This window comes from Hypomesus nipponensis, chromosome 1 (genome assembly GCF_054491055.1).
Source record: "Hypomesus nipponensis isolate SF chromosome 1, ASM5449105v1, whole genome shotgun sequence".
Taxonomy (NCBI): domain Eukaryota; kingdom Metazoa; phylum Chordata; class Actinopteri; order Osmeriformes; family Osmeridae; genus Hypomesus; species Hypomesus nipponensis.
In genome coordinates this window covers 3796037-3922228 of record NC_140361.1, presented here as the reverse complement: position 1 = coordinate 3922228, position 126192 = coordinate 3796037, and the positions used below count along the sequence as shown (strand labels likewise).

The following is a 126192-nucleotide window of genomic DNA, read 5'->3' as shown; positions in this document are numbered from 1 at the left end:
CTCAGTCCGTTTTCCTGTCTGGAAGACATCATTATTTCCAGTTATTCACAACTCATTAGGAGCAGCGGTCAGGCTGGCCTCAGCACAGCCTGTGTGTAGTAACCAGCTGCTCCGGGCACAGTTAGATGAGTAGCGAGTTAGTCGCAGAGAGGTCGCGCTGATGCAGGCCACGCTATCTAGGCTACCTCAGTGCTCACAGGTCTGTTTAGCTTTTCTCTCTCATTTCCACTTTATACACCTCAGGCTCTTTGTCTATCTTCATACACAGAGCGATAGAGACAGAGAGAGAAAGGTATGGATAAATATAGATGGATAGCTTTCATTTTGAATATTTTAATTCAGATAACAGTCCTCTAGTGGTGTCTGTTGTGGCGCTTTGGTGTTGTGGAACAATAGCCCATCAACTGCAAATTGTCCATGGATGTGTATTTTTATTGACTCCGGCACCAAGGAAAGGCCATACCACAAGATACCTTGGCCGGTACCTCATAAACACACATGTTTTTTGTTCAAGTTCAGTCGAGGTAATGCAGGAATGTAAACATGTAATCCCTCTCCTTAAGCCCTCTCTTAAACGCTGTCAGAGTATTCGGCGCTACGTGCGATAGCGCCCGCGGGATGCGGTGCTCCCCCAGCGTCTCAAAAGCACCTTTGCTCCTCCGTGAATCTGAAAGGTCACAACAGTCTCGCTCTCAGCCGAGGAAAAACATTAGCCTCTGGCCTATTGGGAATATTGTTTTCCATCTCTGAACCCCCCAGGTGCATTGCTAATGTGGCCTCTCACAAGCCTTTAAACCAACTCACAGCAGGGCCGAACACACACAACAAGCTCTGGTTGAGCCCACTGAGACTCGCTAATATGCAGACTATTGATATGGCTCCTTTTTACCTCTGGATTTTTCCTGTACTGGGACTCTACAGTGCTTGGATCGACTCGCCCCCACTGTAAGCAGTAAAGCTTGCATTACTGAGCTGCTGTTGGTAGGTGACCATGAAGTTACGTCCTATATAATATAGGATGCTAAAAAAGAACACTTTTCATCCTTCAATTTCTCTCAAAGATGCTAGTCATAGTCACCACATCGCCACACTAGCACGATACATGGCTTGGTCTTGGTATGATGATTTCTGTTGGTTTGCATTCACATTGAAGGTACCCAAGAAGACCATACAGCATTGTAATAAAACCATGAACCTCGCTTGTACACCGCATTGCATCTGCATCATAGCACAGGCAACACTGTCCCAGACTGCAGGGCTCTGTACCAAGCAGCAGGGCAAACCTTGTTTAGCCTTGGGAAAGGCAAGTCCTCAATTGAATATTCACAATGATAAACATGGTTAAATAGCAACTGCGGCAATCTGTCTCCTACTCCTGATTGTTGGCAGCACTTATGCCACATTGCTTTTAAATATTCATCATATGCATATCCCACACTGAAGGGCAGCATTTCAAATTATAACAGTCCAGTCTTTAATTGCCAAAAATGCCACACAAGCTTGGGGATCTAAATGATGTTCATTTTTATTTATTTATTAATGAGCAAGGAAGAACGGTTTGACATTTCATCGCACCGGTGATGCAAATGAGCCTCTGAATTGGAAGGCCGGGCACCACTGTGTGTGTGCTAAAACGTGGGGCTGGTATAAAAGTCTCCACAGAATGATGCCTTATCAGTTCTTTCCATTCCTTTTTCAATGGGGAGTTTTCGAGGAGTTACTATAGTGCCTTTCATAATCACCTTGAGGTTCAAACGGCCACAGGATTTCCCTCCGGTTCCTCCAGACACACGTGGAGGTACTTTCGGATGTCCAGCTCTAGAAATACTGCATACAAGCAGGGCTAAAAGGTTGCTGCTAATGCACTCCTTAATGGGCTTTCCACATGTTAGCCTTGTTAGCGCATGCCACCTGAATTCCATCAAGCTATTGCTAAGTGTTGTACCTCTGGTGTTTCATAAACAGCTGCCAGTGCAGTTAAGGCCGGGGAAGAATGAAATAAAGTCTTTCTGGCTCCTGACAAGATCACTTGTAAAAGCAAGGAGTGGGGGGTACAGAGGTAGCAGAATCAGGAGCAGAGCATTTCATCGTGCAGACCTTCCTGTAAAGTTAAATAAATCACCCGGAAAGCTGCGTCGTTCTTCCATTTGTATCGGTCTCTGAGGTGTTTTTTTTTTTGGCCTTCTTTCATGCCTGAGAGATTCACAGAGATGAAGGTCCAGTCCGAGGCCTGAGCCACACAGCAGTGGTCTGATTGAGGGAAGGAAATGGCTGTCAACACAACACGCAGGGAGAGCACCTCCGCTCGCCTTAGGCCACCACAATTTAGGAGAGATTGATTAACCAATTAACTTTGAGGGCTTGTGCGGTTCAGTGTGTGTGTGTGTGTGTGTGTGTGTGTGTGTGTGTGTGTGTGTGTGTGTGTGTGTGTGTGCGCGTGTGTGTGTGTGCGCGTGTGTGTTTTGCTAACAAGATGCAAATGCCAAATCTGAGGGGAGTGGCAGCAAAAAATGTGTTCATATGCAAAAAAGTCACTATAGACGTGTGACAATGTACCTTGAATATGCTGGTTGAGTACTGCAGCGTGAGCCAAAGGGAACAGATTCATTCAAACCAATCCAGAGTCCTCCATCCTTATCCAATGAGCTAAATATCAACTTCTCCCCCCCCCCCCTCAGAAGAAATAGCCCATGTTTGCCTGAACGTTTTGCATTAGGATAAGCTAAAAGAGTCAATCTCCGTCTGAAAACTAGATTAAATATAGTACCTGCCATTAATATTCATGAACATAATGTCCTGTTGCACAGACCATTAACCCAGCATGATGGTGAATAATTAGCAGATGGCATGTGATCTCCGCTCAGCTCTGATGTTGAAGTAAATGCATGACAACACAACAGCAGTAGGCCTCCAAAGTCAAGTCAGCCATTTGAAAACAGGATTTAAAGCCCATTGTGTTCCTGCACGCTTGATCTCTGCGAGCACAATTAATTCACTTGCACTTAAGCACCCCATGGCGAGTGAACGTGAGCTTTTATTGATTTTATGATTTTCATTATAATCTGTTTCAATAACAGACAGTCTTTCGCTACGGCCTTTCACATCTGCTAACATTTAACTTTGACTGTGTAACTGATTATTTCAGACACATTTCGTTAAAACAGTAGAGGAGAATTCACGTGTAACGTGGCTTGTTTCCTTAATCACAAATTCCGAGCGAAACAAATGTGAACACAACAAACGTGCAGTTCACCTCTTTCTCTGGGAGCAATTAAAGACGGAGACATTAGCAGATTGGCAACTTCAAAGACGGACCTCAAAGGTTTCTTGAGAAGGGGCCCGTGAGGTCCTCTGGTCCAGCAGATGACAAACTGGAGGTGGAGACTGACGCCAGGGAAGGAGGAGGAATCTCTGCCTTATCAGATCCCATAGGGGACACAACATGGAAGTCATTCTGGAATTAAACTGTTCCCGCTTGGCGCAAACATTTCCAGCAACCTGCCCTTCACAGAGAGAAGGCAAGATGTAGAAGTGAGGAGATATTGTGTCAACATTTTCAGAACGTCACAGTTGGCTACTATGTCACCCTACCTCCAGCCTACCCCTCTTCCTAACCCACCCTACTCTATATCTACCCACACCCTACCCCCCAGTCTACCCCAAACCTACCCCCGGTCTGCCCCCTGCGCCTATATACATCCGCCTCGGACTCATCCATTTGTCTTTGGGTAATGAAATCCCTGGGGTTCCATGTGCCTCTGTTCAGGGGGCGCCTCATTTCAGGAGCTATTAAATACAGAAACGCAAGATTCTGTTGCACTCTTATCTCCAGCCTCGTTAATCTGGGATCTCTTCCGCTCAGAGGTTCCGTTGCCATGGAAGTAATAAAACTAAATCAGCGAGACGAGAGGTGGGACTCTGTGGAGGGGAGGAGGACGAAGATGAGGACTAGAGAACAAAGAAGAGGTGGTAGAACCATCGCAGTTGTACTTGTTTCCTGTTAAAGTGTTTGTAGAAACACGGCAGTTGTACTTGCTACTGATAAAGTGTTCTTTTATTGCTACTGGTAACGTGGAACTCATTCTTGAATGTTGCTGCGTCACATAAAAAAGATACTTAAGTCCGTATGTGTGTTTATTGATGTTCAAATATTAAGTTAAATGGCACAAGACCATGCCGTATACACGAGATTCAGTAGATAGTTTCAATTCCGAATGTCTAAACCAGTGCATCGCAAACCCAGTACATACTCAGCAGAACTAGTAATCTAGTTTCCGTCTCGGTGACTTTAAAAGCTGCCGTTATGTGAATTCATGTGACAGACCACAAATATAATCTGTGCCCTCTTACTGCAGAACATTTCTGTTCTTCACATTAGCATGTGTACGACATGATGAATGTCTCTGTATAAAATCGTACCATTCCAGCGTGCAAGTAAGCAGAAAACAGTCTTGCCCCAGCAGTTTCATAATTACACTTCCTTTCCAAGACCCAACGCTGGCTTACTTCAGAGTATAATTACATTAACTGTTAATGTGTGTTGGTTGTCTTCTTGCATGGACTGCTGCAGAGTGATACTCAGAGAAACATGATGGATGCCAGGAACACAAACAGTCATGAAGTGTTCGTCAAACAGGCTCCTACCCTCCAACAGTAGCTCTCAGATGTGGAGACAGGGCCATGGTTTAGACCGGTCTAGCCCCACACTGAATAGGCTTTCTCCTTTGAAATCTAGCCAACCAATGAGAGCAGGTGCTGCAAAGCGCAGACCTGTCACTGCCGTGTTCCTGTAACCAGGGAGACGGAGAGGTGTCACCAACTGACACAAAGACTGACTGTCCTGGATAGGGAGGCCACAAACGCTCCGTGATGTAGACGTGAATATTGCTTTACAGGCTGAGATTGAATCCATATCGACGGTACACTCTGTTCTTAGTCTCACCACACAGCTGTGACATGTGGACACATGTTATATGCAGTTTCTATTATTATAGAGAGAAATGTGTAAGTGGCTCATGCACTTCTGATTGTTGATTTCCTTCTGTACTTACTTTATGCACTTTGGATAAAAGCGTCTGCAAAATGAGTAAAACATTTTATTTAACGTAATTCCACCTAAAGCCTGTTTAAGCGTACCACATCTATGTCGTCTTCAGAGTTTCTGAATGTTGGTTTACATCGTAATTGGGTGGCTAAATTCAATCCTGTTTTAATTATGCGTATATATGGTTGGATCAATTAAAGGCTCTATGGAGACGCGCGGATGGAAGTGAGCGGTGAGGAGCCATTTGCTTTTTAATTGGAATATGATTGACTATAATCCCAGCTCCACCACCACTTCTGGGTACGTCCCTGTCGCTGCTCTCTGAGGACTCAGCAATGCAGAGAACCATTTCCTTGGATTCAACAACAAACCCTCATAACGCAGGATACTAGTAATCGCCGCAAAAACCAAACCATTGTTTGGTAGTGCTGCAGTGAGACATACAGAATACATGTGTATATTTAAATGATTTATTTAGAAATATTTGTTGATGTGATGAAACTACGTGAGAGTCAAAACACCACATATGACTTTGAGGGTACAACTAAGACTGAATAAGTCGAAGGTTGTTTGAGAAGGACCACTACATCCCCAGTGTAGAGAAACACAGTGTGTTGTGTGGGACGCGTAAACGGCCCACAAACTCAAGTGCATTATTTTCAACCAATTTGCAAAATTGATAGCTGCAGAACGCCACTTCTGTGTTTCTGCAGCAATCTTCCAAAATATACAATCTCGACTGTCTGTGTGTTGATAGTCACAGATGCATTGTTTCACATTCATTTGATTATGCATGAATGTGTGTTCAATTAATCAAAACAGATCACTTGGAATGAATGAAATGTCAAGCAGCATGTTGTGAATTACATCACATGCATTACATCCTTGTCTAATTGTGTTTATTCAACTGAACATGTTGCTATTTACATGCTATTCATCTTAATTAATTTTCACAAGAGGGTAGGCTTTTACCTTTCACGTAATTTCCAGGCTAAATGGACATGTGCAAAACTGTTGTTATTATGGTTTGACAGACATCTCTGACCTACACAAGGATGAGTGGCTTTTACACAAACAGACAAAGATCTAGACAGCTTCTAAAACCTGTTCAGACTACTCTTGATTTTGAACCGTGCCTAAGGAAATACCTGTCCAATACTGTGAAGTGCTACCAAAGTGTTTTGTAATGTAACACTTTGCTAAGTGCAATCCTCTTTTGTTGTGTTGTTGCTATTTACTGGAGTAGCTTTAACACTAAACATAAACACAGGAGTGGGAAATTTGAAGCTTTAACATTGTGTTTTCAGACTTAGATGGGATATAGGTGGGGAGTTTCTGCCGTGTTTTGTTTGAAACACTTCTATAACTCTTAAGAAATACTGCACACACCGGCCACCCAGCAGTTACTGAGATACTGTAGCGGGACACAGGATCTCTCTCACTATCATATCTCAGTCTTCATTTGCACCTCCAACGATAGCCATGATTAAAATGTATGCACCTTGTGTCAAAGTCAGTCTGTGGGAGATAATTGTGTATATAGCAATGAGGAAGGCATGCGGAAAATTGGACTTCTGCTACGGCCGTCGCTGTTCACGATGTATGCTCTGTGAAACCAGATACTGCACAGGCCTTTGTTCTCAACTCAAAGCGGTCATGCAGTTTGTCAGAGCATTGTGTAATGTTTAATCCTTCCACTTTGCACAAAGGAATAATTGAGAATCAAGATTCAGTTCGAAATATTGCGTGTTCAGTGAGCCGGGCCAATGTACACCACATTGTAATGTAAGTGACAAAACATTTCTGCTATCAGTAGCTCAGTGCGAATGATTTCAAAGCTAGTTTGAAACTGTCTCCGCAGGGCTGGTAATCAAAACATAAAATGTACAACAAGATAATTCCTGTTATACGTAAACAAACTGCTCTTTTGCTGCTCTTTTTGTCGCTATCAGTAGGCTACCTACAGTTAGTCATGTCGCTGTCATGAGTCTTTAATTTAAAGACTACTCGACTGGTTTAAACCAGCTGAGTAGTAGTAGTAGGCAGTAATGAGTGTGGATGCAGGAATCTCCTTAATGAGTGACTGATCCCTGAGTATGACACAGGTCCATCCTCACGCCCTTCACCTCGTCCTTCATGCCTCAGCAGAATCAAATCTGCCCATGGAAATCCTCGCATCCACTGGTGCAGCAAAGAAGAAAATACTGCAATTGCTTTTGAGATCACACTGTTACACGGATAACAGAGGATTGCGATAATAACATGCCTGACATTTTCTGTCGGAAGAATGAAACGTGGAACACCAGTGTGAACAACAGACTCCTATCTCTATGGTGATTCTGCAAGAGATGATTTCATAATTTGTTAAACTCAAGTGTTTTGAAGTGGTTTTACAACACAGTTTAATTGCAATCAAAATGTTTAATTAAATGTTTCTCTTTTAGCCTCCACTGCCAAGTATGGTACTGTATTTTACAGAAGTAAAATCCGAAGTCTTAAGAACTCAACATGAAGCATAAGATGCCTGATATTTAAAAAAAAACAGATACCAGCCCAATATTTTAGGACAGGGAACTCACAGTAACTCACAGTTCAACCCAATACTGCACAATACCAGTAGTTATAACTACAACCTGTTTAAAATACCTTGCCCCCCCAACTCTCTCATTGTACACACACCAATTCTCAGTTATCAGACAGTTCTGTTCTGTATTCCACCATATAAATTAGATATAACGGCATCTGAGGGCAAGAAATACACAGCTCATCTTCTCGTGTTCACTGTTTACATTTTCCTAGGAATGCAGAGAGATCCGTCTCCATGGAAACTGCGTAGCTATCCAATGGCAGGGGTTCTCTGCCCAATCATGTGACACGCTGCCTGTTAAGATGAGTATTGAAGTTGACGGTTGAGCATTCTGCTGACGATGTTTTATTGAAAGAGAAGTGAGATCTGCTGATGTGGATCCAGGTCCTTGTTTTTTGCAGGGAAGAATACATTGTCCTTCTGGATGTTCATGACATCATGATGGAAGGTAACTTCTCTTCTGGGTTTTGTGTTCATAGAACAATGTGTCAATAGAACAACTTGCATGACAAAACATTGCTCAGAAGGTGTTACCTTTGAAAACTACCCTCCCCCATCTGTGTTACTCTTTTCCTTACACACACACACACACACGCAAACGCACACACACACACACGCACAAACACCACACAACCAACTTCCAAATGTGCTTTTCCCTGTTCTGTGCTATTTGAGCAGCAGCCTTGAAACTACCTGTCTAGATTGATCACAGTCATGAGGTGGGCTCTTTCTCTCTCCGTGATGAGCCGAGCGGTTATTAGAGCGTGAGGCTGGGAGATGAGGAAGCTGTTCCCTCCTGTAGCTGCAGGTGAGCCCACAGGAAAACTACCTCCAACACAAACAGTCGCAGCCATCACATCAGTTCTAAGTCAGCCAGTTCAGGAGATGAATGGAAGTTCTCTGAAAACAACATTCAGGTTTGGAAATGGAAAATGTCAACGGTAATATTTTGCTGCGATGGAAATGAGGCTGGCAAGTGCATTGAAACAAATATTGTTATACCATGCTCACACAAGAGTCTAACCTTTACACAGATCTACTTACTTTATGTGTTGTATTCTATACGGTTGTGTTACTATCGGTCAACAGACTTTCAAATCCCTACTGTTCAACAGACTGCTGTTGACAGCACAATTTTTTTCACCAGATTATTATTCAAATAACTATTGTTCAAATTACTTGTTTAACAGATTACATTTAAATGACTGTCGTTCAAAATACTTCTGTTCAAACGGATTGTTCCACAGACTAGCCTACTGTTGACATTTTACCTATTTTTTATAAATTTGATAAACTTTTTGCAATTCATGCAGGAGTACAATCTACAGCCAACAGATGGCAGACATAAGCAGGTCACTGAACGAAGAGTGATGAAAATGAAGGGAATACTGTAAAGTAGAACTCGTCTTTGCTGACGGTGACAAAGATAACTCACAGGCCAGCACACGACAACAGAATGCTAACCCCCGACCCGGGCCTAGTACTTGTTGTCTTGACCGAATAACCGGTGGGAACTCTCCCTGTTGTCTATCCTCTCACTGCTTTCAAAGACTCTACTCTCTTCTCTTTCTGCTTCCACAGTGCTGGCCTTTGTCCCAGAATAAGACATCCCAGGGAGTCGTATCTATAAGAAATCTGCCTGCCTTTCCCAGTGAGCTGTGCTCACCTGTTGATAATTCCCGAGATATCCCAAGGCAAGTCTTCTTTGGTGGGTCTGGAGAAAGCGGCCTCCCAGCGGCCTCCCAGCGGGCCCCCCCCCCCCCCTCCCATGCTTTGTGAGAGCGGGGAGAGGGTGCTGTTAGAGCCTTTTCACGCTGCCCATCCAGCCGGTGTGTCTGTGAGAGCCGGGCAATAGAAGGCCTCAGGAGGCCGGCGCTCCTGGCGACACGCGGAGGCCCTCGCCAGCAGCAGCCCATATTCATCAGACACATCAAACAGCAGCTCAAGATGCTACGCCCCCCCCTCCCCCCCCCCCATCTACCTCCATCGCATACCCCTATCAACTTCCCTCACACCCCTATCAACCTCCCTCACAACGCTACCAATCTACCGCACTCCACCCTTCCTACTTCCATAACAGCCCCGATACCTAACCCTCTCACACCCCTACCAACCTTCCTCACTTGACACACCCCATCCCCAATAGCCTCCCCTCCACAACCCCCCCCCCCCCTCGACACCCACACACAACTTCTGACCCTTCTCCCACAACCACCCACACACATCCCCTGCCCCTACACACTACGGTTCTGCTCCACCTTGTGGGACGGACACCCCCTGGACTCCTAAGCCCATTTAATCAATGGCAGAGATCACAGCACTGGGATGCCTGCTGGTACAGATCTGAGATCCACTGGGGTGACAGGGTCTTTTCAGTTGCTGCACTTCTCCCTCCGGAACGCCTTCCCCAGCCACATCCGACAGGCAAACACCCTGCCATCATTCAAACAGCCCCACAAAAACCCACCTTTACAAACTCTTGTTCACCAGCCAACCTCCTTCTCTCCATTTTCATGATTCCTCTAGTTTTTAACTACTTACTTGCCTTTTATTTCTCCATGTACCATGTACCAAGATTTATCATGTTTCTTTACTCTCTGAAGTGTCTGAGTATTTAGAAAAAGCATGTATCATTATTATTGTTGTTGTTATCATTATTCTCTATATTTCTAACGTCACAACGTCACAAATATGCGTGCGTTTACCGACAGTAGAACATCAGTTCAGCAGCTCTTTAGCTTCAGGGAGATAGCTAGCTAGCTAAAACATCAAAAAAGGCAGCTTCAGAAACTCCACAGGCACAAGCGATAGCATCTTATGTCGCTAGCTAGACTGTTTCCAGGCTGTGATATCAACACCCTGTATTTTCGCCCTTCATACTGGTTAGTTTTAGCAATAACACACAGCACAGCAGTAGTTAGATCAGCTGTACAAGTTACTTACCGGGTCCAGGGGTCATATCCAGTTCTCCAAAGCAGAGGGTATACCAGTGCTAGCCACCAACCAGATAGATAATAGTAAGTCAGTTACCCTTGTTTTCTCTATCCCTTTTTTTTTCGAAACTTTTTCAAAAATATTTTGAAACCTGTTGAATTTTGTTTTCCTCAACTATGTTTAAAAAAATGTTTTCAACCTTTGAAAACTTTTTTTTTCCAAAATATTTTTTCAACCGGAAGACAGCTATCAAAATGTGACTTATTGTTTCCAGGTGTTGTTCAGTTCACTGATTGTCTTTTGTTTATACATTGCAAGGACAGATAAGTCACCCGATTTGGTTTGGTTGGTGTGTCAGACATTTTCAGCCATGAACACGGAGGTCACATATGAATTTGATAACGGATCATACAGAACCGAAATTACATGTGGGGTGCATTTGAGGGGCCAGGCTGTCTTTCCAAGAAATTTGTGTCTATGCGAGCATTTCACATATGTGAATGTTAGTTTTCAGTAGTATGGATGTGTGTGATGGCTGAGCGTTGAGGGAGTCGGGCTAGTAATCAGAAGGTTGCCGGATCGATTCCCCGCCGTGCCAACTGACGTGTCCTTGTGCAAGGCACTTCACCCTACTTGCCTCGGAGGGAATGTCCCTGTACTTACTGTAAGTCGCTCTGGATAAGAGCGTCTGCTAAATGACAAAATGTAAATGTGTGAACATTTCCTAAGTTAATGTGTTTGTTTAAGGACAGTCTGAATTATTTCTGAAACGGACCATCATACTATCCCCTCCACCCTGGGGGGGGGACCACCTGCCGAGCGCAGTCCAACACAGGGCTCATGATTGACGGGCTGAAACAATGTCTTTGTGAAAAGGTTGCTGGACAGAGAATCAGTTTTTTTCTCTTCCATCGTCATTATGCGCTTCATAGGCTAACTGTAGACACGGAGTGGTTGATGAAACTCTCATCTGTTGTTGAAGAGCTGTGTGTCACGGCACTTCTGCTAGATCAAAAAAACTTTTTCTAATGAATCATTTTCGTATTCTCTTTTCTCACAAATAATTTGTGTGGAATCGATGCGTCTTGAGGCTGCTTGAGGCCTCTGGATCACAACAAAACATGGCTGGTTATGAGTCATTTTAAACACTTGGTTTGTATCACGCTGTTCGGCTTTGCTGCAAACTGCCTAGGCTGGCACCCTGTTGCCTGTCTTTCTATATTTCACAGCAGTTGGCCAAACACCCTCAGAAAAGCGACATAACATAATTTATCAAAGCTATTTTTCAACTCCAGTCGATTTTAAAATATTCACACCCATTCTGGGTAAACAGATATGTCTTGAGCAGTGTGCGTCACGGTTGCCAAGTGTTTACAGGACTTAAATATTTAAGCAGCTGTGTCCTCTGAACTACGAGGCCTGTCTAACAAATATTCTTTTTGCATTTTAACTGCTCAAAGGGTTGCATGTTTGCGAATCTTCTAAAAACACCTTGTTTTTGTTTGCTCATGACAGTATGAAACACAAACACGTTAATTCACACTGCTACTTCACGCTAAAAGTAGGATCAAACAATAATCCTTGTACAATACAGCAACATCGTCCATTTAAAAGACAAGCAAGAAATTAAACAGAATAATTAAAGTGTAATTTTGGTAAGTGACGACGGCAGGGCATATGGAGTTGAAACCACAGCAGTCCTTAAAGTACATACCACTTGCAGTGACTCACATTTGAAAATGTTTCTTGGACCAGCGATCTGAGGCTTGTGCAGGTTGTGAAAGCATCCATCTGAAAGGATGCAGTGTGCAGGCAGCCAGGTATCCAGGCTCTACTCCATGAATACCCAGGCTATCCACAGCTAGAGACACAATCTGGAGGCTGTTCTTCAAGAGGTTTCTTTGGCCCTGCAGTGCAGCTGGAATTTACAGTCATTGCACAGGTCATCCTGCCTCAAATCCGCTCCCTCTAATCTGATGCCCCATGTCTCCTCCAGGCATCTGCCTCCAATCTGCTGCCTCTGGTATCCCCGAGTCTGCTGCCTTTAAACTACTGCCTCAGTTCTCCCCAAGTATGCTGCCTCTGACTGCTGCGTTCAGTCTCCTCTAGTTCGCTGCCTCTAATTGGCTGCCTCTGGTCTTCAATAGTCTGCTTCCTCTAGTCTTCTCAAGTGCGCTGCCTCTAGTCTGATGCCTCTTATCTGATGCCTCTACCCTCCTCTAGTTTGCTGCCTTTAATCTCCTCTGCCTGTTCCCAAACACTGCAAGACAGAGACTAGCACCACAGCAGTGGGCATGGTAACTGTTTCACTTGAATTTACAAGATCTGTCATGAAAAGTGTTTTTTTATTCAGATGATTAAATCAGCTTTCCACTCCTGACTCAGAGCAAACCTGCCTGAATATGAAATACAGGGAATTATAAAAATACAAATCAGGACTTTGATAACTCATAATCAAGTATGACACTTAAGACCTGGCCTAGATTCTGAATCAAACACAAGCATGATACTTGTCATGTACCTCTCTCCCCTCCCGCTCTCTCCCTTCCTCCCCCTCTCCCTCTCTCTTTCACAAACACACACACACACTCTCTCTGGGTACTGCATCATTCTTGCTCCTGTGTTTGCAGTATCAGAGAGAGAGCAGTGAGGGTTGCGAGACCAGATGTGTGGTTGTCCTGTACCACAGTAAAGCAGGTCTCCCCCGGGAGCATGACACTGCCCACTGTCTCCGTGATTGAATGGCTGCCTGAGAAGGAACGAAAGTGATTGCCATAAATATTTCATCAAGAAAATTGCTTTTCGCAATAAATACATCACAGTGCTGTGACAGGAGCAATTGTGCTGGAACCCCTGTGACATGGGACCTTCCTATGTATCACATCATGAGCACCGGCAATTAACCAGGCCCTCGTTCATCACTCCCCGGTAGTTTATAACACCATTCCCCACCTTCCTGCCCTCGTCATAATCGTATGCATGCACACACCACAGATTGCGCTCCAGAGTTGTCAAGGGAAAGGGAAGGTATTGTTCGTTATCTGCAAGGGGTTTCCTCCTGGCCTCTCCAAGGCGTCCGTGAGTATGAAAGGACCACAGCTCCACTCGTCGCTTCATGACATCCCCATTGTACTGGGTAAAAACACTCACATGGCGCTATATAAACCACATTCCAGCGCCGTTGAAGTTTGACAGTTGGACGTATATCACTATGTCTGCCATGCATCCAAAAGTACCCCAACAAGCCCCTGTGCTCCTGAACAAGATGTGTGAGATGAAAAGGCCCCCTTTTTACATTTCAGTCTTAACCCTTGACCCAAGGTAATGTAAACTGCACAGTGTGGCTTTGCTCTGAGTTTGTTTCTGACCTGGTGTTGGTGCACCAGTGGTTTGTTAAAAGGGCTTCAGTTGTGGTTTTTATGGCCTATATCTTCAGCTGGGAAATGGCTCAGCTCTCCATGTGCACCTTGCACATTATTTACACCTCTTTTTTTATTAGGGCAGTTCTAACACACATGTTTGTGATGGATGGAGGGTCCTGTTTTACTAGCTCTGCCGGGGTTCCAAACTGGGCCAGGATGTCGTATATAACACAGGAGCAACTGGGATTCAGTGACTTTATTTTCATTCTCGATTAGGGGCGGAAAATTACAGAATAGAACCCCAGATTGGAGGGCACCAGTTGGCAATGTGTTCCAAGGTTCAATGGGTGAGGTGCTGTCATTGTTTGACGTCAACAAACCAACAGAGTAGAAAAATACAAGTCTTATTTCAGTAATTGGGTTGACCTGTGAGCCAACATGTCTCCTATTCGTTGGTTTAATCAGCAAAGAGAAATTCACCTAACTGCTAACCACACTGCTATCCACCCAGGACCAAAATCACTCGTAGAGAGAAAAGGTTGAGAGGTTATTTCAGCAATGCCAGAACAAAATAGTATGAAATGAATCGTTTCCCTTTAAGTGTTAAAGTATAACAATCTTTGTAAAAACTGCTGAAGACATTCTCTGCCGAGAATTTGTTGAACGTGACCAGCATTACAAAAGCCTCTCTACAATAGTAATTATACCACAAACTACATGGTTAGCGAGTCGATCTGTGTGTGTCCCAGTATTCGCTGTTGGAGTCATGCTTTCTCACTGACTATTGAAGAACTTATTTTCTGTCTTTGAAGTTGTTTTTCCTGCAATGTAACTGTATAATTCTGTTGAGATGCCATTGTTGCACTGCACATGAGATATTATTGTTGTCACCATGTGCCTGGTAAATTCAGACTGTTCCTTGACTCAGAAATAATGTTAAAACCGCACACTTCTGATCTGTGCCATTCTGCTTTCCTTTGGCACTATTTGTATATTGCTTTGGATCAAAGCATCTACTGCATGAACAAAATGTAAGTGTCCGTAAGGAATGACAGATGGACCTCACACAGAATTAGAGAGACAGCATACAGATCCATGTTTACGTTGGAGTCAGCGAAGCAACACAGTATAGGTGGGACAGGGGGAGCATCAGGGGAAAACATACGTCATTGTAAACAACCAGAGTTCACCAGATCCTCGCTGCAGCACAACTGAGCCGTGCGTGAGGACTGATGCATCCTGGGATTTGCAAACTGCTTCTGTGTGTGACAGACGCTTACTAAAATGGGAGGTCAGATGGCTGAGTTGTTAGGGAGTTGGGCTATTATCAGTGTTAGGGAGTTGGGCTATTAATCAGAAGGTTGCCGGTTCGATTCCCAGCCGTGGTAATGACGTTGTGCCCTTGGGCAAAGCACTTCACCCTACTTGTCTCGGGGGAATGTCCCTGTACTTACTGTAAGTCGCTCTGGATAACAGCATCTGCTAAATGACTAAATGTAATGTAAATGTTGTTACTGTTACGATTTAGTTACGTGGTTGTTAATGTGACCTGAATAAGAAGTGTTGCTGTGGAGTTACATGATTGCTAATGTAACCTTGATGTTAAGTGTTGCTACGGAGTTACATGGTTGTTTATGTAACCTTAATGTAAAGTGTTGACCTTTCATGTTTACCTTAACAACATTGACATGTATGTTTGTGTGGCTCAGAGAAGGAGAGGAGATTAGACACAAGGCAGCAGCAGAACTGTCTGCTTGGTTCAGCTGGACAGGAAGGGGGAGACGAGAGGAACTGGGATAAGGCTTTGAATTTCAGCGATTTTCAGTAACTGGGGGGAATTGCTGTAGAAAGCTATTGAAGTAATTGGCTCCATATGTGGAATGGCTCTTTCTCTCAAGATAGCTTGCTCACATCCTTCGCCCTGCCGGGTGTGGGTCTAAAATCATTTCTGTTGTGTAGTCGAAACCTTGTGAGTCTCCCTACCAGCTCAAAGCTAGCTCTGCCATGGATAATAACGTGGTCATGAGAGCTGGTATAGGAAAAACCCTTCCATATGTGTGTGCACATGCTTTCTTTCAAGATTTATGAATGAATAAGCTTCAATCGGTTCCAAGTCCGTAGCCAATGACATGCTCATGTTTGGAATTTTGACCTGAAATCCAGTCACTCCAGTGATGTCTGTTTGTTTCCTCAACTAGATGGGATTGCAAACTTATGTTAGCCCTGCAACCATGGTCTACCCTGTCTTGTTTTTAAACAATATTCCTGTTTTCCTGTTTCCAGAACACACAGTGGACAAAGTTTTCAGTTTACATGGAACAGATTTTTTACGTGCATTTAAAGTTCAAACATGCCAGACCGGATGACTCTGTTGGAACTGAGTCCCCTGATATGCAGGTATTATAGGTACTGAGAGGAGCCAAGGACCACACACACACACACAGTCTTTCATCAAGCAGACATTCACGCACACATCCTGTGTTTTAAATGCAGGAAGCATTGTGCTCTATCCGTGCTGCACAGAACGATGGTGGTCATTCTACTTCCTGATCAGGTCAGGACATGGTATGAACCCAGCACACCTCCACAACTTCCCTCCATCAGGAGAGGGATCAACCACACCTAATGGGGGAGAGAGAGAGAGACGGACCAGGAGGGAGAAAGACACACAGGGAGACCTAAAGAGAGAAAGATAGAGACAAAGACACGTTATCCTAGCAGAAACTCTTGAAACAGGGGAGGCATGGAAGCCAGCCAATCACCTGGCCTAAACTGTGAACAGCAGGAAACCCATCTCCCGCCTCCCCCTACGGTAGGTTGTGACCTCCCGATCTGCAAACCAAATTATCTTAGTGCTAGTTTAGACTCCAGCAGAGACCTCAGGCAGACCCACACATTCCTACATTTACATTTAGTTATTTAGCAGTCGCTCTTATCCAGAGCGACTTATAGTAAGTACAGGGACATTCCCCCCGAGGCAAGTGGGTTGAAGGACCTCCCAAGTACACAACGTCATTTTTCACGGCCGGGAATCGAACAGGCAACCTTCTGAGTAGTAGCCCAATTCCCTAACCGCTCAACCATCTGACTCCTGCACTCCTCCACTCCTGATGGAGTCCACACCACCTCCCTGCTCACTGTGGCGGTAGCAGGGAAATCCACCATACACAGCACATGGCGTGGGTACTGCTCAGTGGCAGATCATTTTAATGGTCATAGGTTTGAATCCCATAGTGTAACATTGCTTTGGATAAAAGACTCTGAGAAATAAACGTATGATAATTTAATGACACATCTTCACTTCACAGTCAATCAAAATGTTTCTTATGTTGCAGTGTACTGTACAAAGCTTCAACATTCTACCTTATCTTTAATCTTTTAAAATCTATTTAAAAAAAGTGTATTCGTTGTTTATCTTTTTACAGCTCAGACAAAAAAACCTTCTCCTTGGCAGGCCATAACCATAGTGAGGTGCTCTTGAGCTTTCTTCAGAAAGGACTTTCGGTGGCAAATCTTTCCCATGTTGGTTAACAGATTTTAAAGTCTTCAGACCACCAGTAACAAACGAGGTTGCAGGGAAGGTGAGTCGTGTCTACTGCTGTGTGCGTCTCACACACAGAGTGACTGTCTCCTCCACCTCTGACGTCCAGCCTTCCAGTGAACCAGGCAGGAATAACCCCCTTTCTTCTTTTCTCTCACTTTTTCTCTCTACTTTGCACCTTCTTTCGCCATAGCAACACTGACACAACCATTTACTCTGCAAGTGACTGCACCTGAAGTGAAGTGGAAAGGATGGGTGGGGGGTTGGGGGGAGGGAGGGAGAGGGGTAAAGAGGGAAGGAGGGGTCACAGTGGGCAGGCAGGGATCCGCTCAGCAGACTCAGCCAAAGTGTCCTGAGGTTGAGCCTGCTTCACTCTAACCTGGAAGAGTATTCTCCCTGTCAGCACTTTCCCCTCACTGCCTGGCACTCTGTTTATTTTTGCAAGACATGGAGCTGAATAGACTTTAATAAATACCCTGGCCCACCCTAACCCAGGCCCGGGACTCAGGGAGCCAACTGAACTTGTCACAACTTGTAACTTAGCTAGTGCACCAGTCTACACCGCCGACCAACTGGCAGTTCCCTCATGGATGAGCGAGTGCTCTGTCAGGCTGTTGAATAATCTCTCTATAAGCTGAGGGAATCACTCCATTACTGTTCATGGGTTTAGAAAGATAGGCTGGCGTCTCTGTATGTGTCCTGTGTGTAAATGTGTTGTGCATCACAACATTTTATATCTTTAAGAACATATTTTATATCTAAATTGTAAGTTGGACCCCAGTATGTCTGCTAGGATTTTACAGTCTGTATTCTTCACACTAGAAAGCACTATAAGTATGTAAGTAGTCTGAATGAGTTATATAACCTGTTCCCCTCAGAGTCACTGGTACACTACATTAAACAGTACATGATTTAATGTTTGCTGAAATCTTTATGTAGAGGCATAGCTGCCCCAAAATAAAAAATAGAAATCTTATCTACTTCGGTCCAGAGAGCGAACATTGCCACAATGTTGTGTGCCATAAACTGATGTTGACAGATGAAAACATCAAAAGAACAACTTCCCTTTGTAAAATGTAAAATGGCAGTGCTTTAACTTAATACGTTTCTTTCAGTTAACTTGACAAATTGACCCCTGATGTTGGATGTTTAGATTATTATTATCTTTGATAGAAAGCACACTTTGGGTACGCAACAGAAGTGCAATTTAATGAGAAGTTTAAATTCAAATTTAAACATTTAGAGCTACACATGAAGCAGGAGCAGTTTTCCAAACTCTAAAAACAGATTGTTCCTTGAAAATGATCCTTGATTTTCCGATGTACTGTCTACATGCACTGTTCGTACATCGCTTTGGATGAAAGCATCTGGTAAATGAATTAAAAGTGAACCTGAACGTAAAATACCAACATTGTATGTGAAACAACACAGACGGATTTGCAAGGATGCTCCTTGCGATGTTTCCTGACATCAGCAGATTTACATTTACATTTAGTCATTTAGCAGATGCTCATATCCAGAGCGACTTACAGTAAGTACAGGGACATTCCCCCCGAGGCAAGTGGGGTGGAGTGCCTTGCCCAAGGACACAACATCATTTTTTTGGCATGGCGGGGAATTGATCCAACAACCTTCTGATTACTAACAATTCCCAATTCCCTAACCGTTCAGCCACCTGACTCCCAGCAGATGCAGTGTTCCTGAGATAGAACCACTGACTCTTTGATTCCACCTCACTGGATCTGAGCGTTTAACCTCAGCACTGCCGAAATTCCTGAGGAGTCTCATCCGGTGGTAATCCTCAGAGATTTGTATTAGAGTCCTCTTGACACCTTTGATCTTTCTAAAGACTCTGATTGGATGTGTTGGGCGGGGGGGGACGACTTCTCATCATGCATCACATGGTTAATGGGGTAATTTATGATTCAGGAAGAGAAGTAAGAAATAACACGTGTGGGTAGTTAGTGGTGATAAGGGCAAGAGGGGAAGAGAGAGGCTGGGTTTCCACCCTGACGAATCCTCAACCTGTTCCCTCCAGCTGAGTTCTCCCGCATCTGCCTTTTTTTGTGTGATACTTTAAACTTTGATATCCTCTGGATGATGTTTTTCTCGGTGGTTAGAGTTCGGACTAGGCATCAGCTGTGGGTGGTTTGGACGACTTCACTTTGGTGGGGTGCATTCTGGGAAGGGCTGTTGTGTTGCAAAACTACTGCTGAGTCCTTCCCAGTCTCATACCTGTCACCCTGGCAACCATAAAGCTAATAAAAAGCTTTGTTCCATGGCAATTCATCATTGGGATTCATAACTCATAATAATGTCCTATTGTATTACGTTTTACTAACACAGGTGTCAGTGTGGGGACATGAGATGGGAGTTACAGCTCTGTAGTTTCTGTGTTTGAGAAGCACCACAGCACAGCTAGAGTGAAAATCTCACAGTTAGAGTGAAAAGCTCACAGTTAGAGTGAAAATCTCACAGTTAGAGTGAAAAGCTCACAGTTAGAGTGAAAAGCTCACAGTTAGAGTGAAAAGCTCACAGTTAGAGTGAAAAGCTCACAGTTAGAGTGAAAAGCTCTGCAACAGATACAGCTTTCAGGTCCACTCATGGCTCTGACTTTCCTTAAATAATTTCACTGAGTCATTTATTAAATAATGACAATGTTTTGCTGTGACAGGTTTTTGCATCTAAAAACATTATTTTTTTGAGAACCTACTGTATAGTGCAGTAGATGTGTCCTCATAGCTCTGCTCAACATTTCCACTGGATTAAAAGCAGTAATCTTACAATTAATAATTTGAGAATAATATATCAGAGAGGCTAGGAATTGGTTGTCATTAAACTTTTCAGACTTTAACTTTTGAGGAAAAACTCAATAAAGAAGAGATTAACGTATGACCATTACCTGTCTACATGTGACACAAACAAACACATATCATGGGTGATTAAATGTAGTTTCACCCACAGGACTTGCTGTTATTATACATACCCTCCCCCAGACATGGGCCCCAGGCACTACGTCCCTAAAAAAATTACAGTGTGCAGTAGAACTGGCATATTGCCCCTAAATTCAGCATATCATTAATTATCTTCTGCCATTATAAACCACATAAAAAACCACCACTATAATCTTGAAACTATGAAAGTTTAATCATGCCGTTGGTGTATCTACACATCTGATCCAAAACCAGGATATACTGTCTTATCCTTCTGTACGATTTAAAGAAGATCTACGGACGTACACAGAAAAAAAAAAACATTTCGTAGCTGTCATCATTATGTGGCTCTTAGTAGGCTTAATCTTTAATGCGTATTTTTGGGTTAAAACAACATAATGTCCGTGAACAGTTCTCCCTTTGTCGAGCGTGAATGTCAACATGCCCGTTATCCCATCACCCTCTCTGGATGAAACCAGACACCACCAAACACCTGTTCCTTTGTGTAGCTGACATTTTACTGGCTTCCTCAGACATGAACCCCTCTCTCTCTCTCTCTCTCTCTCTCTCTCTCTCTTTCCCTCACCCTTTATCTCCTTTACACACCCTCACTCTTTCTGTTTCTCTCCTTACCATTCTGCCTCACACTCTTCTTTCTTTCTTTCTTTCTTTTTTTATGTCTTTTCCTCTAACCCCCTCCCTTCTCAGTTTTGAGGAGGACGAAGGAGAAAAAATGCCTGCTATCCCTCGTTCTCCTCCTGAAAGCTGCTCTTTGTGGAAGCGCCGGGAGCAGTCCGTTGTCCGACCACGGCTCTGGATCTTTTCATCAGGAGATATTTGAAATCTAACTGACCCTATTCATGCGCTGCCAGTGCGCCGGTGCTGATGCTACATAATACGGGGAGCTATAGCGACTGGGGAATGTGAAGTATTCAGAAAGGGAGACAACCCTTAGGAGGATTGTCCACAGAGCAACCCCAGGCTGTTCTATGGGCTCTGTCATGTGCTCAACCTATACCACCATTGTGTTACTTCCCTTGTAACTAGGAGTCCTTCAATGTAACAATTGACTATAAATATGTCTAGCATTTATTTTATTGAATTTTTTTTGGGCAGGTGGGTATGCAAACTGCAAATAACAGAAGTGATTAGTTTAAAAGCCACCGTGCATTACTGTAAACCAGCCCCATAGTGGAAACGTTATATTTAGTAAGTAAGGGGCACACAGACTTTATTTAACTGCCAGTGTTGACGGCAAGGATACCAGCCTGAGCATCAGCTATAAAATGCATGTGTAAAGACAAGCCTGAACACTAAACCAGTACCATACAGGCCTGTAAACAGGAAGAGCATCTCTCAGTCAAGAGACTTCCTGTTCAGGCAGGTAAGGTGCTGCTTCCCCTGAGTCGACGTCCTCTGAGCAGCCCTGCAAACGCTGAGAGGGCCGGTCTGTGTCAATACAGACCAGCCTGTGTGTTTAAACATCTGAATGGGACGACACAGGGGCTTGCAGGCGTACAATGGGAACACCAATGTGTGAAATATGTTGTGCAAAGGAACCAAGTCGCTGGTGGAACCAGGGCCTGAAATTTGGCACAAAGTTGCAAGAGTCAGCAATAAAAGGCTCCAAAAGAAAACAGGCCATTGACATGAAATGTTGGCTGCTGGAACATCAGCCAAACACTTCGTGTCTTTCTGGAGCTGCACAGTGGGGGGTTTGCTTGGTGTTACAGTCACCTTGTTGGAAAAGGTCATTTTCTTGAAATATAGCTGTAAACTAAGTACTGGTCATTTTTTTCAGGACTGTTTCTTTGAGAAAGAGTGCAGATTTTGTTGAAGTGCTAGGGTGTTAATCACTTCACCTGCAGCACACTCTCTCCAGAAGTTATGAAACACGATAGTAGACATTTTTGTATGTTTAAGTATATAGTTTTGATTGTGCTTTTAACACAAATACGTTTTTTAGGTGGTGTTACCTCATAAAGACAACAAATATTTTGAATTATTTTTTGGTAAAAGTGATTCAGAACCTCTCAAAATGCAACACGCCATTAATGAGAAACCATTTATCATTTCACTACATTCGTGTTGCACGCTTTGACGTTTCCTTGGGTTTAATGTTCGATTTTATGCAACGCTTACAAGGTTTCTAAATGGTACTGTAAAACTGGAATGCTTCAGCAGTTAAACAAGGCCCATGGACCTGGAATGGACTGCAAGTGAATAATTATTATAGCAAAATCACCTGAAGGGTCTTGTTTGACAATTTTATTGCCACTAATAAAACCAAGGGAGACGAGGGCATTGCCAATCATCACCCTGAGAGCTTTCATTGAAATGGCAACATAATTAAAAATCCAATTAACTACAGAACCCTAATGAAAAGAAAAATATAACACTCTTACTTGACCTTCAAAATAGAATGTTCTTCCATTCACTACAGTGGCAAAAACATTTCAGAATTAATTATAGAATAAATATCCTCAAGACGAATATGCTAACAATGATTTTTTGTAAAATGGTATGAGGAGGGTATGCCAATTTAATTTAGAGTGGAGTTATTTTGTACTTTTGTGATGATTGACTGGTTGCTCTACCAGAACCACAATGATTAAAGACTGCATTGAATGAGCAAGCAAACAAGGCTGATTGGAAAATGACCATGGCTGGTTAGAAGGACAGACACGTTAAAAGGAGGAAAGGCTAGAATCACAATCAACTCTTTATTCATCGACAAAGTGCCAATCACACAAAACGACGCACGAATAAACACCTTCCACCTCTGACAGAACAGACTTGTGGATACGAGTGAATGCACGTTGATTACAACAAAAACTTAATGTTCTGGTCAATCCGTTACTTCGGTCGTTGTTCGTGCGGGAATCTGGTTCAGCCTCTGCGGGTGTAGGTTCAGCTCTGATCCTGTTTTGAGGATGAGTCAGCCTCCTGAGTTACCCACACACACACACACACACACCCAACATAAACACACCCAGCACACACACACACCTACACACCCATCACACACACCCAACACAAACGTCCCCAACACAAACGTCCCCGACACACACACAACCCACCTAGCGCACACACACCCAACCCACCCAGCACACACACACACACACACACAACCGATCTAGCACACACACACTCAGCTAGTACACACACACACACACTCAGCTAGTACACACACACACACACACACACTCAGCTAGCACACACACACACACACACTCAGCTAGCACACACACACACACTCAGCTAGCACACACACACACACACTCAGCTAGCACACACACACACACACTCAGCTAGCACACACACACACACACCCAACCCACCCAGCACACACACACACACACACACAACCCATCTAGCACACACACACTCAGCTAGTACACACACACACACACACACTCAGCTAGCACACACACACACACACACAGGCCGTCCAGCTCAGCACACAATCCCAGACCCATCCGGACACATTCAGGCAGAATGTTGTCATGCTCCACTGGGCCCTGTGTACACGGGCATGGCCTGTTGAGCACCAAGAGGGTTCTGGGTGGCAGGAGCTGTAAAAACAACAAAGAGAAATCATGACATTCAATTGCGCCCCCCCCCCCCCTTCACACATACACACACTCAGATACATACAGAAGCACACACACGTGCACGCTCAACAAGCACACACACATCTCAGTAATAAAACACGCAGGATGCTCGATAAGCCCTGCGGGTAACGTGGACAGAAGACAAGATGAAATATTTGCTTTTGGCACTTGAGAATCCTTACTCACAATGGAAGTCAGCAATCACATTTTCCCGTCTACTTCCTTCTCCGCACAGGAAACGCGGGTGAAGGGAAGCTGCAGACTCACTCACCCGAGAACAGGATGAATACAGGGATCATCCCGGCTGTCACGCTTATATGTCAGAAAACTGACCTTAGGACACTTCAGAAAAGCAAATAATCAGGTTTAAGAAAAGCAGCGTGATTGTTGCATCCTTGCTCCCCGCACCTCTGGTGAAAGACCCCTGGTTACGATCGAGCCCCTCAGTAAAGGCCTAACAAAGCGAAGCCGCTAGTGGTCTTCTCAATGCGGAGGATTAGGCAGAGAAATGAAGAGCTGGGGTTCACATCAGCCGACGGGCTCGCTGGAATCCAGGCTGGAGTGGCAGGGTGCCACATATCTTTCACGACGTCCTTTATAATGGGCTGTAATTAAATGTCTGTGGGTTCAGTAATTATCAAGGGGCTGAGGAACGGAGGGGGGGCCGTCTTAGTCCTGGTCAGCAAGACAAACTGAGCGAGAGGAGAATGGTGAGATTTAAACTTGGTGGGGTTTGAGAGCAGAAAGGCTCTTATGGTTATTCCAAGAGTCTTACTCAACCACTGATGTGTTTACACAGACAGGAACTGGAGACAGGGACAACAAACATGTGCAAAGACCAAAGTAATTCTACACACCTGGACAAAAATGCTGTGGAATTTAATAATATCCCCCAGCATCTAATCTGGGAATGAAGCAGAGGCTTGTTCAAGATATCAGCCAGGCACTTCTGGAATCTCTGGTGAAAACAAAACCAGTGAGAAAGATTTTGTTCTTCGTTTTCGTTTTTTTTTTTTTTTTCCTTCTTTCTTTTCAAGCCTGCAAGTGTCTCTCTTTACAGTTTCATGCTTTTATAATACCACAAACAATGCCAGGATGTTTACAATCCATCAATTCATATCTAATACTTCCAGTCCATGTGCACACCTTTCAGAGTGCCGTTTATCCTGCATGACTGCACAACCTTGTAGGTTGTTCCTCCGGGCTCCATTAGCCAGGACAGAAGCGCTAGCTTTGGGAAGGTTAGGATTAGGGTTAGGGTTAGGGCTCCATTACCAAGGACAGATTCCTTGGATTTGTGAGGAGGAACTGCATCAGAAAAATAATCAAGTTTCAAGTATTTTATTGTAAGATGCACAGAACAACACAGGGTCAGACTGGGCACTGAAATTCTTAGGACAAGACAACGCAAAGCAACCTGGCATAACATAACATAAGTACAAAGAACATAGATTACATCTATGATAAGCAAAATTATAGTAAACCTCCTAATATACAATAATATATAATATTCAATACAGTATACTAATCCTCTAAATACACATAATAATCTAAACTAACCTTATAAACCTATATTAACCCACAACAAGTGAAGTACAATAGTGCAATATTACTGATAGTGCAACCAGTAGCTGAATTAACCTATACTAACCTTATAAACCTATGCTAACCTAAGACAAGTGAAGTACAATAGTACTTTGTGTCTCTCTTGATAGAAACCGGTCAAGAGCCCTAGAAGATAAGACTTATTCTTTGACTGTCCTTTTCTGTAAAATACTATTATTTTGTGTTTAAATTAAAATATGTTATTTGGTAATCTATCCTATTTGCGTGGTTTGAGATCTTAAGTAAAGCTACAAAAACAACAAACTTTAGAAGAGGGGGATGGCTGTACTATTCAGGTTTTTGAACGCAGAATCACAAACCACACACTTTGACAACCTTCTTCTCAAAGTGAAGTCTCTCTTGTGGACTATTGGAGCTCTGCTGTCCATAAAGCCCCCCAGGGAGTTCATTATCATGCACATACCAGAGGTCCAGTCCTGGAAGGCAGAGGCCTCTTAGACTATATTTGGTCGGCACATCATGTACAGCAGCTTGTGTCTACAACTCGAAAACTTTCATGTCAACTGCAAAAGAAAAAACGTTTTATAACAACAGTTTATATGCAAAAGTTTTACTTGGGTGTTTGGATTTAATCAGGCACGGCCTGAGGTTAGCTTACGCAGCCGGGGCTTGGTATGCAGACGCAAAACTGGGTCCTGAGAGAGATTCTTTCAGGGCTTGTCTGAGGATCTGTGTCTCATGATTTAAACATTGAGGGGGATAATGTATGTTCACTTGGCCTGGGCTGTTTGAAGAATGAAACCTGCAGCTTCAGCAGTCTAACTGGACTGCTTCAATTGTGTTTCTGCACCGCCGCTCTGTAAACAATAGATCCAGTTTTTGACCTTAGTTGGCGGAAATGCTAACAGCTACAACAAGCTTTTAAGTTCTTTTTAATTTGATCAACGGGGTGTTACATCACAGCAGACAAAATGCAGCATGTTGTCTGTTATTTTGTTATTTTGACTATGCTCATGTCACCTGTACCTTGTGTTGTATGTGTATAGAGAACAGGCTTGAGACAGAGCTGTGAAGAAAATAGTCTGAAGAATCGGGATACTGTGAGCGTTATCTCAAGGCTCACCAATTTCACACAGCCCTGTGTGAGTCCGGCTTCAGTGGCAGGTTGATAACACTGTAATATTTCTGTTGCTGAACACGCGCCAGTATCAAATAGCCCCATGAATCATCACATTTAGCTTCTCTCTCTCTACGTGAGGGTAAAAAGATCCTTAGCTCGCTTTTTTTTTTTTTTTTTTCTCAGACTGAGCAAGAGGGGTAAAAAAAAAAGAAGAAAAAACCTCAATGAGGTTTTGGCCACAGAGAAAAATTGGACTGCTCTGAAGGTCAACTTGTGAGAAGAGTCTTATAGGGAGCGAGGGGGAGGTGGTGGTGTGTGTTTGTGTGTGTGTCGAGAGGGGGGGTGGGGGGGGCACAGAGGACTGCTTCACTTGCCTGGCTTCTCCACTTCACAAGCACCACAGATTCCAAGAGAGGCTTTATCTGTAGCTTGGAGATTGAAGGATTTGGCCACAGTGGTCAAGGTCAGATATGGAGGGGTAGGTGCTCTGAATGCTACCATAAGGCAATGTCTTGTGGGTCAAATACGCAATCGGTCAATCCCGATTCTTGGATCTGAAAGGTTTGGGTCAGAAAAAAAACTAAAATGTGATGTTTATTTTAAAAACTACCTTGATTTAAGTTTACGCTACCACTCCTGATAACCGCTCAGTTTGCAAATACAGTAGTTACGTAGCTATACTGTGGTCGCAATGTGGTTACATTGTGGACATATGGTGGACATACTGAGCCTATGTTACTTTCATATTATAGAATTCATGACTCAAACAGAACATATGTTACTGTGCAGCAGAAGACTCATCCTAAACAGAGTTTAAATCACATGGTTTTTTGTTATTATTTTCTGGCCATAGAACACAGAAATAAAACAGTCTGTTGGTAAAATCCTGAGCGGCATCTTCTCCTCGTTCCTGATAACAAAAGGGTTTGTTGTGTCTTCGTTCTTCAGAAGGACTTAAGGTGCCTTCTCTTTAGCGCATTGAGACATTAGCATTTAGATAACCCTTCTGTCTACTGACGACGACGGAATTGAAAACAGGCATGAAATAAATATGGTGAATAATCTGATATTTTAAATGTGAAGAAGACTTTTTTACTACACTATGTAGGTATTATCCAAGTGGAATTGTGAGGGTTCGAACTACAAACTTGTCAACAAATTAAGGTTGGGGCTAGTGTTAGCCAGATTCTCTGGTGTTAGCCAACCTGCGCTAACCTTAATCGAATCCAACCTTAACCCTTTCCAGCTAGCTAACCCTGACCCTGACCCACCCTAACCATAGCTAACCCAAGCCAACCCTAGCTAATCCTAGGAATTCTGTAAAATATAGTCCTGTCTGGGAGTGGAATATATTTATATATTTAGAATATTGTGATCGTACTTCAATGGTTTGAGATTTTTTTTTACCTATGTGAGTAATTAAACAGTTCAATCATGTGACTCAAACAAACCTTTCGCTTTAATCATTTTATAATCATCCCTTATTGCTCCACTGGCTCATTGCTTCATCCTTGAGAAATCTTCCAGCGCTCACATTATTCCCTCATGCCTCCCTTGTCATCTTTTTTGGAATCATGGAAAAACTGCTCAGATCCCTTTAGGGTTTATCAAGTTTGCTGTCCTGCTAGGAGCCACCCAGAACCTCCCAGAAGCACAGCTGTATGTCACTTTTCCGCGGGCTCTGTGGAAACCAAATGGGCATTCAATCCATCTGTGCTCTTGAGAAAGTGCTGGTTTTCAGTCTACAGCTGGGAGATCCACAAACGATCAGTATTCCAGTCACCTGCTGCACAACATGAAGACCCAGAAAGCAGGCATTAGCCACACAGCCCCCTCCCCAACACACACACACGCTCACACACACACACATACAGGCACAGGCACACAGACACCCAGACACAAACGCACACACACAGGCACGCAATCACACACACATACACTAATTTACCTTCCCACCACACACCCACGTCTAAAACAAGCTTTAGTAAAACAAATGACAAATTCACCTATAAAATGTGCCTTCAACCTTTCAAAGCTGCCAGAGGCAAAATAGAGAGAGAAGCAGAAAAAAAATAGCTGATTAAAACTTGACAGAAGGGTGTAAGATGTGTCAGTGTGGCTTCAGGTCAATCAGCACTGCGTAATATGAACTCCCTTAGGGGAATTCAGAAATGGAGGCGGAGGAGAGAGGTTGAGCGTGATGTTGTGCAACATAATAACCTTTGATGGTCCCTATGAAGTCAACACGCTAAACACTATGCTAATAGTTTCAGTCCATTTTCTGGTGTTTACAAAAACTCTGGTAGTTTGAGGGTTGGTTTGGGCAGGCTGGCTGTGAGTTGCCTGGCCTGTGAAGAACACCGACTCTAGCAGGGCTGTTTTGTGTGAGGACAGAATGCAGAGGCAGGTGGTGGTTAACATTCTAAGCTTTCAAAATTCCAACCACGGATGTTGCTCTAAGGAAAAAAACATGGGGTGACAGTGAGACAAAGACTTCAGGTTTCAGCTGCATGAAAGACAATGTTTTGGTTAAGGTGAGCAATGCATATTGGAAATACCAGGCTGTCTCGTGCATTAGAGCACAATAACAGCGAGCTGTGTTATCACAAGGCTACTTTGTCAGTGACACATCCCTTCTCTCGTTTAGATTTATGGAGGAGAAGAGGTGGGTGCCTCATTACCATGGATAATTAAAGGCCTGTAGATGGGGCAAATGTTCTCCAGTACCTCTGCCCCAACCCCCCCCCCCTCCCCCCCCCCCTTCCCGTCAATGGTATGGCCCAATAACTGGGGGACTGCCGGGTGGGGGCCGGGAGGTGGAGGAGTGGGGGGGGGGGCTCTGTCGCCACGGCAACAGCACCAAAGCAAACAAAGGGGAGAAACAGGGGAACGTGGTAACACAAAGGGGCTACCTAGCACAGTGGAAGACTTTACACAAAGCAGAGCGGGGACGGAAAAAAAAAAATTGCCTAAAAGGTGAAGAAAGGTAGTGTAGGATTCCCAGATGTTGTTCATGTTGAGACGAAGAGTTTGAATGTGTGAGCTATTCTTTGGTTTGCTATGTTCTGTCTTTAGCTTCTCACTCAAAATTAATCATGTTCCCCCATGGAAATCTGTATTAACATATGCAAATAGTAACCTTGGAGAAGTGATTAGTTAAAATTGACATTCAGTGTTAAATTAAATCTGGAGCCACTCTGTACTCATTTGAATAAAACTCAATCTCTACACACCAGTCAATCAAAGATAGATTTCGGTTTTACTGTAAAACCAATATCCTGATCAAGCTTCACATCCAGTGGGATTATGAGATGAGTGGAGTCGATTCACAGGTACTGAAACTTCTCAATGCATGGTTTCTGAAATCAGCAAACACGAACACAAACCGTATCAAGATCAACTCCCAAACTTTGATTCAGAACATAAACAACAATCAGGTGGGACTTAGAAACGACACACTCCAGTCACCAAAGTGTTTCCTAAACCACTCGACCATTTTTATGTTTGATGAAAAATGCCTGAATAGACAGCGCACATAGGAAATTACCATGGTAAAGTGAGGATTACAATTTCACAACGACCTTCAGCTTGTCCCATCAACAATAGACTTGACATCGAGGGTCGGCCCATTTAGCCGGTTGCTAAGATCAAAAGGAGGGCTGTAGGTAAGAACAACTTCAATGGTCTTAGGCCGGCTATTCATGTTTTCTTTAAAGACTGACAGGAAATCAGACTTAATGGTAAGGGGTTTCTCCTCCCTCTGAGGTGGAAAACCTGAACATCAACCACTCCAGTATATTTAGAGGAAGTGCAAGGACTTGACCTGGTTTGGAAATGAAAGCACCTTGGAACAGACGTTTGTGTGTTCAACCTGATCACACACTAAAACTGAGGAAACTCAAGAAGTCATCAGACGACTGTTGCCTAGCAGGTCTTTATTTTCCACTGGACGTTGCGTCAGTTAACTGACATTGTTGATCATTACCTGACCACCGTACAAACCTTTCAACTAATGAAAGTCAGAATCAGAAACAGGTGTTTTTCCCAAGTTTGTTTTCACATACAAGGAAGTTTCTTCTTTCATAAAGTACAAGCCAAAAAACATCAAATGCAAAGGACAGTGACAAAGGTGACAAATTAACAACAAAAGATGCAAAAAAAAAAAAAGTATTACCTAAACATTTTTCTATAAGAAAGTTTGTATTAAGTTTACTGTGTTTAACAAAGTAAGTTACAACATAGAACATTTTCAGTATTTCAAGTGTTGATTGACAACTGTAGTTGCCTGGTTACTTCCATGTTTTATGTGGATTTGTATCTTACTTGCCTAGCACCTTGATGTTGCGTAAGTCCAGCTGCAACTCTTTCTACCTTTCTTTTTCTTTCCCTCTCTGTCTGTCTGTCTCTCTCGCTCTCCCTCTCCCCTTCTCCCTATATCCTGCTCGCCCTATATCCTTTTCTCTCTCCCTATCCTCTACTCCCTCTATCCTGCTCTTCCTGTCTCCCTCTATCCTGCTCTCCCTGTCTCCCACTCTCGTGTTTCCCTTCCACTCCCTCACTCCCTCTGTCTCTGACAAGCATCCTTACTTTTCATACATGTCAAAATGCTGATGCTGCACTCTCAACCCTGCCGACATCACTTCTGTGTGTATTTGTTTGTGTACACCAGTAATGTAAATCACTTTGTGTCACACATGATGAATATTTAATTTTCGCTTCTGCGTCAACATGAAGATATGATGACAGTTGAGTGCTTTCAGTTCAGTGAAAATCTACTGGGATTTCAAGCTTGGTATCTTTGAGTATCACAATAAAGGATCAGATGATTGAGTGTCATGTGCAGTGTGACACTGTTCAAAACCTGATTCAAAGATCATTTAAAGCAAAGCCAAATCAACCTTGAAACTCTCCATCTCTGTGAATACTGATGTAAAGGACACATTGCAGACCTTTCCAAGCTGTCAATTAATCCTTTTTATCTTGTGGAATGTGACTTTCATATTTCAATAATAAAGGGATTTAATTTAACCAAACTGCGGGTTTGTCCCTTGTTGTAAAAAGATGCCAGTGCCCTGAAGCCAGGTATTTCTTGAAGACTGGCCAAGAGAACTGTCAATCATAGTCCATGTACAATGCTCAGTGGCAGTTCTAGAGACATTTTACTGGGGGGGGGGCAGTGTTTAATCAGGGGGGCACAAACGGGAACAAAATATATTTAAACATTAAATACTAATTTTGCTTTACATTAAAATCATACAAACGCCTCTGGCTCACCCTCTTCCAGCTTTTCAGCTCTCTCAATACCTGGATATATTTCTCTAACTTTTTTATTTACTTGGGCAAAAAAGGCTGCAATGTCCCTTCCTCAGTTCATGATGACTACTAGAAGAAGAAAACCGAAAAAGAAGATTTCTTTTTTTTATTCAGTCAGCTCAGGGGGCCCACTGTAGCAGTGCAGGTACAGCACATGATCATTAGCATGCTAGCAGGCTACCTCCAGTACTGGAGCAGGTATGTGTGGATTAGCTATGTTAGCCTACAGGAGCAGGTACAAGTGGGCGAGTCCATCTTAGAGCTTCCAGTCTGCTGACCTGAAAAATGTCTCTGCTGTCACTATTGATTAATCTACTAATGTCCTCATGCAAATCCCTCCCATAGACCTCCTTGGTGCACCTGTTCTAATGGCTGCCAGAGGACACTACTTAACCATATCATGCATATGTATGAGCTAATAAATTTAGCTGCCAACCGGCGGTTGATCAGCAAGACCTTCTTTGAATAAATGAGCTGAGATGGGTTGGGAGGATTAAAAATCACGGCCCCAAAAACTTTTATCATCGACCAGCTGCCTTTCGCTTCAGACAAATTAAATGATTTGTGGAATCAACAGATCAAGGTCGGTATGTGTTAAAATATGAAAGCGTCTTTGAAAATGAAAGCTTAAATAGGAAAATAAGAACTAAGAGAATGGACAATGATGTTCTGTTCTGTTCTTTTATATCTCATTGAGTTTTTGCCAGGAAGAGATGCCACAAATGCAAGTATCAAACATACCATTTAGTAGGCTAGGATACTCCGTCATTTAGTCTTTCCTGGACTAAGTAAATACAAAATACCTGGAGATGCAAGATTGCATGACTATTACACCTCCCACATCGGGTAAACCAATGTTGTGGAAAATAACCCCACTAGAACACATTGCTACAAGTGTGTAACCTATTCAATGTCTCACGTGGCAAGAATGTTGAAATGTTTAGATGATAAATCGAGAAATGTAATGGTTTGTGTTTCTGCGGCAGTCAAGATAGTTCCTGTTTCCATGCCCCTCGTTCATGCACCCAAAAATGCTTCTGGACAGCCTGGGGCCCATCTGGTGGTATCTCGTATGGGGCATTAGGAAGAGATTGCAGCCGTTTAGAAACCTTTAGATTGGAACTGGGAAATGGACCCTATCAAACCCTTCAGGGTCATGCATGAAAACAACTGCAGCTTGACTCAAGTCTCCCCCCAAATCGAGTTACCTCTCATATGGCATCTTCACAACTCGGTAACACTTTAGATGAGCTCACCAAATTCAAAATGTATTGACCAATTTGTTACCTATTAGTTAACGGTTTGTTCACCATTAGTTATTTATTGTTTATACAAAATGTATCATTAGTAAAGCGTTTGTTCACACTGTTAGGGTTGGGGTTTGGGTTTAGGGCTAGGGTTTAAGTTTAGGGTTTAAGTTTTGGTTAGGGTTTAGCTTAACTAATGCTTTACTAATGATGCATTTTGTATGAACAACAAATAACTAATGGTGAACAAACCATTAACTAATAAGTAACAAATTGGTTAATAAATTATGAATCGAAAGTGTTACCCACAACTCTGAGGCTTTTCAGTTCTCTGGGCTTTCAGGATCTGTTAACGCGTCCGGAGAACGAGGCCTGACATTTACATTCAACCGAAAATGACTGCGGTTCTTGTTTTTCCATTTAGAGAAGTGCTTTTGTTATTGTTGTTGCAATTCTGCTTTCTGTTACGGTGACCCAAACCCCTGAACCACATGAGCTGAAGACATAAGATCGTTTTGAGAATTGCCCACACTTTAATGTCATAGTAGGTAATGCTTTGCTTGTGTAAAGGGAAACTACATTACTGCTAAATGCCCTAATATAGCCAATTTAACACCTGTGTGAAAGGAAAGATCCCCCAGTCTCAACACACTGGGAGATAAGATGGGGGTTTGGGGTTTCGTTAAGCTGGTAGTGAAAACCATTCGGTGGAACATTTATTGTTTATTTGGCTGTGCATGGGGACAATAGAGCACCTGACAGAGTAGAAGCCACTGTGTTGTGTTACCCAAGTCGTGCATATCCCCCTCTCTCTCTCTCTCTTTCTCTCTCTCTCTCTCTCTCTCTCTCTCTCTCTCTCTCTCTCTCTCTCTCTCTCTCTACCCCCCTCTCTCTCTCTCTCTCTCTCTCTCTCTCTCTCTCTCTCTCTCTCTCTCTGGTGTTATCCTTCCCTCTCTCTCCCTCTTTCACACAGTCTGAGTGTAAAAACAGATCTCAAATACACCAGAGAGAAGAAAGATAAGATAGACAGCGGTAGTTCAAGCAGGGCTCCTGTCCCTCTTGCTTGGTCTTGCCTCGAGGATCTTCTTTCTGTGTTTCTGCGTTGTGCCCCCCACCTCCCCCACTCGCTCCCACAGTTCCCCTCACCACTTGTGCCCCCCCAGCTCCCCTCCCTACTCCCCATTCCCTCTTATGTGATTTCTGTTCAACAAGTTTTTCAAAGTCAGTTGAAGAATTTCCGAGGTTGGGGGATGGGGGGGTGGGTGGGTGGGAGGGAGGGGTAGGGCTGAATGGTTGATCCTGACTAATCCTTGTACTGAGGCCCCCTCCCTCTGCCCCAGCCCCCCTCCCCACACCCCCATGGAGTTAATGTATGGTTTTACGTACGTCAAATCAACGCTGTAAGGTCATGTTTGTTTGGCAGACTGGATCAAACCACAGAGGACTAATCCCCTAGAATTAGTCCTTCCAGCAACAACCTCTTGACCATGAGGCTCTGACCATTAAAATGGTTACAACAGGAATGTCTGAGCCCTTTCCAAAGGCATGCTGACTTTCTGATGTGAAGAGAGACATGCGAACACATCTAGTCTGATCTCATACAGTCATCTGTACTCTCACAATGTGAGTTGCTTAGAAAACAGGTCTTTGGGATATAGGAATGGGGGGGGGGGGGGACTAAAGGAAAAGTGTTGAAATTCCACGACAACTCAAAGTTTTGTACAACACAAACCAATCTCACTACTGTTGTCATCTCTCCATTCCATTTTATTCACACCAGCTCAGGGAAAAAGCACAGCATCAGCAATGATTTATCTCCTGATTACACACGTTTCAAAATGTCCTTCATTCCTGATATTCATTTCTTTAAAGACATTACTACGATTTCCCATCTGTCTCTCAGCTGTCTGGAGTGGATCTGACTCCCCGCCCCCCATCGCTCTCCTCAGGACTGAATTATCCGCAGACACCTAAAGATCAACCAGCCATCCAAAGCAGGTCTGAGCTACCATTTCTAAGTCTTCAGCCTTTGACCTTCTCCTCTATAGACTCTCTATCAGAAAACGTTTATGACCGCCAAACCGGAAATTTCCTTAACAAGTCTGTCATCGCCCAGCCTTTGTCAGCATCTGCAAGGCCAATCGAATGTGAAGTGGCCCACCAGGTGACCAAACCCCTACGGTGAACTTTCAGGTTGAAAGATTTGTCCGGGCTGGACAGGTGGCTCTCACAGAGAGGCACAGAGCCTTTGAAATCCTCTCAACTGGAAAATGCAGCTGTTTTTCACACGACAAGGACCTGCCTCCGAGAACAGGCTCTGACAGCCTTGAGGATAGAATTCTAACCCCTGGCAGGTCAGTCAGAATCTGATACTTCTGCTTTGTCAAACTGTGCCAGTGGCCTTTTTTTCTTCTTCTTCCAATGTGGTCAACTTGATTCTGAGGCAAATGAACTATTTTTCAAATAGTAATAGGTTTCACCCGCTTGACTCTCTCATTGTGACCCATGTGAGTGTGCTGGCCGAATGCTTCACGGTTTGAAATTGAAACAAACGTGTGTTATTGGTGTAGCCTGTGCTGCTTCTCTGTATAAAAGCTCATCCCAGATGGATTGTTACTAGACTTCTATTATTTCCAGTATGCAGAACCCAGGGCTGCTAACTTTTCAAAAAACCTTGGTGTGAGATATTTGGTAACTCACCCCCTCCCCCGCCCCCCCGAGGCGAGGTTTCACGAGCTTCACTCAACCCCCACCCCCCCCACCCCCCACCCCCAAGGCGAGTTTACACGGCTGTTTGCGCGTCAATGTTGCTTCACTCCGTTAACCTGCGCTTGGTCTGTTACTGTTTACAACGTTAGTTTGGCTACTTGTTTGGCATTGCCTTTTCAAAAGGCAAAAAACACAAAATGTGGGGCGCGAGAGCGTGAAAAATGGTTGAAATGCATGTGTCACACGGCGAAACCGTGAGAGTTGGCAGCTCTGAGAATCCCTTTAAAAAACGTTCTCATTAGAAGGAACCAAACCAAGCACGAGTTGTCTCTGCGTTAAAAGAGATGTTGTCTGTAATTTCTCTTTGGTGAACACACACATTGACGCAAACACACACACACACACAAGTTTATTAATCAATCAGCTTGGCTATCACTGCACTAATTATGTTGTTTAGGGTAATGAGAAAGGTGACATGTTCACAAGGCTGGCATAATGAGGCTAATCTGGGCACTAGCCAAGAGATGCACAGGCTACAACTCATCACAGTCACCAAGAACCTATTGATCAGGGGAGATCCAAACAACAAGCCTGTGTGTGTGTGTGTTTGTGTGAGTGTGTGTGTGTGTGTGTTTGTGTGAGTGCATGTGAGTGCATGTGAGTGAGTGAGTGTGCGTGTGCGTGAGAGTATGTGTAATGATGGTGATAAGGTGGTGCTTATCTAGGTGTTTCAAGCATTTTGCTTCCATTCAAACACATCAAAGATTCAGGAAGGACTCTCCCTGACAACCATGGTAACCAGGTTGGTCTGGAGGCCTGTTTTGATGCACTGGAGGAATAAGAATGCACCCAACACTGTAATCACACCATCTACATGCTTGCTCCATCTCAGAAACATCTTTAGACATGAAATACTTTGAACATAAATGCTTTAATACTAGCTTTACAACCAACACAATAGCTTTTCATATTGTGAATGCAAATCAGCATAGTAATACCACCCAATCTCACTATTCACTCGTCCAAACACTTGTCCATACACACTCTCCCATACACACTTTGTCATACACACTTTGTCATACACACTTTCTGGTGGAGGCAGTTTTTTCTATCACGTTCCAAACATTCATCCATAACCCGTACATACCCTAACGTTAATACATAGCCTGAATATTAATCCATGACTCTAACATACCCTAACTTCTCTAACACATAAGAGCATTAGAGGAGACTGGAATGATAATAAAGAGATAATGAACTTTATTTCCAGTTCACCGCCAGACTTCTCCCTCACCAGTTCCCTCCCTGATTGCCAATCTAAAATTCTGTTTCTTCTCTTAGCCACAAAATGATTATCTCCACTTTAAGATAATTAGGTATGTTTTTAATCAATGTAGTAGTTAGGAACCTCCGTTTGAAAAGATGGTAGAAGGTAATACATCTCTTTGTGTGCTGTTGAGGCATCAGATCATTTGAAGGTCGTATAGATTTAACCACCACACTGGTAAAGCAATGCTATGGAACATGACATCAAAGATGAATAATACTTATTGATCTTTGATGCTATGTATTGCTATGTATTATTAATAGAGTGTTCCAGTTACAGGGATTATAACTGTAGCACTTTTCAGACTCACAAAAACAATGTGATCATTTTCATGTCTTGCTGTTCATGTTGTTTTGTTTTGTAACAGGCAAGTCAATCTACTGTTCCCTGTATTACACTAAAGGCATGGTACTGTATATCCAGTACCTACAAAACAAGAGTGCAATGGTATCATCTGTCTGGATCTTCATTCCATTAAATATTTCCTGTTTAACTTGAGCAGCAATGGAATAAAAACAAGCATGCCACCCTCATTCAAGGGCTCATGGATTAGTATGCCATACAGCTCACCAGACCAAACAATGTTCTGCCGATGCAACACAAAGCTGTTTATCTGTTCCCATTCTTTGCCTCTCAATATCTGTGCAGCCACTGGCTTTTTAATGGACCCGCTAGCTTTATTATCTTCATTTACTCCACGCTGCTGGAGAAACCAGCTCTGAAAGTAACCATCAGTTATCTGCACAGGCACACACTAACACAATGGCGTTAGGGGAGTTAATATGCAATTATGCAGAAGCCCATTTTCTAGCCATTCAGTCTGGGAACAAAAGAGAGCTATGTACTTACACATATTTGTTTACCTCGTATCACAACAACAACAAGAATTCATAAACTGTGACTTCTCTGTAACGACATGGAAAGGGTTTCCAATTGACCCTCCGCAGCAGTCCCAGCTTCACATCTCTCGCAGAACAAAGGATGAAGGAACGAGAGGCTTCTTGGAGCCGAGGACCTTAATCAAGTAAAGGCCTGCAGCTGCAAGACCTATAGAAAGACAGAAACGCTGAGAACTTCCATGTCTGATTTCATAGTTTAATATGTGATCAACCCCACCATTGAGCAATCTATCAAGTAAAATCGAATTTGCTCCCTGATTAAATTCGCTGAATGTGTCGTTATATGCATAATCACAAACACTGTAGACTAATGGATATTAACGACAGCAAACTGGAACATGGGGTCTGATAGAAAAACAGGCGGTATTTTAACGTAAAATAACACGCAGGCAAAAGAGGGGCAAAACAGAAGAGGCATTTTCAGATTATATGCACAGATTGGCTACAGTATGCTAACCATACTGATAACAATAATGTACAGAAGTAGAGCATGGAAGACCAATGAGATGCACCAGATTTATACATTATCATACAGTATATACTCCGCAAGGGGTGTAATGCACATTACCATTATCAACGCTCAGCAAGACCCATATCTGACTTGATTTATGTTGTAAATTGTGTCCTTAGGGTATGTCCATAGTAGGTACGTTATTTGCAGCACGTGGTTTTGGAATCATACAGCCACCTCAGTTATTAGGTGGATGTGTGAACTTGCTCTGGTGTGCGTCGGACAAGGATGGGTTTCTCCTGGTTAGCAGTTTTGCAAAGGAAGACTCAGTTTCAATCCCAGATCAATGGCTGTGCTAATCTCAATTCCTGACCGAGACACCTGCTCTGCCTCTGGACAGCCAAATAATCTCCTTCACTTAATGGATGAATGGTAATCCCTTCATACAGCCACACAATTACTCAGTAATGTGGACATGAATATTTCAGTTACACCTTCCAGATGCTGCAGCAGGGAAATCCAATAAGGCTACGTCGGCAGCATGTTGTACCAGCAAAGTAGTTGGGGAAAATATACATTTTTAATGCTCAATCAGAGATTGCATGTTCTGGAGAGAAGCAGCTGACTGACTTGAAAGCTAAAATCCAACAGCAGCTGAATTAGCATGCTGCTGTGAGAAGTCGCCTCTAAAACATGCCACACAGATTTCTTTCCCCTTTTTTAACCGAAGCTCAATCAACAGCAAAGTATTGTACTCTACCAAAATCCCTTAAAATAGACTTAATCCTCCCGATTGGACAGGTTTCAGCAGCCTCCCCAGTACTTTTAATTAGCACCACAGTCACTCATGTGTTATCATTGTTTAAAGAATCCCGCCTTCACATTCCTGAGTTAGGTAGTTAATCTTGGACAAGCAGTGAAGCACAGTACTGTACTCTGTCATCTGTAAAAGAATAATGCCACTGGGTAATGTTCAGGAATGGGTGTATTACCTCTGTGAGAACTAGTACAGCTGAAACATGTGATGCAGGTGATTTCGTACCGCTTGGGTTCTCTCAGTGGAACGCTTGGGTTCTCTCAGTGGAACGCTTGGGTTCTCTGAGTGGAACGCTTGGGTTCTCTCAGTGAAACGGCAAGGAACTCGCTTGCATCCTAACATCTTCGGTCTTCGTCTCAGTGTGCTACTAACTCCTCGTTTGTTTCCTGTCAGGGAGGTCAAAGGTCAGACTCAGTCGAACAGGTCGGTGCGTTGAGATGCAGATATTTCTCTGGCAGTGTCAGTTTGTTTACTCCTGATTCATTTTATATTCTCCTGAAAAACACAATCGCTGCTTCTTCTCCAAGGGATGCAAATGTTTTATGGAAAAGGGGGTGAGTGTAGCTTAATGTTGGAGAATGTAACTGCAGATCAAGAGGTTGCAGGGTCGAATCCCCTCCCTGTACATCACACATTTAGATGAAAACATCTTCTAAATGAGCACATTACTATTATTGACACATAAGATACAGAATCACACCTCCCATTCCCAGGGGTTAATATGAAATACATAAAATGGGTTAAAAACGTGTCTTTGTTCTGATCATCTCATAATGATGTCATCTCTAGAATGATCTGGGCTCACGGCTCCTCCAGTGTCAGAAAGCTGTAACTACATTCTTCTCTTCATTCTCGGGTTGACACACTATTACACTCCATTTCAGAATAAGTTCAAGTGCAAACAAAAGTACTGTGCATCCCACAACCTATGTCTATATTATCATACAGATCTCTGATAATAATCCCATACAGGGGATCACCAACCACCTCAAGTCAGATGGCTAAGCGGTTAGGGACTTGGGCTATTAATCAGAAGGTTTCCAGTTCGATTGCCATATGATGTTGAGTCCTTGGGGAAGGCAATTCACCCAACTTGCCTCGGTGGAATGTCCCTGTAATTACTGTAAGTCGCTCTGGATAAGAGCGTCTGCTAAATGACTGAGAGTAAACGATAACTTGACTCCACACCAAGCACCTGAGCCGTCCCGAGGTTCAGACCACATTGTCGTTAGTGTTTGGTGTGGCGATACAGCTGCCTAGCAGCGGGTCGCTACTGCTTATCCTCGGGTCTGATCCCAGTCTCTCCAGTCTCTGAATAGAGGAGAATTGTGCAAAATGCTTTGTGTCAACGTGACTGACTTCTGACTGCAGGGGGACTAGCTGGGCATCCCTGGGTCTCTGCCTACTCTTTCAAGGAGGGGAATTTGAGAGGGTGGCTCAAAGGGCAATACAGTTTCCCTGTATTCAGCCCTGAGCCTGGGGAACAATGTGCCTTGACGAACATGGCTTTTCATACAGTGCCAAAACCCCAGCAGGAACACTGGAGGAGCACTAAACTAAATCCACTGACAAAGTATCACCAGCCCATTCAACTCCATACAGTTCACATTCCTGGCCATGATTACAACCAGTGTATACGGACATTAACATGGTTGTGTGAGGATAGGGACTAATCATAATGTCTTAATCACAACGTCTACAGCCCAATCTGTGCTATAACATTTGTAACCTATGCCAACATTTATTTTTCATACGTCGAGTGAAAACTAGAAATCTAACACAAAGGATGTGATTGTAAAAATAAAAAGTTGTAATTAAAGTCTAGTTATAGCACGCACAGAAACATTATACCATCTACACGCAGTTCCTGGTTAAACTATGCAGAGCAAACAAAGAACTAGGCTCACTTGATAGAGGAACGTGTCGTTCTAAAAGATCGCTCTATGAAGACACATTCTCCGGGTACGCGCAAAACTGCTAGCTGTATTCATTACATACATCTTTGTATTTGACAACTACTGTATGCATAGCGTAATGTGAGCTGCTTTAACGCTGTAAATGTGCCTAGGTATCAACATAGGGTAGAGTATTCTCCTGTATAAGGCACAGCCTCGGGGACGCATGCCCTCAACCTGATCATAAACTCTGTTTGAAGAGCCCCGCCCTTCTTTCAGTTTTCCTTCTCTTTATAAGCAGCGAGCCTGTCGTACAAGCGTTCATACACAAAACACTGGAGCGGTCGCTGTCTACCAAACATTCTGGAAAAGAACTGTGAACTGTGACTGCAGAAACTTAGAGGATTACATTGTTGATTTTGAAGAAAAGCAAGCGAACATGGATTTTCTCAATCATAACTATTTGAATGCGCGAAGCCCTTATGACTACACATTCAATTTTTGGAACGACTATCTTGGTCTTTCGACATTGGTCACGAAGAATAACAGGCACAGTATGCCACAGAGTCCCAACTCAATCACCGAGTCTCTGAAAGCAACGCTGGGCTTGGATGACTCTCCGACATGTGCGTGCGTAATCGCGGCCAGCGGTGAAGGCGGCCACCTGGACTGCTGTTGTCCGTCCGCAAGCCCTCCACCAACCACCATCCTTGACTTGAAGGAGCGCTTCTCAATCCTTAGCCCGTTTCAAAACCAAATCGCTGGTGTTCCGTTCCCAGAGAGGGATTTGAGTCTTGGGGGAAGCATGGCGGGATTTGATCTGTTCGGCATGGAGAGGAAGATGCGCAAACCAACTTCCAGGAATAAACAGGAGCCCAAAATCTGCGTCTTCTGCCGGAATAACGGTGCGCCGGAGGAGGTGTACGGCTCCCACGTTCTGAAGACTCCGGACGGGAGGGTTGTGTGCCCTATTCTCCGGGCATATACCTGTCCCCTTTGCAGTGCTAACGGGGATAATGCCCACACAATAAAGTACTGTCCACTCTCCAAAGATCAACCATCCCAGAGACCATTAAAGGGAGGTAGGGCAGTGGGTGGTAAGCGAATGAAAATATTCTAGAGAGATTTTTAAACGATTAAATAAACTAAATTTAATTGCACTGAACAATTTTCAGATGACTGTTTCGATTGCGGCCATAGCTTATATCTCAGTCCAAACTGATAAGGCTATGATTTCTTAAACAAAACAACAACAAAAACTAAAATGGATTATATTCTTGTTTTTCCAAGATCTGGTATATTTTTATAGTTACTTTATTCACATAGTTTATTTTATGAGTTATAATTTACGTTTATATCTTTCTTAGTGTGTAGCCATATGATTGTTCATATGAGATCACATATAATCGCAGCGTGTGAATAAATGAGAGATGAGAAGGATGTTCCGTGTAGGGAAGACATCGTTTTGCAGCGGGTGTGACTGTCATGTTTTCACAAGTATTCTTTACTGTAAGCTAAGCTTACTTGTTTATCTGTCTTTGAAAACCAAAGTTATGTTTGCCATTAAACAAGCTCAAGAATGTTCAATTAATGAAATCTATTCACATTTAAATTGTATGTATGACTAGGGTATAACTCCCGTTTCCTCATTCCTCTCTCTGCCTGCTCGTGCACCACATCATTTCCAGCTCGCTCTGAAGTTGACATTTAATATGTGTAGACCCCCCTCCCACCTCAACAACACAATGTAGCCTCTGTTGTTCCCCCTGTTCTCTGAGTAACTCCATAATCAGTGTTGCCAAGCCAAATAACTTTCAACTCCAATGTCACGGACAGTCATCACCCGAATTCATGAACAGCCAGTACCCCAATATAGATTATATTAATGTTTACATTCTGAAGATAGAGTAACACACTGGATAAAGCTTTTTTTTTTTTAAAGTATTTCTTTCATTAGACTTTCATTTTTCAATAACAGCCATATAAAGTTGTTGTTGACATTGTCCTATAAAATGTTCACCGGAGAACTGAGTGCTCAGCAAAGGACTAAGGATAGAGACAAGCGCAAATGAATGTTATTAAACAAGCTTTTCTTAAACAATGTATTACCCCTGTTTATTTGCATTATTTACCAGAATCAATCCAAAAAAGATGCAGAAAGATTGTGAATGTACGATTACAAGTGTCACTTGCAGGACTGCACATTTGACAGTAATGTTTACCAAAGGAATACAGTTTAATGAAGTAAGTAAGAAAGGAGCTGTATACTGTATATAAGTTGAGTGATGTTTATCCAGTATTTGAACATTTCAAGTGACTTCAGAGGGTGCTACCTCAGCAGGATTTTGTACTTACATGTGAAATGTCAACAGCAGTTTAATAATAACAGTGCTGCCATTTATAAGGGTTTTTAATAGTATTTTTGATCTTTGTATAACATAATTGTATTTTTCCTTTCTTGCATCAAGCATTACGGAAGTGAATTTCCAAGAAGATATAAGCGTTGTTCACCCAAAGGTGATTGTCTGTAAATAATGATACCCATACTTTTTAAGTTTAGTTGTTCAATGTTACATTCTTGAGAGTGTACAAGACAATGGATTATATTGCAAGCAATTGAGAATTTGCCACTTTTAACAGAGCTTTTTGATTAAATGAACAAGAAAATAAAACAATTGTTGAATTTTGTTATTTATATTTACCACATGTTCATCTCATCTCAAATTCAAGTCATGCTTGAATCTTAACCGACTCTTAGCTAACAAACTTCATAGAACCACTATCATTGCTGAATTTACAAGCGGTATCTTTTTCATCTAACTTCAATATCATATGACACCATTTTGTACAGAATTCAATTCTTTCCCTTCCCTTGTCATGTCCCTCTAAGGTTCCAACCTAATTACTCCTACTTGAGCAGATGGAAAGCTCTATTCCTCCTATCTTGAAGTTTATAAAGAGCAGGCAGAGAGCCCATTTCAGACCAGAACAAAGCCCTATGGTTGTCCAGTGTACTTGCCTGTTGTTTATGAAGCCTGCCCACCCTGGAATGTCTAGGCCGGAGCCTAGCCATTAAAACGGATCATGTTTGCTCTGAAGACTAGTGAACTACTCCCCCTGCCTCTCCACCTCCCATCTGGCCAGGCAGTTGAAACTAATCAGTTCTGAGTCCATTTCAGAAAGAGGGAATTCAAAGGGAAGAGGAGGGCAGTGCTGAGATCCAAGACCGGCAGTATTCCAAGATACGAATACTTGTCATGAACCTGTGTGACACCATTACAATGCTCCAGTATGACCTCATTATATTGCAGAGGTATGATAACCTGGTGACCTGATTCCCAGTAACAAAAGACCCAGATCTGATACCACAGAGAGGCTGCATACTGTCACTGTTTAAGAAACACACAATGAATTGATAACAGAAAATATGATGGGCTTTCTATATAAAGTAGAAAACTACAAAAACACCTGTTGGCGTCTGTTGCAAACAGAATCAGTTTGAGTCCTGAAGTTTAACATTTGACATGTATCAATTTTTAGACGGTTTCATCCCTTCTCCCTCCTCTCTGCATTGGGGCAGACTCACCCACACCTTCCTCCAGTTCTCTCTCCCTCTCCTCTCTGCCTCCCATTTTTCTCTCTACTCCCTCCCCTCTGCCTCCCTCTCAACCCTGCCTCCCTCTCCCCTCTCTCCCCTCCCTTCTCTTCCCTCCCCTCTGCTCTCTTCTCCAGCTGAGGCCCCAGCATTAAAAATGGATGAATACTAAGTGCAACAGGGATTTATCTTGCAGAGAACAGTGGTGCAGAAGGCTGGCGGGTATAATTTCAGACCAACATGGCCGTCTAACAGGCCTTATTCCCCAAACACCATTGCCCATTAGCTGCTCTGCAGACAGGGTTTGCGTAATGTAGTTAGTTTTACCATTCATGAGATACATATAACTCTCATAGTAGGATTACGACTGGGTGTCGGTAAGTTATTGTGCGTTTTGACACAGAATAATCAGTCTGGTAATACCTCAGATTCTGTGAATTCTACAGAACAAATATGATTTGATAAAATGACATACAGGGTGAAATTTCAAGCCACTATCTCTTAAACTGCAGTCAAATTCTCTACCATTGACCCAAATCCTCCCCGTCTTAAGTTTGTCTGTGTCGTATTTCAGCCCCGCTTCAAGCCTCTTGTTTTTGTCACGGTCTGATCACTACCGAACTCATCCCAACCTCACGGCTAGATGGATAACAACTACATGATGTATTCGTTCAGCAGATACTTTCATCCAGAGGGCCTTGCAGAGAGGGATTAGCGCCTGCATCCTCTTGATCTACAGGTGAATGCCCAACCACTGAGCTACACCCATCCCCTGAAAACACGGGATGATCAAAGCAGCGACGCCTTGCTCCCAGCGCGCCGTTCCTCCCTCAGTTGTAACCCAGGTGTTGCTTCTCTGGAAGCTGCCATGCGAGGTAGGAACCAGATTGTAGTAGTTACTCTGACACGTCACACAATCACACGGCTCGCTATTTCTGCTACACAGAACCAGAAGCATGTCGACCAAGACCCCCCCCCCCCCCTAAACACACATCGGCACCATCGTAAAAAACACATGAAAATATGAGACAGGAGAATTTGCTCTACCTGTTCAACGTTAAACATGGATTGGTTCCCCCAGAGTTCGTTGCTTCTGTAGATGCTCCGTGAGGGTAGAATGAAACAGCGGAACCGGAGGGTAGGAAGAAGGTAAGAAGGACACCCTCATATTAATATCCTGAGATGTTACATTTGATTCATTTAGCAGACACTTTCATCCAAATTGTACATATAGAATGTACTGCTGAATATCAAGGATCATAAGAGCAAATTCATGTTCTGAAACAAGCTTTTCTTAAACGATGTTCCCACACATCATAGCTTACATAGTGGACTCGGTCACACAGGTGTAAAATCACCCCACTAGATGAACGTAATTGCTGTCACTGTCTGAAAGGTTCATATCTTTACTATAACAAGGTCCTTGTTCACTCTTGGCTCCTCAGTGACTAAGTTCCTCTTGTGGCGATGCAGAGTACTACAAAAACATCCTTGTTCAACAAAGATCAACTGCATGGACAGACATTACTGAGTTTAGATGTGAAGGTGATGCCAAAAGGAACAACCTCAATACACATGCACTGCACTAAACCATCCACATTATTCATCTAGCAGACTTTTTTATTCATGGCAAAAGAACACACATCCTTCACTCAAGTAGAAGTACAGATACTCATGTTTAAATAGACTCTAGTAAAAGTTGAAGTACTGACTACAGCTTTTCAAGTTAAAGTAAAGAAGTATGGGCTCTGACATATACTTAAGTAAAAAGTAGCCATTAACCTGTTTTAGTGTCACACTGGAAACTGGACCTCACATCATATTAATGCATTAATGCAAAAAATACACGATAGACATGCAGCGCATTCGCCAGGAATCCTATTTTGATGCAGACAATTTTGAACATCTCCCTCCTGCATGTGTGTAACAACAGTGTAATACAACACAATAACAGTGTAATAACAATATAAGAACAGTGTAATAACAACCTAAGTGTAATACCAACATAATAACAGTATAAAAACTGTGAAAAAAGCGATTAAAAAGTTTAAAAACAGTGTCCTCGTCTGCCAACCCCAACACACCTGAGACCAGTCAGTCGGGGACCATGAACACAACCATGACATCCCTCCTAGCACTCCCTTCCTGCCTTCCTCATTCTCCACTCCAGCCCTTCTTTCTATTATCCCGGGTCTTTGTAGACCACAGAACTCTCCCGGCACACCCTACGTTGTTTTGCCTGGATAATTCCTTCACTCTGGTTCCTTCAAATAAAACTACCCAGTTCTTGGTGTTTGAACTGGAAGATGTTAGGTAGCATCAACAGACCTGAAATAAAACAACCATTTTGTGTACTTGTGAAAGAAAATACCGCTTAAGAAACAACAAATGGTTAACGTGTTAGTTTAGCTTTGAACATTTCTCTTAATAGGGTTTGAGTAGGCAGGGCCCGTGAATTGACTGCAGTTATGTCAGTTGCGGTACAGTAATTGAAACGGCATTTCCTAATGAACCGTTATCAAGCATAATGAGGAACCACACTAAATCTTTGATGGCATGTCTCCAAACTGCAAGTGTGGAGAAAGCAGCTAATTATTTTCACCTTTCATTTAAGAAAAGGTGAAATACATTCAGTGCCTCAGTAGAATTCCTAAGTCTTGTCCGTATGTATTTGTGTTAGTGGGAAAATTCCAGAGCTGCATCAACGTTCCATGTGGTTGTGGTTTGGGGTGAGAGGCACAGTAACACGTTTGTGACGCAAGCGAGAGGAAATTGCAAAAGCTTCCTGCACAACTGTGCTTTTGTACTGCTTCCAGGTGGATACCAGGCCCGGCCACTGCATAGCTTTTATAGGAAATAAGACCTGACGACTGCCATGCCTGAAACATGCAGCAACATCACCCCCTGCAGGTCAGCATTGGAACAGAACACAGGGAAGCTCAATCCAATTCCGTCTCGATAAGACTCCCAGATGGCAGCCTTTTACATCTGCTGTTTCTATGGTGTCATTTACAGATGGAAATTATGGTATGTCAGTGTAACATCCCCTTGTACTGCAGCACCATCTAGTGTTGGGAAGTTGATAAAGAAGGGATTGAAGACAATTTGCCTGTAGATGGCTGAGCGGTTGGGGAATAGGGCTATTAATCAGAAGGTTGCCAGTTTGGCAACCGGGTAAAATGACGTTGTGTCCTTGGGCAAGGCACTTCACCCTACTTTCCTCAGGGGGATTGTCCCTGTACTTAATCTAAGTCGCTCTGGATAAGAGCATCTGCTAAAATGACTAAATGTAAATTATGTTTTGATAGTGAAAGCCATTTTCAGGTAATATGTCAAAGTACTTCAAAATAAATGAAACTATATGGGGTTTTAATGCAATATTATGAGGATAATGCTTTGTCATCATTTCTATGAATTGGCATTCAATTAAAGACCACTGTACCATATTACAATCTTTGCAATCTTTCAAGGGAATACTACATTTTTAAACATGTTTGATGAAGATGTAGAAATTGATGAGCTGCAGTACTCAATATGCATCTTTGCTCGTTGGTCTAAGAGTCTACTTGACTTCAAGGGACCTGAATCAAATCTCACGCATTTTCTTTGTGTAGTCCTGTCTGCAAGCAATGTCACATGGTGTTTACAGATGCCCACAAATTAGCAACTATAACCAACCTAAATATCAAAAAGACAAAGGAAAACTCCCCCCCCCCCCAAAAAAAAAACCCGTTGCAACCTTGGAAGGAGGAATTCAGAGTGAACCTCTTCTCCATAGGGAGAAATGAGCTGCAAGGTTGTTTGTTGACCACTAGGGGTCGTTGTTCTCCACGGTCATCTTATGCTTTCCGAAACAGATCCGCAATGCACAACACGACCACACCACGTGGATGGTGGAACGGTTTTCAGCCATGAACAGATACTTGAAAGGCCTCACTCTCTCATCTCATGGAAAGTAGCAGTGGGTGTCCACTACAGCGACGCGATGCAAGCGACACGATACTTTCCATTAATTTTCAATGGAGCCAGGCAAATCGATTGCGTGCTGTAGCGACGCAATCAAAGCGATTCGAGATTTTCTCAATTTTACGGTGCGTTTACACTGCAGCGAAGCGATGCGAGCGACAACATGTTTTCCATTCATTTTCTATGGATCCAGGCGAATCGCTTGCGTGGTGCATTGTGGGTAGCGACGCGACAGAGTTGAGATTTTCTCAACTTTATGCAAATGAGGAGCGATTTTCGCGAGCGATGGCCAATCGGATGGTTTTCTTGTTTTTCGTAATGTAGCAACCATGGTAAACATTTCTACCTTCCAGTTTCAAGATGGAGGAGAAACTAATCGTTTGTGTGGCTGCGTACCCAGTCCTGTTCGATGCTTCTCTGTTTTCATACTTAGACGTTAACAAAAAGAATGATGCATGGCGCAGGGTCGCCGATGATGTCGGTGTTCCTGGTGGGTTTTTTGTACTTTCAAATTCAGTCTTGTCACATTAGCTCTAGCGTGATGTTAGTTAGTTCTGTGGTAACTAGCAAAGCTAGCCAGCCCGGCTGGGACTCCCTACTAGTCATATCGACTGATTCGCAGAGCCTTCGAGTAATATAATCAAACGTTTTTACACATGTCAACGGATATGTTTATTAAACAGTTTTCAAATAATTTCTTTCTAGCTGAGGTTTGCAAAGAAACATTTAAATATTTACTGGACAGCTACAAAAGGGAGAAGAACAGAGAGAAAGAGTTGAGCAGGTGTGGAGCAGGCCTGACTAATCACAAACCCTGGAAGTATGCTGCTTTGATGGGGTTCCTGGCTCCATTTCTGGAGGTAGAGCAGACAGCCAGACAGCCAGACAGCGAGCCAGAATCTCCTGCCAGTGAGGCCAGAGCTTCCACTGTTAGTCAGGCTACATTGAGTAGCCAGACCCCAGCATCCTCTGGTCGAAAGAGGGTGCTGATTCTTGTTGCTCTCAAAAGAGCACAAGCACCTGCTTCTCAACCGACCCCCCAAGCAGAGGATGAGGATTACCTTTTTTTTAAAAGCCTTCTCCCTGCGCTCAAAAGACTCCCACCAGCTAAGCGGTCAGAATTAAAATGTAATATTCACCGCATGTTTTTTGAGGCGGAGGCGGAGTTGCATGCCTCACAGAGTGACGTGCAATAAAACAAAACATGTCGCTGACTGAACTTTGTGTCTTTAATGAATTGGGCTGTTAGGTATTAAGATACTATTATTATTTACTATGAATGGTTGCTAGTGAAAATTAATAATGAAGAATACAACATGACTGCACAATGATTTAAGCTTATATTTTATGAAAATAACCTGGAACTGCTTTTTTTGTGATTAATGTTGGTGAGCTCTTGAAAGTGCCTTTGAGCTACCGGAATTTCCAAACTTTACATTTTTGGATCAGAATTTTTTTCTTACATTGAAATAAATTCATATTTCCTTTTTAAAGAGGTGAATTTTAAAACCACCACATTCAGTGGTGTTTAAATTTCAATATTAAGTGTTCAATTCCTTTTAAAATTAGAAACATGATGCCACTGATTTGCTTCCATATAAAGCATTTGACTGCATGTCAAGAGGTTGTAGATGAAAATCGTTCTTGAATGTCACTTGGGATCAAAACTTCTTCTGAATAAATATTTATAATAATTATCATCTTCAATGATCAGAATTTATTAAAACGTGTTTTCATCTTAAAGCCTTGATAGCGTAGCAGTATCTAACCAACAGAACATGGTTTTAAGACATTTGTAAATATGAATACCAAAACATCCGTTGTTGTGAAAGATTGGCCATGGGTAAGTAGGCTTGTTGCAATCAGAGCAGTGTCACTAAGTTCCACAAGATGTCAGTCTTAACCCGCCTTCATAACTGATGGAATCCCGCAATTGTACATGCACAACCATGCATCTGGTCTGTTATAAACAAACTCATAAAAGTAAATGTAAAAAAATTGGGTATTGTTTAATTTATTTTATAATTTCATGTAATTAATTTGTCTTAACTAGCTATAATTTTTATAGGCTATTACATAAATTATTTAAATGACTATTAATTAAATAGTACTTTATGTACAACAGTAGGAACTACATTGTGTCTGGGTTTTAGATTTAGAATTTTTAAAAGTATATATACACTACTTAGTAAATTTACTAAAAACACAAATTCGTTATGTTTCATTTGATCAATCCCTGTCATCACACTCACCCCACTTCACAATTCTAAAGCTCACATAAAAAGTATTTTTAAGACTAAACCATCTGCCACATTCCATAATATAGCACACTTAAACTCGCCAGGCTTAACTCATCTCACAGGCCCTGGTATCTCCATCATTTCCAGAGGAATTTAACCATTCACAGCTTCTCAAAGACATAATAGCAGGCTTCTTTATGGCTTCCCTCCATGAATGTTTAGCGCAATATGGTGGCAGGCTGGCCATGGGTGGGGACTGACTTGTTTCCAAATGCTTAATTCAATTTGTCATCGCCATTCAGGGGGCTCAAGTGGTCTAATGTGTGTTAATGAGAGGTAATAAAGTCATAGGCCTTTATATTACTGCCAGGAGGAGGATGGGGGTGAGGAGGGAGTGTGTGTGTGTGCACGCACGTGGGTGCATGTGTGTGTATGGGGAGGGTAGGGTAGGTAGGCAATTGACTAGCTTCGGTCCCAGACGGCTTGCCCGGCTGCCCCCTCGTTCTCCCTCCATCCCTCCATCCCTCCATCATGCAGGCTTTTGGCAGGCTGCTCCACCCTCCCTCCATTGTCCCCCTAATTAGATAGCCTTTGTTGGGGTAATTCTGCCGCCATCTGGTTCCCTGTCAGGTGGCCCCTGCAGGACCACGGTGCATGGGTCCTGGGCCCTCCTCTCCTCCTCCTCTCCTCCTCCTCTCCTCCTCTTCTCCCCTGTTACAATACGTACAGCCCTGGACCACAAGGACCCTTTCACACTTGAAGGAATTAGTGAGAGATTGATGTCTCCTTCCCTCAGAGCAGGCCGTCGAGAGAAGAGACCGCCTCCTTGAGGCCTCCCAGCAGGGAGATGTGGTACGCAGCCCCTGCTCAGGATCTCTGTTTAGTTCGATTAAATCAAATCAAATTTTTATTTGCGGAGCCCCTTTTTTTTACAAGTAGTCTCACAGAGGCTTTCACAGATGCCAACAGATCAGCACCCGTAACTTCTGTCAGTTTTGAGATATATTTTAGGTATATTTATGCCTTTATTTATTTTGAATGTTCACTGCAAGAGAGAATAGGCAGAGAGAGAGAGGGGATGACATGCAACATAAGGCCCGGATCGGATTTGAACCCAGATAAGGCCTTGGGGTGCCCCACCCCATCTACCTCAGTTAATTTAGCAGACTGTGTGCATTCTTAGCAAACGTGAAAGACGATTCCATGGTTCCCCTCGTACAGACAGGAAAGTACAGTGTGTTGTGAAATAAAAGTGTCTGCTAAATAAATAAGAATGTAAATGTCATGTGTGTACTGTAATGTAACATGGAACATGCACATGTGAGAATACAAAATAGTGCTGTCTGGGCACCTTGGTTTGATGAGCAAACAAAGCATTGAAATTTAGATTTTAAAAGTGGGTGATTCTGCGAGCTGAAACCTGGCAGTCCCAGACCTCCGATTTCAGTAGGTGGCAGTGTGGTCTCAATCACAACCAGACAGAGAAATCAAGACTTGGCGTCATACTGTAACATGCAGCAGCTCCTACTAGGCTTCTTTCCATGGAGTTAACCTCCACATCGTATCCATCGCAGTCCAGAACCCACCAGGCCAGAATGACTGTCTTTCCCACCTCACCCTGCGTGCTGGTTTTGGTTGTTTCATAAAGAGGGACAGAGAGGGACAGGGGATAGACTGGATTGGTGCTTGTTCCTTGCCACCTCGAATAGAGACCTTTAATGGATGACTTTTGGGTGACCCCGACCAACTGGCTGACTAAACTCCTATCATCTCCCAACACAACGTCATCCATCGGCTCACTGACAGGGATCATCGTTCTGTCTGTGTGTCTTTGTCTGTCTGTGTGTGTCTGTGTGTCTGTGTCTGTCTGTTTGTGTGTCTGTGTATCTGTTTGTGTGTCTGTCTGTCTGTCTGTCTGTTTGTGTGTGTCTGTCTGTTAGTGTGTCTGTCTGTTAGTGTGTCTGTGTGTCTGTGTCTCTCTATCTCTCTATCTCTCTGCAACACCATACTTTCGCTATCTATGACCGTCAGTCAACTCACTAAGTGCCATGGCAATAGCCAGTGCATCACACCCTTCACAATATAAGATAAGCCAAATATTCTTACCTCTTTCAAAACCCCATGCACGCAACAGCTAATTGTGGGAAAAAAAACGAGTTTGATAGATTTGACAGTATCACATATCTCCCACCTCATTCCAGGCATTCTTCCCTCAGTGAGTGTAGAAAAATTCCCCCAAAGCCACAAGCACACATTTCAACAACAAACAGCCTCCAAACCTGTTATTTTAGCTGTGAAACTTTGCAGAGGAATTATAAACTCTGCATAACATCAGACAGGCTCATATTTAAGCTTTTGATGCCTGAAAGTCAAACTTCGTTAAGACATCTGACTTATCCCCTGCTTGTGTTCATGCTCTTGGAGCAAACGTACGCACACCCTTCGTGTAATGGACTTGTTAAGAGGGTGTGGGTTTAATTCAAAGGAACCAATACCTCCAATAGCTAAATTACCCCTGAATGTAATCAGCTGTGATTAGAAGGCATATTAGTTCTTGTCATATTTCCATGATAATCATATGAACACCAAGATAATAAAAACCATAAGGTTAAAAAATGCATGTATTACAGAAAAACATTTGATTAAGGTTGAACTGTTTCAGCTGCGAGGGTCCGTAATCCTTTGTAAAATAGGGAAACATATGAACAATCTGTGCAGCTGAATACTTGATGTTTTGTTTCATAAAGACAGGTGATTATTATGATGCGTAGCAGGAGACATCAGCACGCTCATTTGTCAGATGTTTCTTTACCTTCCGCAACACCCTTTCAAAAGACCTCAGTGATGAAAACAAAACAGTGAGCCTGCGACCATACAGTAAATATTTACTTTGAAGGAGAGCAATCTCCTGAAAGCTTTCCAGAGAGCATGAGATAGAGAGATCACCGCCGTGAAGGACACGCTGGCTGTTTCTACCCCATGGTGGTGAGAACCACCTCCACCACCAGGTCGCCGGGTAAACGAGGGGAAACGAAAGAAGGGGCCTTCACCCTCGAGTGGAGATACACTCCATCTCCAGGCCTTGAAGCTTCTGCGCTCACGGGGTTAAAATAAACGTTCCTGCTGAACCATACTGAGCGCCCCCCCCCTTCTGCATATCCTTTATTCACAGGCGCGTAATTGGTAGTCAATTTGAGCTCCCCCTTTGCCTATTGTGGGCACATTTTGTTCTGACAGAGTGCGGAAGATTAATGGTCGAGAGCTGCAGAGGGAGGATCGCATCAGCAAGCATGGGTGCCCTAAATTCATTACACCAATTTCCCCCTGTCCTGCGCTCCCCTCACACACACACACACACACACACGCACACAAGCACACACACAAAACGAAATAAAGAATGAAGAGAATAAAAGGAAAACAGTCAGATGGTCTCAAAAGAAAAGACGAAAAGGAAGAAAAAAGAAAGAAAAAAGATTGAAGAAACTGCAGTGGACGTGTGCTCGTATACAACGCCAGGAAGTTCAATAATTCGCTTCGATGTGAAGTTTACTTTATTACGTTTTTTTGCTAATACACAACAAATGTTGGAGAAGCATTTAAAGAAAATGTATTAAAAAAAAAAGCTTGTTTTGAAACACACACATACACAAAGGGCTGATATTATTGAGGGCTGAGATAATTGGGACATTATTCCTGATCCAGTGTTCCTCCAAAGCACACGAGCCACCGTGACAGTGTGAGCCACAACATGTCCTGCAGGGCCCAGTCGCTCTGCTTGTGTGAACACAGCAGCGCAAGCTGTGGCACATTCCCGTCTCTGTCCCTGGACACGAGGTCCTGGCTGCCCTGCCTGGCATGGATGAACAGGAAACACCTTGAACCTGGTGGGCTGAAGCTGACCTGTCCCCGTTCACTGGGGTTGGCCCATAATTGTGATGATTTATATCTGCTGTCAAAGACAAAGGCTGAATGTCCCCCTCCACTCTGTGTTTCAGTCTCTGTCTCTGTCTGTCTGTCTCTCTCTCTCTCTCTCTCTCTCTCTCTCTCTCTCTCTCTCTCTCTCTCTCTCTCTCTCTCTCTCTCGTTCTCGTTCTCTCTCTCTCTCTCGTTCTCACCCTTACTCTCTTTTTCACACACAAACACACACCCATTTAACTTGCTTTTCCCACTAATTGCCTCAATTTAATCATTACATTTGACTCTTGTTGGCAGTTTGTGTGTGCACGTTTCACTGTGTGTCTGTTTGTGTGTCTGTTTATCTGTTTGTGTGTGTAAATGTTTCTGTGTGGGTGTCTGTTAGCGTGTACATATTTCTGTGTGTGTGTGTGTATTTGAGGCTCTCTCGGCCATCATGCCCTCTAGCACAGCATCCCGCCCCAAGGTGCGGGCTGCCAATGTAGAGGCTGTCTTGTGTCTGGGCCGAGGCCTTTGTCTCTGTATGACAGGCCCCGTAGACCGGCCCGCAAGCTCTGCTACCCAGAGACCAATCACAGCCCTCCCTCTACAATAAGCCTGCCTGTCATATGTCAGCTCGCCGGCTGTACGACATCACAGAGGCCAAGAGCAATCACCGATATCATTGACTCCTGCCTGTCGGCGGGAATGTGGAAGGAAATCACAAAGGACACAGATGCGTGTTTGCCTGTAGGCTTGGAGGAACCTGCCTCGTTTACTAGATGTTGATCTCCTGTGGATCGACTTTAAAGGGAAATTCAGAGCAGGAAATGGTATTCATTTGTTCATGTTCCGTTTACATAACAAACTTCTGAAAATACTTCACAAATCACAATTGATCCAAAACATTGATTCACAACCATATATCTATCAACAAGAATGATTTTGTAACCGACTAAATACAACAAATACAGTCTCAGAAACTGACTGACGGTTATGGTCCCTGTCTCAGATAATATCAAAACAAACTCTCCTTTCTTGTTTTGACGGTGACCAGTACATCAGTTTTTTTTTTCCCAGGGTGAAATCCTAATTCTTTGTCCTAGCCTTCAAAGCTCTTGGCAGATTAACACGGCAACAGTACTGTGTGATTTGGCCTGGCGTGTAATTTATGTGTTTCCCCTGGCTCCCAAGTCAGCATGTGCACCTGTTAAGGCCCTGCAGTAAGCACAGCGCTCATGCCAGGGCCTTTGTGTGGAGATGGTGACTACAAGGGTGGCTGTACAGGTCAGGTTTTGAGAGACGAAAAATGATTTTTCTCTCTTTTTTTCTCCCCCCCCCCCCGCGCGCCGCCTCGTTTTCTTTCCACATGAGTTGTGGTAAAGGGGGGCAAGCGGGGCTGCGGGGAGGAGGGCATTTCCAGGCTAACCAATAACTTGACGGTGACCTCATGGCGCAGGCGAGATAGATTCATCGATAGGAGGAACATAAAAGGCTCTGGCGGAGGTAATGTGGACAAGGTGTGGAGCTTCGTCTACTCTGCTCCTCTTTTCTCAGCCCCTCAAGATGGATGGATTCGACCGCCGCCTCGGCCAGGAGAAGGAGTTCGCAAGGTTCCACTTAGCAGGACCTTTGCCTGGACCTGGGATCGGAAGACACCCCAAATGTTTCACATTAAGGTTTCGTACGTGCGGGGAGGGTCGTGGCAGCGGGGGGTGGAGGAGGAGGAGGTGGGGGAAACCAGGGGGGGGTGGAGATGAGGCAGAAGCAGGACTGAGAGAGTGACCGTGCAGGGATGGGTAACGGTGAGCGTTAATAAAGATGTCACAGGAAAACATCAAGAGAGACAAAGTCTCAATTTCAGCAAGGTGCTGCCAGCCAGATGTGGAGGCATGAAAAGCCGATTGGACCCTAACCTGTCCGTCTGCCATGCTAAATCCATAGCTAACAGGCAGAACCTCCAGTCTCTTTTGAAGTGAGTGCCAAGAGGTGTCCAGACCCTTAACGACCGGCAATTTATTACAACACCGTCCTGCTGGGAGTGAGAGGTCAAAGTTCGCTCAATGAACCCCATAAAGATTTCTCCTTCTCTTCTCTTTCTCCTCTCTCCTATCCTCCACAAACACTTTCAACCTCTCTGTCCTCCCTCCCTCTCTCTCTGTCTCCCCTCCAGCACCTGTTTAACACCTTGGGTCTGTTTATGACCTTTGTCAAGCTGCTGTTAAGTGCTTCATGTTACTGTTGCCCTGGTAGGGGTGCAATTGGCTGAGCAAACAAGGGTCGCATGTGGTCCGGAGCCCTGGGCGCTTCTCTCTCTCTCCCTCCGGCTCTCTCCTCCCGAACATGTACTGCCGGTCGAGACGTGGAAGATTTGCGACAGCGAAGTGACCGTGTCCCCCTGATCGTCACGAGGGGATCACGATCACGCCATCCACGACTTAGAACTAATACTCTGAGCGCTGAGATCAAGACTGTGATCATAGCCTGGTGTACTTGTGAGTCTTTCGATAATGACATGTTGGTTTAGGACTGACCTGAGTGTAAAGCCGTGCCCAAACAGGTTTAGAAACAATGCTAATGTTAGCTAGGTATGTCTTGCTATGATGTTTGTGACAAGGCCTTGCATTGGTTAAATAAATAGCTAAAGAGTGCTATAATAGTAAATTACAAAGACAAATTACTAGGAAATACCAGGAAATGTACAGTTTATTTTGTGCATAGCTGGTGGAGCTTTCAGATGCACACGTGAAGGACTAGCTATGGAACAAATCTTCGAGGAAATATTGAAAAGTTAAACTTCTATCACCAGTAAGTGAAAATCTGTATGACCTGTGAGTGACTTTGGCATAGACCAGTAAGTGAAAATCTGTATGACTTGGGAGTGACTTTGGCATAGACCAGATGGGTGTGTTAAAATTTTTGAAAAAAAGACCATGTGAAACAAAGAACACATGTACTGGACTTGTCTAAGTCTGAGTGGAATCCCTTTCTTTCATTGAAACAAGTGAAAGGAAACACCTAAACAACTGAAACTAAATTTGCACCATAAGATTTGAAATCCTTTTTTGCTTCCTTATCCATTTTAATCCCTTGCCTTGTAGACGCTGCAAAACAACAGGCTTCAAGTTTGTGTGAGCTAATCGAGGGTAAAGTTGGGAGGTGGGGTGGGGGTGGGGGGGAATCAAAGAAAATATCAGACGAAGAGATTTACTACTCTAGCGAAAAGGTTTCAGTGCCGCTTAACCAGCTACAGCAGTGAGATGCTCAGCTGTGGGTTTGACAGGGTGGAGGAGACAGGGGGTGGGGGAGACGGGGTGAGGTAGAAAGAGTGGGCGAGGCAGGGGGTGGGAGAGAGAGGATGGGGCAGATAGGGGGTGGGATGTAGACAGTGGAGGGGGAAGGGGGTTCCTTAAAATAACTTTACAACTCTTGTTATCAAGATGAAATAAATCAATAAGAAGCCCCTTTGGACAGGCCAACATAATTTTACTCGCTTTCTCACCAGAATATCCATGAGCCTACATTAATTTAGTCATAGTGCCATGCTTAGAATCTACACATCCAACCACCTCCTTACAAACACAATGATGTGGTTTTGAGCATGAATTGAATAATACAATACTATACATGTATTTGATCCAAAGCAATTGTGAGCATATTAATCACGTAAGCACTACAGCCAGGAATGGCATGCTTCATCAGAGAATGTCAAAAACATTGGAGGTTTCTTACATATAAGGACCGTGTTGGAAACTTTCAGTATTGACAATATTCTAACTGGTCCAACTGACATGTTTAATGGAGGTTTACGTAATAAAGCCTATGAATACCGCTAAAAGGCGTCAGGGTCTTCTATATGCCAGATGCCATTCTCTTACGAGTCTTTATCTGTTGACACCTACAAATGCTTTTAACCAGTGTGTATCTGTCACAGGAAATGCCGGTTGCCAGATCAAATTGACCAGTTGCTTTGCAATCCAATATATTTATACTGTATGTGTGTGTGTGTTTGTGTGAGTGTTGGTGTGTGTGTGTAGGAGAGAGTGAACGAGAGAACAAAATAGACAAAGAGGGAGAGAGAGAGACAGAGAGAGAGGGTGAGAGAGAGTAAAAGTGGGTAAGAGCTGGACTGTGAGTGTATCTGTAGCCTGCTGAACTTCCACGGACGCACATGTGATGTCACACATGGCTTGGGTTCGTTGCCTATTCTGTACGTGTTGTGGTATGTTAACCAGGGTCACCCAGGCAAGTCATGCACATCACAGCAAGAGAAGGAAAAAAACAGGACGTGAAATATGTTGTCCTGTTCGGCTCCATAAATCACTTTGAGGGTGCCAAATGCACATACCTTTAGGTGCAATCCTCCAGCTCATTAAAAATATTAACAGGTCGTAAATGGTGGTTATCATTTCAGGCCAAGCTTGAATCATCTGAAATGATTTAAAGGTCAGTCATATTTCCCTGTGAAGTGTGCTCACACATTAAAGAATGCCTCCTGCCTGTTACCTCACACAGCGACCTACATATATATATATATATATATATATATATATATATATATATATATATATATATATATATATATATATTTATTTACACCCAGTCTGCTCACCTACTGAGAAAACCATTAAACACTTAGGAAACGGAAAACTAACAAGAACCAATTGACCAGTGGGACACCAGTGTTGTAGGAGGTGGTACTTACGTGTGACGTTACTTTACCCCTGTGGGCTGGTTGGGGGGAGAGATGAGAGTGTGCCATGCCCCCCCCCCCCCACTCCTACCCCCCCCCCCCCCTTTCCCCCCATGGTTGGCACAGTGGGGGGTTCTTGGATGGCACTGTTACCCATATGGCCAATCACTCAAGTGGGGCTTGACTGTTTTTCAAAGGGAGCCGGTCGCAACTTGATGCGGCCTTGTCTCCGCAGGGGTCAGCTAGCGTCTGGCTGGTGTAGCCACTCTCATGCTGGCCTTGCCTTGCCACGCCCCCCTACCGCTTAGCCCCGCCTCCACGGCCTCCCGCCCTGGCTCTCTAACAGGGCTGGGCCTGTGACCTTCAGAAACAGAACACACAGATCTGCCGAGAGCTCGACACAAGCCGAGACACAGAAACTAGCCTCTAATTTATGACTGCAAAGCCTGCCGATGAAGATCAGAGAAAAAGTCAATAATAAAAGAAAGCAAATCTGTTGGTGTGACTACTGAAAAACATAGTTTTTGTTTAGTTTTTAAAACACAAACCAGTTCCTAAAAAAACAAGATAGCAACAATATACAATATTGTTTGCATATCATGTAATGTACGTATCAGAAAATATTCCCATTGAATAAAATATTAGTTTTTACTTGCAGTGTGTAATGTGAGAAGGCAAGGGAGTGACTCTTGGATTCAATTTCCTCAACTCAAGGCTGTGTTTACGAGTGGGGCATTACAGTGTAGCTGCAGAAACCCACATCTGTGAGGATTCTCAGCTGTTGCGACGATTCAGCAGCATGTGGAAGAAAGGTAAGAGTCACAGGATTATCTTCCAGCCCAGTTCATCACCGAGTTATTCCTGAACATGTCCACGGTCGACATCCGCAAATCCTTAAAGCGTTCCAGAACTGGAAATATGAACACTCAGCCCTGTTATTAACCTTGTCATCACATGTAACCATAGTTATTGCTTTTAATTGGGATGGGTATAGCTCAGGGGTAGAGCATTTGACAGAATATCAAGAGGTCACAAGTTCAGATTTCCATAATTTTAGCTATTTGTATATTGCACATTTTTGCAATATACAACAATGATTACATTTTGCACTAATCTGAGTAATTACTATTTGTCATTGTATTTGTAATATTTGTTCAAAAAAAATAATTGCAATAGTAAAAAAAAGTTTTGCTATTCTTCTGTGCATTTGACCAAATAATTCAATATCAGTTTTGCAATCTGTATTTGTAAATTATTTAAATTATACAATTATAAAATATCTGTGTTTGTAAAGTGTAATTATTCATGACATACCAAGTATTTTCCACAGACAAAATTAATCGATTTGTCGGGGCCAAAATACTTTTCATCACCCTAAGAGTTTTCCTCTGGAACAAAATAAGCCCCTGGTTTCACAAGGATAACATGGTCATCCTTGTGCTTTAGTCAGATTTCCAATGTTTCCAAACACGAAATGTAAACCTTGCCTGATATGACTGAACTCCAAGGCCGAAACTGCTTCAACTATTTTTCTTTTATTGCACGCTTTACGCTGATATTTTTGTCACACGTTTCATTCCCCACAACCGCTATCGAGTTCAAGAGACATTCAGCTCAATATTTTTAAGATTTTGAATGGTGATACATAGCAGTGTGGTGGAGCGGTTTTCATAGTGGATGTGGTTCCTTTGACTTGGGTTACCTTGAGAGCAACTGCTACGGTGTGGCCTACTGTATATAACACCTGTTCCATTCCTGCATCGACAAAACCTCACCGTACGAACACACATACAATGCAGTGCATGCACTGCTTGCATTGCACTTCACAAGACTAGGGGTAGATTAGAGTCAACTGGTAAATATGGATGCATATAAAATATGGGTAGATGCAATCAAGTAATTTGTAATAGTGATTGTTTTACTGTGTGTAATGTTTTATTTCTTTATGTCAACAAACAAGACAGATTGCTCTCTTCTCAGTGTTTATACTTGCCTTTTACAATAAGTGTTTTTAACGTGCCATCTCAGCTAAATAAAACTGTTTATTTTTTACACATTCACTGGATGCTATTATTTATTTCAAGGCAGTAAACAAGGCGATGTGTTTAAACCTACAACGCTCACTCCTTTCTCTGCAGTTTGTATTCAGTTCGGGGAGAAGGTTGAGGCCGCCATCAGGCATGCCCTTCCAGGGATTTACATTTTACCATACATCTAGCAGACGCTCTTATCCAGAGCGACTTACAGTAAGTATAGGGACATTCCCCTGAGGCAAGCAGGGTGAAGTGTCTTGCCCAAGGACACAACGTCATTTTGCACGACCGGGAATCGATCCAGCAACCTTCTGATGAATTGCCTGATTCCCTAACCGCTCAGCCATCTGACTCCCGTTTAGGAGGTAGGTGTAATAGAAATCCTCACTTGCATGTGGCACTCTGGAAGGTGCCAATATCGACCTCGTGACACATGGGTTTCAAACACAGTCCCCTCACACCCCATCCCTACCAGCTACTGTGCTCCACATTTATGGACTTCCACAGCATGAACTTCTATTCCAATGCATGTATGCATGCCCTGGCCTGTTGTGAGTCTCGTCTCACTACAGGAGACACCAGGCAGCAAAAAACGACATCTACCTCTCGCTGTTTGTATAATAATGCTTCATATTTTGTATGTATTTTGTACTGTTTCACTTTAGTATGTGTAACATAATTAAATTACCCCTCTTAATACACTGACCAGTAGGCACAACTGTAAAAAATCTAAACAAAATATAAAATATCACATATATTAATCTATACAGGGAAAGCCTCCCTGGCTTTCTAGAAGCCAGAAGGAAACAGGAGCATTGGTAAGCAGCGGAGTCTACTTTAGCATGTCTGGCCACCGACCTAACAGTGTTGTCAGCATTCCCCCTGGCTCCCCCTGGCTCCCCCCGCCCCCCCCCTGCTCTCCCCCCTCACTGCCCCCTCTCCACCTCCCCATGCTCAGCTGCCCAGTTGCTCAGCTCTGCCTCCTTTGGGGTGATCATGAATCACTGAAATTGATTATCCTGTCACATCTCAAATCCCCCTGCCCAGGGCTTGACCGCAGTGTGTGTGACAACGGGTCGGTCAAGCCTGCTTAGGGATGCACCGCGGGCTACCCTGGAGAAGGGCCAGCGGGCCGGACAGCCCCGCAGGTCATGCAACCTCAAAGCGTGGCGAATGGAAGGAGATTGCTTGCGTCAGCAGGTGGGAATGAAGACGTCCTGCTTTAAATACCAGAGACTTGGCCCCCAGACTCCCATCTCTCTGTCTCCTCTTCCCCGTCGCCACCTCCCGTGAGCACTCGTTCTGTGTCATCTGTCTTAATCCGTGTGCTCATGACACTGACTCTTGACCAGACCATCCCCACTAAGTTTAGAGCAGCAATACATGCAGCAGGAGGACTCATTGGGTTAGAATGGATATTTTTGTCAATGCAAAAGAGTTTCATCATAGGCACAGGAATACATTATACAGTGTTGTTAAAATCCTTTTTATTTCGATTTTACATGTCATTGTATCGTGCTGTACTGTAAGTCCTGTTGGTGATCAATAGGAAACACAGTGTAGAGCATTTTTAGGAGTATTGTTTTACATGGTACAGCATGCTTGACTTGTGGGACTTGCAGGAATTTTCAGGTTAAAAGGTTTTTGTCACCCTTTGCTTCCCAGCATAGTTACTGTATGTGCCACTGATATATCTAATGTCTAGCCAGGTAACTCATATATGGTTAAAATAGGATTTTGAAGTTGTCTGTCATCGAATAATGGAAAAAGACAGTAATGGTAAGAACTATTACACACAAAGCCATGTTTACTTTGAAAACAAAATATGTACTGCATTAAAATGCATATATTTAAGAGTCTCAAACATGGTAGTCGAAAAGCTCAAGCAATTAATAGTTGGTACTTAATTATTACATCTGGCCAAAAGCTCTAACATCTACAAAAACTACAGTTAACTTTTAATGTTTATTTGTTGTTTTGTTGTTAACTTTCATGTGAACTGACTTGCTGTTGGCCTTGGCAGGAATTTAGTAACAAAGCAAAAACCTTCTGTTCAAAACCTTGAACTTGAACCACATGGTGAATTTAAAAAAGGTCAGAATGCCAATCACATTTTGAACTTCCCCTCATGTATGGGATCTTGTTAAACCTACTTCGGCAAGGAATTTTCTTTAGACTTCCCTAATGGCTTCTGCAGATTGTTGTTCTTTTTTATTGTGAGGATAAATCTGCTGTAACAAGCTGAAAACACCCATAAATCTAGCACAGGTCTCAGGTTGCTAAGAGACTTCAAGGGTCAATGTTGCTATGGTGACGCATCAATCCTTCCAGAGGGCAAGGTTAGAGTTGTAAAAAAGTGCAGTGTCTATGACAGTGTTACAATTGTTATTGTGGAGTGGCCATTGAAACATTCTTTAAGGACACAGATTGAGTAGGCCCACTTAACCTCATCCTAGCTTGTCTACACTAAAACGATGGCAGGATCCTACATTCTGAAGTGTGGACAACTGATGTTACATCCATAATGTTATGGATGTATATTTTGTTAAACACATGTACTTCAAGTAAACAAGTAAATCGAGATAGGTGTTAAGATAAAGTATTGTCAATAAACTCTTCATAAGACTTTTTAAATATTCTTCTAAAGAATTGACAAAGTGCATATTTGTCAATGTACAGCACAGGGGGCACTGGGATTTCAACCTCTTGATCTGCAGGTGCATGCTATAGCACTGAGGTGTACCCCCTATGTGAAGTCCAAGCTATAATGAATAGAGGAGAAGGTGTCGAGATAATAACTGACTACTCCATCTTCAGGAAACTTGAAATATTCTAAAGCATTGAAAACACTGACAATGTACAGTATAGGAGGCACTAGGATTTGAACCTGGGACCTCTTGATCTGCAGTCGAATGCTCTACCACTGAGCTATACCCCCTACATGGACTCCAGGTTATAATGAATTGAGGAAAATGTGTAGAGATAATACCTGACTGCAAAATCTCAGAAGACTGTCGTTTGAAATCTTCTTCTAAAGCATTGAAAACACTGACAATGACAAAGTACAGTATAGGGGGCACTAGGATTTGAACCTGGGACCTCTTGATCTGCAGTAAAATGCTCTACCACTGAGCTATACCCCCTATGTGATATCCAATTCATAATGAAATGAGCCGAAGGTGTAGAGGAATACCTGACTACAAAGTTTTCAGAAGACTGAAATATTCTTCTAAAGTACTGAAAACACTGACAATGTCAATGTAAAGTATAGGGGGCACTAAGATTTGAACCTGGGACCTCTTGATCTGCAGTCAAATGCTCTACCACTGAGCTATACCCCCTACACGGACTCCAGGTTATAATGAATCGTGGAGAATGTGTAGAGATAATACCTGACTGCAAAATCTCAGAAGACTGTCGTTTGAAATCTTCTTCTAAAGCATTGAAAACACTGATAATGTCAATGTACAGTACAGGGGGCACTAGGATTTGAACCTGGGACCTCTTGATCTGCAGTCAAATGCTCTACCACTGAGCTATACCCCCTACGTGGACTCCAGGATATAATGAATTAAGGAGAATGTGTAGAGATAATACCTGACTGTAAAATCTCAGAAGACTGTCGTTTGAAATCTTCTTCTAAAGCATTGAAAACACTGACAATGTACAGTATAGGGGGCACTAGGATTTGAACCTGGGACCTCTTGATCTGCAGTCAAATGCTCTACCACTGAGCTATACCCCCTACATGGACTCCAGGATATAATGAATTGAGGAGAATGTGTAGAGATAATACCTGACTACAAAGTTTTCAGAAGACTGAAATCTTCTTCTAAAGTACTGAAAACACTGACTATGTTATTGTACAGTATAGGAGGCACTAGGATTTGAACCTGGGACCTCTTGATCTGCAGTAAAATGCTCTACCACTGAGCTATACCCCCTACATGGACTCCAGGATATAATGAATTAAGGAGAATGTGTAGAGATAATACCTGACTACAAAGTTTTCAGAAGACTGTCGTTTGAAATCTTCTTCTAAAGCATTGAAAACACTAATAATGTCAATGTACAGTACAGGGGGCACTAGGATTTGAACCTGGGACCTCTTGATCTGCAGTCAAATGCTCTACCACTGAGCTATACCCCCTACGTGGACTCCAGGATATAATGAATTAAGGAGAATGTGTAGAGATAATACCTGACTGCAAAATCTCAGAAGACTATCGTTTGAAATCTTCTTCTAAAGCATTGAAAACACTGACATTGTACAGTATAGGGGGCACTAGGATTTGAACCTGGGACCTCTTGATCTGCAGTTAAATGCTCTACCACTGAGCTATACCCCCTATGTGACATCCAATTCATAATGAAATGACTCGAAGGTGTAGAGATAATACCCGACTACAAAGTTTTCAGAAGACTTGAAATCTTCTTCTAAAGTACTGAAAACACTGACTATGTTATTGTACAGTATAGGGGGCACTAGGATTTGAACCTGGGACCTCTTGATCTGCAGTCAACTGCTCTACCACTGAGCTATACCCCCTATATGGACTCCAGTATATAATGAATTAAGGAGAATGTGTAGAGATAATACCTGACTACAAAGTTTTCAGAAGACTGAAATCTTCCTCTAAAGTACTGAAAACACTGACAATGTCAATGTACAGTATAGGGGGCACTAGGATTTGAACCAGGGACCTCTTGATCTGCAGTCAAATGCTCTACCACTGAGCTATACCCCCTACATGGACTCCAGGTTATAATGAATTGAGGAGAATGTGTAGAGATAATACCTGACTGCAAAATCTCAGAAGACTGTCGTTTGAAATCTTCTTCTAAAGCATTGAAAACACTGACAATGTACAGTATAGGGGGCACTAGGATTTGAACCTGGGACCTCTTGATCTGCAGTCAAATGCTCTACCACTGAGCTATACCCCCTATGTGACATCCAATTCATAATGAAATGACTCTAAGGTGTAGAGATAATACCCGACTACAAAGTTTTCAGAAGACTTGAAATCTTCTTCTAAAGTACTGAAAACACTGACTATGTTATTGTACAGTATAGGGGGCACTAGGATTTGAACCTGGGACCTCTTGATCTGCAGTCAAATGCTCTACCACTGAGCTATACCCCCTACGTGGACTCCAGGATATAATGAATTGAGGAGAATGTGTAGAGATAATACCTGACTGCAAAATCTCAGAAGACTGTCGTTTGAAATCTTCTTCTAAAGCATTGAAAACACTGATAATGTCAATGTACAGTATAGGGGGCACTAGGATTTGAACCTGGGACCTCTTGATCTGCAGTCAAATGCTCTACCACTGAGCTATACCCCCTACATGGACTCCAGGTTATAATGAATTGTGGAGAATGTGTAGAGATAATACCTGACTACAAAGTTTTCAGAAGACTGAAATCTTCTTCTAAAGTACTGAAAACACTGACAATGTACAGTATAGGGGGCACTAGGATTTGAACCTGGGACCTCTTGATCTGCAGTCAAATGCTCTACCACTGAGCTATACCCCCTACATGGACTCCAGGTTATAATGAATCGTGGAGAATGTGTAGAGATAATACCTGACTGCAAAATCTCAGAAGACTGTCGTTTGAAATCTTCTTCTAAAGCATTGAAAACACTGATAATGTCAATGTACAGTACAGGGGGCACTACGATTTGAACGTGGGACCTCTTGATCTGCAGTCAAATGCTCTACCACTGAGCTATACCCCCTACGTGGACTCCAGGATAAAATGAATTAAGGAGAATGTGTAGAGATAATACCTTACTGCAAAATCTCAAAAGACTATCGTTTGAAATCTTCTTCTAAAGCATTGAAAACACTGACAATGTACAGTATAGGGGGCACTAGGATTTGAACCTGGGACCTCTTGATCTGCAGTCAAATGCTCTACCACTGAGCTATACCCCCTATGTGACATTTTCATAATGAAATGACTCGAAGGTGTAGAGATAATACCCGACTACAAAGTTTTCAGAAGACTTGAAATCTTCTTCTAAAGTACAAAAAAAAAACACTGACTATGTTATTGTACAGTATAGGGGGCACTAGGATTTGAACCTGGGACCTCTTGATCTGCAGTCAAATGCTCTACCACTGAGCTATACCCCCTACATGGACTCCAGGATATAATGAATTAAGGAGAATGTGTAGAGATAATACCTGACTACAAAGTTTTCAGAAGACTGAAATCTTCTTCTAAAGTACTGAAAACACTGACAATGTCAATGTACAGTATAGGGGGCACTAGGATTTGAACCTGGGACCTCTTGATCTGCAGTCAAATGCTCTACCACTGAGCTATACCCCCTACATGGACTCCAGGTTATAATGAATTGAGGAGAATGTGTAGAGATAATACCTGACTACAAAGTTTTCAGAAGACTGAAATCTTCTTCTAAAGTACTGAAAACACTGACAATGTCAATGTAAAGTATAGGGGGCACTAGGATTTGAACCTGGGACCTCTTGATCTGCAGTCAAATGCTCTACCACTGAGCTATACCCCCTACATGGACTCCAGGATATAATGAATTAAGGAGAATGTGTAGAGATAATACCTGACTGCAAAATCTCAGCAGACAGTCATTTGAAATCTTCTTCTAAAGCATTGAAAACACTGACAATGTACAGTATAGGGGGCACTAGGATTTGAACCTGGGACCTCTTGATCTGCAGTCAAATGCTCTACCACTGAGCTATACCCCCTATGTGACATCCAATTCATAATGAAATGACTCGAAGGTGTAGAGATAATACCCGACTACAAAGTTTTCAGAAGACTTGAAATCTTCTTCTAAAGTACTGAAAACACTGACTATGTTATTGTACAGTATAGGGGGCACTAGGATTTGAACCTGGGACCTCTAGATCTGCAGTCAAATGCTCTACCACTGAGCTATACCCCCTACATGGACTCCAGGTTATAATGAATCATGGAGAATGTGTAGAGATAATACCTGACTGCAAAATCTCGGAAGACTGTCGTTTGAAATCTTCTTCTAAAGCATTGAAAACACTGATAATGTCAATGTACAGTACAGGGGGCACTACGATTTGAACGTGGGACCTCTTGATCTGCAGTCAAATGCTCTACCACTGAGCTATACCCCCTACGTGGACTCCAGGATGAAATGAATTAAGGAGAATGTGTAGAGATAATACCTGACTGCAAAATCTCAGAAGACTATCGTTTGAAATCTTCTTCTAAAGCATTGAAAACACTGACAATGTACAGTATAGGGGGCACTAGGATTTGAACCTGGGACCTCTTGATCTGCAGTCAAATGCTCTACCACTGAGCTATACCCCCTACATGGACTCCAGGATATAATGAATTGAGGAGAATGTGTAGAGATAATACCTGACTACAAAGTTTTCAGAAGACTGAAATCTTCTTCTAAAGTACTGAAAACACTGACTATGTTATTGTACAGCATAGGAGGCACTAGGATTTGAACCTGGGACCTCTTGATCTGCAGTCAAATGCTCTACCACTGAGCTATACCCCCTACATGGACTCCAGGATATAATGAATTAAGGAGAATGTGTAGAGATAATACCTGACTACAAAGTTTTCAGAAGACTGTCGTTTGAAATCTTCTTCTAAAGCATTGAAAACACTGATAATGTCAATGTACAGTACAGGGGGCACTAGGATTTGAACGTGGGACCTCTTGATCTGCAGTCAAATGCTCTACCACTGAGCTATACCCCCTACGTGGACTCCAGGATATAATGAATTAAGGAGAATGTGTAGAGATAATACCTGACTGCAAAATCTCAGAAGACTATCGTTTGAAATCTTCTTCTAAAGCATTGAAAACACTGACATTGTACAGTATAGGGGGCACTAGGATTTGAACCTGGGACCTCTTGATCTGCAGTCAAATGCTCTACCACTGAGCTATACCCCCTATGTGACATCCAATTCATAATGAAATGACTCGAAGGTGTAGAGATAATACCCGACTACAAAGTTTTCAGAAGACTTGAAATCTTCTTCTAAAGTACTAAAAAAAAACACTGACTATGTTATTGTACAGTATAGGGGGCACTAGGATTTGAACCTGGGACCTCTTGATCTGCAGTCAAATGCTCTACCACTGAGCTATACCCCCTACATGGACTCCAGGATATAATGAATTAAGGAGAATGTGTAGAGATAATACCTGACTACAAAGTTTTCAGAAGACTGAAATCTTCTTCTAAAGTACTGAAAACACTGACAATGTCAATGTACAGTATAGGGGGCACTAGGATTTGAACCTGGGACCTCTTGATCTGCAGTCAAATGCTCTACCACTGAGCTATACCCCCTACATGGACTCCAGGATATAATGAATTAAGGAGAATGTGTAGAGATAATACCTGACTACAAAGTTTTCAGAAGACTGAAATCTTCTTCTAAAGTACTGAAAACACTGACAATGTCAATGTACAGTATAGGGGGCACTAGGATTTGAACCTGGGACCTCTTGATCTGCAGTCAAATGCTCTACCACTGAGCTATACCCCCTACATGGACTCCAGGTTATAATGAATTGAGGAGAATGTGTAGAGATAATACCTGACTGCAAAATCTCAGCAGACTGTCATTTGAAATCTTCTTCTAAAGCATTGAAAACACTGACAATGTACAGTATTGGGGGCACTAGGATTTGAACCTGGGACCTCTTGATCTGCAGTCAAATGCTCTACCACTGAGCTATACCCCCTATGTGACATCCAATTCATACTGAAATGACTCGAAGGTGTAGAGATAATACCCGACTACAAAGTTTTCAGAAGACTTGAAATCTTCTTCTAAAGTACTGAAAACACTGACTATGTTATTGTACAGTATAGGGGGCACTAGGATTTGAACCTGGGACCTCTTGATCTGCAGTCAAATGCTCTACCACTGAGCTATACCCCCTACATGGACTCCAGGTTATAATGAATCGTGGAGAATGTGTAGAGATAATACCTGACTGCAAAATCTCAGAAGACCGTCGTTTGAAATCTTCTTCTAAAGCATTGAAAACACTGATAATGTCAATGTACAGTACAGGGGGCACTACGATTTGAACGTGGGACCTCTTGATCTGCAGTCAAATGCTCTACCACTGAGCTATACCCCCTACGTGGACTCCAGGATAAAATGAATTAAGGAGAATGTGTAGAGATAATACCTGACTGCAAAATCTCAGAAGACTATCGTTTGAAATCTTCTTCTAAAGCATTGAAAACACTGACAATATACAGTATAGGGGGCACTAGGATTTGAACCTGGGACCTCTTGATCTGCAGTCAAATGCTCTACCACTGAGCTATACCCCCTACATGGACTCCAGGATATAATGAATTGAGGAGAATGTGTAGAGATAATACCTGACTACAAAGTTTTCAGAAGACTGAAATCTTCTTCTAAAGTACTGAAAACACTGACTATGTTATTGTACAGTATAGGAGGCACTAGGATTTGAACCTGGGACCTCTTGATCTGCAGTCAAATGCTCTACCACTGAGCTATACCCCCTACATGGACTCCAGGATATAATGAATTAAGGAGAATGTGTAGAGATAATACCTGACTACAAAGTTTTCAGAAGACTGAAATCTTCTTCTAAAGTACTGAAAACACTGACAATGTCAATGTACAGTATAGGGGGCACTAGGATTTGAACCTGGGACCTCTTGATCTGCAGTCAAATGCTCTACCACTGAGCTATACCCCCTACATGGACTCCAGGATATAATGAATTAAGGAGAATGTGTAGAGATAATACCTGACTACAAAGTTTTCAGAAGACTGAAATCTTCTTCTAAAGTACTGAAAACACTGACAATGTCAATGTACAGTATAGGGGGCACTAGGATTTGAACCTGGGACCTCTTGATCTGCAGTCAAATGCTCTACCACTGAGCTATACCCCCTACATGGACTCCAGGTTATAATGAATTGAGGAGAATGTGTAGAGATAATACCTGACTGCAAAATCTCAGCAGACTGTCATTTGAAATCTTCTTCTAAAGCATTGAAAACACTGACAATGTACAGTATTGGGGGCACTAGGATTTGAACCTGGGACCTCTTGATCTGCAGTCAAATGCTCTACCACTGAGCTATACCCCCTATGTGACATCCAATTCATACTGAAATGACTCGAAGGTGTAGAGATAATACCCGACTACAAAGTTTTCAGAAGACTTGAAATCTTCTTCTAAAGTACTGAAAACACTGACTATGTTATTGTACAGTATAGGGGGCACTAGGATTTGAACCTGGGACCTCTTGATCTGCAGTCAAATGCTCTACCACTGAGCTATACCCCCTACATGGACTCCAGGTTATAATGAATCGTGGAGAATGTGTAGAGATAATACCTGACTGCAAAATCTCAGAAGACTGTCGTTTGAAATCTTCTTCTAAAGCATTGAAAACACTGATAATGTCAATGTACAGTACAGGGGGCACTACGATTTGAACGTGGGACCTCTTGATCTGCAGTCAAATGCTCTACCACTGAGCTATACCCCCTACGTGGACTCCAGGATAAAATGAATTAAGGAGAATGTGTAGAGATAATACCTGACTGCAAAATCTCAGAAGACTATCGTTTGAAATCTTCTTCTAAAGCATTGAAAACACTGACAATATACAGTATAGGGGGCACTAGGATTTGAACCTGGGACCTCTTGATCTGCAGTCAAATGCTCTACCACTGAGCTATACCCCCTACATGGACTCCAGGATATAATGAATTGAGGAGAATGTGTAGAGATAATACCTGACTACAAAGTTTTCAGAAGACTGAAATCTTCTTCTAAAGTACTGAAAACACTGACTATGTTATTGTACAGTATAGGAGGCACTAGGATTTGAACCTGGGACCTCTTGATCTGCAGTCAAATGCTCTACCACTGACCTATACCCCCTACATGGACTCCAGGATATAATGAATTAAGGAGAATGTGTAGAGATAATACCTGACTACAAAGTTTTCAGAAGACTGTCGTTTGAAATCTTCTTCTAAAGCATTGAAAACACTGATAATGTCAATGTACAGTACAGGGGGCACTAGGATTTGAACCTGGGACCTCTTGATCTGCAGTCAAATGCTCTACCACTGAGCTATACCCCCTACGTGGACTCCAGGATATAATGAATTAAGGAGAATGTGTAGAGATAATACCTGACTGCAAAATCTCAGAAGACTATCGTTTGAAATCTTCTTCTAAAGCATTGAAAACACTGACATTGTACAGTATAGGGGGCACTAGGATTTGAACCTGGGACCTCTTGATCTGCAGTCAAATGCTCTACCACTGAGCTATACCCCCTATGTGACATCCAATTCATAATGAAATGACTCGAAGGTGTAGAGATAATACCCGACTACAAAGTTTTCAGAAGACTTGAAATCTTCTTCTAAAGTACTAAAAAAAAACACTGACTATGTTATTGTACAGTATAGGGGGCACTAGGATTTGAACCTGGGACCTCTTGATCTGCAGTCAAATGCTCTACCACTGAGCTATACCCCCTACATGGACTCCAGGATATAATGAATTAAGGAGAATGTGTAGAGATAATACCTGACTACAAAGTTTTCAGAAGACTGAAATCTTCTTCTAAAGTACTGAAAACACTGACAATGTCAATGTACAGTATAGGGGGCACTAGGATTTGAACCTGGGACCTCTTGATCTGCAGTCAAATGCTCTACCACTGAGCTATACCCCCTACATGGACTCCAGGATATAATGAATTAAGGAGAATGTGTAGAGATAATACCTGACTACAAAGTTTTCAGAAGACTGAAATCTTCTTCTAAAGTACTGAAAACACTGACAATGTCAATGTACAGTATAGGGGGCACTAGGATTTGAACCTGGGACCTCTTGATCTGCAGTCAAATGCTCTACCACTGAGCTATACCCCCTACATGGACTCCAGGTTATAATGAATTGAGGAGAATGTGTAGAGATAATACCTGACTGCAAAATCTCAGCAGACTGTCATTTGAAATCTTCTTCTAAAGCATTGAAAACACTGACAATGTACAGTATTGGGGGCACTAGGATTTGAACCTGGGACCTCTTGATCTGCAGTCAAATGCTCTACCACTGAGCTATACCCCCTATGTGACATCCAATTCATACTGAAATGACTCGAAGGTGTAGAGATAATACCCGACTACAAAGTTTTCAGAAGACTTGAAATCTTCTTCTAAAGTACTGAAAACACTGACTATGTTATTGTACAGTATAGGGGGCACTAGGATTTGAACCTGGGACCTCTTGATCTGCAGTCAAATGCTCTACCACTGAGCTATACCCCCTACATGGACTCCAGGTTATAATGAATCGTGGAGAATGTGTAGAGATAATACCTGACTGCAAAATCTCAGAAGACTGTCGTTTGAAATCTTCTTCTAAAGCATTGAAAACACTGATAATGTCAATGTACAGTACAGGGGGCACTACGATTTGAACGTGGGACCTCTTGATCTGCAGTCAAATGCTCTACCACTGAGCTATACCCCCTACGTGGACTCCAGGATAAAATGAATTAAGGAGAATGTGTAGAGATAATACCTGACTGCAAAATCTCAGAAGACTATCGTTTGAAATCTTCTTCTAAAGCATTGAAAACACTGACAATATACAGTATAGGGGGCACTAGGATTTGAACCTGGGACCTCTTGATCTGCAGTCAAATGCTCTACCACTGAGCTATACCCCCTACATGGACTCCAGGATATAATGAATTGAGGAGAATGTGTAGAGATAATACCTGACTACAAAGTTTTCAGAAGACTGAAATCTTCTTCTAAAGTACTGAAAACACTGACTATGTTATTGTACAGTATAGGAGGCACTAGGATTTGAACCTGGGACCTCTTGATCTGCAGTCAAATGCTCTACCACTGACCTATACCCCCTACATGGACTCCAGGATATAATGAATTAAGGAGAATGTGTAGAGATAATACCTGACTACAAAGTTTTCAGAAGACTGTCGTTTGAAATCTTCTTCTAAAGCATTGAAAACACTGATAATGTCAATGTACAGTACAGGGGGCACTAGGATTTGAACCTGGGACCTCTTGATCTGCAGTCAAATGCTCTACCACTGAGCTATACCCCCTACGTGGACTCCAGGATATAATGAATTAAGGAGAATGTGTAGAGATAATACCTGACTGCAAAATCTCAGAAGACTATCGTTTGAAATCTTCTTCTAAAGCATTGAAAACACTGACATTGTACAGTATAGGGGGCACTAGGATTTGAACCTGGGACCTCTTGATCTGCAGTCAAATGCTCTACCACTGAGCTATACCCCCTATGTGACATCCAATTCATAATGAAATGACTCGAAGGTGTAGAGATAATACCCGACTACAAAGTTTTCAGAAGACTTGAAATCTTCTTCTAAAGTACTAAAAAAAAACACTGACTATGTTATTGTACAGTATAGGGGGCACTAGGATTTGAACCTGGGACCTCTTGATCTGCAGTCAAATGCTCTACCACTGAGCTATACCCCCTACATGGACTCCAGGATATAATGAATTAAGGAGAATGTGTAGAGATAATACCTGACTACAAAGTTTTCAGAAGACTGAAATCTTCTTCTAAAGTACTGAAAACACTGACAATGTCAATGTACAGTATAGGGGGCACTAGGATTTGAACCTGGGACCTCTTGATCTGCAGTCAAATGCTCTACCACTGAGCTATACCCCCTACATGGACTCCAGGATATAATGAATTAAGGAGAATGTGTAGAGATAATACCTGACTACAAAGTTTTCAGAAGACTGAAATCTTCTTCTAAAGTACTGAAAACACTGACAATGTCAATGTACAGTATAGGGGGCACTAGGATTTGAACCTGGGACCTCTTGATCTGCAGTCAAATGCTCTACCACTGAGCTATACCCCCTACATGGACTCCAGGTTATAATGAATTGAGGAGAATGTGTAGAGATAATACCTGACTGCAAAATCTCAGCAGACTGTCATTTGAAATCTTCTTCTAAAGCATTGAAAACACTGACAATGTACAGTATTGGGGGCACTAGGATTTGAACCTGGGACCTCTTGATCTGCAGTCAAATGCTCTACCACTGAGCTATACCCCCTATGTGACATCCAATTCATACTGAAATGACTCGAAGGTGTAGAGATAATACCCGACTACAAAGTTTTCAGAAGACTTGAAATCTTCTTCTAAAGTACTGAAAACACTGACTATGTTATTGTACAGTATAGGGGGCACTAGGATTTGAACCTGGGACCTCTTGATCTGCAGTCAAATGCTCTACCACTGAGCTATACCCCCTACATGGACTCCAGGTTATAATGAATCGTGGAGAATGTGTAGAGATAATACCTGACTGCAAAATCTCAGAAGACTGTCGTTTGAAATCTTCTTCTAAAGCATTGAAAACACTGATAATGTCAATGTACAGTACAGGGGGCACTACGATTTGAACGTGGGACCTCTTGATCTGCAGTCAAATGCTCTACCACTGAGCTATACCCCCTACGTGGACTCCAGGATAAAATGAATTAAGGAGAATGTGTAGAGATAATACCTGACTGCAAAATCTCAGAAGACTATCGTTTGAAATCTTCTTCTAAAGCATTGAAAACACTGACAATATACAGTATAGGGGGCACTAGGATTTGAACCTGGGACCTCTTGATCTGCAGTCAAATGCTCTACCACTGAGCTATACCCCCTACATGGACTCCAGGATATAATGAATTGAGGAGAATGTGTAGAGATAATACCTGACTACAAAGTTTTCAGAAGACTGAAATCTTCTTCTAAAGTACTGAAAACACTGACTATGTTATTGTACAGTATAGGAGGCACTAGGATTTGAACCTGGGACCTCTTGATCTGCAGTCAAATGCTCTACCACTGAGCTATACCCCCTACATGGACTCCAGGATATAATGAATTAAGGAGAATGTGTAGAGATAATACCTGACTACAAAGTTTTCAGAAGACTGAAATCTTCTTCTAAAGTACTGAAAACACTGACAATGTCAATGTACAGTATAGGGGGCACTAGGATTTGAACCTGGGACCTCTTGATCTGCAGTCAAATGCTCTACCACTGAGCTATACCCCCTACATGGACTCCAGGTTATAATGAATTGAGGAGAATGTGTAGAGATAATACCTGACTGCAAAATCTCAGCAAACTGTCATTTGAAATCTTCTTCTAAAGCATTGAAAACACTGACAATGTACAGTATTGGGGGCACTAGGATTTGAACCTGGGACCTCTTGATCTGCAGTCAAATGCTCTACCACTGAGCTATACCCCCTATGTGACATCCAATTCATACTGAAATGACTCGAAGGTGTAGAGATAATACCCGACTACAAAGTTTTCAGAAGACTTGAAATCTTCTTCTAAAGTACTGAAAACACTGACTATGTTATTGTACAGTATAGGGGGCACTAGGATTTGAACCTGGGACCTCTTGATCTGCAGTCAAATGCTCTACCACTGAGCTATACCCCCTACATGGACTCCAGGTTATAATGAATCGTGGAGAATGTGTAGAGATAATACCTGACTGCAAAATCTCAGAAGACTGTCGTTTGAAATCTTCTTCTAAAGCATTGAAAACACTGATAATGTCAATGTACAGTACAGGGGGCACTACGATTTGAACGTGGGACCTCTTGATCTGCAGTCAAATGCTCTACCACTGAGCTATACCCCCTACGTGGACTCCAGGATAAAATGAATTAAGGAGAATGTGTAGAGATAATACCTGACTGCAAAATCTCAGAAGACTATCGTTTGAAATCTTCTTCTAAAGCATTGAAAACACTGACATTGTACAGTATAGGGGGCACTAGGATTTGAACCTGGGACCTCTTGATCTGCAGTCAAATGCTCTACCACTGAGCTATACCCCCTATGTGACATCCAATTCATAATGAAATGACTCGAAGGTGTAGAGATAATACCCGACTACAAAGTTTTCAGAAGACTTGAAATCTTCTTCTAAAGTACTAAAAAAAAACACTGACTATGTTATTGTACAGTATAGGGGGCACTAGGATTTGAACCTGGGACCTCTTGATCTGCAGTCAAATGCTCTACCACTGAGCTATACCCCCTACATGGACTCCAGGATATAATGAATTAAGGAGAATGTGTAGAGATAATACCTGACTACAAAGTTTTCAGAAGACTGAAATCTTCTTCTAAAGTACTGAAAACACTGACAATGTCAATGTACAGTATAGGGGGCACTAGGATTTGAACCTGGGACCTCTTGATCTGCAGTCAAATGCTCTACCACTGAGCTATACCCCCTACATGGATTCCAGGATATAATGAATTAAGGAGAATGTGTAGAGATAATACCTGACTACAAAGTTTTCAGAAGACTGAAATCTTCTTCTAAAGTACTGAAAACACTGACAATGTCAATGTACAGTATAGGGGGCACTAGGATTTGAACCTGGGACCTCTTGATCTGCAGTCAAATGCTCTACCACTGAGCTATACCCCCTACATGGACTCCAGGTTATAATGAATTGAGGAGAATGTGTAGAGATAATACCTGACTGCAAAATCTCAGCAGACTGTCATTTGAAATCTTCTTCTAAAGCATTGAAAACACTGACAATGTACAGTATAGGGGGCACTAAGATTTGAACCTGGGACCTCTTGATCTGCAGTCAAATGCTCTACCACTGAGCTATACCCCCTATGTGACATCCAATTCATAATGAAATGACTCGAAGGTGTAGAGATAATACCCGACTACAAAGTTTTCAGAAGACTTGAAATCTTCTTCTAAAGTACTGAAAACACTGACTATGTTATTGTACAGTATAGGGGGCACTAGGATTTGAACCTGGGACCTCTTGATCTGCAGTCAAATGCTCTACCACTGAGCTATACCCCCTACATGGACTCCAGGTTATAATGAATCGTGGAGAATGTGTAGAGATAATACCTGACTGCAAAATCTCAGAAGACTGTCGTTTGAAATCTTCTTCTAAAGCATTGAAAACACTGATAATGTCAATGTACAGTACAGGGGGCACTACGATTTGAACGTGGGACCTCTTGATCTGCAGTCAAATGCTCTACCACTGAGCTATACCCCCTACGTGGACTCCAGGATAAAATGAATTAAGGAGAATGTGTAGAGATAATACCTGACTGCAAAATCTCAGAAGACTATCGTTTGAAATCTTCTTCTAAAGCATTGAAAACACTGACATTGTACAGTATAGGGGGCACTAGGATTTGAACCTGGGACCTCTTGATCTGCAGTCAAATGCTCTACCACTGAGCTATACCCCCTATGTGACATCCAATTCATAATGAAATGACTCGAAGGTGTAGAGATAATACCCGACTACAAAGTTTTCAGAAGACTTGAAATCTTCTTCTAAAGTACTAAAAAAAAACACTGACTATGTTATTGTACAGTATAGGGGGCACTAGGATTTGAACCTGGGACCTCTTGATCTGCAGTCAAATGCTCTACCACTGAGCTATACCCCCTACATGGACTCCAGGATATAATGAATTAAGGAGAATGTGTAGAGATAATACCTGACTACAAAGTTTTCAGAAGACTGAAATCTTCTTCTAAAGTACTGAAAACACTGACAATGTCAATGTACAGTATAGGGGGCACTAGGATTTGAACCTGGGACCTCTTGATCTGCAGTCAAATGCTCTACCACTGAGCTATACCCCCTACATGGACTCCAGGATATAATGAATTAAGGAGAATGTGTAGAGATAATACCTGACTACAAAGTTTTCAGAAGACTGAAATCTTCTTCTAAAGTACTGAAAACACTGACAATGTCAATGTACAGTATAGGGGGCACTAGGATTTGAACCTGGGACCTCTTGATCTGCAGTCAAATGCTCTACCACTGAGCTATACCCCCTACATGGACTCCAGGTTATAATGAATTGAGGAGAATGTGTAGAGATAATACCTGACTGCAAAATCTCAGCAGACTGTCATTTGAAATCTTCTTCTAAAGCATTGAAAACACTGACAATGTACAGTATAGGGGGCACTAAGATTTGAACCTGGGACCTCTTGATCTGCAGTCAAATGCTCTACCACTGAGCTATACCCCCTATGTGACATCCAATTCATAATGAAATGACTCGAAGGTGTAGAGATAATACCCGACTACAAAGTTTTCAGAAGACTTGAAATCTTCTTCTAAAGTACTGAAAACACTGACTATGTTATTGTACAGTATAGGGGGCACTAGGATTTGAACCTGGGACCTCTTGATCTGCAGTCAAATGCTCTACCACTGAGCTATACCCCCTACATGGACTCCAGGTTATAATGAATCGTGGAGAATGTGTAGAGATAATACCTGACTGCAAAATCTCAGAAGACTGTCGTTTGAAATCTTCTTCTAAAGCATTGAAAACACTGATAATGTCAATGTACAGTACAGGGGGCACTACGATTTGAACGTGGGACCTCTTGATCTGCAGTCAAATGCTCTACCACTGAGCTATACCCCCTACGTGGACTCCAGGATAAAATGAATTAAGGAGAATGTGTAGAGATAATACCTGACTGCAAAATCTCAGAAGACTATCGTTTGAAATCTTCTTCTAAAGCATTGAAAACACTGACAATGTACAGTATAGGGGGCACTAGGATTTGAACCTGGGACCTCTTGATCTGCAGTCAAATGCTCTACCACTGAGCTATACCCCCTACATGGACTCCAGGATATAATGAATTGAGGAGAATGTGTAGAGATAATACCTGACTACAAAGTTTTCAGAAGACTGAAATCTTCTTCTAAAGTACTGAAAACACTGACTATGTTATTGTACAGTATAGGAGGCACTAGGATTTGAACCTGGGACCTCTTGATCTGCAGTCAAATGCTCTACCACTGAGCTATACCCCCTACATGGACTCCAGGATATAATGAATTAAGGAGAATGTGTAGAGATAATACCTGACTACAAAGTTTTCAGAAGACTGAAATCTTCTTCTAAAGTACTGAAAACACTGACAATGTCAATGTACAGTATAGGGGGCACTAGGATTTGAACCTGGGACCTCTTGATCTGCAGTCAAATGCTCTACCACTGAGCTATACCCCCTACATGGACTCCAGGTTATAATGAATTGAGGAGAATGTGTAGAGATAATACCTGACTGCAAAATCTCAGCAGACTGTCATTTGAAATCTTCTTCTAAAGCATTGAAAACACTGACAATGTACAGTATAGGGGGCACTAGGATTTGAACCTGGGACCTCTTGATCTGCAGTCAAATGCTCTACCACTGAGCTATACCCCCTATGTGACATCCAATTCATACTGAAATGACTCGAAGGTGTAGAGATAATACCCGACTACAAAGTTTTCAGAAGACTTGAAATCTTCTTCTAAAGTACTGAAAACACTGACTATGTTATTGTACAGTATAGGGGGCACTAGGATTTGAACCTGGGACCTCTTGATCTGCAGTCAAATGCTCTACCACTGAGCTATACCCCCTACATGGACTCCAGGTTATAATGAATCGTGGAGAATGTGTAGAGATAATACCTGACTGCAAAATCTCAGAAGAGTGTCGTTTGAAATCTTCTTCTAAAGCATTGAAAACACTGATAATGTCAATGTACAGTACAGGGGGCACTACGATTTGAACGTGGGACCTCTTGATCTGCAGTCAAATGCTCTACCACTGAGCTATACCCCCTACGTGGACTCCAGGATAAAATGAATTAAGGAGAATGTGTAGAGATAATACCTGACTGCAAAATCTCAGAAGACTATCGTTTGAAATCTTCTTCTAAAGCATTGAAAACACTGACAATATACAGTATAGGGGGCACTAGGATTTGAACCTGGGACCTCTTGATCTGCAGTCAAATGCTCTACCACTGAGCTATACCCCCTACATGGACTCCAGGATATAATGAATTGAGGAGAATGTGTAGAGATAATACCTGACTACAAAGTTTTCAGAAGACTGAAATCTTCTTCTAAAGTACTGAAAACACTGACTATGTTATTGTACAGTATAGGAGGCACTAGAATTTGAACCTGGGACCTCTTGATCTGCAGTCAAATGCTCTACCACTGAGCTATACCCCCTACATGGACTCCAGGATATAATGAATTAAGGAGAATGTGTAGAGATAATACCTGACTACAAAGTTTTCAGAAGACTGTCGTTTGAAATCTTCTTCTAAAGCATTGAAAACACTGATAATGTCAATGTACAGTACAGGGGGCACTAGGATTTGAACCTGGGACCTCTTGATCTGCAGTCAAATGCTCTACCACTGAGCTATACCCCCTACGTGGACTCCAGGATATAATGAATTAAGGAGAATGTGTAGAGATAATACCTGACTGCAAAATCTCAGAAGACTATCGTTTGAAATCTTCTTCTAAAGCATTGAAAACACTGACATTGTACAGTATAGGGGGCACTAGGATTTGAACCTGGGACCTCTTGATCTGCAGTCAAATGCTCTACCACTGAGCTATACCCCCTATGTGACATCCAATTCATAATGAAATGACTCGAAGGTGTAGAGATAATACCCGACTACAAAGTTTTCAGAAGACTTGAAATCTTCTTCTAAAGTACTAAAAAAAAACACTGACTATGTTATTGTACAGTATAGGGGGCACTAGGATTTGAACCTGGGACCTCTTGATCTGCAGTCAAATGCTCTACCACTGAGCTATACCCCCTACATGGACTCCAGGATATAATGAATTAAGGAGAATGTGTAGAGATAATACCTGACTACAAAGTTTTCAGAAGACTGAAATCTTCTTCTAAAGTACTGAAAACACTGACAATGTCAATGTACAGTATAGGGGGCACTAGGATTTGAACCTGGGACCTCTTGATCTGCAGTCAAATGCTCTACCACTGAGCTATACCCCCTACATGGACTCCAGGATATAATGAATTAAGGAGAATGTGTAGAGATAATACCTGACTACAAAGTTTTCAGAAGACTGAAATCTTCTTCTAAAGTACTGAAAACACTGACAATGTCAATGTACAGTATAGGGGGCACTAGGATTTGAACCTGGGACCTCTTGATCTGCAGTCAAATGCTCTACCACTGAGCTATACCCCCTACATGGACTCCAGGTTATAATGAATTGAGGAGAATGTGTAGAGATAATACCTGACTGCAAAATCTCAGCAGACTGTCATTTGAAATCTTCTTCTAAAGCATTGAAAACACTGACAATGTACAGTATAGGGGGCACTAGGATTTGAACCTGGGACCTCTTGATCTGCAGTCAAATGCTCTACCACTGAGCTATACCCCCTATGTGACATCCAATTCATAATGAAATGACTCGAAGGTGTAGAGATAATACCCGACTACAAAGTTTTCAGAAGACTTGAAATCTTCTTCTAAAGTACTGAAAACACTGACTATGTTATTGTACAGTATAGGGGGCACTAGGATTTGAACCTGGGACCTCTTGATCTGCAGTCAAATGCTCTACCACTGAGCTATACCCCCTACATGGACTCCAGGTTATAATGAATCGTGGAGAATGTGTAGAGATAATACCTGACTGCAAAATCTCAGAAGACTGTCGTTTGAAATCTTCTTCTAAAGCATTGAAAACACTGATAATGTCAATGTACAGTACAGGGGGCACTACGATTTGAACGTGGGACCTCTTGATCTGCAGTCAAATGCTCTACCACTGAGCTATACCCCCTACGTGGACTCCAGGATAAAATGAATTAAGGAGAATGTGTAGAGATAATACCTGACTGCAAAATCTCAGAAGACTATCGTTTGAAATCTTCTTCTAAAGCATTGAAAAGACTGACAATGTACAGTATAGGGGGCACTAGGATTTGAACCTGGGACCTCTTGATCTGCAGTCAAATGCTCTACCACTGAGCTATACCCCCTACATGGACTCCAGGATATAATGAATTGAGGAGAATGTGTAGAGATAATACCTGACTACAAAGTTTTCAGAAGACTGAAATCTTCTTCTAAAGTACTGAAAACACTGACTATGTTATTGTACAGTATAGGAGGCACTAGGATTTGAACCTGGGACCTCTTGATCTGCAGTCAAATGCTCTACCACTGAGCTATACCCCCTACATGGACTCCAGGATATAATGAATTAAGGAGAATGTGTAGAGATAATACCTGACTACAAAGTTTTCAGAAGACTGTCGTTTGAAATCTTCTTCTAAAGCATTGAAAACACTGATAATGTCAATGTACAGTACAGGGGGCACTAGGATTTGAACCTGGGACCTCTTGATCTGCAGTCAAATGCTCTACCACTGAGCTATACCCCCTACGTGGACTCCAGGATATAATGAATTAAGGAGAATGTGTAGAGATAATACCTGACTGCAAAATGTCAGAAGACTATCGTTTGAAATCTTCTTCTAAAGCATTGAAAACACTGACAATGTACAGTATAGGGGGCACTAGGATTTGAACCTGGGACCTCTTGATCTGCAGTCAAATGCTCTACCACTGAGCTATACCCCCTATGTGACATCCAATTCATAATGAAATGACTCGAAGGTGTAGAGATAATACCCGACTACAAAGTTTTCAGAAGACTGAAATCTTCTTCTAAAGTACTGAAAACACTGACAATGTCAATGTACAGTATAGGGGGCACTAGGATTTGAACCTGGGACCTCTTGATCTGCAGTTAAATGCTCTACCACTGAGCTATACCCCCTACATGGACTCCAGGATATAATGAATTAAGGAGAATGTGTAGAGATAATACCTGACTACAAAGTTTTCAGAAGACTGAAATCTTCTTCTAAAGTACTGAAAACACTGACAATGTCAATGTACAGTATAGGGGGCACTAGGATTTGAACCTGGGACCTCTTGATCTGCAGTCAAATGCTCTACCACTGAGCTATACCCCCTACATGGACTCCAGGTTATAATGAATCGTGGAGAATGTGTAGAGATAATACCTGACTGCAAAATCTCAGAAGACTGTCGTTTGAAATCTTCTTCTAAAGCATTGAAAACACTGATAATGTCAATGTACAGTACAGGGGGCACTACGATTTGAACGTGGGACCTCTTGATCTGCAGTCAAATGCTCTACCACTGAGCTATACCCCCTACGTGGACTCCAGGATATAATGAATTAAGGAGAATGTGTAGAGATAATACCTGACTGCAAAATCTCAAAAGACTATCGTTTGAAATCTTCTTCTAAAGCATTGAAAACACTGACAATGTACAGTATAGGGGGCACTAGGATTTGAACCTGGGACCTCTTGATCTGCAGTCAAATGCTCTACCACTGAGCTATACCCCCTATGTGACATCCAATTCATAATGAAATGACTCGAAGGTGTAGAGATAATACCCGACTACAAAGTTTTCAGAAGACTTGAAATCTTCTTCTAAAGTACAACAAAAAAACACTGACCATGTTATTGTACAGTATAGGGGGCACTAGGATTTGAACCTGGGACCTCTTGATCTGCAGTCAAATGCTCTACCACTGAGCTATACCCCCTACATGGACTCCAGGATATAATGAATTAAGGAGAATGTGTAGAGATAATACCTGACTACAAAGTTTTCAGAAGACTGAAATCTTCTTCTAAAGTACTGAAAAAACTGACAATGTCAATGTACAGTATAGGGGGCACTAGGATTTGAACCTGGGACCTCTTGATCTGCAGTCAAATGCTCTACCACTGAGCTATACCCCCTACATGGACTCCAGGTTATAATGAATTGAGGAGAATGTGTAGAGATAATACCTGACTACAAAGTTTTCAGAAGACTGAAATCTTCTTCTAAAGTACTGAAAACACTGACAATGTCAATGTACAGTATAGGGGGCACTAGGATTTGAACCTGGGACCTCTTGATCTGCAGTCAAATGCTCTACCACTGAGCTATACCCCCTACATGGACTCCAGGATATAATGAATTAAGGAGAATGTGTAGAGATAATACCTGACTACAAAGTTTTCAGAAGACTGAAATCTTCTTCTAAAGTACTGAAAACACTGACAATGTCAATGTACAGTACAGGGGGCACTAGGATTTGAACCTGGGACCTCTTGATCTGCAGTCAAATGCTCTACCACTGAGCTATACCCCCTACATGGACTCCAGGTTATAATGAATTGAGGAGAATGTGTAGAGATAATACCTGACTGCAAAATCTCAGCAGACTGTCATTTGAAATCTTCTTCTAAAGCATTGAAAACACTGACAATGTACAGTATAGGGGGCACTAGGATTTGAACCTGGGACCTCTTGATCTGCAGTCAAATGCTCTACCACTGAGCTATACCCCCTATGTGACATCCAATTCATAATGAAATGACTCGAAGGTGTAGAGATAATACCCGACTACAAAGTTTTCAGAAGACTTGAAATTTTCTTCTAAAGTACTGAAAACACTGACTATGTTATTGTACAGTATAGGGGGCACTAGGATTTGAACCTGGGACCTCTTGATCTGCAGTCAAATGCTCTACCACTGAGCTATACCCCCTACATGGACTCCAGGTTATAATGAATCGTGGAGAATGTGTAGAGATAATACCTGACTGCAAAATCTCAGAAGACTATCGTTTGAAATCTTCTTCTAAAGCATTGAAAACACTGACAATGTACAGTATAGGGGGCACTAAGATTTGAACCTGGGACCTCTTGATCTGCAGTCAAATGCTCTACCACTGAGCTATACCCCCTACATGGACTACAGGTTATAATGAATTGAGGAGAATGTGTAGAGATAATACCTGACTGCAAAATCTCAGAAGACTATCGTTTGAAATCTTCTTCTAAAGCATTGAAAACACTGACAATGTACAGTAAAGGGGCCACTAGGATTTGAACCTGGGACCTCTTGATCTGCAGTCAAATGCTCTACCACTGAGCTATACCCCCTATGTGACATCCAATTCATAATGAAATGACTCGAAGGTGTAGAGATAATACCCGACTACAAAGTTTTCAGAAGACTTGAAATCTTCTTCTAAAGTACTAAAAAAAAACACTGATTATGTTATTGTACAGTATAGGGGGCACTAGGATTTGAACCTGGGACCTCTTGATCTGCAGTCAAATGCTCTACCACTGAGCTATACCCCCTACATGGACTCCAGGATATAATGAATTAAGGAGAATGTGTAGAGATAATACCTGACTACAAAGTTTTCAGAAGACTGAAATCTTCTTCTAAAGTACTGAAAAAACTGACAATGTCAATGTACAGTATAGGGGGCACTAGGATTTGAACCTGGGACCTCTTGATCTGCAGTCAAATGCTCTACCACTGAGCTATACCCCCTACATGGCCTCCAGGTTATAATGAATTGAGGAGAATGTGTAGAGATAATACCTGACTACAAAGTTTTCAGAAGACTGAAATCTTCTTCTAAAGTACTGAAAACACTGACAATGTCAATGTACAGTATAGGGGGCACTAGGATTTGAACCTGGGACCTCTTGATCTGCAGTCAAATGCTCTACCACTGAGCTATACCCCCTACATGGACTCCAGGATATAATGAATTAAGGAGAATGTGTAGAGATAATACCTGACTACAAAGTTTTCAGAAGACTGAAATCTTCTTCTAAAGTACTGAAAACACTGACAATGTCAATGTACAGTACAGGGGGCACTAGGATTTGAACCTGGGACCTCTTGATCTGCAGTCAAATGCTCTACCACTGAGCTATACCCCCTACATGGACTCCAGGTTATAATGAATTGAGGAGAATGTGTAGAGATAATACCTGACTGCAAAATCTCAGCAGACTGTCATTTGAAATCTTCTTCTAAAGCATTGAAAACACTGACAATGTACAGTATAGGGGGCACTAGGATTTGAACCTGGGACCTCTTGATCTGCAGTCAAATGCTCTACCACTGAGCTATACCCCCTATGTGACATCCAATTCATAATGAAATGACTCGAAGGTGTAGAGATAATACCCGACTACAAAGTTTTCAGAAGACTTGAAATCTTCTTCTAAAGTACTGAAAACACTGACTATGTTATTGTACAGTATAGGGGGCACTAGGATTTGAACCTGGGACCTCTTGATCTGCAGTCAAATGCTCTACCACTGAGCTATACCCCCTACATGGACTCCAGGTTATAATGAATCGTGGAGAATGTGTAGAGATAATACCTGACTGCAAAATCTCAGAAGACTGTCGTTTGAAATCTTCTTCTAAAGCATTGAAAACACTGACAATGTACAGTATAGGGGGCACTAGGATTTGAACCTGGGACCTCTTGATCTGCAGTCAAATGCTCTATCACTGAGCTATACCCCCTATGTGACATCCAATTCATAATGAAATGACTCGAAGGTGTAGAGATAATACCCGACTACAAAGTTTTCAGAAGACTTGAAATCTTCTTCTAAAGTACAACAAAAAAACACTGACCATGTTATTGTACAGTATAGGGGGCACTAGGATTTGAACCTGGGACCTCTTGATCTGCAGTCAAATGCTCTACCACTGAGCTATACCCCCTACATGGACTCCAGGATATAATGAATTAAGGAGAATGTGTAGAGATAATACCTGACTACAAAGTTTTCAGAAGACTGAAAAGTTCTTCTAAAGTACTGAAAACACTGACAATGTCAATGTAAATGTACAGTATAGGGGGCACTAGGATTTGAACCTGGGACCTCTTGATCTGCAGTCAAATGCTCTACCACTGAGCTATACCCCCTACTTGGACTCCAGGATATAATGAATTGAGGAGAATGTGTAGAGATTATACCTGACTGCAAAATCTCAGAAGACTGTCGTTTGAAATCTTCTTCTAAAGCATTGAAAACACTGATAATGTACAGAATAGGGGGCACTAGGATTTGAACCTGGGACCTCTTGATCTGCAGTCAAATGCTCTACCACTGAGCTATACCCCCTATGTGACATCCAATTCATAATGAAATGACTCGAAGGTGTAGAGATAATACCCGACTACAAAGTTTTCAGAAGACTTGAAATCTTCTTCTAAAGTACTGAAAACACTGACTATGTTATTGTACAGTATAGGGGGCACTAGGATTTGAACCTGGGACCTCTTGATCTGCAGTCAAATGCTCTACCACTGAGCTATACCCCCTACATGGACTCCAGGATATAATGAATTAAGGAGAATGTGTAGAGATAATACCTGACTACAAAGTTTTCAGAAGACTGAAATCTTCTTCTAAAGTACTGAAAACACTGACAATGTCAATGTACAGTATAGGGGGCACTAGGATTTGAACCTGGGACCTCTTGATCTGCAGTCAAATGCTCTACCACTGAGCTATTCCCCCTACATGGACTCCAGGTTATAATGAATTGAGGAGAATGTGTAGAGATAATACCTGACTGCAAAATCTCAGAAGACTGTCGTTTGAAATCTTCTTCTAAAGCATTGAAAACACTGACAATGTACAGTATAGGGGGCACTAGGATTTGAACCTGGGACCTCTTGATCTGCAGTCAAATGCTCTACCACTGAGCTATACCCCCTACTTGGACTCCAGGATATAATGAATTGAGGAGAATGTGTAGAGATTATACCTGACTGCAAAATCTCAGAAGACTGTCGTTTGAAATCTTCTTCTAAAGCATTGAAAACACTGATAATGTACAGAATAGGGGGCACTAGGATTTGAACCTGGGACCTCTTGATCTGCAGTCAAATGCTCTACCACTGAGCTATACCCCCTATGTGACATCCAATTCATAATGAAATGACTCGAAGGTGTAGAGATAATACCCGACTACAAAGTTTTCAGAAGACTTGAAATCTTCTTCTAAAGTACTGAAAACACTGACTATGTTATTGTACAGTATAGGGGGCACTAGGATTTGAACCTGGGACCTCTTGATCTGCAGTCAAATGCTCTACCACTGAGCTATACCCCCTACATGGACTCCAGGATATAATGAATTAAGGAGAATGTGTAGAGATAATACCTGACTACAAAGTTTTCAGAAGACTGAAATCTTCTTCTAAAGTACTGAAAACACTGACAATGTCAATGTACAGTATAGGGGGCACTAGGATTTGAACCTGGGACCTCTTGATCTGCAGTCAAATGCTCTACCACTGAGCTATTCCCCCTACATGGACTCCAGGTTATAATGAATTGAGGAGAATGTGTAGAGATAATACCTGACTGCAAAATCTCAGAAGACTGTCGTTTGAAATCTTCTTCTAAAGCATTGAAAACACTGACAATGTACAGTATAGGGGGCACTAGGATTTGAACCTGGGACCTCTTGATCTGCAGTCAAATGCTCTACCACTGAGCTATACCCCCTACTTGGACTCCAGGATATAATGAATTGAGGAGAATGTGTAGAGATTATACCTGACTGCAAAATCTCAGAAGACTGTCGTTTGAAATCTTCTTCTAAAGCATTGAAAACACTGATAATGTACAGAATAGGGGGCACTAGGATTTGAACCTGGGACCTCTTGATCTGCAGTCAAATGCTCTACCACTGAGCTATACCCCCTATGTGACATCCAATTCATAATGAAATGACTCGAAGGTGTAGAGATAATACCCGACTACAAAGTTTTCAGAAGACTTGAAATCTTCTTCTAAAGTACTGAAAACACTGACTATGTTATTGTACAGTATAGGGGGCACTAGGATTTGAACCTGGGACCTCTTGATCTGCAGTCAAATGCTCTACCACTGAGCTATACCCCCTACATGGACTCCAGGATATAATGAATTAAGGAGAATGTGTAGAGATAATACCTGACTACAAAGTTTTCAGAAGACTGAAATCTTCTTCTAAAGTACTGAAAACACTGACAATGTCAATGTACAGTATAGGGGGCACTAGGATTTGAACCTGGGACCTCTTGATCTGCAGTCAAATGCTCTACCACTGAGCTATTCCCCCTACATGGACTCCAGGTTATAATGAATTGAGGAGAATGTGTAGAGATAATACCTGACTGCAAAATCTCAGAAGACTGTCGTTTGAAATCTTCTTCTAAAGCATTGAAAACACTGACAATGTACAGTATAGGGGGCACTAGGATTTGAACCTGGGACCTCTTGATCTGCAGTCAAATGCTCTACCACTGAGCTATACCCCCTACTTGGACTCCAGGATATAATGAATTGAGGAGAATGTGTAGAGATTATACCTGACTGCAAAATCTCAGAAGACTGTCGTTTGAAATCTTCTTCTAAAGCATTGAAAACACTGATAATGTACAGAATAGGGGGCACTAGGATTTGAACCTGGGACCTCTTGATCTGCAGTCAAATGCTCTACCACTGAGCTATACCCCCTATGTGACATCCAATTCATAATGAAATGACTCGAAGGTGTAGAGATAATACCCGACTACAAAGTTTTCAGAAGACTTGAAATCTTCTTCTAAAGTACTGAAAACACTGACTATGTTATTGTACAGTATAGGGGGCACTAGGATTTGAACCTGGGACCTCTTGATCTGCAGTCAAATGCTCTACCACTGAGCTATACCCCCTACATGGACTCCAGGTTATAATGAATCGTGGAGAATGTGTAGAGATAATACCTGACTGCAAAATCTCAGAAGACTGTCGTTTGAAATCTTCTTCTAAAGCATTGAAAACACTGACAATGTACAGTATAGGGGGCACTAGGATTTGAACCTGGGACCTCTTGATCTGCAGTCAAATGCTCTACCACTGAGCTATACCCCCTACATGGACTCCAGGTTATAATGAATTGAGGAGAATGTGTAGAGATAATACCTGACTGCAAAATCTCAGAAGACTATCGTTTGAAATCTTCTTCTAAAGCATTGAAAACACTGACAATGTACAGTATAGGGGGCACTAGGATTTGAACCTGGGACCTCTTGATCTGCAGTCAAATGCTCTACCACTGAGCTATACCCCCTATGTGACATCCAATTCATAATGAAATGACTCGAAGGTGTAGAGATAATACCCGACTACAAAGTTTTCAGAAGACTTGAAATCTTCTTCTAAAGTACTAAAAAAAAACACTGATTATGTTATTGTACAGTATAGGGGGCACTAGGATTTGAACCTGGGACCTCTTGATCTGCAGTCAAATGCTCTACCACTGAGCTATACCCCCTACATGGACTCCAGGATATAATGAATTAAGGAGAATGTGTAGAGATAATACCTGACTACAAAGTTTTCAGAAGACTGAAATCTTCTTCTAAAGTACTGAAAACACTGACAATGTCAATGTACAGTATAGGGGGCACTAGGATTTGAACCTGGGACCTCTTGATCTGCAGTCAAATGCTCTACCACTGAGCTATACCCCCTACATGGACTCCAGGTTATAATGAATTGAGGAGAATGTGTAGAGATAATACCTGACTACAAAGTTTTCAGAAGACTGAAATCTTCTTCTAAAGTACTGAAAACACTGACAATGTCAATGTAAAGTATAGGGGGCACTAGGATTTGAACCTGGGACCTCTTGATCTGCAGTCAAATGCTCTACCACTGAGCTATACCCCCTACATGGACTCCAGGTTATAATGAATCGTGGAGAATGTGTAGAGATAATACCTGACTGCAAAATCTCAGAAGACTGTCGTTTGAAATCTTCTTCTAAAGCATTGAAAACACTGGTAATGTCAATGTACAGTACAGGGGGCACTAGGATTTGAACCTGGGACCTCTTGATCTGCAGTCAAATGCTCTACCACTGAGCTATACCCCCTACATGGACTCCAGGTTATAATGAATTGAGGAGAATGTGTAGAGATAATACCTGACTGCAAAATCTCAGAAGACTGTCGTTTGAAATCTTCTTCTAAAGCATTGAAAACACTGACAATGTACAGAATAGGGGGCACTAGGATTTGAACCTGGGACCTCTTGATCTGCAGTCAAATGCTCTACCACTGAGCTATACCCCCTACATGGACTCCAGGTTATAATGAATCGTGGAGAATGTGTAGAGATAATACCTGACTGCAAAATCTCAGAAGACTGTCGTTTGAAATCTTCTTCTAAAGCATTGAAAACACTGGTAATGTCAATGTACAGTACAGGGGGCACTAGGATTTGAACCTGGGACCTCTTGATCTGCAGTCAAATGCTCTACCACTGAGCTATACCCCCTACGTGGACTCCAGGATATAATGAATTAAGGAGAATGTGTAGAGATAATACCTGACTGCAAAATCTCAAAAGACTATCGTTTGAAATCTTCTTCTAAAGCATTGAAAACACTGACAATGTCAATGTAAAGTATAGGGGGCACTAGGATTTGAACCTGGGACCTCTTGATCTGCAGTCAAATGCTCTACCACTGAGCTATACCCCCTACATGGACTCCAAGTTATAATGAATCGAGGAGAATGTGTAGAGATAATACCGGACTGCAAAATCTCAGAAGAATGTCGTTTGAAATCTTCTTCTAAAGCATTGAAAACACTGATAATGTCCAGTATAGGGGGCACTAGGATTTGAACCTGGGACCTCTTGATCTGCAGTCAAATGCTCTACCACTGAGCTATACCCCCTACATGGACTCCAGGATATAATGAATTGAGGAGAATGTGTAGAGATAATACCTGACTGCAGAATCTCAGAAGACTGTCGTTTGAAATCTTCTTCTAAAGCACTGAAAACACTGACAATATCAATGTACAGTATAGGGGGCACTAGGATTTGAACCTGGGACCTCTTGATCTGCAGTCAAATGCTCTACCACTGAGCTATACCCCCTATGTGACATCCAATTCATAATGAAATGACTCGAAGGTGTAGAGATAATACCCGACTACAAAGTTTTCAGAAGACTTGAAATCTTCTTCTAAAGTACTGAAAACACTGACTATGTTATTGTACAGTATAGGGGGCACTAGGATTTGAACCTGGGACCTCTTGATCTGCAGTCAAATGCTCTACCACTGAGCTATACCCCCTACATGGACTCCAGGTTATAATGATTCGTGGAGAATGTGTAGGGATAATACCTGACTGCAAAATCTCAGAAGACTGTCGTTTGAAATCTTCTTCTAAATCACTGAAAACACTGACAATATCAATGTACAGTATAGGGGGCACTAGGATTTGAACCTGGGACCTCTTGATCTGCAGTCAAATGCTCTACCACTGAGCTATACCCCCTTGGTGACATCCAATTCATAATGAAATGACTCGAAGGTGTAGAGATAATACCCGACTACAAAGTTTTCAGAAGACTTGAAATCTTCTTCTAAAGTACTGAAAACACTGACTATGTTATTGTACAGTATAGGGGGCACTAGGATTTGAACCTGGGACCTCTTGATCTGCAGTCAAATGCTCTACCACTGAGCTATACCCCCTACATGGACTCCAGGTTATAATGAATCGTGGAGAATGTGTAGGGATAATACCTGACTGCAAAATCTCAGAAGACTGTCGTTTGAAATTTTCTTCTAAAGCACTGAAAACACTGACAATATCAATGTACAGTATAGGGGGCACTAGGATTTGAACCTGGGACCTCTGGATCTGCAGTCAAATGCTCTACCACTGAGCTATACCCCCTACATGGACTCCAGGATATAATGAATTGAGGAGAATGTGTAGAGATAATACCTGACTGCAGAATCTCAGAAGACTGTCGTTTGAAATCTTCTTCTAAAGCATTGAAAACACTGACAATGTACAGTATAGGGGGCACTAGGATTTGAACCTGGGACCTCTTGATCTGCAGTCAAATGCTCTACCGCTGAGCTATACCCCCTTCTTGGACTCCAGGATATAATGAATTGAGGAGAATGTGTAGAGATAATACCTGACTGCAAAATCTCAGAAGACTGTCGTTTGAAATCTTCTTCTAAAGCATTGAAAACACTGATAATGTCAATGTACAGTATAGGGGGCACTAGGATTTGAACCTGGGACCTCTTGATCTGCAGTCAAATGCTCTACCACTGAGCTATACCCCCTATGTGACATCCAATTCATATTGAAATGACTCGAAGGTGTAGAGATAATACCCGACTACAAAGTTTTCAGAAGACTTGAAATCTTCTTCTAAAGTACTGAAAACACTGACTATGTTATTGTACAGTATAGGGGGCACTAGGATTTGAACCTGGGACCTCTTGATCTGCAGTCAAATGCTCTACCACTGAGCTATACCCCCTACATGGACTCCAGGTTATAATGAATCATGGAGAATGTGTAGAGATAATACCTGACTGCAAAATCTCAGAAGACTGTCGTTTGAAATCGTCTTCTAAAGCATTGAAAACACTGACAATGTACAGTATAGGGGGCACTAGGATTTGAACCTGGGACCTCTTGATCTGCAGTCAAATGCTCTACCACTGAGCTATACCCCCTATGTGACATCCAATTCATAATGAAATGACTCGAAGGTGTAGAGATAATACCCGACTACAAAGTTTTCAGAAGACTTGAAATCTTCTTCTAAAGTACTGAAAACACTGACTATGTTATTGTACAGTATGGGGGGCACTAGGATTTGAACCTGGGACCTCTTGATCTGCAGTCAAATGCTCTACCACTGAGCTATACCCCCTACATGGACTCCAGGTTATAATGAATCGTGGAGAATGTGTAGGGATAATACCTGACTGCAAAATCTCAGAAGACTGTCGTTTGAAATTTTCTTCTAAAGCACTGAAAACACTGACAATATCAATGTACAGTATAGGGGGCACTAGGATTTGAACCTGGGACCTCTGGATCTGCAGTCAAATGCTCTACCACTGAGCTTTACCCCCTACGTGGACTCCACGATATAATGAATTAAGGAGAATGTGTAGAGATAATACCTGACTGCAAAATCTCAGAAGACTATTGTTTGAAATCTTCTTCTAAAGCATTGAAAACACTGACAATGTACAGTATAGGGGGCACTAGGATTTGAACCTGGGACCTCTTGATCTGCAGTCAAATGCTCTACCACTGAGCTATACCCCCTACATGGACTCCAGGATATAATGAATTGAGGAGAATGTGTAGAGATAATACCTGACTGCAGAATCTCAGAAGACTGTCGTTTGAAATCTTCTTCTAAAGCATTGAAAACACTGACAATGTACAGTATAGGGGGCACTAGGATTTGAACCTGGGACCTCTTGATCTGCAGTCAAATGCTCTACCACTGAGCTATACCCCCTTCTTGGACTCCAGGATATAATGAATTGAGGAGAATGTGTAGAGATAATACCTGACTGCAAAATCTCAGAAGACTGTCGTTTGAAATCTTCTTCTAAAGCATTGAAAACACTGATAATGTCAATGTACAGTATAGGGGGCACTAGGATTTGAACCTGGGACCTCTTGATCTGCAGTCAAATGCTCTACCACTGAGCTATACCCCCTATGTGACATCCAATTCATATTGAAATGACTCGAAGGTGTAGAGATAATACCCGACTACAAAGTTTTCAGAAGACTTGAAATCTTCTTCTAAAGTACTGAAAACACTGACTATGTTATTGTACAGTATAGGGGGCACTAGGATTTGAACCTGGGACCTCTTGATCTGCAGTCAAATGCTCTACCACTGAGCTATACCCCCTATGTGACATCCAATTCATAATGAAATGACTCGAAGGTGTAGAGATAATACCCGACTACAAAGTTTTCAGAAGACTTGAAATCTTCTTCTAAAGTACTGAAAACACTGACTATGTTATTGTACAGTATGGGGGGCACTAGGATTTGAACCTGGGACCTCTTGATCTGCAGTCAAATGCTCTACCACTGAGCTATACCCCCTACATGGACTCCAGGTTATAATGAATCGTGGAGAATGTGTAGAGATAATACCTGACTGCAAAATCTCAGAAGACTGTCGTTTGAAATCTTCTTCTAAAGCACTGAAAACACTGACAATATCAATGTACAGCATAGGGGGCACTAGGATTTGAACCTGGGACCTCTGGATCTGCAGTCAAATGCTCTACCACTGAGCTATACCCCCTATGTGGACTCCACGATATAATGAATTGAGGAGAATGTGTAGAGATAATACCTGACTGCAAAATCTCAGAAGACTGTCGTTTGAAATCTTCTTCTAAAGCACTGAAAACACTGACAATATCAATGTACAGTATAGGGGGCACTAGGATTTGAACCTGGGACCTCTTGATCTGCAGTCAAATGCTCTACCACTGAGCTATACCCCCTATGTGACATCCAATTCATATTGAAATGACTCGAAGGTGTAGAGATAATACCCGACTACAAAGTTTTCAGAAGACTTGAAATCTTCTTCTAAAGTACTGAAAACACTGACTATGTTATTGTACAGTATAGGGGGCACTAGGATTTGAACCTGGGACCTCTTGATCTGCAGTCAAATGCTCTACCACTGAGCTATACCCCCTACATGGACTCCAGGTTATAATGAATCGTGGAGAATCTGTAGAGATAATACCTGACTGCAAAATCTCAGAAGACTGTCGTTTGAAATCGTCTTCTAAAGCATTGAAAACACTGACAATGTACAGTATAGGGGGCACTAGGATTTGAACCTGGGACCTCTTGATCTGCAGTCAAATGCTCTACCACTGAGCTATACCCCCTATGTGACATCCAATTCATAATGAAATGACTCAAAGGTGTAGAGATAATACCCGACTACAAAGTTTTCAGAAGACTTGAAATCTTCTTCTAAAGTACTGAAAACACTGACTATGTTATTGTACAGTATGGGGGGCACTAGGATTTGAACCTGGGACCTCTTGATCTGCAGTCAAATGCTCTACCACTGAGCTATACCCCCTACATGGACTCCAGGTTATAATGAATCGTGGAGAATGTGTAGAGATAATACCTGACTGCAAAATCTCAGAAGACTGTCGTTTGAAATCTTCTTCTAAAGCACTGAAAACACTGACAATATCAATGTACAGTATAGGGGGCACTAGGATTTGAACCTGGGACCTCTTGATCTGCAGTCAAATGCTCTACCACTGAGCTATACCCCCTACGTGGACTCCACGATATAATGAATTAATGAGAATGTGTAGAGATAATACCTGACTGCAAAATCTCGGAAGACTATCGTTTGAAATCTTCTTCTAAAGCATTGAAAACACTGACAATGTACAGTATTGGGGGCACTAGGATTTGAACCTGGGACCTCTTGATCTGCAGACAAATGCTCTACCACTGAGCTATACCCCCTATGTGACATCCAATTCATAATGAAATGACTCGAAGGTGTAGAGATAATACCCGACTACAAAGTTTTCAGAAGACTTGAAATCTTCTTCTAAAGTACTGAAAACACTGACTATGTTATTGTACAGTATAGGGGGCACTAGGATTTGAACCTGGGACCTCTTGATCTGCAGTCAAATGCTCTACCACTGAGCTATACCCCCTACATGGACTCCAGGTTATAATGAATCGTGGAGAATGTGTAGGGATAATACCTGACTGCAAAATCTCAGAAGACTATCGTTTGAAATCTTCTTCTAAAGCATTGAAAACACTGACAATGTACAGTATAGGGGGCACTAGGATTTGAACCTGGGACCTCTTAATCTGCAGTCAAATGCTCTACCACTGAGCTATACCCCCTATGTGACATCCAATTCATAATGAAATGACCCGAAGGTGTAGAGATAATACCTGACTACAAAGTTTTCAGAAGACTTGAAATCTTCTTCTAAAGCACTGAAAACACTGACTATGTCAATGTACAGTATAGGGGGCACTAGGATTTGAACCTGGGACCTCTTGATCTGCAGTCAAATGCTCTACCACTGAGCTATACCCCCTATGTGGATTCCAACCTACACTGAAACGAGGAGAAGGTGTAGAGATGATATCACCCAATTCATGGTGTCTGTCGTAAAAAAGTTTCTCACGGTTTTAAATGTTTTGGAAAAAAGTTGTGGAAAATATTTTTTCAAAAAAGAAAAATTCTAGAAAAAGCTTTTAAAGGTTTTTAAAAAGTTATAAAAAAAAGTTTCGAAAGGTTTTAAAAATATTTTCAAACGAAAGTTTTTAGTTGAGAAGTCGTGGAGATATTATGCGAGACTACAAACTCTTCATAAGACTGTAATTTGAAGTATCGATATGTGGACTATACGTATCGCAGCAGTAGTGGAGTTTGGTGGCTTTTTTCATTTCCAAGCTCTATGTCCACATTCATTTAAAAGGAAGAATCATCTCCACATTTACAGTCTACCAAAAGCATCAGTGTCTGATCTGAAGCCTTTTATCTTCCTACATGTTTTTCTTATGAAATAAAACGTCTTCTGATTAAAGAATTTTCTTTCCTCTTCCCAAAAGCAACACATCAATAAAGCCACACTTTAAACCCTTACATTTTGGATATCAAACCTTTCAGAACCTCAGTAATTCCCCACATACAATTGTAATTGCTTCTGAAACACTTTGACCTGATAAAATTGTTGCTAGGAGATAGACTCCCCATGCCAGATTCCTAGTAAATATTCAACCTAACTGCACTGCAAATCCCCTGTCAGCAGCTCTCTGCCTGTTGACAGCTAATTGAAATGCACATATCCGGTCAAAAAAAAAAAGGGAAAAGTTTTGCTGTTTAATCCATCTGAACATCTGTTTGGGATCTGTTCTTTTTTTGCTCATTTGATTATTTAGTCTTCCCAGATCTGAGTTTCTGTAAGGGTAAACTGCTTTAAAAGAACACGCTTGCCAACATGGGTTGGCAACCTTATGCAGCATTCATAAATCACTCACCATGGGGAAATCAAACTTTGCTGTTATCCTTTACTGTATCATACAAAGTTTTCTTTAAACAATAAAAAAAGAGTGAGGAAAATAATAGTGGAAGGAAATGTAAGCGCAGCAGTATAAACCAGTTGCAACAATGGGCTTTCATATTCAGAGTCTTTACACATCTGTCATTGCTTGTCAAACCTTCTCTTAGTACCGCATCCTTGAGGCACAGAGTGTCATAATGCCCTGTAATTTCTCCTGTCCGTATCTAATCTTATCTAATGAAAGTGTCATTTGACACTGCTTGGTGGAAGAGACAGGCTATAATTGCTTGGATATATTTGCAATCCCCAGAGACCCATCCATCAGATAATCTTATTGTTCATAAAAAGAGATGTGCAGTTAGCTGTGTTGTATTTTTTCCTAGATGTGAAGTCTACTGTTGTTTGGTTTGTGTCACTGTTTTTGCAAGAAGGCCATAGAGAAAAACTGCTTCATTGCAAACCCAAGTTGGAAAACCCTCACGAAGAATTCAGTTTCTGAGTTCAAAAGGTAAATCAGTCCACTGTTATTGCTCTAACCATTAGCAAGGACTGAAAACTGCTCTTTATCAATACAGTATGGTCCCACTATAGCCATGTCCTGCTCTGGAACTTCAGAATTTATGTTCCACGGGGAGAACCTTGGCTAACAGACGCTTCACATGTGTCTCCACACCACTCTCCTGTTTTTGTGTTTAAAGGCATTCTGAACTGATTTTGGGGATATCGTAAAGCAAATGATAAATTTGTACCCCTGTCAAGTTGCGTTGCAGGCTGAAGATTTCCTCCAGGAATCATGCAAGAATGTCATATTTCAACTGATTGCTACTCCCCCCAAGTTGATGGCAAAATACATTACATCATTAAGGTATTACAGGAAATAACTTAGCCTTTGTTGCTGCTATTGTCTTGACGTCTAACAGCCCGTTTGATGTAATAAAGATCTATGTGGAGAGACAGACATTGAACATGTGTCTCCTATATTGGGCTTGAGCTCTACTCACAAGTATTCATATTTACTTTCTCCTCTCTGTTAGCCAACATCTGTCATATCCAAAGGGAGTCAGAAGGCTGAGCTGTTAGGAAATTGGGCTACGAAACAGAAGGTTGCAGGTTTGATTCCTGGCTGTGCAAAAAAAAATGACGTGTCCTTCTGCAAGGCACTTCACCCTATTTGCCACGGGGGGAATGTCCCTGTACTTACTTTAAGTCGCTCTGGATAAGAGTGTCTGCTAAATGTAAATGTGAGGGAGTTGGAAGTTCTTTAGAACGTCTTGTAAATCTACAGGCAGGGGAAGCTCCTGAATAAAGCGTGATGCTTAATTTCATATTTTTTTCTTCTGTTTCTTTCTTTTCTGCCTTTTATGACCTCCTTCTGTATGCATACAGTAAATACTATATATACTTACGTATACGTTTTCATGCATAGTTGCATTTTAAAAGCATTCTTCATAATCATCACTTCCTCACATTCTCCCTTTTACCATCACCTGATATAAACCTCCTTCTTGAAAACATTCATGATCACATATCCAACTCTAATCCTGTAAATTAATGAGTGATCCATTTTAATACCCTTAGATGTGCAAATAGCACCACACCCTAAACGGTACTGATACATAGCTGTTGTAAGCAGCATTTTGGCCTTGCTGTCGGACTGCATGGCGTGAGAAATGTGGATTGGAGGTTCAAAAGAAGGAGGGAGGGAGGGCTACTGCCACCCCCTCTTCCCCACAGGCAGGGTAATCCCCCGGCCAGGGGCAATAAAACTCAGATTTCTACTGTACCTGCCAGCCGACGTTCTTACTATATCTGAAACATTGAGAGCATGAAATTGTCGAGGAGCCATATCAAAGCCTCTGGCCCTTCATTATGACATCAGAGCCCTCTGAAGTCAACAGGCATGAAGGCACACTGGAGCGGCGTGTGGGTTCACAGCCTTGAAGGGGATCCTTCCCCATTATGGGGAGAAGAAGTGGGGGCAAGGGTAGGGTGTGAAGGGGTGCTGGGGGGGGGCCGGGGTAAGAGGGCAGAATGTGGAGGTGGAGGGGTAGTAGGGAATGGGGCAGGGTGTGGCGGGGTGATGGAGGGGGCAGGGGTAGGAGAGGGGGTATGGTGGGAGAGAGGAAGGCAGGGGTAGGGTGCGGATGGAGGGTGGATGGGTGGGGTAGGGGGAGGAGGGAGAGAGGTGGACAGGGGTAGGGTAGGATGTAGAGTGGGAGAGAGGAAGGCGTGGGTAGGGTAGTGTAGGTCAGGGTGTGGAGATGGAGGAGGGGGGCAGGGAGAGAAAAGGTGGATATCTATCACAACAGGCACAACACCCCCTCAAATGACCATTAGCCAACTTGCCAACCATTATTATGACACACTAAAAATATGAAGATTGCAACATGGGTATAAACACAGCATAAAACTGAATATGAAAGAATGAAAACCTTTATTGCCCTGTGGGGAATTTGTTCTGCACCAAGAGCTTAAAAACAGAGATACATTCAACACTGCAGACAGGACAGTAAAGTGGACATAAAGCAATTATTAAAAAGCACAGCGAGACAATAAATTCAAAAAACAAATAATACGAAGATACAACTGAAGGCATCGCAGGAATAACTTAAGAATGTCAGCAGGTCCAGTACAATGTAAAGGGCAGAGTGACAGAAAGGATGAAAAAATTATCTGATTTCATTGAGCAGCTGAATACTTCTTCGGACAAAGGATGTGATGCCATTTCTTTGTCCTCATCCGTGGCATCATGTACCTGCGTCCCGAAGGTAAAAGTTACATCAAACTGGACATAACATTAATATATTTATGAGCATGCTAAACATAAGGTCAGTGTACACTAAGTGCCAATAAGATTGCTTCAGACAGATCAAACACACTGTGTTGTGGTCTGGGATGTGTTGACAGGAGAAAGCTTCATGAGTAAGGCCCTGATTTAGGTCTTAACCAATGAGATGGCTCATTTGAAATGCACAGAACCCCTTTCATGAGCTATTGGTTCAAGACGCATTAATCACACACTGTCAATAATAAATTGTTTTTCTATTTTAAAGTCAAGCTCCTCCAGAGTAATATTAGTACTACTAACAGTAGGTTAAATGTTGGGTATTTATCAAATGTACAACTCCAATATACGCCAAACAAGAAACCAACCAACTATTTAAACATGTTTGGTTATATAATCACTTTTCTTTAGGAATCTGTGTAAATATGGTCTTGAGTTTAATACAGTTATTTGGTTCAGTATGCAGTACACAATGGCACATATGTTTCTTGACAAATACAGAAATGTATAAGTGCACTGCATCAAAGCAGAACAAACTGTTTCTGCAGTTGGTTAAATTGAGTGAAAACATATGTTAGTAATCTACTTCCACAACTGTTTAAAAGGAAATATTGAGACATTTAAAACCAGGATCAAATCCAGAGAGGAATTCACTTTAATTGCTCTCCTTGGTAGTAGATACACATCTGAACATTTGACCTTACTCAACGCCAGCCCTGCTTTCACTACACACTCACACCACTTTTCAACTTGCTATTGATCAGTGAGACTAATGAAACACAATAATTATGAATGATAACGATGACTAAGCACGCCTTCCAGAGAGTATAGGACTGAGCCAAATTCCGGATGTTTCTGTGGTCTCTGCACAACACATATACCACATCAGAAAACTAAAATGAGATTCCCGATAATGGATGGTTGCTGCAGGGACGGGAATGTTGACACAACGCTGCTCTGCCTTCCCAAATCTCCATGTAACTACCCCAGCTGCCCTGTCAGTCACCTGAGAAAACTTTTGCTTTTTAATCAAACAATCCAAAAACAAGGCTCCTCCGTCGTAACCTGACAAATTGATTTGGATTCCCTTCTGACAAGTTTCTCCTCCAACATTCCCTTCAGTACTCCCAGGCCCAAATCACGTAGATGCAAATAAGCAGCCAGGAAATAAAGGCAATAACCAGAGGTTAAATAAAGCCCCATGTAAAAGAAAACAAATATACTTGAAAACAACTAGACTTTTTAGGGTAAACAAAAAATTACCTAAGAATAAAGCAAGAGATATAGAAGCAAGGTAGCACATCAGCTTTTTAAACTGTAATCTACACAGTCAGGCAGCCAGCGCACGCTAGAAGAGAGTCATTTGGGAGACATTTTGCTGTCACTAAGATATGGACTCTTTATCAAATTGTGTCGGACAAACACATCTCACATTCCATTTTTCGTGCTTCCCAGACTCCCTTGGGGACAGGTCTTGATGTCCTATCTGCCTGCCTGAATGATGATATCTAAATCTCAGCACAGCTGCTCTGCCAAAAACAATGAGAGAGTCACAGAGAGGGGATCAGGAGGGTTACAGACATGCTCGGACACTCTCGGGACTTCCTCCAAGCCCATTCAGGAAGACCATGTGGCATGCTGGTATAGCTGTGATCTCCAGGAAGTCTCGTGTGCATGTTCTTCTGGGATCTGGGATACTTTATGATCATGCTTGGTTTTACGTTGTTGCGTTTGTGAGCTTGTGATAAAACATTTTTAATTTAAGTCACATCATCACACTCTGGGGATCTTAATTTGAGTTTACGTCAGGGAATGTGTCTGGGTCAATGAATAAGCACTTACATAATGATCCATGAGTTCTTGCATCAGTTCTGAAACTATCACCTGTACACTAACATTATCCAAAGTAACATACAAATAGGGGTATTGCCAAATGTACATATAGGGGTAGTGGCATAAGTATTAGTCCAATTAACTTCCGGTCCCCTAAAACAAGGTGATGTCCAAGTCATAGTGTAAAAGATGACTGACTTGTAGAGATGAGAAGCCAAATTCCCCTGAAAGGCTAATTAACATGGGTGAGGAGAGAGCAGAGCTTATCTTTACCCCCTGCAGAGCGACACTCGTTCATGTGTCAGTTGCTCGTAGTCAAAGGCAGGAAGTTCCTCCTATTTCTTTTTTGTTGACCCCCCCCCCCTCTCTCTTCACAGGCACACACACACGCACACACACACACACACACACACACACACACACACACACACACACACACACACACACACACACACACAGTAAACATGCCACAAGCAGACTCACTTTCTTCTTTTCTCCTGTTCTTTGCTTGTTTGATTATTTTATTTGACTTTTCACTGCAACTCACTTTCAGGAGCAAGACTTTCTTTTCCCATCGATAATATTCAAAAGTACATTTTGTTGTTTATAAAGGAAATCTCTGTCAGGTGGTTGTGTAATAATGGTGACCGACCGTTGTTTCCCAACTTAATCAATAACTCCTTTCATAATACCTTTCATGAAGGAAAACAGAAAACAAACTCAATTCTTTTTTCTTTCAAAATGACTAACTAAAGCACCAAGAAACCCACCCATTATATTAAGGTTTGTGAAGCCTCACCTAACGGTGGATAACCCTGACCTTAAAGATTTGAATGTGCATATTCTTCAAACTGAACACAGACAATAATAAATCACTATACTTACTAAATCATCCAGGCTTGGTTGCCAGTCTCAAAATGCCTCCCATTCACACAACACCCATGCACACTCTCTGTTCATTTTTAATGGGAAATATGAGATACTTTTGAGTCCAGAGCTTAGACTGTCACATCACATGACGCGCTGCAACTAATGCAGCCGACAAATGGGCATATCACGGATCCCAGTTTCATGGACAATCCTTCCATGGAAACAGGTGGCAGCCGCTGCATAGCCAGATGTCCTGCTACAGCCGTGCTAAAATGTGTCTGTCGCAGTACAACAGAGAACAATGCGTGACGAAGACCGAAGGTGGTCCGCCTTGTGTTTAATCCCCAGGAGAAGACGGTTGGGGGGTGCTCTGGTTGTGGGTATTGGCAGCGAGGGCGGAGAAAATACATCAGTACCCCTCCTGCGAAAATCATTCCCGCGTCCACTTTGAGGAAATGGACGCTTTTCAACACGAGGGCAGCCATCCCAAATATTCCAGAGCAACATTCACGCGCTGCCAGGAAATTCTCAAAGTCCCGCATTTGCTTTGTTCGAAATTCTCAGCTTGTTAATGCCACTGTCCGAAACCTGCTACGGACATGTGCTGGTGCTGTATAAATAGACAAGAGGCATTACCGGGCCCACGGTAGTAAGGTTATGGACCCACGCCAACCTCCGGTAAAAGCTGTCACCAGATGGCACGAGATCAAGCCACAGACAACCACACAGTTGAGCTAAATTAGCACTAACACCTTTGTCCCATGTAATATTGCTAACTTTAGAGTAATCTTTGTAGCCCTGAGCAGAACAGTTGTCATGTTGTTGGATACGTTCTCACAAGCAGTCCGGGAATTAAAACTCAACGTGAGCAAACGCCTTTGATGTGAAAGGGAAATTATTTCACAAACAACAACGAACCACCAAAAGTAGTTGTTCTGTGATGACAGTCAAATTGATTACCGAAGACCACGTTAGCAGGGTTCGGTGTGAAGTGCCCCTGATGTTTTGGTAAGCTCGTAAGGAGTTCCTGAAATTCATGTAATTGTTTGTGATAGATCAAAAGGGCGTGTGTTTAATAGCTCACACACTGGCATGCGTCACTAGAACAAATCATTCTCTCTCTACTGGCCACGTCTATTTGTAAAGACATGCTTGTATTCTTTCAGGTGCACAGGTGCAACACAGAAATATTGTCCTTGTGATGAAACAGATGCTAACATGGTGCATAGACAACGTATCATGAATGCATCGGCAGGACACAGGAATAAACCATTGTCAGCTCCATCCATGTCCGTCACCAAAGTCCATCTCAGATTTTGGGAACACTTGATAAGTACATAAGCTTTGTTTTATTCATTAAACTTCCTCTCCCCCCTGTTTTGTACATTGCTTTGAATGAAAACTTCTGCTAAGTGACAACGTGATATTGTTATTAACCTCACTGAATGTCTCCTGCAGACCATATATTTGGAGGGTTTGTGCTTGTCTTCTCAGATGGTTTAGCTTGGTTAAGGGGCATTGTTGCTGATCCCATCTATATTTGAATCCCCTTGTGACAGTGCTTGTAAAAAGGGCTTTACGAATAAAATAAGATTAGGTTTTTAATTGAATGTCCTGCTATTTTGAATCAGAGATATCACTATGAGTTGTCATGCAGTAGGAGATACCAATATGTGATACCGTTCTATAGGAGAGATATTAGTATGTGATACCATGCTGTATGAGAGACATGACGGGGCAATTCTATGGGAAAAATATCAGTATGTGATACCATGCTATCGGAGCGATGTGATCGCTAGCTCCCGGATGGATCCTGTTTCCCAGGAACGTTCCAGCACTCTCTCTGTGGGGTTCCTACTGCCACAGTTGCCCAATCAGTCAGCAAGGATTGTTTTTACTGTTTGATACCATGGCAACCCAAGTTGGAAACAAACACACGCACAACATTAAGTGAAATGCCCTCTGCAATGTTGCATTGTTGCCAATGCAACATTTTAATGTAATGGTATATAATCACATAATCAATGCAACCTAACTAACAAAACATGCACATTTCTGAAGAAAAAAAAAGAGCGAAAATGTGTGACTGGGAGGCATTGTACTGAATTCCAGTCAGGCAAATATCAAAACCCATAATGCAGTAAGAACTGAAATCACCAGGAGGATCAAGTCTCCATGAAACCCTTTTTCTGTCAGCAGGGGTCAGGACTCAGTGTGGTGTTTCTCATGGTGAACCCCCAGTCTCTCCATCCACTGGCGAGTGGAGAGGTGCTCCCTTCATTTGTTGCATGGCATTTTATTCATCTAGCAGATGCTTTGAATCCAAAGTGACATACAAATAGTGCTTGTAGTAAGTGCAGCAGAAAAATGAAGCATGAGAAGTGTGTTGTTTTAATAGTGTTAACACGAAAGAGTCAGGTGGCTAGACGGTGAGGGAATCAGGCTGGTAATCTGAATGTTGCCAGTTCGATTTCTGGTCAAGTCAAATGACGTTGTGTCCTTGGGTAAGTCACTTCACCCTACTTGCCTCGGGGAATGGCCCTGTACTTCAGTGTAAGTCGCTCTGGATAAGAGCATCTGCTAAATAACTAAATGTAATGTAAATGTGAGCATTGGTATAGCCGGTTGAAGCTGGAATAGAGAGAGGTGTGACTTCTCAGAGTCTGGAAAGAGGCTCGGGGAAGTGCAAGGAAAGGTACTATGTTTATAACTGCTTGGTGACAGGAACCTAATCTATCAGAGGTGACAATTTCCACCCTCCGTCACCCTCCTCCGGGCTGAGGAGAGACGACCCTGTGCCTTGATCTCACACTTACAGACCTCGTCAGAGAAGGGAAGTCGAAAGACGAGGAATTCCAAACAATCGGCACAACTGTCAAAACATTCCATCATGGTTTTACAAGGTGTAACAATGACGAAACAGAATGCTTCCCCCCCCCCCCCTCCGGGCTTGGGTATTTAGCGGAAACCGGGACATTACCATATGCATTAGCTGTGAGCAACACCTCAAGACAAATCTCATGGAGTGTTGTGTGGCCTTGTAAACATTAACTACACGGTTGAGATGCATTCTTTAAGCACTATGGCGTGTGGGGAAACAGATACAGTGGTAATGCCTTTGAATAAATATATTTATATACTGTATATTGGTTGGAGCGATTAACACTTGAGAGTCACTGGCCTCTGTATGTGATACAGTGAGGAAGGCCTAGCACAATGTCTGAGTTTCCACGATGGAACATCGTTAACAAAACTACGTGGCCGAAAAGTAAAACGCTGACATAAATTAGAGGACCCTACACAGATGCTATACAGTTTCCGACCTCAAGGTGTCAACCATAAATAAATGGGCTGTCCCCTTTCTCACTCACGTGTCTCTGAGTACAGCTGTTTCTGCCTCTTCCATAAGTGAGATATACTCAAAAGACAGCCAGTGTGCTGTCTTAAACCCGTGAAAATGTACTGCAGGGAGTGAATTCCTCACCGTCAGAGGAGCTGTCAGTGTGAGAGAATACTCCAGTCATTCCCACCTTCAGATGTAGCTCACACAGAAATTCCCTGTTTTGAGGAGCCACACTTTCCCACAGGAAGAAGGCTCCTGCATCTAATAAGCAGACAACACTGTGGTCTCACTGACCACAGCTATGGAGGCTGATAACATTATTAAAAAGCTTATCATAGAAGAAAATAGATAAAATAGTACAATAGCATAGTCATGAATTAGTATTATACAGAATATAATGTTTTGGGACTTATTTTGTATTTATAATGTATGCTTCATGTTTTGGCTACCCGCATGGGGCTATCTCGTTGTTATGATCAGTGACCTATGCACTTTTGTAAAGCTCTCTGTTGGAAGTCGCTTTGGATAAAACGTCTGCTAAATGCATAAATGTAACGTACAATATGGTATGTTACAATAGTACAATAGCATAGTCATGTATTAGTATTATACAGAATATAATGTACATTTATGTTTACTATAACATAAGCCTATAATTAATGCATATTCTATCATATAGTTTTTGTTTTATTTAATATATACTGTAATTAATGGATAATGTATGTATATGAACAAGTATGACACTTAAGGTTTTATCACATACATATTTGTTGTATTTGTGGTTATAATATATGCAATTTTTTCAGGGCAAAAATCCAATAGACTCCTTTGCCATTACCATGACTATTTGATGATCAGATTGCAAAAAAAAATAAAACATACCACCACATTCACAAAAAACCTCAGCAACATAGTTTGATTTAGAAAGGGTGTTATTCACAAAAAAGCTGTCACCAACACACATTTACATTACATTTACATGTATTCATTTAGCAGACGCTTTTATCCAAAGCGACTTCCAAGAGAGAGCTTTACAAAGTGCATAGGTCACTGATAATAACAACAAGATAGCCCCAAAGCATTGCGGGTAGCCAAAACAATAAGCACAACCAAAACAGGGTTTTTCCCTGTGGGAAGAAGAGGCTGCAGATATGAAACATTACTAAAGCTGTCTAATAAGGCCACGCATCAAGAGGATTCTACGAAGTAACAGATCCACTGCTTGGACACCCCTCCCCCCCACACAATAAGGCAACAAGCCTGGAGTAGATTTCATATTCGTGGCAGGACATACTGCCAGCCTATTTTTACTGTCCTGATCTCAGGGAGGGCTGGACACCATCCAGAAGGGCTAAAGTAATATCCAGTGCTAAGGCTGCCTATTGCTCTCTTCCCTGCTGGGAATACGCATTTAGAATTCCCCAAACCTTCCCAACCTGGTCTGCAGAATGCACAACCATGCACAAGTCAGCTTCATGCTAACCTATTATTACTGTTACTGCCTAACCCCCCACTACAACCTACAGGTATCCTGAACCATACAGCACCAGAGCTCTTTTCATTGGAGCCCCCCCCCTCCTCTCTTTAGCTACCCTGGATACCTGCTTGGGAGGGGTGAGCGTCTCCACTCCAGACTGAAACAGAAGAAGAAGAAGGAGGAGGAGAAGAAGAAGAGCATTGCGAATCAAAACGACGGAAAAGAAAGTGGAGCGCTTCGACACGTCTCCAGAAGTATCCTGTGGATTTACGACAGCGGGTTCGCTATTTTATCCCTCTCCCATGGAGATAAGGGCGGTTTTCTGTAAAGCTGCAGGGGGTTTGGGGGTAGTTAAAGGACACACTCAGCTGCTAGATTAACTCATCAACGCTGCATTGCCGGGTGTCAACAGAAATGTTTCACACACAAGACCGACAAGGAATGAATACCATTTGGAGGTCACAAGTGGCGGCCCCCTCGGTCCTCCAGGCCTTTTAAATGTTAGTGTCTGCCTTTCAAGAGCAAGGATGTAACCTCTAAACCTTTGAGAGGGAAAAGAGATACGTGTTCGACACCAGCACTTCATGTCTCTATTTCAACTGCTCATTATGGCCAGGAGTTATCAAGTTCATGTTAGATTTAGTGCGCTTCAGGTTTCATTTTATTGCGTATTCCAGAGTTGTATTGCCAGTATCTATTCTTAATTGATGCATTCCATGCACATTTTCGAGTACGATGACATTTCTTTTTTTTCTGGGTTGACATAAAGGCTCTAAACATTCTGTGTCGAAGTGAAACAATCCGTAAACCGTCCTCTGCAAGGATATGCAAGTGATGCACACTAATTATGCAACGAAAAAACACCTGGCGTCTTTAAAACGCAGCCGCATCAATCTCGGCTTTCTGTTTCACGTTTAGTCATTTAGCAGACGCTTTTATCCAGAGCGACTTACAGCAAGTACAGGGACATTCTTCCCGAGGCAAGTAGAGTGAAGTGCCTTGCCCAAGGACACAACGTCATTTTGCACAGCCAAGAATCGAACCGGCAACCTTATAACCTAATAGCCCAATTCCCTAACCGCTCAGCCACCTGTCTCCCTTGTTGTTTCAGCATGACGACGCCTGGTTTCCATCCCTTCTTTAGGTTACACTTAAGGAACACCTTTAAAAACAACTGACATCGAGAGAGGAAGAGTTAAATATGTAGCATCGCTGCTAATGCTGGGACACACCAACCTTCCAGGTCACCAGAAACAAATCAAATATTATTTGTTCAGCCTTTTTTACAAGCAGTGTCACAGAGGGCTTCACATACGCCCATAGAACTGAACCTAAACCAACTTAACCCCTCAAGGAATACAAGGGAAAACTCCCAGGAAAGCTCTTAGAGAAACAATGGAAGAAATCTTGTGAGGAGAAATTCAGCGAGGGGTCTTCTCCTCCAGGAATGGTCAGTGACCCCTCCTCCTGAAAACAGTGGGTCTCCCACACGGGAGCCTGTTTGTGTGCTGGCCGTTCATGGGAACAGACAGTGCATGGCTGCATCTAAATCAGTCTCTCAGCATAAGCTGCGTGTACAATCTTCAATACACTGTTGCTCATCGAACTTCCTGAGAAAACGAACATCTTCAAGCTCTGTTGCGATGACCTGACCTCATTGTCACATTAACATTTAGTCTGCGCTCTATACCCAGAGCGACTTACAGTAAGTACAGGGACATTCCCCCGAGGGAAGTAGGGTGAAGTGCCTTGCCCAAGGACACAACGTCATTTGGCTCGGCCTGGAATCAAACTGGCGACCTTCAGATTACGAGCCCGATCCCCTAACCGCTCAGCTAAAAGACCCCCGTCACATTACATTTCAGTCATTTAACAGATGCTTTTATCCAAAGCTACATACAAATAGTGAAGAAAGACAGTCCAGCAATGTGTTTAGAAGTGCACACAAAGGTCTGTGACAGCACTTTCACAGAGATATGTGTTCCACATCCTGGGGGTTAGTGTATCTGGTGAAAGAAACACTCTGCCTGCTCTTTGGGTTCAAGACTGGACCCACGCCAACCCCCTTCTGCCCTCCTCAAGTACCACGGATGGCAAGGCCTTTGCACTTGGCTGGCAGTAAAGCTTTCATAACTGCTCAGGGTGGGTCAATGTTTTCTCACTAAAGCTGCATTATGTTGGGCTGCTGATTCCTCCTTGTTGACCGTGTTTGCTTTAGATTTGAAGCAGATCAAACGCGTTGCTCCACTAAGCTGTGACTCTGTGTGCGGTGCTGCCAGCCTGACAGCTTGAGTACATGTAAGTGGCCATTCAGCAAATCACATTCGACATCCAGATATTTCCCCAGGAGAGATCGCCACGTGATCGCACTGCTCTTCTCCCTCACTGATGTTCAGAGATTCTCTCGCTACTTCACGGTCAACGTTTGTCGGACGCTAAAAGCGTTTTTGGAGCACATGGGGCCAAGGCGGAGGTAACGGGTGGGGAACACATGCCGGGGCATTTCTACCATTCCAGTCCGCCGACACGGCCCGTGCGAGTGGGCCCTGACAGTGTTTTTAGTGTTGGGTTCCGGGTGGCGTTTGGTGTTGGGGCGTGGGGGGTTAAGGGGCGAATGGCAGCGCTGGGCCTGTCAGCCACCCCTCCCCCCCCCCCCCCCCCCATCCCGATAGGTCCCGGGGGCTGGCGCCAGGCTAGCCCTGAGCAGCCGTGGCAGAAAATAGCCCCTTCCACAGTTGCTGTGGAGGGGAGAGTGACAGGGAGAGCATCTCACACAGGGGGATCCGGTTTCAACGGCTGTCATCAGAGACCAGTCATTACTTCTGGGCTAATTATCTGGGGCCCGCATGTAAACAAACAGGCTGCCACAGCAAGGACTACTTTGTGTTCACAGCTCCAGGTCCCAGAAAAGGTCCTCTTTAGCCTTTGGCGTTAGCATGATTCGAGGATACCGAGGTGCTCACGGGCTTGTGTTTGATGGTTGGAGAGGACAGAGGGTAGCTAAAGCTGTGTTTCCAACGCAGGAACGTCGCCCAGGAACTTTCCCTTGTATCTCACTGTGTTTCCACTGTTGGAACCAGGCTCTGTAGGAATGAAAATGCCCCTGCTCGAGGGATGGTACTTAAAAAGAAATACAGAAACTATGGGGGTGGGGCTAGGTGTTGTTTATATATATATATATATATATATATCTTGACAGCACTTAAGATCTGTCAAAAGTCATCATGTTTAAGTTGTCAGTAGTGGTGATGTACTCCACGCAGTATAATTTAACGATTTAGCTTCACTATCATAGAGGGTGGCTTGATTTCATCGAGTGCAGATTTATAAGGATCCATAAAAAATCTTCCCTGGACCATGTCACTAATAACCCTCTCTCTTTCCCTCGTCCAAGCAACACTCTCCTGTCTTCAGACCTGTTGCGTTTACTATAACTGTATACTATGAGGGCACAATACCTGCATAGTACGACCACAACTATACTATATACTGTGTATGTGGGGGTCAGATGGCTGAGTGGTTAGGGAAGCGGTCTATTAATCAAGAGGTTGCTGGTTCGATTCCGACCGTGCAAAAATGTTGTTGTGTCTTTGGGCAAGGCACTTCACCCTACTTCCCTCGGGGGAATGTCCATGTACTTACTGTAAGTCGCTCTGGATAAGAGCGTCTGCTAAATGACTAAATGTAACTGTATATTCATATTACAACCATTGCTGGGGCGGTGAACTATTTTGTATGTGGGAAGGACTTACTTAAAATATAAACTATGGAGTTTAAAAAACTTATTTTTACCCATATTGTTTTCAGCGCTGCATGTTGTCAGGTAGGTGTTATTGAATAAAGAATGCCGTAATAGAGATGCAGAGAGATGCTAACCACTGCATGGATACTGTCAATTACCCTGTCTGGGGTAGATGGGCTGTCACCGCTAACTGTACGTTATTAATTGCCCTCGTGCCCACTGCTCTGTACACTGAGATGTTAAGAATGACCAAGTCCTGCCGCTGAAATATTTATGTATGCCTTGTAAACCAAATTAAGCCATCCCCAGGACGAAGCTAAGCAGCTCATCTGCTGGGCTGGGCCTTGTTGCAAGGGCAGGAGTCACCAACAGATCTGACTGGATTACACTGCCAAGCAGGAGACTGACGTTTCTAATAGAAGAGGAGTGCTCAGCTGAATACTGATTTAGCCATGCCATAAGCCAAGTAACTTTGATGACTGACAGAAATGCGATAGGTAATTAATGTTTGAGAACAACCATCCTCATCTCCCACAATCCCTATTACGGGTTTGCGCATTCCCCCATTAGCTAATTGAGTTATCCACGGTGCTTTGGTTTCAAACTTGAGAAGTGTCGCAGATCAGTCTGTTTGTTTAACTTTATCTTGGAGCGAGAAGCTTAGTCCGATATAATTATACCTCACGGGACAACGACCCCACTCAACCTCGCTTTTCTAACGCAGAGTGGCTTGAGTCCTGCAACTGTACAGTCTCCGATCCAGCTCCTATGTTCATTGCTCATCTGTCCGACCCAAACTTTAGTTCAACAGTTAATTGAATCCTACAGACTGTGTGTGCCTTTCTAATATTGAGTGAGTGTTTCCCCGAAGTCCCTTTGAAAGAAGGTCAATTAAAATTCCTGGGTTTTGCCACATGTCATCTGTAATGTGGAGGCAGTCAATATTGATGAGTGTCTTGTGGTCGCAATCAAACCGGGGTCAGATTTCACTAGTTTGGCAGACAAACTGATGATGGACAGAGTCAGGAGATGCAAGCTATCGGACTTAATACACCTCATGACCTCTGTACATTTTGTTCAAAGGTCAACTGAGCAGCAAATACCCACAGCGCAAACCCACAAAGAGAGAAAACTAAGTTTGTCATTCTCAAAATGACATAAAACGAAAATAAGAAAAAAATGTCTGAATAAAAACAGTTGATGAGAATGCCGCACAATTTGTTTTAAGTCTGAACATGATTTGATAGACCTTGCTCAGTGCAGGCTCCTCTCTCTTCCTTCATCCAAGACGTTCTCAACCGGTGTCAAGGCCTTATAAATCATCTGATATCAAAGAGCACATGTAACGCTTTCTACATTTCAACATATGTGGAATCAGACCGCGTCTGTCGTCGGTGTGTGCTACTCTCAGGGATAGCGCTTCTAAGAGCGTGTTCCCAGTCTAATGCAGAACATATGCCATTGATTTGGGAAGTTTATACCTGCGGTCCCGTGATACCCCCAAACGAGGTGAGACAGACGTTGGCCTAACTGTGAAAGATTAGCAAAACTAAAATCAACAACACGGATAACTACCGCGCCGAGCTGAAATGCCATCTCTAAAATGCCAGACATCCCTAAGAGGTAATTTAAAACGGGTTAGTGTGCTTGCAAGTTGAAGCTTAGCATGTAATCATATCGGTAGTGTTCAGTAATAAATTAAGAGTGGCTATAGTGACCACTGAGTTTTTTGAAGGTTGAGTTTAAATAGGCTATCTTACAGTTACATTTAGACTTTCACAACATCAAATACCCTGACCTCAAATCTAGATACTTCTTATGCATTTCAAAGAACATTAGCATACAGTTTATGAAAACTCTCCCTATGTTGTTGGTCTTATGGCACTATTGCGAAAGGAAATAAGTGAATCACAGTCGACACAAAACTACACTTAACCATCCCCTGCTCCTCTATACTGTTGTTTACATTAAACAAGCAGAGATTTGGATCGTTTGAATTAAACAAGACTTTTAACTGTGTCTGCCAGTGCCAAAAGGAGCTTATCCATCTTGCCATTTAAAAGTGTCTCACTGTCATCCGAGGTTTTAGGTTCCATAAGCAACTGATCCCGTCGCTGCCCGGACCATATATCTCAGTTTGAAAGCAGACTGTTACAACCCCTGCTGTTTTGTGTTTAAGGCTGACCCTCCATCTTAGTTTTAACCTACATTTTAAATGACCGTCATAACTTCCCAAAATGGCTTGTAAGTCCACTGCTCTTTAGCAATTCATGAATCTCCATTTGCTGTGTAAGACCTGGGGGTTTCAGATTCCACAAAATGCCACCATCAATGTTTTGATCTCGGTCATCGTCCTATTGTCCCATCTTAGTTTCTAAATTCAGAATGGTTTCCATGCAGTTCCAAGCACAATCCCTGTCAAGATCTAAATATAAACACGAGAGGATCTACTCTGAAGAGAAACTCGCTGTATCCCATGGTCACACACCCAGGTTAAGTGTTGACTTTTATGGAGGGTTGGTGAATTTGAAGAATGATTATGGGACCATTTGTCATCACTCATTACCGCTTAGTTTCCATACGGGATCATCTCACCTTTGACCTCTTTGAAAATGAACCATCCTGGTATGCAATATAGTCATATCCTTGTATGTTAAACGTAGTCTACGATCATACATTCGTGAAAGGAATTTTACATTAATTGCCACACTGGTGATTGATGATTTATGACACGGTTGTCTGTGCAATGTTGTGAATGCAGGCAATACCTGCTGAGACAGGGAGATCGTCTCCACCATTAGCAAATACTCACCACATTCCCTGGCCATCAAATGCTAGTTACAAAGCACTGCTATTCTGGGAAAGCTAGGCTCCATAGCTTCGAATGAAAGCTGTCTTAACATTCCCTGCTGTGAATGTTGTGTTCAAGCTGGCTGTGCATCAAGTCATAACCCAGGCAGTTTAATGGTATCACAAGTCTCTTGTCTATTTTTTGTGAAAACTCAATCATTGCATTTCACTTAACATTTTAATCATTTACCACGTGCTTTTATACAAAAACTACAGTTTGAAAAAAACATAGTTTGAAAACAAAACTCTGTGTCGATGTTCTTTGTCACCATATATGTTGAGGTTTTGTATTTACATTTAGTAGACACTCTTATCCAGAGCGACTTACAGTAAGTACAGGGACATTCCCCTGAGGCAAATAGGGTGAAGTGCCATGCCCAAGGACACAACGTCATTTTGGCACGGCCGGAAATCGAACAGGCAACCTTCTGATTAATAGCCCGATTCCCTAACCGCTCAGCTATCTGACTTGTATGTCAAGACAGATGTTCTGTAACCCTTCTGAGGTTTCCAGGAGCACCTTCACGTGTTATGTTAGGAGCACCATATCAAATGGGCTTGAACAAACCAACACGCACATCTCTGTGAGGGGATCCCGGCCGTGTGTGTTTGGGTGGAGAACGACCACGTGGCTCCATCTCATATCAGGAGGGGGAAAAATCGGTGTTTGGAAGCGATCGGCGAGGTCCCACAGCTGTCGCGAAGGCTTGAATTACCTTGATGCTGCTTTTCCCAACGCCAGGTTAGATTTCGCTTGTCATCTTTTCCAGTCATATTTTATCCACAAATGCACGCAAAAGATTTATTTCCAATCAACCTTCATGGCTTTCTCAATGATATTTGCTTGTATATCAGCTAAACTTTTAGTTTGGAGTTTAAGTAGTTGATGTTTTTTTTTTTTTTAAGGATGAGGTATTGATTTCACATTAGAAGCATTAGTAATGGGCCTGGCGTGGTTTATGACCCAGTGTTACAGCTTTATGCTTGAACAGGTCACTTAAAAGGACTTGTGTGTGTGTGTGGGTGCGTGTGTGTGTGTGTGGGTGCGTGTGTGCTGGGGGAGGGGGTGAACCATAAAGGTAAGAGTCAGAGGTCTCTCCGGGGTGCAAAAAGACTGAGAATCATGCTACTACTGCTACTTTGAAAATAATTATATAAACTACATTTAATCTAGTATAAAACAACATTTACCTATTGACATTTAAACCAACAATTTACATTTTAGATAAAAACATTTCAGATTATTTGCATTCTGAAAAAAATAATTCTAACACCAACACCAGAAATGTATACATTTTTAAATATCAAATATATAACATTAAATTAGCTAATCCATTAAACCTAGACACAACAGCTTTTCAAAGATCAAGACCGGAAGAAATCTAGTAAAGCGAACATGTAACAACATCTACTCCCAACATCTACTCCCAACAGCTACTCCCAACAGCTACTCCCTTAGATGGTTTAAGGATCGTGATTAGGTAATTATCTTATTATTTACAACCGGCATTGTTGTGCCACTGAAGCCAATGAGTAAAGTATTATGTTGTTGCTCTATATTCTGAGGCAGTACAGTAAACCGGCCAGTATCTCAGCAGCATGGTGGGAATTCCAGAGCTTAATGTAAACGATAAGTAATCTGCAACTTTCGGGATTTTAAATTACAGAGGATTAATGGTTCAAGTTCCAAGACGACACCGTAGGAGAGTTCAGTCTCCAGCTTACAGTATTAAATGTCTCCATTTACAATTTTTCCTTAACACTGAATGACCCATTCTTACAGTGCCCGGAAACCGTCAGCGCAAAAATATGTGGACATAGAATAGAAAAGAGTAAAAGGAAGGGAGAAGGAGCGAAAGAAAAAAGCAAGACGGAACAAAAGGAGGAAGAAAAAGACAACAACAACAAACAAAAAAACGACGGTTTACTGTAACAAAAGAGAGCTGAGATAGTCTGTCTCTAAACAGATTCCACCCCGGCCGATGCCCTCCACCTCTATCAAGGTTACGTGTCATTTCATTACAGTTCATCCCTCTGTTCATTGATCCCTGTCCTCCCTCTCCTCTGTCTAGTAACTAAATTAAGCGTTTGATGGCATGACCCGCTGTGATCTCCCTGCCCTAGAGAGACAGCCATGCTTACCTGGGCAGAAAGTGCTGAAATGGGCCATCCTTATCAAATACATCACATCCATCACAACACTGTGGAGAGGGACAGTGCGATCGGTTTCACTTCAGACTAAAGACTCATTGTAATTTTCAGACTCTATTACACAATCTGACACACAAACACACACACACACACACACCAAAACACACACAGACACACTCTAACACAAACAATCTAGTATATAAACACAAACAGGGACATATTTAGCACATTGACCTTTGGCTGAGAAATAACTTTGTAAAATCAATCAATATATGCTTTAATATACTAATGTTCTGTTCCTGATGTCTCTGATTGGCTGCTGGAACACATCTGACACATTTCCCTGTGTCCTCCTGCCTTGGTGCTGACAGAGAGGACGGGTGGGAGGAAAGACCCAACAGGCTAAGACCTCAGCAGCACCAAATTGCCAGATTGATTAACTTCCCTGTCAGCCTGCGACCAGTGACAATAAACTCCAGCCCCTCGGGGCACAGGCTGAGAGATGACACGTCCGTGATACCGGGGAAATACACACACGCACACACACATACATACACTCACACATACATACACCTACACACACACACACACACACACACACACACACACACAAATGGGTGAAAATATACACAGATATAAACCTGTGTTTACTCACACACACACACACGCACCTGTACTCTCATGCACACATATACATACATGCACGCACAAATGCGTACACACACATATTTACAGTACTAATATATAACAAATAAAGGTGTACTCACACACACACACACACACACACGTGTACACACACTCACTCACTCAATAAAGCACCCTTCTCAGGGACCTCCCGAGGTGGGGGGTGAACGACCCCCCCCCCCCCCACAGTATTCCCAGGGGCCGTCTGGTAGCACAGCCCACAACTCAGCCTCATGTAAATGATCCCCTCCGTAATTGAAAGGAGAAACGCTCGGCGTGTTCAACCGGGGGATCCATTAAAGATCATTATGGACGTTCTACTTCTCCCCAACTCAGCTGCAGAGGGAGGAGGACAAAGACTCTGAGTCTCAGGAGGGAGTCAATCTCTTCCAGGTCAGAGGTTAATGAACGATTATGTCTCACTCTGAAACACAATGGGAGACTGGTCTAAAGGTCCCTTCCCAAACGGCCTGATGTTACACACCATTGACTAGGGACATACTGTTTCAAGTAGACACATACATAATTGTATTTATGATCTGAAGACTTTTTAACTTGACTTTGCCCTTGAAATACCAGGGGCAGTGTATGGAAAATGTATCAAGTTTTGCTGCAAATATTACTGTACGTTATTTAGCCTCAACACAGATTTCATAATCCACATGGTTGTAAAGCAAATTGGTCCCAGCTTTCTTGGTATTACTCAACTTTTTATAGCTGATTTGGGTGTTAGAGATTTTGTAGATACATATTATGTATCTATGTGTATGTGTAAGTATTTATCTCTTACAGATTCCTGGTGCCAGACCATACTGTCAGCTGTGTAACGTTTCACCTGAGCGGAGAGTTTTTAATATACGTAGAATATACACGTAACTTGGCACAGGAGCTGTGGACTGCAGGATCGTCACAGGAAGGGGCCTTACTGTTGCATCAACTCCTGTTTAAATCACTGCTCTGCTGAACAGAGCGGTTGTTTAAATCACAGCTCTGCTGAACAGAGCGGTTGTTTAAATCACAGCTCTGCTGAACAGAGCGGTTGTTTAAATCACAGCTCTGCTGAACAGAGCGGTTGTTTAAATCACTGCTCTGCTGAACAGAGCGGTTGTTTAAATCACTGCTCTGCTGAACAGAGCGGTTGTTTAAATCACAGCTCTGCTGAACAGAGCGGTTGTTTTTCTCCATGCAGCTCTACATTTCCTCCTCTTGGGACTGCAGTCAACACAGACAGGTATGATTCATGACTCAAACATGCACACGCGTACAGGTCCACACACACAAGCACACACATGCGTACACCCACAACACACACACACACGTCAATCCAAATATAAACACTGACTTGCATGTGTGTACATGGAGACAATGCACACACTTAAACACAACACACACACACACACACACTACCAGCACTCACAACAGTGTACAGTGACAGTGTATTTTTATGACAGGATTTGTTGGTTAAGACCTTAGAAGACAATTTAAGAAATAAACTAATAAATCAAAACAATTTTTCCAGTGTAACGGCTCAATAACAAAATTACTCATGTCTTCCTCTGCACAGGATCGCCACTTTTCACTTGCAAGGTTTGACCACAGTGAGAAATAATAATGTGACTGTAGACAATCGCTCAGAGCCTCATGTTTTTCACAGTTCTCGTTTGAAGTCTGGGGGGCACTTCCTGTCTACATCCTGTATGATCCATTTGTTTATGTCCTCTCGCTCTCTAAATCACTTATCACATCAAAGAGCTCCGTTCGGTCCCATACAACAATAGGGGTCATGCCAGCATGAGAACATGACAAGGATACAGCCAAAGAAAATGGCTTCCTTTGCTGAGGTGATGACAGTTGGCACTCCTAGATTTAAGGGATATTGACAAGTACAAATACAGACTTCAGGAGTGTCCTGGCAATATATTCTTATGCATAGTTTAAATAAGTAAAATGATATATTTTATTATTTGTTTATTAGTCTTATTACTATTGTATTGTGTTAGCGCCAGATCAAATCCAAGAAGAAAGAAAAAAAGTCTGCAAAGAATCGAATTGTGAGTGCTGCATGTCGCTTCACAAAATAGGATTTGTTTTAGACCAAATGGAGGAACTGCATGTTGAGAGCTGGTGCTAGTATGTCACGCTAGGATTGTTCCCGCCATCTTGTGAGAAAGACACCTAATTCAGGCTTCCACTCAGCTTAGTGCCATAGGGTGATGAATGAGAGCAGAGAAATCAGTGACTTGATAAATGTGTGGCGGTTGGGGGTTGGATTTGCCAGTCAGGTTTTGGCCCATGAAACTCTGCACCATCTGAGCCTCTCGAGAAGCCTCAGTAACAGAACCATGGCAACAACTACTGATATACCTGCACATAGATACTAGCACCTTAGCTACAGCCTAGCTACTAGTATCTTAGCAACAACAAAGCTTAATAAATACTTACAACATAGCTGCTAGCATCTTAGCTACTACATAGCAAATAACACCTTGGGGTTAGGGTTAGCTACCACAAAACTACCAGTTACTAACACCTTAGCAACAACATAGCTAATGAATAGGGAAAACAAGTGGGGGGAATGGACAGAGAACTCCTGTCCATCTCTTCCATCAACACTTCGTAGGAAACCGATGCATTGCTGACGTCAGCAGGGGATGCTAGCAGTCCCCTGGATCTAAGTCTTTTTTCACAAGCACTGGCTCCCTGGAGCCTGATACGACTAATGCTCGGGGAAAAGGAAGCACACAAACTAGACTGACACCCTCCTGGACCTAAAACCCTGGTCTTGGTTGGAGAAACCCAAGGCCAACAATGTGCCCACATCCTTTCTGGAAATGGCATCTTTCCCAATCCCTTCCTTTTTCCATAAAAGGTCTGGATTTTGGGTGGAAAGGGGTCAATTTCATGAGAGTCTACAAACAATTGTACGCTAGGAATCCGTGTGAACAGACATTAACAGTTAAGAGTTAAAAGACTTTGGGGGCCTGTGATTGGTCCCCATTGAGTTCACCTCAAAGAAGAGAAGCTGGTAGCAGGTTTGTTATTTGTGCTTTGATCAGCAATGTGTTCCACAGACTTTCTCTCAAAACAGCTTCAAAGTAAAGTTTGCATTGGGAGACTTTCGACAGTTAAAGTAAAAAAAATGAGACAGGTGTGTGACAAGTTACAGTAATTGTCCTTTTAGTTACTCCCTCTGTGTGCAGCATCGACGCACGAGAGGAGATACTCATTTCCCTCATATTTATAGGGACATTCTCACCGTTGTGGCACTTGCATTAATTTACACGTGTGATGACATTAGTCTGATCGCACGCATTTCAAGCAAATTTACCGGAGCAGCCGACCTGAAAAGCAACCCTCCTTCTGGCGCTGAATGAAAGAGACGCAAGCGGGCGTGGAAAAAGGTTGCCCGCTCCGCTCACAGCCTCCCGCACGTCTCCTGTGCTCCTCTGACAGCTCTTGATGCGTTAGGGGTCGTCGGTTTCATCATAAGGGTGAGGGGGGTGAGGAGGTTTGAGGGAGGCAAGAAGGGGGGGAGGGGGGGGCAGCGTTCAGAGACGGGTAGACCTGCTTGGCAGCCTTGCGTCTCTCTTAGCCCGGGGCTATTTCCCTCCCTCTCTCCTCCCTCCTTCCTCCCCCTCCTCCCTGTTTGTCTTCTCCCAGCAACCTCCCCACCTTGCCATCCTTGTCACATCTAGTGGTGCCGGCCGTCACCTTCCCCCTGTCTGCTCCGTCCCCAGGCTCCCTCCAGGTGTTCCTGCAGCCCCACGACGAGGCAGAGAGGGCAGGGGGATGAGGAGCCAAACCCAATCAGGCCTCTGTCTTTTGTGGCGTGTCAACAGCTCAATTTAACGGCAGCGAGCATCTGTCACTGCAGCACTCACTCCCTCTCCTCTGTGTGTGTGTGTGTCTCTGTGTGTGTGTGTGTGTGTGTGTTGAGGGGGAGCGGGGTGAACCATAAAAGTAAGAGTGTGTGTGTTTGTGTTTTTAGATTTTGGATGCACTGCAGCACATTATTAGCGTTGATAAGTGAAACTCTGAAAAAAGAGAAGGAGTTTGAGTACAGTATGAGATGAAAAGGGAGAAAGGGGAGAAAGGGACAAAGAGGGGGAGACTGGTATAGGAAGAGGGGGGAGAGAGAGAGAGGGAGAGAGAGAGAGAGACTGTTCATCCCAGACTGGGACTTCATCCATCATTGGAATCAGCATGTGCTGTAATTACTGTGTCAAATAGATAGGACGATGCCTTGGAGAAACATGTGGGTAAATGTATGTGTGTGAGTGTGTGTTCAAGTATAAACATGTGTGTGTGGGTGTGTACGTGGTGGGGTGGAAGATATCCTGTGGACACCTTATCTTCATAATCATCCACTCCCCGATCGCTCCTCCTCCCCTGTCATCTGTCATACATAGCTGTGCTGTCAACTGCTGCTGTCCTGCATGCCAGCATCCACCCATCAGAGGAGGAATTCAGCCACAAAACCCACCGAGGGACTCAGAGACGGGATCTCAGCAGAGGAACTTAGAACAATTCTCATATGAGCGCCAGCCAGCCAAACTGATGGTGTTGAATTAATTATCAGTTTACGTACTGCCCTTTGTGTATAGAGAAGATTTGACATTAGTTAGTTCTGTCACTAGGTTAGGGTTGTGGTTAGGGTAAGTGCCTGAGCATATCAGTATGTGATATGATATACCTACAGTAGAGGCCAGGTAATTGACCAATGCGGAGCTGTAGGAATGGGCGTACCTTGGTGGTAAAGGTAAAGTATTTCACAGATCCGAAGATCAAAAGGTCGCAGGTGGTGTGGTATCTTTGGTCAGATCAACACATTATCATTATCATCACATTATTATTAGAACCAAACCTGTGTTGGCCTTGATTGTGCCTCATTCATAAATCAGAGATCTCTGAGCAGACACGAGAGAGGGGGTTTCCAGCTCTTGAGTGTGCCCAGGGGGAGGGAGGGGGGTGGGGGGTGGTGTGCGTCTCCCTCCAGCGCCCCTGCCCTGTCCTCTCGCTTGAGAAGTTATCTGAGAAATGAGGAGTGTGTCCTGGAGCCATATGGCTGCTGCGGAGTGGTGAGGAGCGGCCAGGAGTGGTGAGGAGCGGCCAGGAACGGAGGACTGGAAGAGGAGGAAACGGTGTTACCCGCTTGGCTGCTCATGGTTGGGCAGTCAGAACACTGGTGAACCGGTGGAGGATTCGAGCAATGGCATCCATCCCCCTGTGTTGATCACTCTCGCTGCACGATGACAACATGACAGGACAGGCTTGTGGATCATTTTGGCCTTCGTGTCCTGGACATTCCTTGTCGTATAAAAAAGTCCTTAAATCACATTTTTTTTTCATGAAGCACATTTAAAAATAACCCTAACTCCTTCCTGGTGGAGATTGCGCCGCAATTAAATTGAGGTTTTTACCTCAGGGAGCGTCTCTGGATACAGTCCTGTCTGAGTAATTGTCTCAAACTAGGATGGAGGTAATTGCAGTCTAGATTAATCACACCAATGCTAGCAAAGAGCAACACAGTGCAATTCCTGACTGGTAGGGGTGCACAATTAGCCACTTCATTAGACACTTTATTAATACCTAGTTGTGAATTAGTCCAAAACCAACTGTTTTTACACAGTGGAAATTTGAAAACCTTTGTAAAGGTTGAAATTATATGTTGTTTTTTTCACTGGGCCTCCTGTATTGTGGAATTTCAGGCAAAGTGTTTTTATTTTCAGCCCAGCTTTCCTTCTCTTTCTAATGGAAGCATGACCACTCTCATGGGCTATTAGAGGGAAGTAACATTCGGTGCCATATGCTTGCAGGTTGTTTGGGAATAGCCACACCATGCTTTGTTGTTGTCTTACATTTTTGCCAGTTAATTACCGCCGTGACATCAATATTAGGGGAACAAAGCGCTGATGCCAGGCTGGTAGATTCTGGCAGTACGGTCCTGGGAGAAAACTCACAATATGGGCCAGATCATTAAACACTACAGCCTTAAGACCCTGGGAACGCAGGGAGTCTGTGGATGGTCGTCTCCACCGTCCACCTCTCCGCTGGCTGCTGTAAGAGTCCTCACAAGGATGTGCATGATTGCCGGGTGTGTTCTCTGCATAATGAGTGGAGCCATCAGCCCAAAGCCCAGGGGCTATTTATAGGAGCTAGCCGGCTGACTGGCAGACTTCTCTTAATCAGCATGCTACGACGAGGGGTAATTTAAAGACGCTTCGCCGCTGACAAGAATTAAATTGTGTTTTGATTTTTCTCATTAGCCTAATCTCAAGTGGGCCTCGTTATGGTGTAATTTTCCCGCGTTGACACGACATCTTGTTTTGGGAGCTGACAGCCGTATGCCAGTGTTTTGGGGACAGGGGCGTTGGTGGCAGGGGCGCGGCGCAGCGCGCTGGGGCGGGGGGATGGGCGGGGGAAGATGGGGCGGGTGTCCAAGCTGACAGATCAACGTTGCTGGTTGGCTGTTCAATCACCCCCCTCCCCTGCTGTTCAGCTGATGGTTGGCTGTTCTATCACCCCCCTCCCCTGCTGTTCAGCTGATGGTTGGCTGTTCTATCACCCCCCTCCCCTGCTGTTCAGCTGATGGTTGGCTGTTCTTTCACCCCCCTCCCCTGCTGTTCAGCTGATGGTTGGCTGTTCTTTCACCCCCCTCCCCTGCTGTTCAGCTGATGGTTGGCTGTTCTTTCACCCCCCTCCCCTGCTGTTCAGCTGATGGTTGGCTGTTCTATCACCCCCCTCCCGTTCGTCTGACGAGAGAATGTTCGACATGTGACATCACCTGGGGGAGCTCTGAGATTGGGGGGCTGGGCGGGGGGCTGCTGGGGATAGGGGGGGCATATACTATGCAAAT

General features: G+C 42.7%; 1 protein-coding gene and 170 non-coding genes across 171 annotated transcripts; 1 reads left to right on the top strand and 170 right to left on the bottom strand.

The window, feature by feature from the left end:
* The first annotated feature begins 41683 nt into the window (after positions 1-41683).
* On the top strand, positions 41684-44034 carry nanos1 (nanos homolog 1). Its single transcript, XM_084698957.1, has one exon. The coding sequence runs from the start codon at positions 41799-41801 to the stop codon at positions 42477-42479; it is 681 nt and encodes a 226-aa protein (XP_084555083.1). The 5' UTR covers positions 41684-41798; the 3' UTR covers positions 42480-44034.
* A 20612-nt stretch (positions 44035-64646) lies between these two features.
* trnac-gca (transfer RNA cysteine (anticodon GCA)) lies at positions 64647-64718 on the bottom strand. The gene has a single exon. It is a non-coding gene; the product is annotated as a tRNA-Cys (tRNA).
* A 133-nt stretch (positions 64719-64851) lies between these two features.
* Positions 64852-64923, bottom strand: trnac-gca (transfer RNA cysteine (anticodon GCA)). Its single transcript has one exon. It is a non-coding gene; the product is annotated as a tRNA-Cys (tRNA).
* Positions 64924-65049: 126 nt separating this feature from the next.
* On the bottom strand, positions 65050-65121 carry trnac-gca (transfer RNA cysteine (anticodon GCA)). Its single transcript has one exon. It is a non-coding gene; the product is annotated as a tRNA-Cys (tRNA).
* A 133-nt stretch (positions 65122-65254) lies between these two features.
* trnac-gca (transfer RNA cysteine (anticodon GCA)) lies at positions 65255-65326 on the bottom strand. Its single transcript has one exon. It is a non-coding gene; the product is annotated as a tRNA-Cys (tRNA).
* A 127-nt stretch (positions 65327-65453) lies between these two features.
* Positions 65454-65525, bottom strand: trnac-gca (transfer RNA cysteine (anticodon GCA)). Its single transcript has one exon. It is a non-coding gene; the product is annotated as a tRNA-Cys (tRNA).
* Positions 65526-65652: 127 nt separating this feature from the next.
* trnac-gca (transfer RNA cysteine (anticodon GCA)) lies at positions 65653-65724 on the bottom strand. Its single transcript has one exon. It is a non-coding gene; the product is annotated as a tRNA-Cys (tRNA).
* A 134-nt stretch (positions 65725-65858) lies between these two features.
* On the bottom strand, positions 65859-65930 carry trnac-gca (transfer RNA cysteine (anticodon GCA)). Its single transcript has one exon. It is a non-coding gene; the product is annotated as a tRNA-Cys (tRNA).
* A 127-nt stretch (positions 65931-66057) lies between these two features.
* Positions 66058-66129, bottom strand: trnac-gca (transfer RNA cysteine (anticodon GCA)). The gene has a single exon. It is a non-coding gene; the product is annotated as a tRNA-Cys (tRNA).
* Positions 66130-66257: 128 nt separating this feature from the next.
* Positions 66258-66329, bottom strand: trnac-gca (transfer RNA cysteine (anticodon GCA)). Its single transcript has one exon. It is a non-coding gene; the product is annotated as a tRNA-Cys (tRNA).
* A 127-nt stretch (positions 66330-66456) lies between these two features.
* On the bottom strand, positions 66457-66528 carry trnac-gca (transfer RNA cysteine (anticodon GCA)). The gene has a single exon. It is a non-coding gene; the product is annotated as a tRNA-Cys (tRNA).
* Positions 66529-66655: 127 nt separating this feature from the next.
* trnac-gca (transfer RNA cysteine (anticodon GCA)) lies at positions 66656-66727 on the bottom strand. Its single transcript has one exon. It is a non-coding gene; the product is annotated as a tRNA-Cys (tRNA).
* Positions 66728-66855: 128 nt separating this feature from the next.
* On the bottom strand, positions 66856-66927 carry trnac-gca (transfer RNA cysteine (anticodon GCA)). Its single transcript has one exon. It is a non-coding gene; the product is annotated as a tRNA-Cys (tRNA).
* Positions 66928-67060: 133 nt separating this feature from the next.
* trnac-gca (transfer RNA cysteine (anticodon GCA)) lies at positions 67061-67132 on the bottom strand. Its single transcript has one exon. It is a non-coding gene; the product is annotated as a tRNA-Cys (tRNA).
* A 121-nt stretch (positions 67133-67253) lies between these two features.
* Positions 67254-67325, bottom strand: trnac-gca (transfer RNA cysteine (anticodon GCA)). The gene has a single exon. It is a non-coding gene; the product is annotated as a tRNA-Cys (tRNA).
* A 133-nt stretch (positions 67326-67458) lies between these two features.
* trnac-gca (transfer RNA cysteine (anticodon GCA)) lies at positions 67459-67530 on the bottom strand. Its single transcript has one exon. It is a non-coding gene; the product is annotated as a tRNA-Cys (tRNA).
* Positions 67531-67657: 127 nt separating this feature from the next.
* trnac-gca (transfer RNA cysteine (anticodon GCA)) lies at positions 67658-67729 on the bottom strand. Its single transcript has one exon. It is a non-coding gene; the product is annotated as a tRNA-Cys (tRNA).
* Positions 67730-67858: 129 nt separating this feature from the next.
* On the bottom strand, positions 67859-67930 carry trnac-gca (transfer RNA cysteine (anticodon GCA)). The gene has a single exon. It is a non-coding gene; the product is annotated as a tRNA-Cys (tRNA).
* Positions 67931-68057: 127 nt separating this feature from the next.
* Positions 68058-68129, bottom strand: trnac-gca (transfer RNA cysteine (anticodon GCA)). Its single transcript has one exon. It is a non-coding gene; the product is annotated as a tRNA-Cys (tRNA).
* Positions 68130-68256: 127 nt separating this feature from the next.
* trnac-gca (transfer RNA cysteine (anticodon GCA)) lies at positions 68257-68328 on the bottom strand. Its single transcript has one exon. It is a non-coding gene; the product is annotated as a tRNA-Cys (tRNA).
* Positions 68329-68455: 127 nt separating this feature from the next.
* trnac-gca (transfer RNA cysteine (anticodon GCA)) lies at positions 68456-68527 on the bottom strand. The gene has a single exon. It is a non-coding gene; the product is annotated as a tRNA-Cys (tRNA).
* A 128-nt stretch (positions 68528-68655) lies between these two features.
* On the bottom strand, positions 68656-68727 carry trnac-gca (transfer RNA cysteine (anticodon GCA)). The gene has a single exon. It is a non-coding gene; the product is annotated as a tRNA-Cys (tRNA).
* A 133-nt stretch (positions 68728-68860) lies between these two features.
* On the bottom strand, positions 68861-68932 carry trnac-gca (transfer RNA cysteine (anticodon GCA)). The gene has a single exon. It is a non-coding gene; the product is annotated as a tRNA-Cys (tRNA).
* Positions 68933-69059: 127 nt separating this feature from the next.
* Positions 69060-69131, bottom strand: trnac-gca (transfer RNA cysteine (anticodon GCA)). The gene has a single exon. It is a non-coding gene; the product is annotated as a tRNA-Cys (tRNA).
* A 127-nt stretch (positions 69132-69258) lies between these two features.
* trnac-gca (transfer RNA cysteine (anticodon GCA)) lies at positions 69259-69330 on the bottom strand. The gene has a single exon. It is a non-coding gene; the product is annotated as a tRNA-Cys (tRNA).
* Positions 69331-69464: 134 nt separating this feature from the next.
* On the bottom strand, positions 69465-69536 carry trnac-gca (transfer RNA cysteine (anticodon GCA)). The gene has a single exon. It is a non-coding gene; the product is annotated as a tRNA-Cys (tRNA).
* Positions 69537-69663: 127 nt separating this feature from the next.
* On the bottom strand, positions 69664-69735 carry trnac-gca (transfer RNA cysteine (anticodon GCA)). Its single transcript has one exon. It is a non-coding gene; the product is annotated as a tRNA-Cys (tRNA).
* Positions 69736-69867: 132 nt separating this feature from the next.
* trnac-gca (transfer RNA cysteine (anticodon GCA)) lies at positions 69868-69939 on the bottom strand. The gene has a single exon. It is a non-coding gene; the product is annotated as a tRNA-Cys (tRNA).
* Positions 69940-70066: 127 nt separating this feature from the next.
* trnac-gca (transfer RNA cysteine (anticodon GCA)) lies at positions 70067-70138 on the bottom strand. The gene has a single exon. It is a non-coding gene; the product is annotated as a tRNA-Cys (tRNA).
* A 127-nt stretch (positions 70139-70265) lies between these two features.
* On the bottom strand, positions 70266-70337 carry trnac-gca (transfer RNA cysteine (anticodon GCA)). The gene has a single exon. It is a non-coding gene; the product is annotated as a tRNA-Cys (tRNA).
* Positions 70338-70464: 127 nt separating this feature from the next.
* Positions 70465-70536, bottom strand: trnac-gca (transfer RNA cysteine (anticodon GCA)). The gene has a single exon. It is a non-coding gene; the product is annotated as a tRNA-Cys (tRNA).
* Positions 70537-70664: 128 nt separating this feature from the next.
* On the bottom strand, positions 70665-70736 carry trnac-gca (transfer RNA cysteine (anticodon GCA)). Its single transcript has one exon. It is a non-coding gene; the product is annotated as a tRNA-Cys (tRNA).
* A 133-nt stretch (positions 70737-70869) lies between these two features.
* Positions 70870-70941, bottom strand: trnac-gca (transfer RNA cysteine (anticodon GCA)). Its single transcript has one exon. It is a non-coding gene; the product is annotated as a tRNA-Cys (tRNA).
* A 127-nt stretch (positions 70942-71068) lies between these two features.
* trnac-gca (transfer RNA cysteine (anticodon GCA)) lies at positions 71069-71140 on the bottom strand. The gene has a single exon. It is a non-coding gene; the product is annotated as a tRNA-Cys (tRNA).
* Positions 71141-71267: 127 nt separating this feature from the next.
* On the bottom strand, positions 71268-71339 carry trnac-gca (transfer RNA cysteine (anticodon GCA)). The gene has a single exon. It is a non-coding gene; the product is annotated as a tRNA-Cys (tRNA).
* Positions 71340-71466: 127 nt separating this feature from the next.
* On the bottom strand, positions 71467-71538 carry trnac-gca (transfer RNA cysteine (anticodon GCA)). The gene has a single exon. It is a non-coding gene; the product is annotated as a tRNA-Cys (tRNA).
* A 127-nt stretch (positions 71539-71665) lies between these two features.
* On the bottom strand, positions 71666-71737 carry trnac-gca (transfer RNA cysteine (anticodon GCA)). Its single transcript has one exon. It is a non-coding gene; the product is annotated as a tRNA-Cys (tRNA).
* A 127-nt stretch (positions 71738-71864) lies between these two features.
* Positions 71865-71936, bottom strand: trnac-gca (transfer RNA cysteine (anticodon GCA)). Its single transcript has one exon. It is a non-coding gene; the product is annotated as a tRNA-Cys (tRNA).
* A 128-nt stretch (positions 71937-72064) lies between these two features.
* On the bottom strand, positions 72065-72136 carry trnac-gca (transfer RNA cysteine (anticodon GCA)). The gene has a single exon. It is a non-coding gene; the product is annotated as a tRNA-Cys (tRNA).
* Positions 72137-72269: 133 nt separating this feature from the next.
* On the bottom strand, positions 72270-72341 carry trnac-gca (transfer RNA cysteine (anticodon GCA)). Its single transcript has one exon. It is a non-coding gene; the product is annotated as a tRNA-Cys (tRNA).
* A 127-nt stretch (positions 72342-72468) lies between these two features.
* Positions 72469-72540, bottom strand: trnac-gca (transfer RNA cysteine (anticodon GCA)). The gene has a single exon. It is a non-coding gene; the product is annotated as a tRNA-Cys (tRNA).
* Positions 72541-72667: 127 nt separating this feature from the next.
* Positions 72668-72739, bottom strand: trnac-gca (transfer RNA cysteine (anticodon GCA)). The gene has a single exon. It is a non-coding gene; the product is annotated as a tRNA-Cys (tRNA).
* A 134-nt stretch (positions 72740-72873) lies between these two features.
* Positions 72874-72945, bottom strand: trnac-gca (transfer RNA cysteine (anticodon GCA)). The gene has a single exon. It is a non-coding gene; the product is annotated as a tRNA-Cys (tRNA).
* Positions 72946-73072: 127 nt separating this feature from the next.
* trnac-gca (transfer RNA cysteine (anticodon GCA)) lies at positions 73073-73144 on the bottom strand. The gene has a single exon. It is a non-coding gene; the product is annotated as a tRNA-Cys (tRNA).
* Positions 73145-73276: 132 nt separating this feature from the next.
* trnac-gca (transfer RNA cysteine (anticodon GCA)) lies at positions 73277-73348 on the bottom strand. Its single transcript has one exon. It is a non-coding gene; the product is annotated as a tRNA-Cys (tRNA).
* Positions 73349-73475: 127 nt separating this feature from the next.
* trnac-gca (transfer RNA cysteine (anticodon GCA)) lies at positions 73476-73547 on the bottom strand. Its single transcript has one exon. It is a non-coding gene; the product is annotated as a tRNA-Cys (tRNA).
* A 127-nt stretch (positions 73548-73674) lies between these two features.
* Positions 73675-73746, bottom strand: trnac-gca (transfer RNA cysteine (anticodon GCA)). The gene has a single exon. It is a non-coding gene; the product is annotated as a tRNA-Cys (tRNA).
* A 127-nt stretch (positions 73747-73873) lies between these two features.
* Positions 73874-73945, bottom strand: trnac-gca (transfer RNA cysteine (anticodon GCA)). Its single transcript has one exon. It is a non-coding gene; the product is annotated as a tRNA-Cys (tRNA).
* Positions 73946-74073: 128 nt separating this feature from the next.
* trnac-gca (transfer RNA cysteine (anticodon GCA)) lies at positions 74074-74145 on the bottom strand. The gene has a single exon. It is a non-coding gene; the product is annotated as a tRNA-Cys (tRNA).
* A 133-nt stretch (positions 74146-74278) lies between these two features.
* trnac-gca (transfer RNA cysteine (anticodon GCA)) lies at positions 74279-74350 on the bottom strand. The gene has a single exon. It is a non-coding gene; the product is annotated as a tRNA-Cys (tRNA).
* A 127-nt stretch (positions 74351-74477) lies between these two features.
* Positions 74478-74549, bottom strand: trnac-gca (transfer RNA cysteine (anticodon GCA)). Its single transcript has one exon. It is a non-coding gene; the product is annotated as a tRNA-Cys (tRNA).
* Positions 74550-74676: 127 nt separating this feature from the next.
* Positions 74677-74748, bottom strand: trnac-gca (transfer RNA cysteine (anticodon GCA)). Its single transcript has one exon. It is a non-coding gene; the product is annotated as a tRNA-Cys (tRNA).
* A 134-nt stretch (positions 74749-74882) lies between these two features.
* On the bottom strand, positions 74883-74954 carry trnac-gca (transfer RNA cysteine (anticodon GCA)). The gene has a single exon. It is a non-coding gene; the product is annotated as a tRNA-Cys (tRNA).
* A 127-nt stretch (positions 74955-75081) lies between these two features.
* Positions 75082-75153, bottom strand: trnac-gca (transfer RNA cysteine (anticodon GCA)). The gene has a single exon. It is a non-coding gene; the product is annotated as a tRNA-Cys (tRNA).
* A 132-nt stretch (positions 75154-75285) lies between these two features.
* trnac-gca (transfer RNA cysteine (anticodon GCA)) lies at positions 75286-75357 on the bottom strand. Its single transcript has one exon. It is a non-coding gene; the product is annotated as a tRNA-Cys (tRNA).
* Positions 75358-75484: 127 nt separating this feature from the next.
* On the bottom strand, positions 75485-75556 carry trnac-gca (transfer RNA cysteine (anticodon GCA)). The gene has a single exon. It is a non-coding gene; the product is annotated as a tRNA-Cys (tRNA).
* A 127-nt stretch (positions 75557-75683) lies between these two features.
* On the bottom strand, positions 75684-75755 carry trnac-gca (transfer RNA cysteine (anticodon GCA)). The gene has a single exon. It is a non-coding gene; the product is annotated as a tRNA-Cys (tRNA).
* A 127-nt stretch (positions 75756-75882) lies between these two features.
* Positions 75883-75954, bottom strand: trnac-gca (transfer RNA cysteine (anticodon GCA)). The gene has a single exon. It is a non-coding gene; the product is annotated as a tRNA-Cys (tRNA).
* Positions 75955-76082: 128 nt separating this feature from the next.
* On the bottom strand, positions 76083-76154 carry trnac-gca (transfer RNA cysteine (anticodon GCA)). Its single transcript has one exon. It is a non-coding gene; the product is annotated as a tRNA-Cys (tRNA).
* A 133-nt stretch (positions 76155-76287) lies between these two features.
* On the bottom strand, positions 76288-76359 carry trnac-gca (transfer RNA cysteine (anticodon GCA)). Its single transcript has one exon. It is a non-coding gene; the product is annotated as a tRNA-Cys (tRNA).
* Positions 76360-76486: 127 nt separating this feature from the next.
* Positions 76487-76558, bottom strand: trnac-gca (transfer RNA cysteine (anticodon GCA)). Its single transcript has one exon. It is a non-coding gene; the product is annotated as a tRNA-Cys (tRNA).
* Positions 76559-76685: 127 nt separating this feature from the next.
* trnac-gca (transfer RNA cysteine (anticodon GCA)) lies at positions 76686-76757 on the bottom strand. The gene has a single exon. It is a non-coding gene; the product is annotated as a tRNA-Cys (tRNA).
* Positions 76758-76884: 127 nt separating this feature from the next.
* On the bottom strand, positions 76885-76956 carry trnac-gca (transfer RNA cysteine (anticodon GCA)). Its single transcript has one exon. It is a non-coding gene; the product is annotated as a tRNA-Cys (tRNA).
* A 127-nt stretch (positions 76957-77083) lies between these two features.
* Positions 77084-77155, bottom strand: trnac-gca (transfer RNA cysteine (anticodon GCA)). Its single transcript has one exon. It is a non-coding gene; the product is annotated as a tRNA-Cys (tRNA).
* Positions 77156-77283: 128 nt separating this feature from the next.
* On the bottom strand, positions 77284-77355 carry trnac-gca (transfer RNA cysteine (anticodon GCA)). The gene has a single exon. It is a non-coding gene; the product is annotated as a tRNA-Cys (tRNA).
* A 133-nt stretch (positions 77356-77488) lies between these two features.
* trnac-gca (transfer RNA cysteine (anticodon GCA)) lies at positions 77489-77560 on the bottom strand. Its single transcript has one exon. It is a non-coding gene; the product is annotated as a tRNA-Cys (tRNA).
* Positions 77561-77687: 127 nt separating this feature from the next.
* On the bottom strand, positions 77688-77759 carry trnac-gca (transfer RNA cysteine (anticodon GCA)). The gene has a single exon. It is a non-coding gene; the product is annotated as a tRNA-Cys (tRNA).
* A 132-nt stretch (positions 77760-77891) lies between these two features.
* Positions 77892-77963, bottom strand: trnac-gca (transfer RNA cysteine (anticodon GCA)). The gene has a single exon. It is a non-coding gene; the product is annotated as a tRNA-Cys (tRNA).
* Positions 77964-78090: 127 nt separating this feature from the next.
* On the bottom strand, positions 78091-78162 carry trnac-gca (transfer RNA cysteine (anticodon GCA)). Its single transcript has one exon. It is a non-coding gene; the product is annotated as a tRNA-Cys (tRNA).
* A 127-nt stretch (positions 78163-78289) lies between these two features.
* Positions 78290-78361, bottom strand: trnac-gca (transfer RNA cysteine (anticodon GCA)). The gene has a single exon. It is a non-coding gene; the product is annotated as a tRNA-Cys (tRNA).
* A 127-nt stretch (positions 78362-78488) lies between these two features.
* Positions 78489-78560, bottom strand: trnac-gca (transfer RNA cysteine (anticodon GCA)). Its single transcript has one exon. It is a non-coding gene; the product is annotated as a tRNA-Cys (tRNA).
* A 128-nt stretch (positions 78561-78688) lies between these two features.
* trnac-gca (transfer RNA cysteine (anticodon GCA)) lies at positions 78689-78760 on the bottom strand. Its single transcript has one exon. It is a non-coding gene; the product is annotated as a tRNA-Cys (tRNA).
* Positions 78761-78893: 133 nt separating this feature from the next.
* Positions 78894-78965, bottom strand: trnac-gca (transfer RNA cysteine (anticodon GCA)). Its single transcript has one exon. It is a non-coding gene; the product is annotated as a tRNA-Cys (tRNA).
* Positions 78966-79092: 127 nt separating this feature from the next.
* Positions 79093-79164, bottom strand: trnac-gca (transfer RNA cysteine (anticodon GCA)). Its single transcript has one exon. It is a non-coding gene; the product is annotated as a tRNA-Cys (tRNA).
* A 132-nt stretch (positions 79165-79296) lies between these two features.
* On the bottom strand, positions 79297-79368 carry trnac-gca (transfer RNA cysteine (anticodon GCA)). Its single transcript has one exon. It is a non-coding gene; the product is annotated as a tRNA-Cys (tRNA).
* A 127-nt stretch (positions 79369-79495) lies between these two features.
* trnac-gca (transfer RNA cysteine (anticodon GCA)) lies at positions 79496-79567 on the bottom strand. The gene has a single exon. It is a non-coding gene; the product is annotated as a tRNA-Cys (tRNA).
* A 127-nt stretch (positions 79568-79694) lies between these two features.
* On the bottom strand, positions 79695-79766 carry trnac-gca (transfer RNA cysteine (anticodon GCA)). Its single transcript has one exon. It is a non-coding gene; the product is annotated as a tRNA-Cys (tRNA).
* A 127-nt stretch (positions 79767-79893) lies between these two features.
* Positions 79894-79965, bottom strand: trnac-gca (transfer RNA cysteine (anticodon GCA)). The gene has a single exon. It is a non-coding gene; the product is annotated as a tRNA-Cys (tRNA).
* Positions 79966-80093: 128 nt separating this feature from the next.
* trnac-gca (transfer RNA cysteine (anticodon GCA)) lies at positions 80094-80165 on the bottom strand. The gene has a single exon. It is a non-coding gene; the product is annotated as a tRNA-Cys (tRNA).
* A 133-nt stretch (positions 80166-80298) lies between these two features.
* Positions 80299-80370, bottom strand: trnac-gca (transfer RNA cysteine (anticodon GCA)). The gene has a single exon. It is a non-coding gene; the product is annotated as a tRNA-Cys (tRNA).
* Positions 80371-80497: 127 nt separating this feature from the next.
* trnac-gca (transfer RNA cysteine (anticodon GCA)) lies at positions 80498-80569 on the bottom strand. Its single transcript has one exon. It is a non-coding gene; the product is annotated as a tRNA-Cys (tRNA).
* A 127-nt stretch (positions 80570-80696) lies between these two features.
* On the bottom strand, positions 80697-80768 carry trnac-gca (transfer RNA cysteine (anticodon GCA)). Its single transcript has one exon. It is a non-coding gene; the product is annotated as a tRNA-Cys (tRNA).
* Positions 80769-80895: 127 nt separating this feature from the next.
* Positions 80896-80967, bottom strand: trnac-gca (transfer RNA cysteine (anticodon GCA)). The gene has a single exon. It is a non-coding gene; the product is annotated as a tRNA-Cys (tRNA).
* Positions 80968-81094: 127 nt separating this feature from the next.
* Positions 81095-81166, bottom strand: trnac-gca (transfer RNA cysteine (anticodon GCA)). Its single transcript has one exon. It is a non-coding gene; the product is annotated as a tRNA-Cys (tRNA).
* A 128-nt stretch (positions 81167-81294) lies between these two features.
* trnac-gca (transfer RNA cysteine (anticodon GCA)) lies at positions 81295-81366 on the bottom strand. The gene has a single exon. It is a non-coding gene; the product is annotated as a tRNA-Cys (tRNA).
* Positions 81367-81499: 133 nt separating this feature from the next.
* On the bottom strand, positions 81500-81571 carry trnac-gca (transfer RNA cysteine (anticodon GCA)). The gene has a single exon. It is a non-coding gene; the product is annotated as a tRNA-Cys (tRNA).
* Positions 81572-81698: 127 nt separating this feature from the next.
* trnac-gca (transfer RNA cysteine (anticodon GCA)) lies at positions 81699-81770 on the bottom strand. Its single transcript has one exon. It is a non-coding gene; the product is annotated as a tRNA-Cys (tRNA).
* Positions 81771-81897: 127 nt separating this feature from the next.
* On the bottom strand, positions 81898-81969 carry trnac-gca (transfer RNA cysteine (anticodon GCA)). The gene has a single exon. It is a non-coding gene; the product is annotated as a tRNA-Cys (tRNA).
* Positions 81970-82103: 134 nt separating this feature from the next.
* On the bottom strand, positions 82104-82175 carry trnac-gca (transfer RNA cysteine (anticodon GCA)). The gene has a single exon. It is a non-coding gene; the product is annotated as a tRNA-Cys (tRNA).
* Positions 82176-82302: 127 nt separating this feature from the next.
* trnac-gca (transfer RNA cysteine (anticodon GCA)) lies at positions 82303-82374 on the bottom strand. The gene has a single exon. It is a non-coding gene; the product is annotated as a tRNA-Cys (tRNA).
* Positions 82375-82506: 132 nt separating this feature from the next.
* Positions 82507-82578, bottom strand: trnac-gca (transfer RNA cysteine (anticodon GCA)). The gene has a single exon. It is a non-coding gene; the product is annotated as a tRNA-Cys (tRNA).
* A 127-nt stretch (positions 82579-82705) lies between these two features.
* trnac-gca (transfer RNA cysteine (anticodon GCA)) lies at positions 82706-82777 on the bottom strand. The gene has a single exon. It is a non-coding gene; the product is annotated as a tRNA-Cys (tRNA).
* Positions 82778-82904: 127 nt separating this feature from the next.
* On the bottom strand, positions 82905-82976 carry trnac-gca (transfer RNA cysteine (anticodon GCA)). The gene has a single exon. It is a non-coding gene; the product is annotated as a tRNA-Cys (tRNA).
* Positions 82977-83103: 127 nt separating this feature from the next.
* trnac-gca (transfer RNA cysteine (anticodon GCA)) lies at positions 83104-83175 on the bottom strand. The gene has a single exon. It is a non-coding gene; the product is annotated as a tRNA-Cys (tRNA).
* A 128-nt stretch (positions 83176-83303) lies between these two features.
* Positions 83304-83375, bottom strand: trnac-gca (transfer RNA cysteine (anticodon GCA)). Its single transcript has one exon. It is a non-coding gene; the product is annotated as a tRNA-Cys (tRNA).
* Positions 83376-83508: 133 nt separating this feature from the next.
* trnac-gca (transfer RNA cysteine (anticodon GCA)) lies at positions 83509-83580 on the bottom strand. Its single transcript has one exon. It is a non-coding gene; the product is annotated as a tRNA-Cys (tRNA).
* A 127-nt stretch (positions 83581-83707) lies between these two features.
* trnac-gca (transfer RNA cysteine (anticodon GCA)) lies at positions 83708-83779 on the bottom strand. Its single transcript has one exon. It is a non-coding gene; the product is annotated as a tRNA-Cys (tRNA).
* A 127-nt stretch (positions 83780-83906) lies between these two features.
* Positions 83907-83978, bottom strand: trnac-gca (transfer RNA cysteine (anticodon GCA)). Its single transcript has one exon. It is a non-coding gene; the product is annotated as a tRNA-Cys (tRNA).
* Positions 83979-84112: 134 nt separating this feature from the next.
* On the bottom strand, positions 84113-84184 carry trnac-gca (transfer RNA cysteine (anticodon GCA)). Its single transcript has one exon. It is a non-coding gene; the product is annotated as a tRNA-Cys (tRNA).
* Positions 84185-84311: 127 nt separating this feature from the next.
* Positions 84312-84383, bottom strand: trnac-gca (transfer RNA cysteine (anticodon GCA)). Its single transcript has one exon. It is a non-coding gene; the product is annotated as a tRNA-Cys (tRNA).
* A 127-nt stretch (positions 84384-84510) lies between these two features.
* On the bottom strand, positions 84511-84582 carry trnac-gca (transfer RNA cysteine (anticodon GCA)). Its single transcript has one exon. It is a non-coding gene; the product is annotated as a tRNA-Cys (tRNA).
* A 127-nt stretch (positions 84583-84709) lies between these two features.
* Positions 84710-84781, bottom strand: trnac-gca (transfer RNA cysteine (anticodon GCA)). The gene has a single exon. It is a non-coding gene; the product is annotated as a tRNA-Cys (tRNA).
* A 133-nt stretch (positions 84782-84914) lies between these two features.
* Positions 84915-84986, bottom strand: trnac-gca (transfer RNA cysteine (anticodon GCA)). Its single transcript has one exon. It is a non-coding gene; the product is annotated as a tRNA-Cys (tRNA).
* Positions 84987-85113: 127 nt separating this feature from the next.
* On the bottom strand, positions 85114-85185 carry trnac-gca (transfer RNA cysteine (anticodon GCA)). The gene has a single exon. It is a non-coding gene; the product is annotated as a tRNA-Cys (tRNA).
* Positions 85186-85317: 132 nt separating this feature from the next.
* trnac-gca (transfer RNA cysteine (anticodon GCA)) lies at positions 85318-85389 on the bottom strand. The gene has a single exon. It is a non-coding gene; the product is annotated as a tRNA-Cys (tRNA).
* Positions 85390-85516: 127 nt separating this feature from the next.
* trnac-gca (transfer RNA cysteine (anticodon GCA)) lies at positions 85517-85588 on the bottom strand. The gene has a single exon. It is a non-coding gene; the product is annotated as a tRNA-Cys (tRNA).
* Positions 85589-85715: 127 nt separating this feature from the next.
* Positions 85716-85787, bottom strand: trnac-gca (transfer RNA cysteine (anticodon GCA)). The gene has a single exon. It is a non-coding gene; the product is annotated as a tRNA-Cys (tRNA).
* Positions 85788-85914: 127 nt separating this feature from the next.
* trnac-gca (transfer RNA cysteine (anticodon GCA)) lies at positions 85915-85986 on the bottom strand. Its single transcript has one exon. It is a non-coding gene; the product is annotated as a tRNA-Cys (tRNA).
* A 127-nt stretch (positions 85987-86113) lies between these two features.
* On the bottom strand, positions 86114-86185 carry trnac-gca (transfer RNA cysteine (anticodon GCA)). Its single transcript has one exon. It is a non-coding gene; the product is annotated as a tRNA-Cys (tRNA).
* Positions 86186-86313: 128 nt separating this feature from the next.
* On the bottom strand, positions 86314-86385 carry trnac-gca (transfer RNA cysteine (anticodon GCA)). Its single transcript has one exon. It is a non-coding gene; the product is annotated as a tRNA-Cys (tRNA).
* Positions 86386-86512: 127 nt separating this feature from the next.
* Positions 86513-86584, bottom strand: trnac-gca (transfer RNA cysteine (anticodon GCA)). The gene has a single exon. It is a non-coding gene; the product is annotated as a tRNA-Cys (tRNA).
* Positions 86585-86711: 127 nt separating this feature from the next.
* Positions 86712-86783, bottom strand: trnac-gca (transfer RNA cysteine (anticodon GCA)). Its single transcript has one exon. It is a non-coding gene; the product is annotated as a tRNA-Cys (tRNA).
* Positions 86784-86915: 132 nt separating this feature from the next.
* trnac-gca (transfer RNA cysteine (anticodon GCA)) lies at positions 86916-86987 on the bottom strand. Its single transcript has one exon. It is a non-coding gene; the product is annotated as a tRNA-Cys (tRNA).
* A 127-nt stretch (positions 86988-87114) lies between these two features.
* trnac-gca (transfer RNA cysteine (anticodon GCA)) lies at positions 87115-87186 on the bottom strand. Its single transcript has one exon. It is a non-coding gene; the product is annotated as a tRNA-Cys (tRNA).
* A 127-nt stretch (positions 87187-87313) lies between these two features.
* trnac-gca (transfer RNA cysteine (anticodon GCA)) lies at positions 87314-87385 on the bottom strand. Its single transcript has one exon. It is a non-coding gene; the product is annotated as a tRNA-Cys (tRNA).
* Positions 87386-87512: 127 nt separating this feature from the next.
* On the bottom strand, positions 87513-87584 carry trnac-gca (transfer RNA cysteine (anticodon GCA)). Its single transcript has one exon. It is a non-coding gene; the product is annotated as a tRNA-Cys (tRNA).
* A 127-nt stretch (positions 87585-87711) lies between these two features.
* Positions 87712-87783, bottom strand: trnac-gca (transfer RNA cysteine (anticodon GCA)). The gene has a single exon. It is a non-coding gene; the product is annotated as a tRNA-Cys (tRNA).
* Positions 87784-87911: 128 nt separating this feature from the next.
* Positions 87912-87983, bottom strand: trnac-gca (transfer RNA cysteine (anticodon GCA)). Its single transcript has one exon. It is a non-coding gene; the product is annotated as a tRNA-Cys (tRNA).
* A 127-nt stretch (positions 87984-88110) lies between these two features.
* On the bottom strand, positions 88111-88182 carry trnac-gca (transfer RNA cysteine (anticodon GCA)). Its single transcript has one exon. It is a non-coding gene; the product is annotated as a tRNA-Cys (tRNA).
* A 132-nt stretch (positions 88183-88314) lies between these two features.
* trnac-gca (transfer RNA cysteine (anticodon GCA)) lies at positions 88315-88386 on the bottom strand. Its single transcript has one exon. It is a non-coding gene; the product is annotated as a tRNA-Cys (tRNA).
* A 133-nt stretch (positions 88387-88519) lies between these two features.
* trnac-gca (transfer RNA cysteine (anticodon GCA)) lies at positions 88520-88591 on the bottom strand. Its single transcript has one exon. It is a non-coding gene; the product is annotated as a tRNA-Cys (tRNA).
* A 127-nt stretch (positions 88592-88718) lies between these two features.
* Positions 88719-88790, bottom strand: trnac-gca (transfer RNA cysteine (anticodon GCA)). The gene has a single exon. It is a non-coding gene; the product is annotated as a tRNA-Cys (tRNA).
* A 128-nt stretch (positions 88791-88918) lies between these two features.
* On the bottom strand, positions 88919-88990 carry trnac-gca (transfer RNA cysteine (anticodon GCA)). The gene has a single exon. It is a non-coding gene; the product is annotated as a tRNA-Cys (tRNA).
* Positions 88991-89117: 127 nt separating this feature from the next.
* Positions 89118-89189, bottom strand: trnac-gca (transfer RNA cysteine (anticodon GCA)). Its single transcript has one exon. It is a non-coding gene; the product is annotated as a tRNA-Cys (tRNA).
* A 127-nt stretch (positions 89190-89316) lies between these two features.
* trnac-gca (transfer RNA cysteine (anticodon GCA)) lies at positions 89317-89388 on the bottom strand. Its single transcript has one exon. It is a non-coding gene; the product is annotated as a tRNA-Cys (tRNA).
* Positions 89389-89515: 127 nt separating this feature from the next.
* trnac-gca (transfer RNA cysteine (anticodon GCA)) lies at positions 89516-89587 on the bottom strand. The gene has a single exon. It is a non-coding gene; the product is annotated as a tRNA-Cys (tRNA).
* Positions 89588-89715: 128 nt separating this feature from the next.
* On the bottom strand, positions 89716-89787 carry trnac-gca (transfer RNA cysteine (anticodon GCA)). Its single transcript has one exon. It is a non-coding gene; the product is annotated as a tRNA-Cys (tRNA).
* Positions 89788-89914: 127 nt separating this feature from the next.
* Positions 89915-89986, bottom strand: trnac-gca (transfer RNA cysteine (anticodon GCA)). Its single transcript has one exon. It is a non-coding gene; the product is annotated as a tRNA-Cys (tRNA).
* Positions 89987-90113: 127 nt separating this feature from the next.
* Positions 90114-90185, bottom strand: trnac-gca (transfer RNA cysteine (anticodon GCA)). Its single transcript has one exon. It is a non-coding gene; the product is annotated as a tRNA-Cys (tRNA).
* A 127-nt stretch (positions 90186-90312) lies between these two features.
* Positions 90313-90384, bottom strand: trnac-gca (transfer RNA cysteine (anticodon GCA)). The gene has a single exon. It is a non-coding gene; the product is annotated as a tRNA-Cys (tRNA).
* Positions 90385-90512: 128 nt separating this feature from the next.
* On the bottom strand, positions 90513-90584 carry trnac-gca (transfer RNA cysteine (anticodon GCA)). Its single transcript has one exon. It is a non-coding gene; the product is annotated as a tRNA-Cys (tRNA).
* A 127-nt stretch (positions 90585-90711) lies between these two features.
* trnac-gca (transfer RNA cysteine (anticodon GCA)) lies at positions 90712-90783 on the bottom strand. The gene has a single exon. It is a non-coding gene; the product is annotated as a tRNA-Cys (tRNA).
* A 127-nt stretch (positions 90784-90910) lies between these two features.
* trnac-gca (transfer RNA cysteine (anticodon GCA)) lies at positions 90911-90982 on the bottom strand. Its single transcript has one exon. It is a non-coding gene; the product is annotated as a tRNA-Cys (tRNA).
* Positions 90983-91109: 127 nt separating this feature from the next.
* trnac-gca (transfer RNA cysteine (anticodon GCA)) lies at positions 91110-91181 on the bottom strand. Its single transcript has one exon. It is a non-coding gene; the product is annotated as a tRNA-Cys (tRNA).
* A 128-nt stretch (positions 91182-91309) lies between these two features.
* On the bottom strand, positions 91310-91381 carry trnac-gca (transfer RNA cysteine (anticodon GCA)). The gene has a single exon. It is a non-coding gene; the product is annotated as a tRNA-Cys (tRNA).
* Positions 91382-91508: 127 nt separating this feature from the next.
* Positions 91509-91580, bottom strand: trnac-gca (transfer RNA cysteine (anticodon GCA)). Its single transcript has one exon. It is a non-coding gene; the product is annotated as a tRNA-Cys (tRNA).
* Positions 91581-91707: 127 nt separating this feature from the next.
* trnac-gca (transfer RNA cysteine (anticodon GCA)) lies at positions 91708-91779 on the bottom strand. Its single transcript has one exon. It is a non-coding gene; the product is annotated as a tRNA-Cys (tRNA).
* Positions 91780-91911: 132 nt separating this feature from the next.
* trnac-gca (transfer RNA cysteine (anticodon GCA)) lies at positions 91912-91983 on the bottom strand. The gene has a single exon. It is a non-coding gene; the product is annotated as a tRNA-Cys (tRNA).
* Positions 91984-92110: 127 nt separating this feature from the next.
* trnac-gca (transfer RNA cysteine (anticodon GCA)) lies at positions 92111-92182 on the bottom strand. Its single transcript has one exon. It is a non-coding gene; the product is annotated as a tRNA-Cys (tRNA).
* A 127-nt stretch (positions 92183-92309) lies between these two features.
* trnac-gca (transfer RNA cysteine (anticodon GCA)) lies at positions 92310-92381 on the bottom strand. The gene has a single exon. It is a non-coding gene; the product is annotated as a tRNA-Cys (tRNA).
* A 133-nt stretch (positions 92382-92514) lies between these two features.
* Positions 92515-92586, bottom strand: trnac-gca (transfer RNA cysteine (anticodon GCA)). Its single transcript has one exon. It is a non-coding gene; the product is annotated as a tRNA-Cys (tRNA).
* Positions 92587-92713: 127 nt separating this feature from the next.
* trnac-gca (transfer RNA cysteine (anticodon GCA)) lies at positions 92714-92785 on the bottom strand. The gene has a single exon. It is a non-coding gene; the product is annotated as a tRNA-Cys (tRNA).
* A 133-nt stretch (positions 92786-92918) lies between these two features.
* trnac-gca (transfer RNA cysteine (anticodon GCA)) lies at positions 92919-92990 on the bottom strand. Its single transcript has one exon. It is a non-coding gene; the product is annotated as a tRNA-Cys (tRNA).
* A 133-nt stretch (positions 92991-93123) lies between these two features.
* On the bottom strand, positions 93124-93195 carry trnac-gca (transfer RNA cysteine (anticodon GCA)). The gene has a single exon. It is a non-coding gene; the product is annotated as a tRNA-Cys (tRNA).
* A 127-nt stretch (positions 93196-93322) lies between these two features.
* On the bottom strand, positions 93323-93394 carry trnac-gca (transfer RNA cysteine (anticodon GCA)). The gene has a single exon. It is a non-coding gene; the product is annotated as a tRNA-Cys (tRNA).
* A 133-nt stretch (positions 93395-93527) lies between these two features.
* Positions 93528-93599, bottom strand: trnac-gca (transfer RNA cysteine (anticodon GCA)). The gene has a single exon. It is a non-coding gene; the product is annotated as a tRNA-Cys (tRNA).
* A 128-nt stretch (positions 93600-93727) lies between these two features.
* Positions 93728-93799, bottom strand: trnac-gca (transfer RNA cysteine (anticodon GCA)). Its single transcript has one exon. It is a non-coding gene; the product is annotated as a tRNA-Cys (tRNA).
* Positions 93800-93932: 133 nt separating this feature from the next.
* trnac-gca (transfer RNA cysteine (anticodon GCA)) lies at positions 93933-94004 on the bottom strand. Its single transcript has one exon. It is a non-coding gene; the product is annotated as a tRNA-Cys (tRNA).
* Positions 94005-94132: 128 nt separating this feature from the next.
* On the bottom strand, positions 94133-94204 carry trnac-gca (transfer RNA cysteine (anticodon GCA)). The gene has a single exon. It is a non-coding gene; the product is annotated as a tRNA-Cys (tRNA).
* A 133-nt stretch (positions 94205-94337) lies between these two features.
* Positions 94338-94409, bottom strand: trnac-gca (transfer RNA cysteine (anticodon GCA)). Its single transcript has one exon. It is a non-coding gene; the product is annotated as a tRNA-Cys (tRNA).
* A 127-nt stretch (positions 94410-94536) lies between these two features.
* trnac-gca (transfer RNA cysteine (anticodon GCA)) lies at positions 94537-94608 on the bottom strand. Its single transcript has one exon. It is a non-coding gene; the product is annotated as a tRNA-Cys (tRNA).
* Positions 94609-94741: 133 nt separating this feature from the next.
* On the bottom strand, positions 94742-94813 carry trnac-gca (transfer RNA cysteine (anticodon GCA)). The gene has a single exon. It is a non-coding gene; the product is annotated as a tRNA-Cys (tRNA).
* Positions 94814-94941: 128 nt separating this feature from the next.
* On the bottom strand, positions 94942-95013 carry trnac-gca (transfer RNA cysteine (anticodon GCA)). The gene has a single exon. It is a non-coding gene; the product is annotated as a tRNA-Cys (tRNA).
* A 127-nt stretch (positions 95014-95140) lies between these two features.
* Positions 95141-95212, bottom strand: trnac-gca (transfer RNA cysteine (anticodon GCA)). Its single transcript has one exon. It is a non-coding gene; the product is annotated as a tRNA-Cys (tRNA).
* Positions 95213-95340: 128 nt separating this feature from the next.
* On the bottom strand, positions 95341-95412 carry trnac-gca (transfer RNA cysteine (anticodon GCA)). Its single transcript has one exon. It is a non-coding gene; the product is annotated as a tRNA-Cys (tRNA).
* A 133-nt stretch (positions 95413-95545) lies between these two features.
* Positions 95546-95617, bottom strand: trnac-gca (transfer RNA cysteine (anticodon GCA)). The gene has a single exon. It is a non-coding gene; the product is annotated as a tRNA-Cys (tRNA).
* A 127-nt stretch (positions 95618-95744) lies between these two features.
* On the bottom strand, positions 95745-95816 carry trnac-gca (transfer RNA cysteine (anticodon GCA)). Its single transcript has one exon. It is a non-coding gene; the product is annotated as a tRNA-Cys (tRNA).
* Positions 95817-95943: 127 nt separating this feature from the next.
* On the bottom strand, positions 95944-96015 carry trnac-gca (transfer RNA cysteine (anticodon GCA)). Its single transcript has one exon. It is a non-coding gene; the product is annotated as a tRNA-Cys (tRNA).
* Positions 96016-96148: 133 nt separating this feature from the next.
* trnac-gca (transfer RNA cysteine (anticodon GCA)) lies at positions 96149-96220 on the bottom strand. The gene has a single exon. It is a non-coding gene; the product is annotated as a tRNA-Cys (tRNA).
* Positions 96221-96348: 128 nt separating this feature from the next.
* On the bottom strand, positions 96349-96420 carry trnac-gca (transfer RNA cysteine (anticodon GCA)). The gene has a single exon. It is a non-coding gene; the product is annotated as a tRNA-Cys (tRNA).
* A 128-nt stretch (positions 96421-96548) lies between these two features.
* trnac-gca (transfer RNA cysteine (anticodon GCA)) lies at positions 96549-96620 on the bottom strand. The gene has a single exon. It is a non-coding gene; the product is annotated as a tRNA-Cys (tRNA).
* Positions 96621-96753: 133 nt separating this feature from the next.
* Positions 96754-96825, bottom strand: trnac-gca (transfer RNA cysteine (anticodon GCA)). The gene has a single exon. It is a non-coding gene; the product is annotated as a tRNA-Cys (tRNA).
* A 133-nt stretch (positions 96826-96958) lies between these two features.
* On the bottom strand, positions 96959-97030 carry trnac-gca (transfer RNA cysteine (anticodon GCA)). The gene has a single exon. It is a non-coding gene; the product is annotated as a tRNA-Cys (tRNA).
* A 128-nt stretch (positions 97031-97158) lies between these two features.
* trnac-gca (transfer RNA cysteine (anticodon GCA)) lies at positions 97159-97230 on the bottom strand. The gene has a single exon. It is a non-coding gene; the product is annotated as a tRNA-Cys (tRNA).
* A 127-nt stretch (positions 97231-97357) lies between these two features.
* On the bottom strand, positions 97358-97429 carry trnac-gca (transfer RNA cysteine (anticodon GCA)). Its single transcript has one exon. It is a non-coding gene; the product is annotated as a tRNA-Cys (tRNA).
* A 128-nt stretch (positions 97430-97557) lies between these two features.
* trnac-gca (transfer RNA cysteine (anticodon GCA)) lies at positions 97558-97629 on the bottom strand. The gene has a single exon. It is a non-coding gene; the product is annotated as a tRNA-Cys (tRNA).
* Positions 97630-97762: 133 nt separating this feature from the next.
* On the bottom strand, positions 97763-97834 carry trnac-gca (transfer RNA cysteine (anticodon GCA)). The gene has a single exon. It is a non-coding gene; the product is annotated as a tRNA-Cys (tRNA).
* Positions 97835-97961: 127 nt separating this feature from the next.
* On the bottom strand, positions 97962-98033 carry trnac-gca (transfer RNA cysteine (anticodon GCA)). Its single transcript has one exon. It is a non-coding gene; the product is annotated as a tRNA-Cys (tRNA).
* Positions 98034-98161: 128 nt separating this feature from the next.
* On the bottom strand, positions 98162-98233 carry trnac-gca (transfer RNA cysteine (anticodon GCA)). Its single transcript has one exon. It is a non-coding gene; the product is annotated as a tRNA-Cys (tRNA).
* A 127-nt stretch (positions 98234-98360) lies between these two features.
* Positions 98361-98432, bottom strand: trnac-gca (transfer RNA cysteine (anticodon GCA)). Its single transcript has one exon. It is a non-coding gene; the product is annotated as a tRNA-Cys (tRNA).
* A 128-nt stretch (positions 98433-98560) lies between these two features.
* On the bottom strand, positions 98561-98632 carry trnac-gca (transfer RNA cysteine (anticodon GCA)). Its single transcript has one exon. It is a non-coding gene; the product is annotated as a tRNA-Cys (tRNA).
* Positions 98633-126192: the final 27560 nt, after the last annotated feature.

Coding starts and splice junctions, on each gene's coding strand:
- nanos1 (XM_084698957.1), top strand. CDS start 41,799: ATGGATTTTCTCAATCATAACTATTTGAATGCGCGAAGCCCTTATGAC.